The sequence below is a fragment of the Synchiropus splendidus genome, chromosome 4, assembly GCF_027744825.2.
Source record: "Synchiropus splendidus isolate RoL2022-P1 chromosome 4, RoL_Sspl_1.0, whole genome shotgun sequence".
NCBI classification, from domain to species: Eukaryota; Metazoa; Chordata; class Actinopteri; order Syngnathiformes; family Callionymidae; genus Synchiropus; species Synchiropus splendidus.
In genome coordinates, this window is record NC_071337.1 from 10,054,834 (window position 1) to 10,164,030 (window position 109,197).

Genomic DNA, 109,197 nt, shown 5'->3' on the forward strand with positions numbered 1-109,197 from the left:
ACCTTGGCCAGATGTGCCCTTTACCTGTTTTGTATGTGGCCCTCGTGAGGTGAGTGAGTGCGTAAAACCATAAAATTGTTCATGTCAAAATGTTTCTGACAACTACTAGACGTTTATTGTTATTATTCATTACTAGTTCAACTGTATAACATGTCAAAGTTTATTGTTTGGGGACTTAGATTGCTATTTTTCTTCTAGCCCCACAAAATAAATGCAAAGAAAAAAAACAAAAAAAACCCACAAACATTTAGAAGTGTTTCACATTTATGGATGTTTTGTCCGTACTTATTGTCTCTTCTTGAAACTCAACAATGCAGAAAAGGCCTAACAGTTGGAGGGCACCGCATGTACTCATATTTTGCCCCAGCTTCGCCCTTTAACAGACTTCACTATTGGTTTACAACCGAAGCACGGGCCTTTGGAATGAGTTACCTGATAGCTGGGGCACAGATACTTCGCTCCATTACCATGAGGAAAACCCATCCCATTTTGGTTTGACTCCCCTCACAGCAGCACAGTATATAGTGTGGCCCAATAGGAAATTTAACAGCCCACTCCTGATCTAAAGGTATAAGATTCAAATTTTTATTCACATTACAAATCTGTTTCTGAATTTGAAATCAGTTTTCTTGGCAGGTTAGTGCTCCCCTATAGAAAACAGAGTTGACCTCCATTAGCTCTCAAGAGTGAATTGAGCTCGTATCTCTAGATGAGATTAGATGGCATTTATTAGTCCCACAGTGGGGAAATTCAGTGATTCTTTACATTAACACAAAAGCTCTTTATCGATTGGTTGCAGAAAACGCATTCATTGCTGCATTAGCTGTTCACTTAGATAAAGGAGTGAATCGTCACCACAAATAGGATGAGGTTATTGAAAAAGCTGCTCTTTATTGTTGTAATGAACCTTTTAACAGTAAAACAATTTCTTATGACAAGCACAGGATATTTTGGACATAACACGTTTTACATTTTTCAGTATTTACACACACATGCAAGTAGAGAATTTACCAAACAAACTATGGAAAAGGAGATCCAGTTGCTGTTCACGAACATGTGATGTAAGAAAGAGGAGTTTGTATAAAAGAACCAGGTCTGACTCGGACACTATCATAAATGTACTGTAGACATAGAAAAAGACAATAGCATGGACAGTAGAAAAACCTTCGGACAGTGCCACTCTTCTGTAAGGCATTTTTGGCAGGAATAGTTACACAAACATATTTAAACAGGGATGAGCTCTCATTATTAGGTCGCCTACAATGAAACTACTGGGACTGACAACATGTCAGGTTTCAAAGCTAATACCTGCTACAGTTTATTTCGGTAGATCAGAAAGCACGTCCTGGACTTGAACATGAGACATAACGTTGCACTCGCTTCTTGCTAAAGTCCTGTTAGCAAACTCTGGACGTTAGAAAAGTAGCACACAATTGCTGAGCTTTGATAGTAATAAGCATTTGGAGTTTAGGCGACATGACTATTTGAATAAATATTTCAAAATGTTATTTACATATTAGATGGATCTCTAAAAACAAAAATGACGACAGGGCAAAAAGTTTTATTCACTTCTGGACTCCTGCAAGTCAGGTATTTTTGAGGTGCAACACAGTTGTTTACATTGACGTAAACAAGAGTATAACCCTAAATGTGAAGGCTACAGGACAGACACAGAAAGAGAGTCTGGATGCAGAAGGCTGAAATTAGAGAGGGGCATATAAACTCAAATCAATATTTTGGATGCTTCATTTTTTTTTCACATCAATTTGAGCTTATGATGACAAAGGAAATCTGCACACAGGTGACTACTTTATAAGAATAGCATGGATGAAGTAACACTCTTTTGGTGTCATTTTAAAATATAAGACAACAGACGTCCTAAAATGGGTCCGTCACCACGTCAGCTCGAACACTTGTCTGCTTGCGTGAGGAATGAGGATGTGTTGAGTAACCACATGAGTTCAGAGGAAACATATGGCTAAAGAGTCTCTGCTTCAGGGTCAGATGTAGCTCTGCTGCTCCTCCTTGAGTCCTAAAATAGTCTGGGTGCAAACATCTGAGCCTTTCAAAGTTGCTATCAAGCTCAAGTCGATTTTGCCTGTTTCTGCGTCATCCCGGCTCGGAGTCCTTCTGACCTCCAAGGAGTTGTCCAAACCGCAGCTCTGGTTTCCTCTCATGTGCTTCTGGAGCGCACTGTAGCACTGGCCCTGGTCTTGGCTAATGAAGAAGCTGCGTATGGCTTGTGTGGGCAGGCCCAGTTGAGCGGACAGCGTGTGAATGGCCTCGTCGTCGGGGTTCAGACCCACATCCTGGATGAAGCTCTGCAGGATCCTCACAGCCTCTTGAGACACTTTCAACCCAAGATCATGGAGCTGGACTTTGAATCCTTGTCTTCCTGCGCCCAAACCATCCTCCTGCTTCACATTGGAACATTTATCGTCAAACTCCTTCTTGAAAGAGGCAATTGTTCTGTCACCCACTCTGTCCTCCACTTTGTGGTCGTTTGGTGGCTCTTCAGTGGTGTCCTCCATCATAGGCTCATCAAATCCTTCGCCGTTACCCAACATCACAGCGTCCTCTCCTTCCTCTTCAGACTTAATCTCGATTTCGCCAGCGTTTCTCCCCCTGCCCTCCATTTGCACTCGGAATCCCCATTTCCAGCCCACGTCAGACCCAGGAGGAGATGCAGCACTTGGTTGCCGTGGCGACAAATGTGGTCCCGCCTCCCGATTCAGCAGTTGATGGGGTTGTGGTGGGTGAAGCAGCGAGTCCTGTTGAAACTGAGGAGACAAAGAAACTGACTTTGACTCTGTGATTCGACATTTGCCTGTGAAGCAGCCATAAAGGACTGAAGACAGCGATGCTGCCCATTCAAGAGGTGGCACCTCGGAAACCCCATCTAGAGGGAGGATTCATGGTCTCACCAGAGCGTTGTCGTTACTCAGCAGGGAAATCCTCTCGCTGCAGTGCTGGGCCGTCAGAGACAGACTCTCCTGTTCGTATGCCGCGTCTCGCTCGGCCTGGGGCAGGCTGAGGAACCGCCGGATCATACACAGGTTATCCCACAGGGTCCTGTTCTCGGGACATGGATCCTCCTTCCAGCGCAGCAGCTCGCACAACCAGCCCTGCCATGACCAAAAGAGGGGATTGTCAAACCCGCAAACTAACCGCAACTTCAGTTAAGAAGTCCCTTCACAATACATTTTTCATGCTTAATAACATAATGTTAAGCATCATTTTCACTATTTCTAAATCAAATAATTCATCAATAAATAATATAAATGGTTTCTATGTTATATTGTCTATTGCAGATTATATAATTTCTCCGTTTTTTTCAATTGTTTTCTTCATTTTCTCATAATTTCCTGTTAAATTAGATTTTGACTGGGGGCTGTGAAATTGAAATTAGCTGTCGTGTAGTTTGGTCACTATACGCCAACAAACAATTTAAGAGTCATGAACTTACATCTCAATTCATTTGGATTGAAGGAGGAAATCAGAGACAACCCACTCCATTCAAGCAAGCACTCGCAAACCTTTTTAACTTACTACTGCATTGTTGTTACTTCCACTCATATATTTTCAAAATGAAATGTAATATCTTATCTTCTAATACGCTCTTTTAGAATTCATATATTTCTATATTAAGCTTGGGCCCCATAACACTTGTAATTTCTCGTAGTAAGTAATATTAGCCCTTCCACATGCCTGCAACACAAACATATCAAACTTGGAAATATATTGGCAAGATATCTAATCTTTTTCCCTGCCTGCATTTCAGAGAAAATAAAAAATAAGAGGCTTATCTTGGAAAGTAAAGCCTTACCAGTTTCAGATTCATAAACTAGAGTGTTGATTCATAAGCAGAATGAAAGGCTCACACACACACAATCGTACACCTGGCTGTAACCCAAAACCATCACACAATACCATCCAGATGCACACTGCAGATAACAGACAGAGCCATTATGCATCGATCTATCCAACACCTGCTTTGTACAGAGAGAAAACACGCTAGCCTCCAGGTTTTTGGACCTGTCCCAACTGTCACGAGGACTGTGCGAGCTTGACGGCGATTTCAGAGGGGAAAAAATGACGAGATAGATGAGGAAGAAGGAGAATGAGACACAGCTAAAACCCCTGCATTGGATGAGGGAAAATCATCCTCAAACAAAGGCAATAACAGGCTTATGGGTCTGCCATAAAACCACAACAATAAACACTCAAACCATGTGTGCGTGTTAACTGTATGCCAGGCGTGTGCACAAATAAGTGGCTTGCTAGAGTGTGTTTTCTCGGGCTGCTATTAAAGAGATTATTTAGAGCACAATAGCAGCCTGATGCACTAATAACAGTCCTCCGTGGTCGACAGCTGCTGCTTCATTATCTGCACTTTTGCTCCACACAAGAACACTTGAGGAGACGCTCGGAAGCAAAATCTGGCCTCATCAACGATCTTCACCAGTATGTTTACGAACCTGACTCTTGGAAACGGACACCTTGGCAAACAAGGCCTGAGACACTTTGGCTCGCTTCATTTCGTGCTGGATCTCCTCGTAGATGGACGAGTTGAGGACGCAACTGTCAGCCAACAGAACCCGCTCCGCTGTCGGGGACAGTCTGGTCTAGAGAGGGAGGACGAGTGATTTCAATGGGATTAGAGGCCATGGCATTGTGTTTAAATAGAATATCACAGCAAGTCTCCTTACGATGTGATATTTGACCCTGAAAAAAGTTTTTGTTTTTTTTTATATTTGAAACAGATCTACTTGATCTTGTAAAATATGATGTATTTTACAAGTAGTAACTTATCCAAATATTCAAAAGCAGGAAAAGAATAACCAAAGTAATTCATCAAATGTATGAGTGAAAATGATGGGTGAACCTCATCTCAGTGTCTCTGACCTGGGTGGGTCTGGGTGGTGAGGTGCATGTGAACCCAGTCAGGCTTCTCTCCTTCTCCACCTGGTAGATTCTCTCCCGCTCCACCTCAGGAAGCTGCAGGAAGCTGTGCATGGCGCGCAGGTTGATAAGCAAAGACTGGGACGCATGTTTGGGGTCTTCCTCCTTGCGCAAAATTTCAGAAAGTAGGCCCTGAGAAACCCATGCATGTGTAGAGAAAACAGAAAATAATGTAATTCAACCAACGTTGACACATAGAATCGTCTTTTGAACAGGAGGAATTCAATCCCAGCAAAGAAAGAAGTACCCAGGTCCACAATGAACCTGAGTGATTTCAACAGGAACTCTTCATGTTGTGACTAACCACTGGATGCCGCCATTTATTAATTTAACTTTAGATGTGACTTCTTCTTTAGCTGGGACTTCATTATGATGCTTTTATGTTGAAGGTGTTCGTTTTATTTTGGAAACGCAGATTCTACTTCCTACCTGGTTTACCGTTCCCGGTCAGGCTGCTCGGAACGTACGTCACTCGCTGCTGGTGTCAGTCAATGACGATGTAAGTTTTCGGTTACGGATTTTACACAGTTATAGGCAAACTGCTAGTTTTCTGTGTGTTTATTAAGAGGTGTAAATAATTGAAAATGCGTAACGAGTCTCTTAAAAACTGCCAGAATAGTTACAAATTAGTCAAGAGTAAGTGTGATGGTTTGCACCACTGCTATGCTAGTTTTGCTCAGTTTCATTCGAGTGTTCAAAGTACGTGAGAATAACATCATTAATAAAAATGTATCCGTCATGTAAGGCTTATGAGGAATGTCATTAGCTGATATCGTTCATGTTAGTCTTAGACTGTGTTGTCTATGTCAGACACTCACATTGACAGTGATGATGGTGACACTTTATGCGACAACAAAATATAAGGGTGTTGGATTCTTCGACCAGAGCTCTGAAATGTTTCATTTGAAAGTTATGTTGTTGCATCTAATTCCCATTACAACTCTGATTTCAGCTGGTAATGGTGAAAACAATGGTGCATTTACTACATTTACAATTCCTTCAGTGCTTTGAGTCATTGACCACTTTGACATGGAGTAAATCAAAGTACAAATCCATCCATAATATTTTTTTTACAGATAGCTAACAGTAGCAAATGCAGATGTTCTGCAATGTTGGCAGACTCTAATATTCTAAGAACCATTTTGTAAAAGTAGGAGGAACATTATTAATCATCAAGAGCATAACTGGAAAAAGTGGAAGTCTTCAAACAACCCTACCTGCGATATGTAACATGTAACATAATTTTGCTATCACGATTTCCTTGAGTTTTTAACCAATGATTAAACCACAGCATTAAATAGGTTGATTCATACTCAATCTCGCCCAAAGGGTAGATATGCTGACTTTCCCCCTCATTCTTAACAAAACAATTTGTTTGGTGAATACCTGCATGCTCTTCACTGTGTTTTTATTTTTGATTTCTTTTCTATTTTATTTTTTATCAGGATAATGGAAGCAGATGATGATGCTTTTTAAAATTAATTTCAGAGGACCGTAAGAATATTAAAATGAGAAAGGAAAGAGGGAAGAATAATTTGGAGGGGAAAGTCATGGAAAGAATAAAACTCAAGTGCGATGAGCCGGAGTTAAAGATGAGGAGAGAGAGAGGCAGTGTTTCTCTGAGGGCTAGTGATGAGATGGCCCAGCAGCTGCTTCACTGCTGGCACCGCGACTGTGCTGCAGTGAGCTGGCACACACACACACACACACACACACACACACACACACACACACACGCATGCATGTGAACACACACACGCATGTGAACACACACACACTGTATTAATACATGGCATCCACATGGGGGTGGGGGCACTGCAGCGAAGGGCATGCCAACGTGCCATATGCACACACACAACGCACCAAACATTTATCCAGAAAAAACCCTGTGGTGGCCTCTCTTCCTCTGTCCACTGCTTCACCAAATGTTTACAAAATTCAAGCATATTCTCGTTGCTGTATGAAGAAAGCTTTTTACAATATAGAATATATTTTTCATGACGCAATGTACACATCATGTGTTGCTTTATTTTCACTTTGTGTGTTGGCGTTATTGGTTAATGTTGGTAAGATAGATTTGCATTGCTTCATTGACCTTGCACAATCAATTTGCTGCATATCCTCAATTTCCACATACCTGGGTCCGGTTGAAGGCCACTCTGGCAAAGATGGCTTGGGAAATGCCGGCCCTCTTCAGCTCCTCGCGGACACAGTGGTAGATATCACCGGGGACATCTGCTTGGCCGAGATTAGAAGCTGTTTTCTGGTTCTGGGGGCCTGCTGCAGGGCTGTCACACAGAGCGAACTGCTGGGGGACTTGCGGGTCAGCAGCTTTGGAGAAGACTTTTGGGGGCCTCCCTACAGGATGGTGGTTGAGAAACTGCGGTGGAGCGGAGGAAAGGCCTTGACCTGATAGCATGAGGCTAACAGCGTACTGCTGGTTGAGGACCTGGGCCATCATGAGCTGCTGGGGTCGGTTCAAAGGTTGAGTCGGGTGAAGACCCAGAGAAGCACGAGCACAGATGTTGGGAACTCCGCCGTGAGGGAAGTGAAGTCCAGGACTCTGATCTGCAGTGGAGGCAGTGACTGGCTGCTGGATGGGGGTTATCAGTGTGGACGGGTCGGTGAAGTTTTCAGCCTCTGGAAAGACAGAAAGGCACATTTAAAAGCTTTGTCACAAAGCTATTTGGAATCTTCTAGTAAGGAATCTTTCAAAATCAAGAAAAGCTATTCATCTAACACAGTGGTTCTTAACCTTGTTGGAGGCACCGAACCCCACCAGTTTCATATGCTCATTCACCGAACCCTTCTTTAGTAAAAAATAAAATATGATACACTAACTGCAGACTAGACTGAGGGGCGGACCTCTGCGGCGGAGGCTCCACCGAACCCCTGAGACCGCCTCACCGAACCCCTAGGGTTCGATCGAACCCAGGTTAAGAACCACTGATCTAACACATTATTTTACAAGTGCATTTGATTCTGAATGTATCGTTTTTAGTGTGTATACAACCACTGTAGTGAACGTAACAAGATATTTGAATACATGACTATTTAAATTTTTATTTTGTCAGTTCTTTTATCAAATGTAAAAGTTACTGATCAGTCATATTCATTTACCATGTAAAACAATTCAAGTCAAGTTTTAGTATCAAGCATTACATTAAAATATACATTTAAATGAATTTAAAATCATGAAGATGATAAAATGTGAACACATTCCACCTGCCTTTAAAACGCTACTGTTGGCTTTTTATGCATCGCTTACCTTTGCATTTGGACTTCTTGAAGTGTTTGTACCAGCGGCCGAACTCCTGACACTTTCCAGCTGACACATTTGCATAGTATGTGCAGTTTACAATCGATGATATCATACTCTGGAACAGAAGGAAGTAGACAATAGAGAGCCATCAATATTTCCTCAGCTGCTGCAACGTCTCAGCTGTTCTCACATCTGATATTAATGAACTCTGTGATCTGTTATTAAAAAGACCCTCAGGTAAATTGGATAATATAGACGGATGAGAGCGTCAGCGTGAGCGGCTGGCACGTGTTTATGTACACCCCCCACCCCAAAGGCCGATCTTTGCAATCTTTACATCTGATTACAACTTTCATCTCCTCGTATTTATTTTAATCAACTTTGTGCAAATAAGGGGGTGACTGGTGATGGGGGGGATGTGGGGGAGGGGCGAGCTCTAGAACACTGCATGCAGCAAAGAATGAAATAAAAAAAAAAAAAAACATGAGGTAGAGCCATTTTTCTTTATAATGCTGTAGATTCTTATCCAGCCGGAGGGAAATAGCAGATGGTCTGAGCTGATTATTATGAATATTAATAAATAGGGCCATATCCAAATACTGCATGATTAATGTGAAACGCCGTCTGCTGCTGCACTTGCGTTTGATTAATAATAAACAAAAAATAAATAAATAAGTCACATGCAAAGGACGTGGTGGTGGGATTTGATGGAAGGGAGATAACTATTGTTCGTATGTGAAGGTGAATACGTGAGGATGGCTGAGCTTTTTAATTTAAAAGCAAACTACAGAGCCAGAGAACATCAAACCTCCACGTAACTTGTCTGAGTTTTATTTGGTCTGACCATTTTCATACAGATCGTATTAAATTTCAGGAGTTTCCATGGCAACAAAACAATCACAGCCGCGCTATTTTCCCGGAAACTGTACAAAGGAATCAGAGCTGTATTGTCATTCCACTGTTTAAATATACGGAGGCACACTGTAATTTTCTAGCTGTTTTCCTTTCTTGTGTGTACACCATCTATTTTCTACGCCGCTTTTGCAGTCATATACATTTATTCAATCTTAATCAGCAGTCCCATATATGAAAATATATGAAATGTATTTTATGATCCACACATGCCCTTGAATGATCAATATATATTTTCAATTATAGTGTAAGCATATCCACACTGAGGACAATGTGATTTTCACTGTAAATAAATAGATTTATGTGGGTCTAAAATGTAATTTCAAAACAAAACACAGATGTATCACAATCGTCTTATACCAATGCAGAGTATTAACAATAGATATATTTCTTTTGACAATTACTTAAGATAAGGTGCTTAAAATGCTGCACGTAAACATCGACCTGATGAAGTTCTTCAGGAGAAATCTGTTCTTTCAAGCTCTTCTGGCCAGATGTGACTTGACAGTAAAGTTTCTTAGTCATTGAATTAAAACTTTATTGAGCGACATACACAAATTGAATTTCCACTGAAGTGAGGGCCCAAGCTGATATAATTGAATTCAAATACTGTAGATATCCAGACTCACAATGGACGGCACACTGCGGTCAAATTGGTCTTGCAACCCAAACACCAGGTTTTTTTTGTCAGTGACCTAGAATTCTGAAATTTAAACGTCTGATGGACAGATAGTGTGATGGTTAGATAAAAAGGAGAGGCGGACAGAGGCGGGTTTCAGGGCGGAGATTTATAATGGGCTGCTGCCAAAGCAGATGGGCTTTTTAAGAGATATTCATCTCTGTATTTCTCTCCCATGCTCTCTATAGCTAATCTACCTCTGCATCTGGACGTCTGTGAGAGAGCGTGCAGCTTCTATCTCAGGCACCAATGACTCAAAATGGCTATTCGTGAAACACACCTACTGCATGCAACACCCTTTTAAATGCACACCGACAGTATCTACCTGAGACAGAGGACACTCTTTGGCCAGCGAGCTCTGGTTCATGTCCTTCAGAAGCTCCTTCAGAGCGTTCCTCACTGTCGCGTGAGTCCACTGCTCAGCTGGCAGGTCCTCCAATTTAGGGCAGCTGTAATGACAACACGATGGCATCAGGATTTGTCAGTAGTAAACAAAAATGACAAGCAAATGACACACCAAATGATGTTCTTCTCGCGATGTTATTTCATGCCAGCACTGTTCAAAACAAACAAGTCCCACAGATCCCTGGACTCTAAGGCAAGATTTAAATGAAATTTCAGATTTATATCGTAAAGCATCTGAACAATGCATACTCCATCGATGCATTTATCTAAATCTAATTTTATTACACCTCAGCAAACAAAGGGCATGTGGCTATTCTGAAAAATATGAATTTGTGGCCGCTTCCCATTATACAAAGCCACTTTGTTTATTTTGAGTCTGTTCCGGGTCACGTGGTGACAAGTGTAGTAATCTGATTGGTTAGAATGAAGTGGCCGTGTTTTCCAATGTGCTACGCTCAAAAGTGAGTTTGAGTCTCACACTGCGAGTCACTGTTAAAAAAATGTCAAAGTTTTGACAACTCCATGACCAACGAAGAAGTGAGCACATTTGTAAGTACAGTATACTTGTGAATTATGTCATTCAACACCCGAAAGATGGGCGACACGGAACACGTTTTTCAGAGAATTTGTCTTCTTTGTATTCGACCTAATTTTGGTCTTCGCCAGCATCTCTTGTCGTGTCTGCCTTTGGTGAAAACATCCTTGTTGAAACGAGGATAACAAGAGTACATTACTCATGTCATTTTATGGACACGCTGATCATCACAACAGACCCCACCTCTGTCTCCCCACTTTCCATGTTGTCCCTGTTTAAATGGCAAACCAAAGAGAAGCAGGGTTCACTCAGGCAGTCTGTTTAGTTCTCGAACTTTTAGTGGAAACGTGGCAATGGGGACTCAGATCGAGTGCAAAATAAGCTCCTTTTGCTTGTCATTGGGAGGTCACATGTAATCGCTTTCTTCCCTGACTGGTTTTGCGATACTATATAAATGCAAGTCTATTAAATTGACTTGGTTTCAGCTCAGTTGCTCCCAGAGTCAGATATGAACTAAATTTGACTTTGTTCCACCGTGTCTTCCTGCATAGTTGTAAGGCTACTGTACATGTGTATGTGTCGACCTGTACCTGTGAAGCTGTATTTTAAGGGTGATGACATGGTGAACATCCTGCAGCATGTCTGCCACTGTGGCATCGGGAGCATCTGTTACACAAGAGAGCGGCATTGGGTTCCATCTGCCCACCTGGATCAACCCTGGCAACACACAAACACATATAAAACAAACAATACAATCACGCTAATGTTCAGTGACATGAATCTGAGACTGTGGCTCTACTGATCACTTTGCAATGGAGGATAACATGTTCAATATTTAAGCAAAATTATCCATGATAGTTGGTTAGCTAGCAGCTAATGTCCCATCTTCTTCTTAACTCCAGTGCTGAGTTTCAATATTCCACAAGATAATTAGCTGTTGAAGTAATGCAGCAACCTGTAAATTATTCATTTTATCTCTGTGAAGTCGTTACTCTTCGATGAACCATCAAAAGGCCTCCCACCTCCTGCACGTTTAGTCTGTAAGAGCATTCTAAATAGCTCGGCTCTAAAAAGAGCAGCGACAGTTTTGAGTGTAAACATGTTCCAACTGTTTCACAGGAGAAACAGAAGAAGATGCTTTCGGTCAAACTTCGACTGAAAACCTCTGACATTGAACTTGTTCGTGACACATTTAAAACAGAATTCCTAACTAGTCCACGCGCCGCTAACTTTTGATTATTTTCCAGTTGGCCCAAAAAAGACTGATTCAGAGCTCCTTCACATTAATGAGGTAAGGAATCAAAACGTCTTAATTGGATTCTCTGCACTGATTCACTGCAAAATCGTTCATGCAAGGGAGAAAAAAAGCCTTGAAAATGAACAATCCGTTTGAACAATAAGCTTCTGGTGGCTCAAGAATAAACCTCTTCTCCTGCCACTTCACTTTTTTTTTTTTTTTGCTTAATAATGCAAGATTTCACATTCATTATTGTGATTACTTATTTCTGATTTCATTTGTGTTCAATTACTACACATGTAAACAAACCAAAACCTTGTGAAATAATATGAAACCATGTGATCAGTGCAAAGATATTAGTCATCGAAAGTCCAACCAGCAGCAGAACCAGGTGCAAGTCAAGTTCATCAAATTTACTTAAGAAAAAAAGAAGAAAAAAAAAATACCCTTGATGCAAACTCTTGAGAAAATTGTAAAAACTGTACGCCATGAATAAGATAAATATGATAAAACAACATCTAAATATAGAACAGTTTTTACTGTTGGGGGCGCCATCACTTGCTTTATCATTTTTTCTCCTCCATAGTTGGTAACTATCACATCTGCAGCTACAGCTGTCAAGTCAATTCAATGACACACTACTGCCACCATATGTGGCAAGTGTATTAAAACTGAGCATCTCACGGCCCAGAGGTGTAAAACAAAAAACTTCTAGCGGCCCTCTAAGGGGCGCTTGTGACCCAACTATGGTTAAGAATCACTGTCTTGGATGATAATAGAATTAGATCTCTGATTATCACCCTTTCTTGTCAGATGGTTTAGAATGATATACAGTGGTACCTCGGTTTTCGAATGTCTTGGAATTCAACAACAAAAATTTCTAGATTTTTTTGCTTCGGATTTCAAATAGGTTAGAGTGTCACAGGGGAGGCGCTCGCTCTCCACACCTCCGAGGTTGGAGCGCTCACTCCTGGGTTTAATGTCCTGTTGTGGGCTGGAGCTGGGACAGGGATGAGGCGAGTCTGGGACAGAGCGTGACTTGGTTTATGACTTTGTCACAGCCAAACTGCACAGAAGCGCACATTCAGAGCTGGACACGCACCGGGCACCTCTTCACTTCTGGAGAGACATCACTCACTCGGCAACCCCTCCCACATGCAGCGGCCACACACATAGAGGAACAGCGCACCTGCAGCAGACACTCTACATTCACTCCAACAAAAGCCTTTTTCCATTCATTGTAATGGGAAAAATCGATTCAGATTTCGAACAACTCGCTTCTCGAACCACCGTCTGGAACGGATTGTGGTCGAGAACCGAGGTACCACTGTATACTGTTCAGCATATGCAAAACAGATCCTACTAAACCTTTAAACATTACTTGAATGGCTATAGTTGAGAAGAACTATTTCCCCTTCATGGATAGATTCTACTTCATCTTAAAGTGTCTGTAAGTGTATCCACGTTTGGCCGGGGTCTAGTGCACTTGTGTCTCTCTTGTAATTTGTCCTGTCTTCTAATTCTTCCGTGATTATTTCTGCCCACAGTACTGCTTGTTCTCGATCCCTAATTACATGTCATTTGCTGCCCACGTGATTCTCCTCCAAACACACTACAGCAATATGATTATTATGATTATCACATTTTCTATTTACAGTTCCTCCACAATAGAAGCATATTTCAAAGGGTTGAGAAACTGTTTTGCAAATGAGCGACGATAGCGTGGTCTCTCTTCAACGTCGCTGGTTCTGCTTTTGTCTTGGTTAGCTAGCGGTCTTCATCATCCTTCTCTAGGTCCACCTCCCCTCTTCATGTTGCCGTTCATCACATCCATGGACCAAAGCAGTTGGTCCTCCTCTTCTTCTACCTGGTGCCTCCATTTCAAACATTATTTATGTCCCTTTCTTTCCTGGCCTCTCCAACTTTGTGTGTGTGTGTGTGCTTGTTTATCCTACCTTGTGGGACCAATTTTTGACAAAATACCATCCTTGTGAGGACTGTATGACACAGACATTTAGCCGGACCCCACAAGGTCAAACCTCAATTTGAGGACAAAAACTTCAAAATAACTGGGCCATTATATTAGGGTTTAAGTTTGGTTCAGAGTCCAGGTTAAGGTTAGGTTCAGGGGGAGAGGCTGGGGAAAGGGTTATGACAATGAGAAACCTCACCATGTATGTGCAACAGCTAAAGAGCTTTCAAAGAGCTTTTCAGTCAATAACAAAATTAAAAACAAAAAGTGCTAGGCAGAACAACGATGTTATCATATTTTGCACTTGCCATTTTTTCCTCATTAAATATCTTCTATTGATCTGAACTTGGCAATATTTTTTACATTATATATATTATCCTGAAGCTATGTTTTATTGTTGATTATACTATATTTCTTTTCCTTTCCAAACGCTAGTTTGTTAAATTCGTAGACTACAGGTTCATAAAATGTGTTCAGGTAATCATGTTCGCAGCAGTGCTTTGCAGACATAAAAAAAGAATAAATAAACAGAGGAGAGTTAAATGAAACAATTTTCAGACTGTGCAACAATTTCCTGACTATTTCAGATTGTGTTATTTGAAGTTTAAAACACAAATTATCTTTGTGGAGTTGAGATAAAAGGTAACACATCTGAGCCATGTCTTACCAGAAGAACCTCAACAGTACTAAGAAGTAGAGCGAGGGAGGAATTATTTTTTGTGAATAGCCGTAATTGGTGGCCATTGATGTCGGCGCACCAGATTTTATACAACCAAAGAGATTCAGTTAGTTCACAGAGGGTTGACAAGTCATGTAAAAACGCATGGTACCTTTGGCCTGTGCGGCAGAGCTGTGAGAGTAGCCCAGAGTCAGCAGGGCGATTTCTATCAGCTGGTTAAAAAGGACATCCTTCTTGATCAACACGAACTCCGCTTGTTCCTCCCTCCTCTCCCCCTCAGCGAGTCTCTCTGTGTGCTCCACAACACAGAAGACGGGCAGCAAGCTTCCTGAACAAACAGAAGTGATTTCATAAACACAAGCTCCAGGTATCAGTCAGAGATCCAAGCAATTTGACAGACCTTTGGCTTGTTGTCTCATTGCTGCGTGCTTCTGAGCCAACCAAGGGTTTTTGGTTCCAGGGCTCCCTTGCCTGCTCCGGTCCTGGGCGGACGGTCCGGCACCATTAAGTTCCATTCGAGACAGCTTGGCTGGTGGTTCTGAAATGGAACCGCCACCTTCGCCTTTTGTTCCGTTGCACAGGGGGTCCATCTGTGGGCTCACACTGAAACACACATTAAGATTTAAAAAAAAACCCTATAGATTTCACTGATATAATCCTGACCCGAGTAGTGAATAATTGTCACTGTTTTTAAAATTATTAATTATTAATCCGGGCACCTTCAATAATAAAAGAAATGCTGAGGGGACACACTGGAAAGGCTGCCATTACATCACAGACCACTGAAGGACAAATATCCAATATCAAACACAAATGGATCCATTGTGTTTTTGGCCAATGGAAACCAAGCCAACAAGCGAACAACATGTGAGCTCTGCTGTTGCTTCAAAGAGGACTTGAACCACCATCATATCTGTCACTGTGATCATTTGGATGATAGATGTGTGTGTATCTCTCTATTAATATTCTTTAGGGGTGTAGCTCCCTGGAATTTTAGTTTTCACTTTACAGCTAATTTAATGCATAGAGATCGGTGGGGGGTGAATACATGCATGTGTGCATATATATATATATATATATATATATATATATATATATATATATATATATATATATTCCAATTCGAAATAGACTTGTTTATACATGTATTAATTCAAATATATGTATTTATTTATACAAAATGTATGAAGACATTTATGTCAGATGGCTGGCTGGGAAAGGAAGCAAACAGAATCCATGAATAAATAAATAAAAAAGTGATGATTGCAAGTGCAATTTATTTATTTTTACCATTTCTGAGTTCATGCATACATTTTTAATGTCGGTGAGAAACATTTTTTTTCACCTAAATTAAACTGAAATGCAATCACTAGGATGAAGTGATGAATGAACTGTCACAATAAATAAGATAACAATGACGTATTCGCGTTTACTGTAGGTCAAAACCGGGATATGACCCTCTCAATACTCCGTGACTGTTGAAATGTATCTGAACGGCATCGATGGCGGAGCCAGACCGGGCAGTAGCATCACTGACCGCTCCAGATCTGGCAGAAGAGAAGTTTAATCGAGACAGAACCAACCTGTTCTCGTCCACGCTGCGCGTCGGCCGGATCCCGCCATCGCACATCCACACCGAGCTCCCACAGACCCGCGTCGAGCCGCTGCCGCGGAGCGAACGCTGTAGCCGCGAGATGCTAAAACAGTCAGTGGAGCATGATCGTTGACTCCAGCTGACCAGTCGCCCCCTGGTGCTCCGGTGAAGCCACGCACTGGCTCTTGAAGGTGAAGTTCGCCGCGACCCTTCAGAGAACAATACCCGACCTGACGCTCGCAGGGAGAACCATGTATTTATGAGGCTGCAGCCCTGACTGCACTGGGTTACACATCAAAGCCCTTAGAGCAGAGAACACACACTCACACACACACACCCTCCCTCCCTCCAACACAGATGCATTAGCATATGGTGTAATAATGAATTCACTAGCGCGCTCCATAAATGTATTAAATGTGACAATTGCGCATAAATCTATTTATTATTTGGTGCTGCATGCTGTTCACGCACTTACTGCTGTCTTTAGGCTCCTGCAGCTCTCCATGGTAACCAGGAGCGGTGGACTAGTGGGAACTTTTGGGGGTGTTAGGCTGAAAGGTCAGACGTGTCACAAGGGTGATGAAGGGCGTGGACACCACTTTGGGATGGTGCACTCTCCAATCTGCATTGAGTCACAGGCAGTAAATGATGTGGAAGTCTCCAAGGTGCTGCTATAGGGCACAATTTGACTTGTGATTCTGCAACAATATACAACCTCTCCACTCGACAGATAAATATATATATATGGGATTATTAACAGCATCTCAAGAGGTAGTAGTTACTACAATGCATTAAGATATTGTGACGCTGTATTGATATTTTAGGTGCTCTGTATTGATATTTAGTTCAATAAATTCTCTGATGTGCTTGGATAGACGCATTCACTCATTCATGCGCCCTTTGGCAACGGACGCGGCTCTTCGTTCCATCAGGGGCCTCAAACTCAATTGACTGGGGGGGTTGTCAGAGGCATAGTCTCGGTGAGAGTGGGCAGAAGGCTGGCAGAGTGAGGGGTCCGGTGGTTTTCCCTCTTGCTATTGAGGTGGTTTTGCCTCATCTGACGTTGCTATTTATTTGTGTTGAAAGAAGCCTTGTTGTTAAATCCACTCTTGAAGAGCCGTAGACCAGATCAAGTCGTCCCACAAACATCAGGTTCTGTCTTGAGGCATCCCATCATGCACTGCAGGACTGAAAGGTCTCACTAGCCTTTTGTTTGTGCAATTCTTTTGTCCTGGATGTCACCTGGTCATAATATGATGACATGAATGCGTTCGAGGGATTGATGGTTTAGCACTGTAATAAACATGTCACTCTTAGGGTAAAAGTGGACCCCCAGTGGCGGGCCACAAAACTGCATCCTGTGGGCCACGGGCCGCGGGTTTGAAACCCCTCATCTACAGGAATATGAAAGTGTGTTCGAAAAAACAAATGTGATAAACCTCTTCCTTGTAGCCTCTTATTTGGCGTGGTTTGGCATTCTGGTAGTCATTCGACAATATTTTTGAAGAGTCTCTGTTGCGCCGAAGTCTTTAATTCAACTGAAAATGAAATAAATCGATTGTAAACAGACATTTTGGTGATCACTCTCATGGCAGATTGTATGCTCTGAGCTCCTGAGAGAACATAGAACAAAATCAAAGGTGCTGCTTTTCTTTATATTGTATTATCATGGATTCAGTGTTTTTCAGTCAGGTGTATAAACACTCCGACGAAAGAGCTGGTGATTAGGTAACACAGTGCCAGTCACACTCAGGACCTTTAATCCTGTTGACGTTGAGGCCGCCGAAGTGCCGGCGCAAAGTTTCTGCTTTAATCTCCCGGACATGGCGCTGCCATCGTCACTGTTGCATCCTGGGAGGTGACGTCCCTCTGGTCCTTGCGAGCCAAGATGGCGACCATCCTGACCTGCTGACTGACCCAAAAAGGCGGGCACCCACTGCAGAGCGAAGTAGCTTAGCCTTCTTCGTTGGAAGGTCACGACGCGAAAGGTCTCTTACCGACCAGGCCACTACTGGTCTGCCGAGCATGTTGATGTAGCGAAGCTGGTTTCGCTGCGCCGTCCACTGAACTCGGAGAAGGACGAATTGCTGAGTTAGTACCTCCATGCACACATCCGACCCGACTGACCGTATTATCAGGAGAGGGGACGAAGTTAAACACAGGAGGAGGTGTGGGGAACGACCTACTCCGTCTGGAGTCAGCTGGTCGGGCTTGAGAAGGCCCCTGCGGCCTGGCCCCTCCTCCCCCTAGCCTTGGATAGGAACCGGGCCTCGTCGGCGAGGTCGAGCGGAACAATGGCCCGGCCCGGGATCTCTCGTTGCGGTCTATCAATCGAGTGGAGGAAACCAATAGCGAAGTCAGATGGAGGGCAGAACATGTATGCCACAAGAATAAAGTTTCCCAAAAACTTTGTTCGGTGTTCACAATATAGAACAAAATCCAAGTCGCTGCTTTTCTTTATTTCATCATGCATTCAGTGTTTTTCAGTCCGGTGCATATAAACTCCATTGAAAACATTTGTTTACAGTTTTATTTCTTGAATCTGGAGACAGACATTGAAGCAACAAAGTAGCCCCATGCAGGATGGTGGAGTGTCTGTTGGCCCTTTAGCAGTCCTTTGTATGTTCACTGCGGGTTGGGCCCTTGTTCGGTCGGGTTCCTGTTTACTCCTCCTGCAGTCTTCAGTTTGGACGCTCACTGGCACGACACATGAGCACAGTGTCTCATTTTGACGCGTCCTCACTGTTGCTGTCAAGGAGTTCGGCGATCACATGGGTAGGCAGGTCGACCATATTGACTGTGCAATTTGAAACCAGTCATGACCGAAAATCTGACAAAAAATTAGATCAAAATCTTTAAATGTGGTGCATTAAAATGCTCATGGAAAGAGAGCATATGTTACAGTATATCATCTTACTGTCAGACTGTTGAATTTGTGATCAGCCTTTGTTATTTATTTTATTTTATTTTATTTTATTCCAAAGCACTTTCCTAGTTGGTGGGATCCTCAGTGACCATGGCAATAAATTTGATTCTGAATCTGATTCTAAAGCGTATCGTATCACTACCGATACACAGCTTAGTAGCTATGAAATGGTGGGTTTCCGAAACTATCAATTATTCCATCTCCACTCCCTAAAATACCTTTTAAAGCAGACCACAACAATCGGTGTTAGCACCGGGTAGTGCCGTTTCTCTTGGCTGTGAGAGTAACAAAGGTGTTCACTATCACCCGAGAGGCATTAAGTCCAAACTGAATTCAGTTTTCAATTCAGCTCCTCAATGTTTCAAGAAGTGTGCAAATCAGCAAATTTACCAAATAGGCTCCTGTTGACAGTGAACCAAAATATGCCATAGCAAATCATTTCCTGGCAAAAAACAAGATAAGAGTAGGCAAAGAGCTTTGCCACAGCCAGTTAAAAACCCTTTTGTCCAGCATTATCTTTGCTTTGCCAATCACATGACCGCATGTTTCCACAGTATCTCGTGGCACCACATTAGCGGGTAATGCTTTAATATCATTATTTCATTTCAGCATTTTCTGCCACATTTTTATTTTTATTTGCTGTGTGTTTGACGGGATTACAGGACAAAAATATTGTCTGTAGTTGAAGTGCTGATAAAAGGAATGCTAAAAATGTGGCAACGATACACATCATCTTAAAGCTGTAGCCGATTCTTATATTAGTATTGTTTCAGATGAGCACAACGGAGTGAATGATATGAGTGGGGAAACTAGCACTCTAGCTTTTTTGTAGCCCAGAGAAGACACATCCTGTGAAGATAAGTACCACACTCAATGACATTTAAAAATATATGATGATGAAACTTATCTTGAAATGATTTGTCTAAAGACCGACACCAGAGAGAAGTACCATCTGTATTTAAACATTATCTACCTGATGATAACACATTGAAATGTGTTAAAACAAGCTTTCATTTTTATTATTTGAGGGTTGAGCGTCTTCATTGGTCCCATGATTCGATTAAGATTATCATGCCTATGATTCTATACCATTATGATTTCCTGCCTACGATTTAGTCCAATTCAATATTGCGATTCATTACAACAGTTTACAGCCTGAATATATGTATATATATATATAGCGGGAAATCTACTTTCGCAAGTAGTCAGATACATTTCAACTCCCATCCTTTTCTGTTCGCTACTTCATGTCACACATGAAGAAATAACTCGCGTGTTAGCTACATCGTCTACGACGGTCTTATATTTTCATGTTAGCTTCACGTTCATTTCACACTGCCGGTACATTTTCAGTACAGTGGCTAGGAGATGGTAATGTGTTCCTACCCAAGGTTTTCTGAAACAGGCCGTATACGTCATTTCTGAAAATAACAAAAGAACTATAGTTGTGTAGACGGGCTCCGCTGAGCCAGTAGCAGTTGCTAGCGTTAGCATGTATGGCTGGAAACGGCTAACGTGGTTTCTTAGCTTTGTCAGTTGCATATTTCCACTCTTTTTCTCACAACATATCTCACAGTTTGTGTCTTGCCAACTTCCAACTAGTTTGTATAATCCGTAATGAGCCCAGATGTTGTCTTTTGGAACAGCGAGATTTTTATTTTTTAGATTAGTGTCGCGATCGAGTTTGCAACACGCCGGTGTTCATGGAAAGTTGCATCCTGCCAAGTGTAATGTAAACAAATTAATAATAATAATGCCTGTCATTGTGGCATTGTTACGTGTCTGTATCCCGATGCATTGAGAAACCGATTATTTGCAGCAGCCTTATTATTTACCACAGTGTCCTCTGAGTGATGTCGGTGTCTGTGAGGCTGCTACTTCATTCAGCAAAGCTAATAATCCAGTGTATCTCTCCAGTCAGATCGGGCCACGGCTGGTTACACATCAGTCATTGTGACTAATTCACTGAGAGAGATGTCAGTCAGCAGGGCGCGTGTTAGTCAGGGACCAGCTTGTACTTCCTGAGTGCGTGCGCCTTTAAGTGTTTATATGCTTCACTTTCTCACCTCTGCTTCTTCATCAGTGGCTGGTGGGCAATGAGGCTGGCATGCTAAATGATCATTAAGACCATTACACGCTGGCGGAGCACTACCAGTGCAGCAGTTGTCTCGGGGGACATCCAGCCACGCACACACAGCCGTGCAGCTCTCCAAATTAGGTTAGATTTTCATTCCACCTCATCCAGCATGGATGTGATGTGCTTATTATGAAGTCATGATATGGTTAGTGAGATTGCTGCTGTGAGGCGGCGGCATCACATCACTCAGTTAAAGGTGACACTATCTAAGCCTCAAAGAAGTAAACAGTCTGAACGTTTGCCTGTAAACCAACCGGCAGCCATTTCTCATCCACGCCCGGAAATATACTTGTTATATCGGCTATTAAAAATGTGAAGAATAGGCAGCAGAGAGTATCAAATTCAGCTACACCAAGTCCTTTCTGTGACTTGTATTTTCCATAGACATGCTCAGCCTCAGTCAAAACCTGCAGCACTATTGACTTTCTCTCAGCTGCTTGCATTTCAATAATTAAGGCCGCAGTTTTAGTCTGGCTTTGTGGTGAGAGCAGATGGATTGTGTTAAGTCCTCTTCAGCTGAATTAGTTCAAAACAGAAGTTTATTCCGTGCAAGACTCGCAGCTTAGTTGACAGCAGCTTATATCCAAATATAGCTGCTAAACTTGATGCTCTACGGTACATAAAGCTTCGCTTATATTTCACGCTCAAAAAACAGGTTAATTACATGATATCAACTATATATACAGTGGTACCTCGGTTCTCGACCACAGTCCGTTCCAGACGGCCGTTCGAGAAGCGATTTGTTCAAAATCTGAATTGATTTTTCCCATTACAATGAATGGAAAAGAAGTAATGCGTTCCAAGCCTTAAAATAGTCTTTTGTAGGAGTGAATGTAGAGTGTCTGCTGCAGGTGCGCTGTTCCTCTATGTGTGTGGCCGCTGCATGTGGGAGGGGTTGGCAAGTGAGTGACGTCTCTCCAGAAGTGAAGAGGTGCCCGGTGCGTATCCAGCTCTGAATGTGCGCTTCTGTGCAGTTTGGCTGTGACAAAGTCATAAACCAAGTAACGCTCTGTCCCAGACTCGCCTCATCCCTGTCAGAGCTCCAGCCCACAACAGGACATCAAACCCTGGAGTGTGCGCTCCAGCCTCGGAGGTGTAGAGAGCGAGCACCTCCCCTGTGACTCTCTACCACGGTCCAGTGCGGAGACAGGAAAGGTTTTACACCTCAATATGAAGAAAAAACAGTCAGTAAATGTAGCTAACGGGACACGTCTGCATACAGAGGCTGCGCTATACACAATAACAAAGCGCGTCGTGGGTCAGCTGATCGCTCTGCGCACGTTATGTTTTTTCCGGCTTTTTTCGGCAGCGTTCAAGTTCTGGATTTTCGTTCGAAATCCGAAGCAAAAAAATCTAGAAATTTGTGTTCAAACTCCGATTAGTTCGAATTCCAGGACGTTCGAAAATTGCTGTGTATATATATGTATATATGTCTAATATAAGTTATTTCAAATAAACTATATCAATCAATCAAAAAAGCAGATTGCGACTGATATGAGACAAGTCTGTTTGACTCTTTTGAACCAAATCTGCCAGCATCATATTGTAAAATAAAATAAAAAATAAATAAATAAATAAACAAGTAGGGATGACTGTGCCATAAGGTACTGACCAGTGGAGTGCAAAGTTCTACAGCACCACATCTTCAGCCTTAGTGTTTTACATTGTTGTTAATAATTAAAGCAAGAAACATACATTCATTTTGAAGGTCGTGCATCCTTAGAGATAGGGTGAGGAGTTCGGTCATCCGGGAGGAGCTCGGGGTGGAGCCGCTGCTCCTCCACATCGAGAGGAACCAGCTGAGGTGGCTCAGGCATCTGATCCGGATGCCCCCTGGACGCCTCCCTGGGGAGGTGTTCCGGGCATGTCCTACCGGGAGGAGACCCCGGGGAAGACCCAGGACTCGCTGGAGAGATGATTTCTCCGGTCTGGCCTGGGAACGCCTCGGGATCCCCCAGGATGAGCTGGAGGACGTTTGGGCTTCCTTGCTCCGAATGCTGCCTCTGCGACCCGGCCCTGGATAAGCGGCAGAAGAAGGTGAAGGTGATAATTAATGCACCACACTGGTCAGTAGTTTAGTCAGTGGAAAAAAGTAGGGATGATCTTTTTACTTTCCAAGTCAGGATGTTGTTGGAATGGCTGGGCTGTTCCTGCTTAGAGGATCTACTGAGCCTAGCAGCATGAATTCCCTTTCTAGTAAGAAGTTCTGCTTCCTACTGCTGTCTGCCTTCTTTCCTTCATTTCCTCACAGGGCGACATGCAGCACTCAACTGTCCCACTGGGAATGAAACACTCTTCATAGGTCATATCATCCTCCCTGCCTGTTAGTGTGGTCCTCGTGAGGTCATAGCAAAACTACCTCAGAATATATGTAGTTCCCACTAGCATTTTTTGGGGGGTTAAAAGACGTCTAATAGACTTACACATCCTGGTTGAAACTGGTCCACCACTTACCTCTTACAAATGTTTTGTGTTTTTTTTTAGTTCAGACGGGCCATCAATTTGTTTGTACATTGATAGTTTCCTGTTAAAGATGTTTTAATGCCACATTTCGCTGTCATTTATTCAGGTTATCGTTCTTTTTGTTATTTAATATTTAACAATGGATTAGGTTCTGTTGTTGAGGTTACTCTATTGTAGTCTAGATTTCTAGATTTAGGCTAAAATATACACTGATTATTCACGGGCAAATTTGAGTCTGAACTTAGACTAGATGTCTGATTTATTCGTAACCGAATTGGTTAGAAGATACACGATTCAACTGCAAGCGTTTTTGTATACTGAGGTATTCCCCAATTTTGTAACGCAGTAATAGCTAGCATCACCCACGTGAGGGCGCTGTTGTACAAACGCTGCAAGAGCACGCTCGGGGTCCTGCCCCTTTTGGTAAAACTGGAGTTCATGACGTGCTTTAACCTGATATTTAATATATTATGGTAAAGCTACTGATCGATCTGCTGTACTGTTATCACCTGTTTCATAATACGAATCTAGTTTACGTGACTGTTATGTATGTGTGTGTATATATATATATATATATATATATATATATATATATATATATATATATATATATATATATATATATATATATTTTTTTTTTTTTAGAAAAAAAACACCTGGTAAAAAATAATTGCGAATGCAGAGAGACAAATGATAGTAATAAGAAGATCGATCGAAAATCGACATTGCACCAACTAATGAGAAGGGTCCTAACGTTTTGACGGACCGACCAATGAGGACGTAGAACCACTATTGAAGAACGTTTCAACCATTGGTAGAAGACTATTTAAAGTCGTTATTAACAGTTTCCTGATCTTAATCTGTGTAGTGAAAGCAGATGGTGGAATTATATTTTTATAAATACACACACACACACAAACAATGACAATTTAGTTGTGTAAACGACTCGTTTCTTTCAGCGAATATCTGTTATAGCCTAATGGAATGGACTATATTGATGTACAACTCGTGTGTGGATGTGTGGAAGTGTTTGACTGGAGTCGACTCCTTCCTTCTTTGTTCAGCCAAATGTAAACAAACAATGACTCAAAACAAATCAACGTAAAGATGAACCCGACAACTCGGATATATTTCTGAATGAGATGTCGGCCCACCCTGGCTCGCCCCGTTGCCGGGAGTGACGGATGTTTCCCGCCTTCGCGCGCTGTGGAGAGACACAATTGACTCGGCCGTCACCATAATGACGCCGCTGACAGCCGACTCTCACTCCCACGGTCGTGTGTGCTCACTTTCACCCGGCTCGGCTCGCACCTGCGGGGCAACACCTCTTCAGTCATCCGCGCACGCAACCCGAGCGCGGGAGCGCGCCTCGCGTGCACCCGCTATCGACAGAGGCTGGCTTTGTGCTGACTTGACCAGATCGCTGCGTGTTCATAAAAGGTGCAACTTCACACATTCGGACGAGCCGCACCTTCTTTCCACTAACTTTGATGGGGACTTCCACTTCCAGCAGGGAAAATGCCTGTGATGAAGGGACTATTAGCACCACAAAACACCTTTTTGGATACTATAGCCACGCGTTTCGATGGGACCCGTAAGTTTGCTACTTTTAATATTCTATTTAATGATGTTTTCAGTGTTGCCCGATGCCTTTAATTCGCTAAACGCTCATGAAGAAGTTACTTATCTGCGCGCGTTAAGCTTTCAGCACCATGGACAGCGACACTGCTACTTTTTCTTTTCCTCCTCAAGACTCCAGCACCGGTGTGAATAACAACTTATTAATCCAACACATAAATGCAGAGGCATTATCTCTGTCTGGCCGCCGAGTCCTGCGGTGAGTCCGAATTTCAAACCAGCGGTTGCATTTATCAAAATTAATTGGCTCCAGCAGAACGGCCAGCTATTCCCCAACAGCCAAAGCAGAGCAAGCGCAAAAACCAGTGGCAGAAACCTATGTGTTTCATCTGTGTGGGTTTATCTCTTGAGTTGTGGCTGGTGGTCTTTTGTCATTAACTGGAGGACACGGGATAATATATTCAGCACTGGTGTACAAAACTGACGCTGTTTTTTACTCAGATAACATTGGACTCTCTGAGGAACAAATTAGACATGACAGAGAAGACCAGAGACGACTGAACTGAACACACCTGTGACTTGTAAACTGATGTAAAAGTAACAATGACACTAGTACAATAGTGAAAGACCAAAAGATAACGTTTTACGAACCGCAATTTGTGTTTATAATTTTCACAATTACTTGGAGCCTTGTAGAGCAGAGGCACCCACACTTCCCTCGTTTCGAAGTCCCTTTTAGTCCACCATACCTTCATCTTTCAGACTCTTCTGCTGAGGGGTTTTGTTTGTTTACTTGACTGATTTTGCTGAGCTACGTTGAAAAAAAAAATTTCGTCTACTACTATTATTATATTACTAGCAAAGCTCACCAGATCACATTTTTTCAAGACTCAAGTGACAGCCGACAGTAAGTCCTGTATTTTCCATTGAGTATTGACTCCAGGGAGCTGGGACGAAGTAGATTTAAAATGTAGAGGGAAATGTACTAAAGGTCATCAGCGTGCTCAGCAGACATTATCGATTATACAACTGTCTTAGTACTGGAGGTGGATAGTAGAGGTTTGGGCTACATCGAGCATCACTTACTGTGCAACAACCCCAGAAGTACCATTTAAGAATCTTGCCAGATCATGACCACAGACGTGTCTACTGCACCAAGCAGTTTGTGTTTGTATAGTGACAGCTGAATCCACCCATCATCACACCTGCAGCAGCCACGGGTTGCACATGAGAAGATACAACATGCAGAAGGAAAGTTAGTAGTCCAGGGACAGAGCCCTGTGGCACTCCAACTCAGATACTGTTGTCAAGATGCACTGCTCTGGTAGTGGGAGGTGATGACTGCGAGAGAACCAAGGCTATATTGATTGTGATCAAGATTGAGGAAGTATAGTACTTCAGCAAGAGGTGTTGAGAAAGAAGTTTGTTTTTTTTAAATCTATGATCTTTTTCTGTATTATTTTTAGATATAAATAAGTGGCAGTACTGGGCCACTAAAAGATGTATTTATGTGTCCTGGACACCCTTAGATGGCAAGGGTTGAGTCGTAATAACTCCTCACCGCATGGGAAACAATCCAGCTGGTCATAACACATTTTCTTTTCTTCACCATAAAAGCATCTGGCCAAAATGTCGGCCTTGTTATCCTCAAAAGTGTCCCTTGTTGTTTAGATGTAGGTGGGTCCTATTATTAGTTGTTTTGTGTGTGCCACGCTCCTCTTGTGCTGCTGTTTAGTTAGCAGGTTCAGGGCTAGTACTACAGTGCCGCACCTGCATTGAAATAGTCACTGAATTTGTTGGCTTGAAGTCCATTTTCAAGCATGAATATGCCCAAAAAATATCCTATGTCATTTGTACCTGTTGATGTGTTCTTGCTTCTCTCTCATTATTTAGAATGACTCATGAGATGCTCTAAAGGGGAACAAACTTTAAGACAATCTGCAACAAGCCTTGACTTTTGTTCTGAGCAGTGACACAACTGTGGGCCCTGCGAATTGCTTTCCTTGATCTTCGAGGGAAGGAATTAAAGTTGGATTTGAACTGTACGACGGGGAGGTCTAGAGGCAACGGAGCCTGACAGGACAAATTGGCCACAATGGCCTGGTCAAGAGCCAATAAGAGGGTTGAATCTCTGCTATGTGATCCTCTTTGTATGGAGACGCAGGGGCGCACAGGTCAGACTTGGAAAACAATACAAGCTGAATGGAAATAAAGTGACGAAGCCAAGCCTCAAACCTGATCTCATTTCTACTGCAGAAAGGTCAGATTGTATTTTTAACTACCAGTGGATGACAACATTTGAAAGTTTTATTGAATAATAACAATATTGCCATGTCCACATAGCAACAGTCCGTCGTCTCTGCACAAGTTAGGTGAATAGATTTGAAAATGCTATGTAGCAGGCAACCATAGATCAGCTAAAAACATACAAAAAAAACCCCATGAGAAACACAAGTCCTTGTGTCCTAGTCGATGTGTAGTTCAGTGTCACAACAGCTGAACCTCGTGGTCAGTCCCTTACCAACTCCCCTCTCTATGTCTGGTTTGTTACGCTAATACAGAGCTTAAGCTGTCAATGCCATTGGTACTGTCTTTCTTATTTGTTTTAAAAGCATAATGCATGTCTGGCATTTGTACTACATTGTTTAAGCCGCCTGAAATGGCAGCAGGGAAAGAGATCGGATAGGAAAATATACATCTCCATGTGGATTCAGTCTAAATGAGTTTTGGATATGATTTATTTATAAATCTTGTGGGTCACATTAAAATGACAGCCTGGGCCTGTGAGTTTAATGCACTAAAGTAAAGAAGTTAATTAAACCTGGAATGTCAATTCCTCAAAAGTATTTTCAGACTGTGAAAACTGTTGGATATGTTAAGTCCAGCAGTCGCATTTATACCAGGATGTAAATACTGTTTATTGCTTCCTGTATTTTGACACAACTTAACTAGGGGTGTAAAAAATATCTGTAACAATTTCACGATATTGTATCAGTATTTTTACTGAAATATCGCAATACTTGATTGTGTGACATTGTCTTGCTATTTTAATATGTCTATATCAATATTTAATACACAGATACTTGTTACTGCATATGTTTCATAAGGTTTCCTGTGGTCGGTTTTCTTTCTTTCTCTCCAGATATTTTGTTGATAAAGGGAGCGATTCATTCCTCTAAGTGAAAGTCCAAAGAATAAACTTGTTTTCATGCACATAATATTGACTACATTATCTGATTTTGGCTGTTAAAATGATGGTTCTCATTGCAATATATGGCTACACTTACAGTATCGCAATATAGCGCAACGTATTGTAATCTCCCCCCCGTATTGGGATACGCATCGTATCGCAAGATCCCTGCCAATGCACAGCCCAACAATTGACTTAGGCCTAATATGTCACTCGCACCTCCTCAGGTGGAGATAATCTAATGGATTGCTTGTCACTCAATCCTTGCGTCCCGTGCCTGACTCAGTGATTATAATGGGACATCGCCAAACAGCAGACAGGTTATCACAGTACTCCAGCGTCTGCTCTCCAAAAATGTATTCGGCACAATTGGGCAATTACTGTCACGTTTGCGATGTGGGAGATTTACAACAGCTGTGTTGAATTAGCGGGAAAGCAGCAGTGTTGCAATGCAATGTAAGTGTGTGTGTGTGTGTACGGTGATGAAGAGGTATGACAGCAGCCACAGCACAAAAAGAGAACAAAACTTGGTCGTTTGCTGTAGCGTGACAGAAAACTTTCATTGTACATGTTGACGTTAGCCTTTCTTGGCTCTCGGAGGCTCGAAATGAGCTGCGAAGGTGACTGAGATATCCGGTACTTAAACGCTGATTGAAGACTATTCAGATCATTTCGCACATTTACTCGTAATTATTTCACTTCATATTTGTATTTCAGCTGTTTTCCCGATGTGATTATTTGTCGCTGGCGGTTGTCTCCAGGCAGAGAGAGCCACTGTGAAAGAAGTAATGAGTGCAGTTATGAGGCAGTGAGGGAGTCATCAATCATCGGTGCCAGTAGAGCCGCGGGTGCAGAGGGGCTCTCACTTACCAGCACTAGATTGGCACTGCTCATCCCCTGCTCCCCCGACGCTCACGTAATATTCAATCATTTCGTTTGAAAGTGCAATCTGCGGCTTTAAGGGATGAGTTGTCAGAAACTCTTGTTCGTCTGTACTGAATAAATCGATCCATTCTTTATGGATTGTTTCACTCAATTCCGTTCATAACATCTTGCACCTGTATAATACTGTATTTATAAGGTTAGACTTGTGTTGTGGACCTCAGTAGTCAGAATCTCAACAGTTATCCTGAGAGATGCGCCTCTTCGGGGTTGAGTTTTTTGATCGTGTGGTGGCCCGCACACGGTCATTTGGCAGGCCAAACGCCAATCTTAGGTTCTGTCTTCTATATAACTCACTGTGGAAAAAGTTGGTGCCTCGATCCTTGTGTTCTCATAGGAATCAAGGTAAAGTGCAAGAAGATCGCGAAGACTTTTAAGTGACTAGAGGTTCCCTGTACCAGTGATTCTTAACCATAGGGCCGGGGCCTATGGTTGGGCCTATTGTCAGTTTTTTCTTTAGTGAATTTGATAAATATGACTTGCACCTGGTTCTGCTGCTGGTTGGACTTTTCGATGACAAATGATTAGCTTCGCAATGATCACATGGTTTCATGTCATTTCACAAGGTTTTGGTTTGTTTACGTGTAAGTAGATTAAATATGGTTGTTGATCACAAATGAAATCAAGAGTAATTAATCAGTTCTATTACTTGAATGGGCCTCGGGTCCATATGTTCTGGGAATGATGGGTTCTGAAACCGTAACCTTTGCTCAGGACTGGAACATAAACTGCACGTTTTGAATCAGTAAGTTTTGTCATTGTGAGCCAGCTGGAAGCATGTACTGGAACACCATGTATGAGGACATGAGAGGGATGTTTTGGCTCTGAAACAGAGCGGTGCAGGTTTTTATTCCAACCGATCAGTCACACTCTGTTTGAGCGATGAAGTTTCAACTGAACAAAGCTAAAAAGGTGTCGTCTTAATTGGTTGGAACATCAATCTACACCCACGACGGCTGTTGGTGGATCACCTCTGCTGTAAAACCTTCATGTCAAGGGACTGCTGGCCACGGTCTAGCATCCATAATGTCCAATTTAATAAACACCTTCATATATCAACCTCATTTCTTAAAGAAACAACTTCCCAAGTCTTATTCAGTCATTCACCTGGCGAGTTATATTGACAATGGGAAGGTGGGCTTTTGTCTCTTACTGTATACCACAGTTCAGCCTTCAGCGTTGCATGTTAACTCGGGTCAACGGCGGAAAGAACCTTTTCCTTTCAGCAGAGAGATGTTCAGAAGCTCTCAGAAAGCCACTGTGGCAGGAACGCAAAGCCTTTTGAGGGACTTTAAATAGCAATTGACATGTTGATACATGTAGAACAAAAGGAGTGCGACCCCATGGCTTACCTCACCCCAACCTCTGTGTTTTTTTTTTACATCAGGATATGCCGCAGAAGCCGGGACATGTGCTTCAATTGACAGCCTAAAGACCCATTTATGCTCAACGTTACACACGCAGCTGTCTGTCCCTACACTGCATTCATTTTGTCCGCAATTCTGCACGTCTCGACATAGCTTATGGATACGGATCAAACGGAGCAGTAACACCGAAAACCTCACGGGCAGTGATGCTGTCACTACCTGATACATAGCTCTAATTAGACGCCAATATGACTTAACAATAGTGGAAATTTTACCAATATATTTAACAGCCTCACCAACCACAGCATCCGACAACTCCATCTGCGTTTTCGTCTTTTGTTCAAGAAGTACATTCTCAATACATCTTCCACAGTTGCCATGTTGATTTTGGCTTTGTTGACATTAACATCTGACTATTGATGTTACGTTATGTTTTATATATATATATATATATATATATATATATATATATATATATATATATAGCAGTGAAGCATGTGATCAACAACGCAAACGTTTGATCGGGGCGGACACATTTTTATATGTAAATGTGTTGGCCTTAGCCTTGGTTTCACTGACCTCGGTTATGTGGTCTTGAATGCAACACTAAACACAACTGTTCCATGTCATACTTAGCAGTATGTTACATTAGAAGTTCATTTTTTCTTGCTGTTTGGATTCGTATTGTATGTAATCGCAGGCTGGTTAGAGCAGCAGATTACTTTGTGACTGAGTGAGAGCAGAAACATATCATCAGCCAGTCATTTCCATGGTTTGTTGTTACAGTTTTACCTTCCACATGCTTTTATGTTTGAGCACGGTGGCTGCAATTGGGGTGTGTAGGGGATTTTAAGGAATACTGTAAGCATTCCATCGCGAGGAGAATCAATGTAAATATATGTCGCTTTAATTTTGCATGATGTTCAGACCAGCTGAGTGACAGTGTTTAAATCCAAACAAGCTTGTGGCACTTTGCGCCAAGCATATGTGGTTGCATTCATTCATCACTCGCAGGTCCTGTTTACACACAGCATCTGTCCGCTCGCATGGCCCAAAGACATCAAGTGAGGAAAATGTAAATCACTGCTTTGGATAAATAGCAGCTCAGCGGTGTCCACTAGTGCCATGTCTTTGACTTCAGCCCTCATCAGCGGATCATACTCAGCAGGCAGTCGCTGTCCTCGGAGTTAGGACGGAGAAAGCATGATTGGGGCAGTGACCTTTAAGCCAGTGAGTGTCTCTTTAAAGAACAAATCTCTGTATGATGGCAGCCAGTCACAGCGGGAGTTCTGCCCTGTTAAACTGATAATTATGGAGATTCAATCCAATGCTAAAGACTTTTGCCCTTTTTCCTGCTGATGATGAGTCACAGGGTATCAGGAACTGTACTCATGATGGGAGTCACATGGCGAGTCACGATCTGGGTCCTCCATAATTCAGACATGAGGATACAGGGTAGCTCAGTACGGGGTGAGAACAGACTGTGTCGTGCTGTACTTACAGGAGAGCAGGGAGTAGCACCGAAATAATGGAATTAATATTGATGTATGAGTTCAGTCAAGGGTGGGAATAGGGAGGCTTTTTTTTTGTCAAGCAGGCAGAAAATGGCAGGTGAAAATAAAGCAAAGTGTTGCAAGCAAGTTAGGACAGACCTTGGATGCAGAGCTTCGTGCTAAGCGCTAAACTTGAAATAACTTTATTTACCCTCTTGCATCCACCGTTGAGTCAAGGAGATACACCGTGGAGGGTTGTTTTACTTGTATGCTAACTGTATCCCGAGCCTGTAGTCAAGCCGCACCCCTGTAATAATCTAGTGAAGCTATCATCTCAGGTACAAATCTCAATTACACATTCACGCATCATAATCCGCATGCGTTCCACATACGGCAGTGCGAGCAAAGCGCTGAGACAATAGTCAGACTGTGACAAGCAATTAATGCTACACCACTGCCAGAGTGCCGTGCAGCCAATGGATTTTAATGAGTAAACAGCACTTGGTGTGCTGGATAATGAAGTACGGAGCTGCCCCAGATGTGATGTCGCTTTTTGTTGGCTTGTGAGATGCACCAGTTTTACTCTAGTTCTGACATGAACCAACTTCTCAGCTGAAGGGTCCACAACAGCTTCAGAAGGCTGTATGTAACAGCGTTTGCTGTTTCAGCTGGACAGCAGTCACGGTCTGCCTAACCTATGGAGGTAGACACCTCAGGCAGAGTTTAAGTGCGTAAGAAACTGAACCCAAAAGAAGGAGCCGAAGCACATTGATGAAACCGATAGTCACATATTTACTATTTTAGTTGAGGTACATACAGTTCTACTTAGCACCTTCACTTTAACATACTTAGATTAAGTAACCTTTAATCACTTTTTACATTTTATTATATTACATTTTATGACTTGTTATTGATACCTAAAGACACACTTTGTTATCACTAGCCATGTGAGGACCGCTCATTGCTATAATGCTTTCCCCGGCCTCTCACCCTAAACATAACCATCCAAAACACATGGCTAACCTTAACCAACCAAACTTAATCCTCATTACAACGACCCTTGGACCTGTGGGGTCTGAAGGTCCTCACAAGGAGGTGATTTGTCAAGAATTGGTCGCCACAAGTAAATAAATCAGGTACAAACACACACACACACAAAAGCCCACCTTTTATGATTGTTGATGTCATTTTACCAGGGTTGTTGCGATGCTAAAATGCAAACTTGATATCAAAACCATTTTTAATACTATGTGGATTAAAAATGACAAATATTTATTAAGACATAGAAACATTTTCATAAATACATAAAATAAAATAATGTTATCTACATGAAAATAACATAAAAAACAGGTCAAGATCAATTAAATTATACATTAAATAAATAAATAAAACTAAATAAATACATAGTAGCATTAAAAGTTATATGAACATGATCCTCACAGATGAATCGCAGCTTTGTTCTCCATAAACAGCAGATTATATTTTTGCTTTTAAATGACACAGGCAGAGTTGTGTAACTTCTTACTGTGTAATGGAAGAAAACGCATTATAAGTCACACGTGACTTAACTAGCCAACAATAGTGCGTAAGCCACCATTCATGATGAAACAACGCCACTATTGTGTAAAGAAATAGGAGCTTGGGATTTAGAAGATGACGCTTTCATATGTAGATGCGGTGAAGAAATGGACTGAAAATTGGCATCAAATGTCACTGAACTGATGAAAAGAGGCTACAAGAACATTTTTAGAAGACTATGTGGCAGTCTGACTAGTCTCACTCAAGCAATCTTGATGAAATATCCCCATCTTAACAAGCAGCCGTGACAAAAGCGCACAATGAAAAATGTAAAAAAATATATGGCGATCTAAGATAAATGGTGGGCCACGCCATTAAAACCAAAATAGCAAGTGTCAGGTCCAAGTAATGGTCGCATCGGCCATTTTTAGACTCCATTTATTTTTGAAAATGAAATGATGGATGCACAACACCAGAGAGGACCGATATAAAAAACAATGGAAAAAGAGCGAGGTATTGACCGCGGCGGAGGGGGGGGCAGGGGGTCGCTGGGAGAAGCATGAAGGACCGTGATGAAGAGGCAGTGATGAGTCTGAGGCTGTGAAATGGCTTCATGATTTGACATCTTTGCTGAAACAGTCGTGTAATGTACATGCTGAGAAGTTGGTCATTAGACGACTTCAGAAGGTTTGCATTAGCGTCCTCCTCCCACGTCACATGGGCTCATCGAAATCGCTTCTGCATCAGCTATTGATTTCATAACACCATGGGATGATCATAGACATCTGGTATCCACCTCTAAATCAAACCTTGGTTGCCATGGTATGCGCCTGTTTGTTACTATGGTTACCCCAGAGTTGACTATTTTGTGATTCTATCCATCTAGTTCCCCACCCATTTTTACCACGTTCTTTTAAAACCCATTTCAGCTGCGCAGGCTCCATCATGCTTACTTTCTACTCTGAGCCTTTCCGCACAAGCTGCGGAACTTCACGTGCGATTCTTCACCACATCTGTCTGCCAGAGCGCATTTTTCAACATCCCCTTCCTTTCCCCTTACCTGTTCACATTCCCCTCATTTCTCACTCCCCCACTTGCATCACCATCCATCTCCCACTCTCCCCGCTGTTACCCTGTCGCCTTCTACCCGCATCCTCCATTTATATACATCCCCTCGCAGATCAGACGCAGGGCTGGGCTGCCTTAAATAGCTCAGAGGTTGCTTCAGGTGCCAGCAGATCGTAAATGTGCGTGTTATTTCATATTCACATTATATCGGACAAAACACAAAAACGCTTGTGGGAGAGCAATGAAGCGTCACGGTTCATGCTGTAGTTGATTATGTTTGAGATACATAAGGCTAGAACTGACCGCCTCAAGTGCGAGTGAAGTCAAGGACAGCTCTGTGCAAAGAATATAGTGGAACATAAAATAGTAATTTATGAATCACATTGTAATGATGAAGTTCACATGTAGTGTGGGAGTTTCGGTTCATGTCAAAAATTAAGCTCCCAGTCGGTTTTTGTTTTTCTTTATTATTACTCTAACAAATAATAATAATAATAATAATAATAATAATAATAATAATCAGAATCTATTTTCAGAATCATTTTCTATGATTTTATTTTCTCAGAACAAGCGTCAATACACTCAATGCACATTTGTAATTAAATTATAAACAAGCATTATGACCAGTAGTTTAAAACAAAAAAATCACAGTACTACCTTTTCACAGTATACACCATTTCTCATAAAACCACTCCTTGTGTAATATCTCAAATGAAATACCTTAATAACAAAACAAACCTATTTGCTTTGTTCAAAATTAAATAATGATAAAGCTGAGTTTGGTGGTCGCGACTACAACACTGTGATCACTTGAGGTACTAAATATTGCAAGTGTGTATTTATCAGCTATTTCAAGAGTGTTTTTTTTTCTATTTTATTTTGGGGCGGGAGTATATCTGAGGGACGGCTCCTGTGGCGAAGTTAGGGAGGACCAACTCCAAAGGTGAGGACATGTCGACTTTAAAACAGACCTGACCGTTTCCACAGTCATTAATACAAGTTTTTATAAAGGTACAATTTTTGGCAGCTATCAGATTTGGCTGCAACTGACTCGAGTAAGCTGCCTCTAGTGTAGTACCCCAGAGCCCCATGAGGAGCTAGCAGCATGGTTACTATAGCAACACAAAACTTCATTCTAGTGTCAACATGCTAAAGCCAGGAGTCATGGCTTCACCTCTGATACATGTTTTTGCAAAACTTATTCTTTGTTTTTTTTTGGTGGAACACTGGTTGTTAAGTCAATCCCTTCGCTTTCATTGCACTTCCCTCGGTCTTTGTCTTTTCTTGTCGTCTTTATCGCTCCTCCCTCTGTGTCCCAGCGGGGTTCCTCCAGCTGTTGTTCTGCTGAAAAGCAAGGGGATGAAATTCATGTAGAAGCAATTAGAAACTCAGTGAGGAAGACGCAAACAAATTCACTAAAAATGAAAGACTCAGACTTTATCTTCAGCCAGGAATACAGATGGAGCATCAGAGAGAGTCAGAGCCTGAACAGATGTCCATCTTGTTCAGGTGATCGTGGTGAAGGTGAAGGCTTAAAGGAGGGATGAAGAGTTTGGTGGACGTCCAAGGTTGCGCAGAAGATGAGGAGTAATTAGGCAAAGGTCCAGGATGGGGTGTAGAACAGCTGGAAGGAACGGAGGGAGGAGAGATGGTTAAGGAGCGGTTGTGTGGGCCAAAGTGCGGAGGGAGGTGCAGGGTGGTAGGAGGCATTAGGGGGTGATTGAAGACATGGGGAAAGTAGGGCACAGCACATGTGTGGGGGAACTGCAATGTTGAGAAAAGGACAGACAGAAGTGAGAACTTCCTGCGATAGAGCATTTAAGTCACCACCGCCACTCTAACCACATTGTTTCAGAAATCAAGACTATAGTTTCCGAGCGCTGCTGTAGAGATAAAGTCCATTTTTTACCGGAGATTTCATCAGTTCACCAAATAGTTTTCCCAGTTAGAATCATAACTGCCAGTGGTGGCTGGTGAAAACAATCCTAGGGGGGTGCAGTGCCTCTGATTCAAGAATCTAAATCCATGTTATTGAACGGCAGAAGAGCAACGCTAAACAGAATTGATCAGTTATTTGACATTTTCACATTCATCTGAACTGATGCTCTTTGGGTGTGTTTGGAACCGCAATATTTCCAGATATAAATGAAATAGAACTGGCTGAAATTGAAGCAGAGCTCACATTGAAATAGCTATCTGATTCCACAGTACTTTGTTGGTAAAAATTAATGATGTCATTTTGTCAAAATAGACAACTAAATGAGAAATATTGCTAATGGAACGGATCTGAACCCAAGTCTATGAGAAAAGTTTTAGTGAAGCTGGGCCACAGTCAATGGGAGCCCATCTATAGAAAGGTTCCTTTCAAAAAAGACTACAAGATAGCCTGCTGCCTTTCATGATAACAGGTCATCACCCAATGCTTTTGCACTGTAGAATGAAGATGAAGATACTTACTCTGCAGGAAAAACAAAACAAGTGTGTTTCTTTCCTATTGTTCTGGCACAAATGTATGGTCACCATAAATGGAAGAGTAACTGTGGAACCATGTACTGTACAGAAATGCTAGCTATGTACTTGTGACCAAATAAGAAGGATAATTCTGGGCTATTTGCACCTTGAACCTAAGTATAGGATTCCAAGGTGAGGACTGGGACACACTCATGCTAAAAAATGGGCACCCCAAAATCCTGAGGGCCACAAATGGCCCGCAATCCTGAAGTTTGTGACCCCTGCTCTAGGCTGTCAAGTGGCATGGTAATGCTCAGCACTCAACACAGTGATGATCAATGATAAATATCTTAAAATTATAAATAGATTTTCCTTGAAAAACAAAAACAAATGCACCACATTTACAGCTGCTCCCATATTTACCACCCTCTACTGTGAAATACTAATAAAAATGGTGAATTGTAAATTCCAAATTGGAATGTGATAGTGACGGATTGCGCTAGTTTATTGCTTGCTGTGTGATCTACGTCCATGACCATGAGGGGGGCATCACAAACGTACAATGGGATCAAACCCTTTATGATCTAAGCTGGAAGTATTTTCTTAAGTAGACTGCTGTTGCTGATGCAGTAGTTTGTTTCGGGTTCTATGTCTGCGTGTGAGGAAGGGAATCACCAGGTGTGTGTGTGAGCGCACCAGGACTCAAGAGATGCTCCGTAAATTCATACACTTCCCGTGACGAGTTTTATATTCTGCCTGATGAATACAAATGGAGTTCAAGACGTGTGATGTGATTTCACTTCTCAGCATAAAACAGAAGGCATTTGAGGACACAATGTTTTACAACCATTGTGCTCGACTTGTCTCCCCCTCCCCACCAGACCCTTGTCGGCACACAGCAAACATCTCACTTCCTCTCCTGCACACGCTGTCAAACACAGTGCCAAATTATTTTTCAGTAAACATTAGTTCCCGATCACCCGCTTCCCCCTCCAGCTCCGGGGACTTGTGAGACAGGCTCTTGATGGTGAGATGTTGCCCTGCTGGTCCTGGAGCTCACCACCAGCTTGTGGGAGTTCACGGCTGACAGGTGGCCCCCAGCGCTCAGACCCTCCCTGACCCACCGCCTCTTCCATTACTCTGCCAGAGCTGACACAATATTCTTTGTTAGGACTTGTAGTCCGTGACAGTGTTGTTTTTCGCCGACAATGGCGACAATATCGCGAATATCGCGGGCTGTGAAGTTCCATTGAAGAGATGAGACAAGGCGAAAATGTATGCGTCTCAACTGTTGAGATACATTATAGTTTAGGCCAATGTTCAATGTGTCACATGGTCAGTAAGCAAATAATTATTCTATTCTGAACATTGTTGCATTTGGGCAAGAAATGTGTGTGAGTTATATGCATAATACTCATGTGCACACATGTATATTTGTAAGATATTCATATCTTAATATAGTGGATGTACCTGCATAGTCTGTATACAGTGATATAAGCACTAATATAGCACTTAATATTAATATTATTATTTCTCAAAACAGATTTCGTTGACTAGAACGACACAAAAACTTTCAGACATGACTAAAATGTGACTAAAACTAATCAGCATTTTGGTTCAGAAAATGACTAAACGGCTGCCAAAAACAACACTGTTCTGTGATTTTTTTCTTTTTGTACAGATTCAAACCTGATGGCAACATTCTCTCCGTTTTTTTGTGGTTTTATCAACTAAAAGTGTCGGTAACCTTGTTGGTATTCATCCTTTAATCTCTTTTTAATCAGCAACCTCGAAGGGATTAGACAGTCTGCGATTGAAGTGAGGCCAAAGAATTGAAAAAACACCCTCATCAGTCAATTTACCACAGAGGCAAATAGTCTGGAAAGTTATTCAAATTCTGACATTAATTGGATCTTCTGAAAAACACCATAATGGAAGGCAGTTCTTCCTAACATTGGTGTTCAAGCATGGACCATCAAAAGTGTAATAGTACACTTTGCTGATATTTGACTGTATTACAACAGTTTCTTCTCAGTGTAAACTGTACAAGGCGATTTTACCAAAAAATAGCAACTGGAAGGAGCCTTTATAAATGTGTTTAAAATCCCAATAATCTCTTTATTTTTTACTGTAAACTTCACAGCATCCTTTCCCTCTTCGAGGCAACATCTGTGCTGAATCTTGCTGAACAGACGTGTTGATTGATTCTATGGTTTGTGGGAAGAACAATGTTGTTGAGTCCCCTTGAGGGACGCGTACAAGGTTCCTGGTCCCGGCTGCTGCTGCTCTCCCAGTCGAGGTCTCCGGTGTTTTCCTTCAGCAAAGCCTGACGAGGACATAAAACAATTAAACACGGGGGTTGGCTGAAAAAGAAAATTATTGATGCAGAAAATAGATTTTTGTAATGAAACATAATTGAAACAAGTTGTGCTGTGGTTCTCCCTTGAGACGGTTATTAGACGGCTTATCTGGCTTCAGGTATTTGTGAATGAACATGTGCCTCGTCTTTGTTTGTTCCTCCTGAAACAAAAGAGTCACTGCATAATTGAATAGAAAAATGTATTTGTTTAGGAAGGTGCAGAAGAAAGTTCTTCCAAATAATGATAAAATGCTTATCTGAGTTTTATCTGTAGCATGACTCAACAGAGAGACCTGCTTCTTATTATGTTCAGTGTCCTTTCATCTTAAGCACGCTGGCTCCATGTAGCACCGTAAGGAGAACAGTTGTATCTTTCATTCAAAAATACTTTTTCAAAAAGTTGCACCTGACTCTGTCGCTGAATATTTTGTCTTGGGTCGCAAAGTCACAGAATATTTCTCTCTGTGCTGCTGCTAAACACATGTTTTCGAAGCCAATGTTTGAGGTAACTGTTCAGAAGTATTCAGTAGCCGAACTCAGCTTCTCCAATCTCCTCCAGGTTCTCATGAGTCCAAACAGCATGTAACTACATGTAATTATTTTTGTCGTTATTCACACATCCAAACTGTTTCACTGACACCCTCCAACTCAGCGTTTTCAACCTCCATTCTCATCCACGGTGGATGTAACGTTCATTCCAGCAGTGATGGTTTTGACATTTGGAGCCACCACGAAAGTTCTAGAGAAACTCCTCCAGACGTTGACGTCGTATTGTTGCGCTTTTAGATCACTAGCGGCTGGATCCTCGACTATAGGTCCGGGGGCAATGGATCTCTTGCTTTCATATAGTTATTATGATGTTTCTGAATATGAAGATTTTTTTTGTGAAAAAAGCCCCCATAATCATTATGGGTGTGTAAAAAAAATTGATTCACAAAGGAATTGCGATTCTTATTTACTACTATTCAAAATTGCAATGTCTCAAAATTATTGTTATTAATATTGTTGTTATTATTATTAATATTATTATTTTTGGCTGTCGGTTAGCTACAACTATGCGCTCTGGAACGCACACACGCACGCGCGCACGCACATGTACCCAAACAAACATGGCAGAAAAGGAGGTCCAAGCAAGTCTGTCTTCACTGAAGGCTTGAGTTTGATATAATTGTGGGTATTACCGAATGCGTGGAAATGCTGACCACAAATCTCGAGATCACAGACTCACGGAGCTGTCAGCCGCGTTCTGCCATCGTGCTTCACAGACAGCAAAGCCCCTAATTTTTACCAAGACACTAAAAGAACGGTTGCCAGTCAAGGTACTTTCCTCAGGTCTGTTAAACAGAACTTTTTAAATAAGGATGGCATTTTTATTTTTTGTTACCTAAGCAGTATGACATTGCTTTTATGTCACTGTACAGTTGCAATAATTCCAACTACGCATTCATATCTCTACTTGTCCTTCTGTCTTGCAAAGCAGATGGGAGTAGATCAGAAGATGATCAGAAGTGTCCACCTCCATGAGACGTTACGTGTTTTCCGCTTGTCATTTTTCTGAAGATAAAGTGGCTCTCGTTTAATTTTGCGACCGTTCTATGCCATATGTGCTCCGTCCTCTAACGGCCTTCGCTGTTGGCTAATCCACATGGAGGCACTGGCCTCAGCCTGAGACTTCGATTGATTGGCTCACTGTCCAGGAAGGCAGCGCCCACTACCTCCAATATAACCCTCCAGTCTTCTGCTGCTCAGCCCACTTTGGAACTTGACAGCCGCAGAAGACGCCTGGTAGAGGGCTACGCACATACTCATAGAACTGTGGTTACATTTGGTAACATATGCTCCGCCCCCTAACAGCCTTTGCTATTGGTTAAAAACCACGGCCACTAGAGGGCTACGCACATACTCATAGAACTGTGGTTACATTTGGTAAGTCAGATTCCTATGTCACATATGCTCCGCCCCCTAACAGCCTTTGCAGTTGGTTAAAAACCATAGCCACTAGAGGGCTACGCACATTTTCATACCATGGCCACTAGAGGGCTACGCACATTTTCATGGAAGTGTTGGAGATGACGTCGCAGAAACCCTGCTTGTCCTTCAAGTCACATTATACGGCTCCTAAGGGCAATGAACACATACAGTTGTAGTGTTCAAGCCTTGTGAAGTCAAGTGTTAATCTGGGAAACTAAATACAATAGAAGGGAATAGGAGATGAATGCTTTAAGAAGGAAAACCAGTGCCTCCAGTGTTGCGAGTCGCTGGTGACGGAGGTGTATTTTGAAGGTGCCCACAGAGAATTCTGATGATAAAATGAACAATTAAAGGGGCCACTGATTTTAGATTCTATTTGAGCAAGAATCATTGAATCCCATGTTGCTCCCACGTTGGACTGAGTTTGAACTGCTTGCTTCAGATGCATCTACCTGGATCAGCTAGTGGGGCAGCAAGCTCACGCGCAGAAAGAAAACTCAGCGTACTGTTGTGGTTTGGCAGGGGCTGGAATTTTCAATGAAACCAAAGAAGGTGAACAAGCGAAAAAAAAAAAAAGCATTGATTGTGCACTCCAGCAAAGACAGAGCTTCATTAGCAGCTGCTATTTTAACATTTGTGTTTGTTTCCTGTTTCATTATGCGCACAGACTCTCTGCAAATGAAGTCCTCCACCTGTTCCGTACTCATCCATTAAATATGTGCTCTTGGTGTGAGTCGTTATTCAGCTACTAAGTGTTAGCTGGAGCAGGTTTTACACACACACACCACTCCCAGTAGACACATAAACGCACACTCTGAGCATATGGGCAATGAACTGTGCGCATTAGCTGCCTCAGCAGCGGCGTTCTACCTGCCGATGTTAGCATCCTGCCATAATGAGCAAATGGAACTATGACCAGCAGAACCATTCTGAAACAGTCACAAATGGAGTTTTCATTCGGGCAGGATTCAGTGCCGGGTTTTCTGGGTCCCCCCCACGTGTCCCCCTTTCGCTTTTAATTATTGCTGCCACACAATGTGTTGACACCGGGTAATGTGATTCAAGAGAATGGTACTGAAGTACTTCAACGTCCAAATAGAGCCTTCATTTATAAAGTTGAATGACCTTCATGCAGCCACCCACGCAGATTTTCTGCCAGCGCTGGAGTGTTTTTTGAAGCCCGTTGGCTGGAGAACAATTCAATAAGAGCTTCTGTTTAAAAGGAATAAAAATACATGAGTTTTATGCAATAAATGAATTGAAAAGCAAGGCAGAGTTTCATTTTCAAACCAGAATAATACACAATATAAATACACACGTGCATCGTAATTCTATAGACACAAATAAGAGAGAGAATAACTACTGTATGATCCAATTTTTTTATTTATTAGTAAATGTATACATTAACTAGCTATACATTTCCTAATCCAAGTCGAACAGCATAAAAAATATAGTTAATGTAGTTGCATTTGTTTTTTTATGTAGTTGCTTTTCTGCTCAGTTGCTCCTTCTACTGGTTTTTGAAGTCTTTGTTTTGTTTTCAGTAGGTTTGAATTCATAAGGTCAAAAATATACAGTATATATTTTTAATTTAAAAAATGCCTTTCATTTTCCATTTTTTGTTATATTTAGATCTACATTTCTTTTGTCATGGTTCTTCTGAGCTCATAGTTCTCCGGCGTCAACCATGAGTTTGAATGGTCTTTGTGATGTTCTCAGTCTGGCTGAGTCAGTCTTTATCAGGTCTGGCAGCTTCAGTCCTCTTGGTTTTACTGACACATATTTTTCAATTCTCACCCAAAATATGTGTGTATTCCATAAGGTGGCTGGTGTTTGATTTGCAGGGACCTTCTCCAAAGGAGACAGCATTATATGTCATTTTAATCCAACTGACCAGTCCATATATAACTCAGAATGAGACATTAATTTCTGAGCAGCCCCACCATGGCGTTGGAATTGCCTTTAAATAAGGCATGTTTATTTTAATGTAGGGAGCATAAACTGGAGATGGGGATGAAACTCTAAGTGATATTGCTAAAGGGAGTAGCTGTGACTTTCTAGCAGACGTTACGGAGCAAAACATGTTGAGCAGATTTACCTTCACTCAGATGGAAACAAATGATGAAACAACAATGCAACTTTTTAAATTTTAATCCCTGACATATATTTGCCTGTAAGCCTTTTAAATGAGTTTGAATTCACTGTGAAAACCAAATAATAATCTCCTCACCCTGCCGTGGTGAAGTAATTACTTTTTAGTTCTCAGGAAATGCACTCAGTGGTGGAGTTGTCAAAAGGATCCCGAAAGGTTGGCTCAATCACTTTTATAAAGTACTGCAGGCTTCATCGTAGGGTTGGGCCTTAAAAGCTCAGCAAGGGCCACATATATACAAGCGCTGGTGTGATTGGCCATTCAAGTCTCAAAAAGTTTATTTTCTTTGCAAAGAATTCTTAACAATAGCCATAGGGGAGTAATAATCTAATTAATTTAATAAAATGTGATGAGTAGAATGCGTTTTTAAGAGGAAAAAAAACCACATATTTAGGACAAAAAAAAGAAGTTTGTTTGTTTGTTTGTGTTTTCGTCCAAAAAAAAAAAAATATATATATATATATATATATATATATATATATATATATATATATATATATGTATATATATATATATATATATATATATATATATATATATATATATATATATATATATATATATATATATATATATGTGTGTGTGTGTGGCCCCCAAGACGCGTTTTGTCCAGGTCTCCTTTTCTATTCTTCTCTGTAGTATTCATTAAAAAATAACCTGCTATTGGGTTGCACAGTTACATTCAGTCACTGTCCAACGTCTTGACTTACATGACCCTTCATATTGACCCTTAGTCCGTCTGCCAGAATGCAGGATGATCCTCGGAACTTTAAATAGTGTGCAACAACCTCTCCAAAGCCCAGTTGTGTCGTTCGAGTCCAACAAATTGTGATTACCTGAATGACGAGAGCTCTCACAGAGATATGTCTGTCGAAATTGGAAATCTCAACCAGGTTAGTTCAGATCCCCTGCAGATCCACAGATGAGGCAATCTTTACCCGGCCAAAAATAACCATACAAACAATGGGAGAGGGACATGCAATAATAATGAGCAAGCCACAGTCTGTGGGCAAAGCTCTGCCTGTTTCCAGAATCAGAATCATGATGGTTGACTTTTAAAAAGTGTCACCACACAGATGAAAAAAAAAAAAAAAGGAGAAGAAAGGACAGCAACGCTTTGCTGGCTCATTAGGAAACAGAATTTCATCTTCGCACAACTGCAGGGGTCACAGTTATTAGAACCAAAATGAGAATTTACTCAAATGAATTTATAAGCAAACAGATGCGTCCCATCCCACCGACGCAGAGCTCCTCGGAAATGTTTTATTTTCCTGCCGATTTGACCCTCGCCTGCTGAAGCCGGGCTGGAAATGAGACCTGGATACCGTCTCCTGATGTTGCCTCCTCCTTGTTTTGCAGACAGCAACTTCATCTTGGCCAACGCTCAGGTATCCAAAGGCTTCCCTATCGTCTATTGCTCTGATGGATTCTGCGAGCTCACCGGCTTCTCCAGGGCGGAGGTCATGCAAAAGAGCTGCGCCTGTAAGTTCCTCTGTGGACCCGAGACCAGCGAAAGCATCGTCCTCAGCATCGACGAGGCCTTGGAGGAGCGCAAGGAGTTTAAGGACGAGATCATGTTCTACAAAAAGACAGGTAATTGGGATTGGACTGAGTCGTATCGTGGGTGGAATCTTTATAAGCTCGGCCTGATGGATGAGTGTAGTCCAAAGATGGAAGTTTAAGACACTACCAAAGTGACAAGTAACGTATAAATCAAACTTTTAACCGTGTCATAAAGTGATTTTTGTCTCCTCACTGGGAAATCACCGGCGCGCCAATTTATGGCTCTTTCATGAGCAGTAAAAGGCTATAAAATTCTCAAAGTAAGGTCGGGAACGACGGGAGGAAGAAGCCGTCAGATGCGTTTACCAGATATAAATCTTAGGTTCAAACTTGATTCCGATTTTACGCTCCATCCTGACTGACAGTGCGACTGCTACTTAGCATACAAATACATTTAAGCCTCCATCTTGAGTAATAAAACTGCGTGAGGCGGAGATAGACTTTCCCCACTAAACCCACAAATTTTGCATTTGATGTCGACTTATTTTTTATTTATTGTTCAAGTGTCTTGGACTATATGCTTCATTGCTGGTTATCAACGCTGTCTGTGTTGTCGTGATACCTTTGAATACCAAGAAAGGAACATAATAGAACGTCAATCCAAAGGAAATAATGGGGGATATTTGCAGAACGCAAACTGCCAACCATATACACAACTTTTTCTGGATTTTCAATCCCTGGATATGGATTCATTTGAAAGAGTAATAAAGATAATGTTACGCCACTTCACTGCGCTTCTCGCAGCATATATGCCAGATGGCCCCGAGCAGAATCCAACTCCATCAAACCCTCCGCAGATGTGAAGTGTTTACCGCTTTGTGGTGGTCTTTTTAGCGAGCAACATTTTCTTCTTCTGGCTTGTCACCGCGTTTGCAAACTGCAGCTTATATGCGGCTGCTTCACTGGGCACCAGACATTAATTACATTAGCTTTACAATGTTGGGCCTTGACAAGCTTCCCCAGACGGATGTGCAAGACTCCCTCTTGTGACCAGGCTTAATGGCAGGCAGGAACCAGCAACATCAGCAGCTTTTCTCCCTGAAAACAACGCGCCTCCTTTCAACCCCAGCTGTTGACGTTGCAGTGTAGAAAATTGAAGAAGAAATTGTCTCAGTTATGAAGAATGGTGTTTGTTTACATGGCCAATAGGAAGCCGTTCAGCTCAGTCACCTCCTCCATCACTATCTGGTGCTCTGCTGCTGCTGACGTGTGACTAGTAGCAGCCTGTGCCTCTTCTTCTTTCTCTTTCGCCTTCTCCCTTCAGGGGTCTCCACAGCGGATCATCTTCCTCCATCTCACCCTGTCCTCTGCTTCCTCTTCTCTCAAACCTACAAACCTCATGTCCTCCTTCACCACCTCCATAAATCTCCTCTTTGGACTTCCTCTCCACCTTCTGCCTGGCAGTTCCAACCTCAACATCTCCCCACCAATGTACTGGCTCTCTCTCCTCTGTACATGTCCAAACCATCTCCATCTAGCCTCTTTGACTTTGTCTCCTACACACCTGACCACATCTGCTCTACTGCTTCCTGATCCTATCCTTCCTGCTCACTCCCAGAGAGAAGCTCAGCATCTTCATCTCTGCTACCTCCAGCTCTGGCTCCTGTCTTTTCCTCAGTGCCACTGTTTCCAAACCATACAACATTGCTGGCCTCACCACCCTTTTGGACACTTTCTCTTTCATCCTTGCTGACACCCTTTTGTCACACCTGACAATTTTCTGCAGTTATTCCACCCTGCCTGCACCCGCTTCTTCACCTCTTTCTCACACTCTCCATCGCCCTGGACAGTTAAGCCTACAGTAAGTACTTAAAATCCCCATTTTTTTTCTTTTTTTATCCTCAATCGATGGCAACCAATTTGGATCCAAGATTATTTTTTTTTTCGCCATATGTTTTGTAGTCTCAGCGTCGCCAACCTTCTTTGCCTTACAGTCGGCGCTGGCTGTAAACAAACAGCTGACTGACTGCGCTCGCTCTTTTGTCCGCCTGCGAGAAGGGAACACTGAATTCTTGCAATCAAGAGCCCCTTCTCCTCTCACTCTCACGCGCTTGAACGACCCCGCGACCCACAAAACACCGACGCTGCCTGCGACTGAGTCATCGCCAAGCCAAAGGAGCGGAAGCCATGTGTGGAAACTCCGCGGGAAACCCCCTCTAATCACCATTGTGTAACTAATGACTGACAGGAGGAGAAGTACACAGCGGTGAATGTAACGTTCAGGAATGCTTTGGAGAGGCCTTAAATAAATTTGGAGTAAACAGAGCTCCTTGTTGTTGAACGCTCTGCCGTAATTAAAACGGCTTCATTTTTAATAGCCTGAATCACATCGATGGAAAGTGACAGACCCCAGATGTGCACGTCGGCACTCGAGTGACAGTTTCATTGAGCTGGACAGCTTCATTTTCATGTCGCTCTAAAGAGTTCCCGCTACAGTGGCACAGCTCTACCAACCCGAAAAACAAAACAGTATTCCCATGAGTTCACTTTTATATTTAGCCTATAAAACCATCTCAAAATGGGGTGGATAGGGACTTGCACAGGTAGGCCTACAGTATAGTGGGGCTCCAGCACCAGACCTTTTCCCACTGAGTTCGGAAGCAGTGCGGAGGTTTTTCAAAAAGAATGAATTGTTTTCAATTTGTCAATTTCCACTGGCTGCAGGGCTCCGCACAGCACCACAGTGGAGAGAATCGTTCAGACATGAAATCTGCCACTGAAAAGTGGTGTGAAATTTTCATAATAAAACCCAATGTGTTGGCATTTTACTGTGAAAGAGCAGTATAAACATTACATCATGACCGGCGAATGTGACTTCAAGTCAACATAGTGCTGCATTCATGAGAACATGGATGACGAGTCGTATATTTTGGAGCTCATTCTTCACGATACTCGTCATAAACTCTTTAAATAGCCGCAAAGAAGCACATGACTGTTATGGATAAAACCACCTGGCTTTGCTTCGACGTCCCCCTGTGGAAATCGAAAACTCTGCTGCGGTCAAGTCAATGCTCCCTCCGTCGCAGTACCTGGTGGAAATTCGGGGTGAAATTGTTGAGGCAAAAAAGCTCACTCTCTCATCAGTTCCGTACAAATGTATTTTGATAGCTGACGGGGATTTTATTTGAGTTTGTGTGAGAGCCCAACCTGCACTGCAGCACTCACAAGCCCGTGCAGCACCTCCCACACCTCATGCCACTCAGAGCAGATGTCAAACGGCTCCTCCGACCTGCAGCATCTGACGGGAAAATGGCAAAAATATCATATCACAATTTCTTTAGAATGAAATCACAATTCCGATTTTATCTCAAAGTATTTTTAAAAGTAGTTTGCACGTTTTGCAAACCACTTCTGGATGTGAAAAAGTCCTAAACGTGGAAAAAACATACAATTTAGAGTAAACAACAGCATTCTGATAAAGAGCAGTCTCGGCAACATAAAAGATGGCTTCCAAACAAGCTTTTTGGAAAAGGGTCAAATGAAAATGTTAACTGAACTGAACTGTTTTGAACTGAAAAGATCAATATCTGGTTACTGAACATGATTACTGAAGGTCCAGCAGCTATTTCCATCTTCAGCGAAACAGCAAGCAGATTCTTGTCACAGATTGTTAGCCAGGAAAACCATTTGGTCAACCTATCTCAACCTTTTTTTACCTTCTTTTGCCACGGCTTATTTTAGCTTTGTGGTGTTTACAGAGAAATATTTCAGATTAATGTGCTCAGATTGCTTTATAACAGTAATAACTGTTTCATTTTGATGCTCAGTGAGCGTCAGTCAAGGTTTCAAGTGAGACGTCATGTTAGCCTGCAGCGGGTCAGACAGGGAACACTCCATCGTTCAGCCGTGATGATGTGAAATCCAGTTAGAGGCGCGTCAGGTTAAGATAAAAACACTTCTTGTCATAGAACATCCCCACGCTCTTCCTTCTGTTGTTGAGGGAACATGATGAGGGTTTTTACAGTCTCTAAAATATTACTTTTCGTGAATGTTCACCTTTCATTGGCGGGTTCAGAAGAAGTTTAGAGCAGATATACAACAGGGCAGAGCAAGACTAAGCAGTGAGAGCTGCAGTTGAGCGCAGGGGGCCTCAATGCAGGGATTTGGACCCCCCACACTGCCAGCATGGGGAGTTGTTTTGTATGTGTAGTTAAGCGTGACGCGTAATAAAAGTAGCTCAACCTCATCATCAGTACGCTCTAATGTCTGTTTCCCCATTTGCATTGTTTTGCTAATGATACTGAGCCTCAAGTTTGTTTCTTGAGCATGCACTATGTTATTTTCATTTATTGCTAGGACGTTACAGTGCCTTCTATAGGCCTGGTATGTGTACTACATCATTTTACATTGATCGGCTCCAAGCATGGTTCTGTTTTTATCATGATCCCTCTCAAATTCAAAAGAAAAATTAAAAAAATATATACAGATTCCTCTGGCATGAGGCGGTGATGCTAACCCATGGTGGGATGGTGCCATTGATATCGCTAAAGATACTGACCTCTGATAGACGTACCTCCATCTGTCAGTAGGGCTCAGAATGAAAAATATAATTTGACCTACACAAGCGAGTAAAAGCTATACCTTCATATGGCACCATAGTTTCTATCGGAAAGAAGCCACAGAGAGGAAGAAAAGCAGTTTTTCTGAGACATTATTGACATGAGGTTGTCATTATTCGAACCAGTGAAAAACACAGGCTTGTCTTGATAGTCACTGACAGTAACCCACCAACACACACAAAAGAGAAGTTATGGTGACAAAAAAAGCTTCATCAAAATTTTGAGTTATGCAGCCTCTTGTGACTAAAAGTCTTTGCTCCAGTTCAGAACAGAAAACTCTTAAGCAGCATTTCTAAAACTGTAGGTGAGATGCCCTCCGCCTCTCTCTACCTTTGTTGTCGCAGTAACCCAAATTCATCACAGGGATTTCATGGTTGTTTACCAAGACAGATCGCAGGATACAAAAGAAAAGAGGGCTCATAATTAAAAGCGTGTCACCGCATGGATACTAGAAGCGCTGTGCCGTACAAAGAGAGGTCTCTTACATGAAGACGGGATCCCTTGAAGCATGACAAAATGCCTTGGCACACTGTTGCAGAAAAGGGGCGGAAAACGTTTGAGAGCTGATCAAACAATCCAAGATTCAGAGCCTGAAACATGCACAGGGGCCTGACATGTTTAAAATACTATTTTAAGTTTCCTTCTAAAATGCTGTGATTTAGTTGTGGTCACCATGGAACACTGCACAATATTCATTCTGTGATGCTGAAATTGCACTGGGGCAGACGACTCAGGAACAACACAAATGCCAGTGTAGCGTTCTTCATTTTGTGGTATGAATAACTCCAATCGATATATTGTTTTTCTGTGTAACAATATGGACTTTACGTTTTAAATTTCTTCAATACAAAGCCAATCTGTAAAAATGATAAACTGCAAAAGGAAAAACACGTCTTTCAAAATGGCGTGTCGCTTTGATGATCACAAACAATGCAGGGCCGAACAACAAAAGGACACTGACCCACAGCTCCACTGGAAGGCAATCTATTTAACAGGAGATTGGACCTAAAAGATGGTTTCATCTCCTGCTGTGTCTTGGGAACAGTGGCTGGGTCTATTTAAAACCTCTGTTTCCCCTGAGGGACTTCCAGCCGTAGATAGGTTTACTAATAGGTCTGGGATTCGTTGCACAACACATGGACGCACACACATGCAGTGTAACGCAACGCTGTTAATAAGAATGTTTTCGCCCTTTCAGTGGCTCTGTTTTGGTGCCTGCTGGACATCGTACCAATCAAGAATGAGAAGGGCGACGTGGTGCTTTTCCTGGCCTCATTTAAGGACATTACCGACACGAAAGCCAAAGCCATCCAAGAGGACAAGAAGGAAGGTCAGTGGACGCAAGTGTTTCAGGGTGCGAAAATGACATTGAGTCAGTGCCGCCATGAGAGAGTCTGCCCTTATTTCGTCATGCTCCAAGTGACTGTGTTTGGTTGTGAATGGTCGCTCCTTTTATCTGCCACTGGCGGAAGAGAGACACATGAGTGAAACTGAAAAATCACTGGTTGTTTCTCAAGCTTTTGTGGGGGAAAAAAAAATCTCCACCAATTCAATGACCTACTTTCTGCAACCTCAGAGAGGACATGTTTTCCCCTTTCAGCAGCCCATCACATGTTTCGTCATGACCCATAGATGACTTTTTTGACCTCGAAAGAATTGAATCTTTGGATGGAAACTCTGCTTTCTGATTCAATTTGACCATCTTTTTTTGGTTTTTATTTCCACATGACTCACAGCCAAAGTTCCAATGCATCATGGTGACAGAACGAGTGTTTGATACCTATTTGAGTCATATTGTCTGTGAAGATTGGTTCCATATTTAACAGAAGTTGCTGAGTATAGCTTTACAGTTATTATTAAGGGAGTAAAATAATATCCATATACTCAAATATTGCAGCTCTTGCAATAATGTATAGATTTTTTTTTACACATGCTATATTGATATTTGATGTATAAATACTTCATTTTTGAATTGTATTAAGGGATCTGTCTTGTTCAAGTCTGTGTTGGAACATCACTGTCCGCCAAACTAATCGGAAAAGATCATCACCCGCAGCATTCAGAAGGTCGCGTGATGTTCCCTTTATAAAATGTTTTCTATATTTTAGAAATCTTGAAATAAAAAACTAAAATGTATTCCTCACATTTTAAAAAGCCTTATCCTACTAACAGTACCGCAATATATCATGATGTATTGTATCGTCGCTCCTGCATTGGGATTGGTATTGTATCGCAATATTCTATCGGGCCGCTAAAAGTTTTTTCACACCTTTGGGCCGCCAGACGTTCAGTTAGCCACATGTGGTGGCAGCAAGTGTGTCACTGAATTGACTTGATAGATGCAAATCTGTGTCAGTTAACTATGGAGAAGTTCTTGAAAAGAAAAAAAACAATAAAGAAATGAAAAAGTGATGGCGCCTCAACTGTAAAATCTGTTCATGAAGGCACCTGTTGTAGCAGTTTTGAAAATTAATTATTTGGTGATACCTTCATTTACACTTTACTTATATCGTATTTGGAGTTTAAATAAAATATATAATTTTTATTTTATTATATTTTGACATGTTTTTCTTATATTCATTTTATTCTGAATTTTATTCAGTTTTCCCAATTTTCTCAACAGTTTGCATCAAGTCAAGTCATTTTTTTTTTCTTTAGTAACTTTCATGACTTGCACCTGGTTCTGCTGCTGGTTGGACTTTTCGATGACAAATATCTTTGCGATGATCACATTGTTTCATGTCATTTCACAAGGTTTTGGTTTGTGTACGTCTAAGTAGATTAAATATGGCTACTGATCACAAATGAAATCAAGAGTAATGAAACAGTTCTATTACTTGAATGGGCCCCAGGCCCATTTGTTCTGGGTAAGATGGGCCCTGAGATAAAAAAAAGGTTAAGGACCCCTGATCTAGACAGCGTAACTTTCTCTGCTAATGTAACTGCTACCCACATGACCACTGAACTTGTAATTGTCTATGTTAGGTTGCGTGTCCAGAAGGATAGTGTTCGTAGTGCGGGAAGGGAAATGGGTTGGCGAAGTGTGCGTGACTTTCAAGGGTGCAAGTTTTCCGGGGGCATATAACAAAGAAAAGAAGTGGCACCAGTTGAGTTGAGCAGTGATCAGCCTCCTCACTCAGCACCCACGAATTGGGTAAAGCTTTTTAAGATTCACTAGCTCCGCCTCGGACCTGGCCATTTCAATTGTGTAAATGCGCCATCGTCGCTACCGGTATTCGACTCTGGCTGTAGTTTGTTTCCCCAGCCCACTCGCAACTACCTTTCCACTTCCTGTCGCAACATTAAATGGAGTCTCAGTCATCTGACTGTGTGACGCAATGTTGCATGTACTCGCGCCACCTGCAGGAGACCACTGGCGCGGACAAATAAAGAGGGGAGATACAGACAACAGATACAGCAAACTGGCTTTCACCACCCAGGCACCTGATCATGAAGTGGCATAATTGGATAATTCAACAAAGTGATTAAAACATGCGCCGGCGCTCACAGCCTGAGGCTCCCCCCTTGACATTTACCACACGTCTTTGCTCTGGGCTTCATGAATTGTGACAGGTTGTGGTGGTGCCGGCGTAAATGATGAGTTACTCACTAGGGTGATCACAGTGGTTTGGGAGAATTGCCTCCAACCTCCCCTCAGCTGTCCAAGCTCATCGCACCTTTTTAGGAAGACCTTTTTTTATATATATATATAGCAATAGGGAGACGACAGACTTTTTGAAGTGCGACTTAAAAGACTGAATCTGCCTGTGAATATGAGACACAGTTAAAACAGTAACCTCTCTAAGAGATTCAACTAGGTCTGGTGTGTGTGATCAATGCGACCATCATAAACTGACTCCAGATAGTCGGTGTCTTGGCTGCAAATATTGAGCAGAATACAGGCGAGAAATGATAGTTTTGCTCTCATAATGAAATTCTTTTCATGATACAGGATATTGGCTGACGCAGCAGATTGCCAGACAGAGACAAACACTTCACCGTAATGGGTTTGGGTTTTTGACAAGCCTATTTATATGTGAATTTGTCCAGTAAATCTTATTGAGGCATTTGCATATTGAGAGCAACACAGTGATGCCGCCTGTGAGGAGCTTGATACACAAAGACATGTGATTTATGAATCCTTTGAGGACAAAAAGCATCAAGTATGTGCTGTTATTTTTCAGAATGAACAACTTAATCGCTTGATTCATGAAGCCGACTGAGGTTTTGTTTTGACTGTTGCAAACTTTTGCCTTCTGTGTTGCATGATCCCATTATAATGCACTAAATAGCAGTCTTGAATTTTGCGTGTGGGGCTGGACAATGAAGTGGTTATATACAAGATAATTCGGATTAGAAGGTGAGGAGTGGAGCAGGACCCAAGTGCAGTGATGAGGAATTTACGGGAATAGAATAGAATAGAATAGCCTTTATTGTCCTTGTACAGTGTACAACGAAATTTGAGCGCTACTCCCTTGGTGCAAACAATGTAAAAAAGAATATATCATAAACAATCAAGCATGCAGAGAACAACCAGTAGGTACTAAAAAAAAAATATATATAGAGTACAATCTTTAATAATACACAACAATAAAACCAGAACAGAAAACCGGGCGAGTCAAAGCGAAGTCAAAATGTCCAAAACCAAAGCGACCCTGGAGATCGAACGAACATATACAGTGGTACCTCGGTTCTGGCCCACAATCCGTTCTAGACGGCCGTTCGAGAAGCGAATTGTTCGAAATCTGAATTAATTTTTCCCATTACAATTAATGGAAAAAGAAATAATGCGTTCCAAGCCTCAAACTAGTCTTTTGTAGGAGTGAATGTAGAGTGTCTGCTGCAGGTGCGCTGTTCCTCTATGTGTGTGGCCGCTGCATGTGGGAGGGGTTGCCGAGTGAGCGACGTCTCTCCAGAAGTGAAGAGGTGCCCGGTGCGTGTCCAGCTCTGAATGTGCGCTTCTGTGCAGTTTGGCTGTGACAAAGTCATAAACCAAGTCACGCTCTGTCCCAGACTCGCCTCATCCCTGTCCCAGCTCCAGCCCACAACAGGACATCAAACCCTGGAGTGCGCGCTCCAGCCTCGGAGGTGTGGAGAGCGAGCACCTCCCCTGTGACACTCTACCACGTTCCAGTGCGGAGACAGGAAAGGTTTTACACCTCAATATGAAGAAAAAAACAGTCAGTAAATGTAGCTAACGGGACACGTCTGCATACAGAGGCTGCGTTATACACAATAACAAAGCATATCGTGGGTCAGCTGATCGGTCCGCGCACGTTATGTTTTTTTCCGGCTTTTTTCGCTAGCATTCGAGTTCTGGATTTTCGTTCAAAATCCGAAGCAAAGAAATCTCGAAATTTTTGTTCGAACTCCGATTTGTTCAAAGTCCGGGACATTCAAAAACCGAGGAACCGCTGTATCTGGAAACAGAAAACACAATAACAAAAATCACAGAACAAAACAGGAAACACGCAGAAATCGAGGAAGGAAGAAAACACTAACTCAGGCAGCAGGGATAATCAAACGGTATGAAAACAAAGAACCCAATGAGTGAAAAGTGAGAACAAACGAGGAGAGCCACGAGGGACAAGACGAGTCGATCTGACACACGTTGCTGGAGTCCAGGTGCTCATGAGCTGACAATTCTGATTAGAAGATTGACTCCAGCTGTGTGCCAGTAAACAGAACACAAAAAGGAAGTTACAAAAACCAAAATAAAACATGTTGGAGACGCATCTTGTTCAGTCCGACACTGCACGTTCAGATAGAGGCTAGCGATCTGCACTAGGGCTGTGTATTTCCAACAACCTCACAATACAGTGTATATCACGATACAGTGGTCTTGATACGATATGTATTGCAATACTACACATGCATATCCTGATGTATGGCCTTCTAGACAATACGTATCCCAATATTTCACATTGCTTTACAAACATTTTTGAGAAAACAGTCATGTATGAATGGGTGCCTCTGTATCGATACATGTATTGTAAAGATGCCTGCAACAATATGTATCGATATTTTGAACACACTACCTCTGAAAAGGACGTTGTTTTATTGCTCACGTCTGTGACAGTCCAGCGCAGCGATTTACAAAACCTGTTTTGGAATGAGGATGACAAATGCAGTTTTGGCTGTCACTGATGTGTTGTCTCCTTCCTACTGCAGCCATATACACAATTACCTGTCCACTGCTGACATGAAATTGCTCTATAATTCGATTACTCAGATGGCGCTTGGTAAATAATTTACATTTTCTCTTCTTAGGGAGCCTCTTCCAGCCACATTTTTAAGGTCCTATACAGCGTATACTTGTGTGACACGAACTTTAAAAACAGCATTGAATTAAGTACTTTGACTTTTTTACATTGCAACACAGTAATTTTAGTATCCTAATTTCTTTAAAATGTATTTTAAAAAACCTACCAGTGAAATGCAAATCTACGGCACAATGTTTGGTCGTCGCTCATTTCCATATTATGGTTATATCTTCATGGGTTTTGCGGAAGACAGAAGACTGCTAGTTAGTGCACTTTGACCTGAGCATCTCTGTAACCCAACACTTGCTTAAGACATTAATAAAAGCTGAATTACACCATGCCTTTATTGAATTCAATAAAATAAAATGAAAATGAATTTCCATTATGAAATTCCATTGTCTCTGTTGCTTTTGGGATGTTTAACAGGTGCTTCACACAGTTAGAAAACATCCCCTTAAAGGGCTTTAAGCAAGCATATATATATATATATATATATATATATATATATATATATATATATATATAATATTTTATTCAGGCTAAGTTGTGGCGTAAAAGCAAAAGAAGCTGTTACAGTACTGCTGTTCATCGTCCCTGGACTGATCTGTTTTGGAATATGTCAGTGGAATGTAGAAAATTCCCTGCATAAATTGCTCTGAATTATTGTCCTACGTTTCCATCATTATACTATATATCTCAATGCCGACGCAGTAGGTGGTAATATCGCCACGTTTTTTAATTAAGAAAGAGATAGAACAGGTCACTAGTAAATCGAAGGCGTAAAAATCACATTTACACATCCACATGATTCAGTTATGTTCCTTTAGTGTGGTGTCACGACGTGTGCATCTTTAATTAAAGTGTAATCTTGGTGTTTCACATGTCAACGTCACGTAATCGTCATGAAGATCAACTGTCATGAATCCCATGGTGCAAACCTGTCAACCCATGAGAAGGGCCTCGCAAACCTCACCACCCCCCTTGCACTGAACTGGGTACTAGCACCAGCATCTCCTCCATCATTGGCCCCTCGCACTCCTGCTTCACCATTTGTGGCCCCTTCTCACAATTCATTCCTGTGACCTTCATGCACAACAGTCAATAGGCCTCCACGTGACCACTACAGACACCATTCGTCAAAACGTGGCCTCAAACTTCTCCTGTGGGGAAAGACCTGCACACTGATCTCCACACCAAAGACATGTCTTAATGGCATACATGTCCATTATATAGATCAGGATAAATTATTTTGGCCTCCTGCGTTCCCCCTAGCAACATCCAATGTCGTGTGTTAGATGAATATTGTGTGCAGTCATAATGCTGTGTGTTACAGGTCTCTCAGTTCTTTTAGTTTGTAGCTTTGTTTTTGATCATCTATACCCAGTACAGTTTGTAAATAGAATACGTTGAGATTTGAGAATGTTTATGTATGGAATAATCATATTTGACTTCGTCTGCACTCAAATACAGTATGTATTGATTCAATATAATTAAAAATAATTCATCCAAATAACAGATGAATCACGGATGAACCAGTCCCTCCAGAATTTGCGCCTAAAAATGCCTAATATTGCAACAGATTTAAAAAAAATATTGTGATCAAGTTTGCAACCGTTTCTGGTCTTGGAACCACAATGGCGGAAAAGTAGTTTATAGTCAAAAGCAGCTCTAGATTTCAACCAAATATGTTTTATTTGAAAGAGAGTCTTCTTTTTCCTTTATTATTTCAAGTGCAAAGAACACACACACATAAAATAAATAAATAAATGTTCATACTTAAAAAAAAAAACTTAACATACTTAAATACAAATAAGACAAAATAAGCACATCTTTTTTTATTATGATGTTCTGTGAGTAGTTTCCGGGCTGATGGCGTGTAGTGAGCGCTTGTTGTTTTGTTACAGAGCTCCTCACAAGGGCGGAGACTGACGGACGTTTGGATGAGCCGAGTCTGAGCGGTAAAGGTGGGGAATGTCTGCGAGTGGAGTTGCTCAGCCGCTCATTGAGGCAGCAAATCAAAAGTAACCAGTGATATAGCAGGATACGCTGGATCGGGACGTAGAGTGTCAGAAATAGCGTTGAGAGAGGTGGATCTCGCGGTCAGCCCTTTTTGTTTAGGTCCTCCCCACATCGTGTTCAAGTGACGGCACTGCCCACTCCAGTGAGTTCCACTTTTTAGTTCTGCTTATTATACATGTAAATGACCCTTAGCTGCAATATTTGTCGGCAAATGTGGGCGTCGCTCATGACTCCATCTCAACAAGGTGGGAGTGAATATGCAGACGCATCAGGGGCGGGCAAATGGAGATGAAAGTGAACGGTGAGATTTGCTGGAAAGATGCGGAGACTGGACGAAATTGCGTTTTTCAGGGGACAATTTCCAGATGCACCACACTGTGTAGTATGATGTCATAACCAAAACAGAATAAAATAAGATGGAATGATGAGCGAAAATTTAAGTTTAAAAATATAACAATAAAAATTGCACTGTGCACTTTATCCAGCAAAGTGTTCATCACCAGAGGACTTCCACCCCGATGTTTAAACTTGCGTGGATAGATTCCATTTATTATTTGATCATTCTGGTATCAAATATTAAAATGCAATAAATCTTTTTTTTTCATTAGTTCCAACCTCAAATTAATACCATTTTTTTGGTCAAATTCCACCCCTAGAATGTTGACATGCAGCCTATCAGGACTCACATGTCTTTTCAATGATCAGATGATGCACTTTAGCCTCTCTTTTACTTCCAAACATATCAGGACGACACTCCACTCTCTTTCCTGCTCTAACGCTGCTCTCTCCTCATTGTATTCATGAATTTCCAGCGCTGGTTAACCTCTAGCACTTCGGTTTCTCATTATTCTCATCATGTGTAGCTACTTATACCGTGTTTATCCATTCACACCCACTGTCTGACCCACATACCTCGCCCACTTCCCCTCCGCACACCTTTCCCCGCCTTCTTTCCCACCTATACCATTCTGTTCTCACAGGAATGATTATAAAAGCAAAGAGAAATTCATTACATCTAAAAATACGCCCGCCTCTGTCCCTGCGCTCGTGCCGTGTCGCGTCCCCCAAGGCAGCGCTGCGTTATTGATGAGGCCTGTCTGTTCACCACTATGGTCAGTGGGAAACATTCTGTCCAAGGAAACGCCCAAAAGCAGTTATCGCTCCTGTTCTGTGGATTTGTTATTGCCTTTCATGCTTTATCTGCAGCGACTCATCGGGCCCCTTCACCGGCAATCTACCATCTTAAATAGTTTTGTCCCCAAGTGGAGACACGTGGCTGAAACAGAAGCTACAAAACATGTATTTGAGGAGGAAAACAGACACTTTCCGTCCACTTTTCGGCATTAACTCTCAGGTATGGGAAAATGCTACTCATCAATTTGTTGAAGACATAACAGCAGGGACTCGAAGTTGGAGAGAAAGAGTGATGGCAATAGAGGCACAGCTTGGGAAGCTATTATTCACATTGTTATCTATTAGTCTGTGCAAGTACCTTCCATAATGTGATGCAACATTTTGTGCCCCATTAAGCGGTTAAAGATATTTGCATTGAAAGACTGAGAGGGAAAAACCATTCAGTTTAATTTGGATGTGTTGGGCTGAGCTGAATCTAAATCGAAGATACAGAAACTTTCTATGCACTGTGATCTATATAGTTATTTCCAACTGTTTCACTGTTTCATCTAAATGATTTCTTTCAGATAAATGCCCCTTTAATTGTGTTTTGTTTGTTACCTATTTTATTTTTTTAAAGAAATTATGAGGAAATACTTGACAAGGCGTGTTGTTGCTAAACAGATTATAAATACTTTGAATAAGAAGGTCTTCTCTTTAGAGTCCTCTCAGAAATGTTGAATTTCTGTTGCAGTTGTTTTGTGTATTTTCATGAGTTAAAAGGGAAGTTTTAGAATGTTCTTGATTGTATTGAAAGAGAGTTCATTTTTTCACTTTTTTCTACCTTGTTTTTTGTTAAACCATATGTTCTGATGACAGATTCAATTAATAATTTGACAAACAAAACAGAATACCTGCTGATTTTTCTAAATTATTTGGCTCTCACTGAGTAATCTTGAATATATTTGATTTGCTCTGTGCTGATTTTTATTATTCGTTCCAAACAAGGCAGCTTGAATTACAGGAAATTAAAAATGAGGGAGATTTATTCAAGTCCAGATTGGTTCTGTTGTGTGGCTGTCAGAAGCAACTGTCTGTGTATGAAAGAATGGACATGTTTTGGTGACCCAGCTCTCCATCCTGGTCCCCACCTGTCAGTGACTCACCAGCTTCCTGACAGACAGAAACCAGAAGGGGAAGATAAGGGAGAATGAGCTGTAAGAGCATCGGCACTGGGGCACCACAGGGGTGCGTCCTCTCCCCCTTCTCTACCACTCTGACTGCAAGTCGACTCTGCCCACAGGTGGGATGTAAACAGATTGGCTCTCTGGTGCAGTCAGAACCATCTGGACCCTGCTCAGGACTGTGGCAATGAGTGTGGACCACAGGAGAGTCAATTGAGTTTGAGACCGCTGTTGTCAAGTGGTGCAAGAAATGTTGTTGGCTTTAGGCCTCGCAAAATGAGAAGTGGACCCCCAACAGAGTCATCCCCGAGGCCCTCCAGAGAATAGACATGTGAAGGACACCAGGGGCTGCTGGTTCAGTTCTGGACATACATTACCATGTGTAGTTTGGTGGACTACGAGGAAGATTGTCCGCAGCAACCTGCTCTCAGGAGCTGGACAGAGTTGAAATAAGTGGGCGTCATTGCCGCCCGTCCAGCACTAGTGAGCACTGGGCACCAAAACTAGTGCCCAATGCCTTCGGCACAACTCATTGTGTTATCAGTTTATGCTGTTGCTCCACAGAGGGAACAAATCCAAAGTCAAATTCCTCAAATGAGAATTCCTTCATTTGGCTGTGTCCCATCTGGTCCCATTAACAATGTGTTTTCTGTTCTGCCTTTTGAGTAGATGCCAAAAACTGGAAGATGACAAAGTAAAAAACTGGATGACTCACTTTTAGTGTTTCAGTTCCAAATCAATTCCATGTACAGTGGCATCTGTTTGGAGGACAAAAAAATCATGTGTGTGTGTGTGATGTGCTTGTTCCCAGAGCGACGGCGTGGCAGGGTGAAGACGGGCGGCCCCTTTAGCTCAGCTCACAAGGGGCGCAGCACAGTGCTCTACCACATCTCTGGACACCTCCACAGCCGAGAGAAGAGCAAGATCAAGCTCAACAAGGTATCTGCAACATCCACAGTCGTAAGACAAAGAGGAGGTGATAAACGCTAATTCATGATTGATTATTGTGTTGGTGCAAGGTGGCCCTTTGGTGGAGCGATAAGGTCCACCGCTTGCTGGAGTAGCAGTTCTCATCTACACAGACAGATGACGCCGATTGTTAGATTGATGGTGTTCTGGCTGTCGCTTTCCATTCAGGGGCAGATCGTTGCCGGGACAAACAAACAAAAGAAAGTAAAGAGAAGATATACAGCCACTTTATCGAAGGGTATTTTTCAATATCTATACAAACTCAGGCAGTTTGGAGTTCAGCTCTGACTTCACAAGGGCCACATTATTTGAAACGTTTTTGTTTATTTTCTTCACTTTTTAAAAGCGTTTATTGATTATTTATATTCACAATTTGAGCTTTTCGGCCACACTTTAGATGACGCAACTTGAATAAACTGTGTATTTATATGTGTATATGTGTTAGCTAGTAATTTATCATGATAAAGTAATGATAAGTGTCTTGTTGAGACAGACTAGAAAACAAAGTTCACTCCAAACCACACCATAATTACAGAGTTCTAACTATAAATAAGCAAGTAATTACTTCATATGTGTTCCCCAGTCTGAAGTGTTACCGAATTTTCATATGAACCCATATTTCTTCATCGGATATGGCCGAGATCAAAAGGCTTTATTTTTATTTTTATTTTTATTTTTAATCTATAACTTTTTTTGTGTTGACCAGATTTGCTTGGCCAACCATGAAAGTGCCTGCAAAGTTAGCTCAGGACAACAAAGAAGCAGTTCCTTGTTTTTAGTATGATGCTTCCCACCATCTTAAAAACCCGGATATTAGTTTTATGGCTCTGAAAAATTGAAAGTCGTTATCGTGTTCACAAATTGCGTGTTTTATGAGGCCTTTCCATTCGGCCCCACTATGTTTTTGTCCTTGACCTAATGAAGGTTTTCTCAATAAACTTTAATTCCACTCTCATTTGATCCACATTAAATTACCGTTGTACAGCCTCAGTTTCCCGAAATACAATTTGTAAGTGATGTTGTGACGCTGTGTATCACCACCACCTCTCCGTCTGCTGCATCAGAACGTGTTTGGTGACCCGCCAGCTCTGCCGGAGTACAAGGTAGCGGCAGCCAAGAAGTCCAAATTCATCCTGCTCCACTACAGCACCTTCAAGGCTGGCTGGGATTGGCTCATTTTGTTAGCCACCTTCTACGTTGCCGTGACTGTGCCGTACAACGTGTGCTTCATCGGCGATGATGATGATCTCACCCGCAGCACCACCGTCAGTGACATCGCCGTGGAGATTCTCTTCATTATCGGTCAGTGACTTCACTCAGAAGAAGAACTTTTTTTTTGCTGATGTTAATCCGGTGTCTTGCCTTTTCAGACATTGTTTTCAATTTCCGCACCAGCTACGTCAGCAAGTCCGGGCAGGTCATTTTTGACGCTCGGCAAATCTGCTTTCACTATCTGACCACGTGGTTCATCATCGACCTGGTCGCTGCATTGCCCTTTGACCTTCTGTATGCCTTCAAAGTCAGCGTGGTGAGTGACCTTTAGCTCTTTGACACGACCAGTGAAGTCTGCAGTAGCAGAAACAAAATCAATTTCTTTTAGTTCCTCTTTTTCTTGTCTTCATCATTTGCCGATTTGTGAATTTAACAGAACTTCTTCACTCTTCGAAAACGTCAAAATAATGTGTTTATTTTGCTCTGAAAACTGTTTAAAAATGATTTGAATGTTGCGGCGACACCTCACAATCTGAAGATCAGTTCATCCATGAAGAAAACTTAGACAGACTTCATGTCCTCATTCACTGCATCCGTAAACCTCATTGGTTGTGTCCCTCTTCTCCCTTAAACTGGCCCCTCCATCACGCTGGAAAGTTCCCTTGAGACATCTTGAGAAACCTTTCTCGAGGGAATGAGCAACTCTGCTTGTTTTACTTCCCGATCAGCAGATGTGCAAGCGGCTTTCATGCATGAGAAACTATCTGGAGGGAACGTTTCTTTCCCCCAATCTAATGTCCCCTCTGGGGCTCTGTACCACCGAGTCGCTTTTCTATCCATTTTTCTGAGAAGGTGTCACAGATCCGCTGTCAGATAATCTCATTGCCGGATTGATTTGTGAATCAGAGCGACAAATGTGAAATATTTGCGCGACCTTGCCGGAGAAATAGACCTGAGCTGGAAAGTGAGGCCGTTGATCCACAAATCCATAAGTCAGCGTCGGTCTTGACATATTGGTCACCAGTGGATGAGCAGGTGGAGGTGGATTAAATGAACTTCCTGCAATGAAGCGTGTATATGAGACGTTGGTTATCAGGTCGGAGTTGAGCTGCTGGTTGAAGAGTTCAAGTGCCGAACCCTGATGGAGACCTACATGTGGGTTTCTGATGAAGCCGTTGCTCATCTGACTCGACCCGACGACTTCAGGCGACCACTTGAGGAGTAAATTCTGTGATGAACGCACTTGCGGAAAATCAAGCCAGGTCGAGTGGTTCGGAGAAGCAGGGGCAATTGTGACGACTGTGCAAAAAATAGGTCACATTCTGGATCTGTCAATACATTGGAGCAAGATCCTTTGTCTTACTGTCGGTCTAATTTTCTCCTGGCTACGTCGCTGCCTGGCTCTAAATCTTGTATACTTCTTTTAAGTTTCATTTGTTCTTAACCCGAATCTATTTCAAATAGTTCATGGCGGCTCAAAAAAAAAAAAAAAAAAAAAAGTCATGATACAAACAGAGGGTTCAGAGTTCATTCCATCTGTCCCACATTGCATGCTGGGATGTCAAAATACAGATGGAATAAATGCAAAAATATAATAATAATATAATTCTTGTATGTCCATTGTGCCTGAAAAGAAGAATCCAACTCAAAATGTTGGTGGATTTTTTGTTTTTTTGTTTTACAATTTTTGAAAACGTCCACAGCAATAAGACACAGCATGAATGAATAAATACATTGCAATCATGTGACAAGTTATATGACATTTGGAAAACCACTATATCACCCGGCTTCTTAGTTGATGCATCGCATGCATCTCAGTCAATATCTCTGCTTTCATGATACGGAGATTGAAAAGGACCTGAGTAAAGAACAGTTCTTACAATTTCTGCCCCTTAATCCGTCTCTCCCTATTTTTCATACTGATGTTTGTGTTTAACTGTGTGGAAATTTGTGTCTTTTATTTATGTTTACGTGTGCGGATGTACCTGTTTTATCTGGACTTGTGGGGAGCATTTTTGGAGAAAACACCTCCATGTGAGGACCTTATGCCTTTGTGGGGACCATTTGGCCAGACCCCACAAATGTAAGCCTTTAAACTTTTGGGATGTCTTCAAAACAACAAGGTCGTTGTAATTGGGTTTAAGTTTGGTTCAGAGTCCTGGTTAACTTTATTTTATTTATTTTGGATGGTTAAGTTTTGGATGAGCGGCTGGGAGCATCATGCCAATGAGCGGACCCCACAAAGATGGTGGGACTAACCTGCGTGCGTTATTGTGTCTTGTTTTTTTATATTTATTTAATACTAGTTGCGTGTCTGTGCATGTGTAAACGGGGGTCCAGAGAGGTAACTTTCAGTGGTGGTGCTAGTTCTTGTCCCTCGGGAAACGGCGTCAGCGCCACAGTGATCTCCTCCTTAGAAGTACACTGCCACTCCACCAGACATATTTACCACAACAACATCGCAGTTCTCTGCCCGAGGCAATGAGTGGCACAGTCGACATGCAGGCCAAGTTCACTGGGCGTGAGGTTTAGTGCATCCAGTCATTTCCTCTGACAGCGTTGCTGTGTAAACATGGTCCACAATGACACACTCTGGACCTTCTGAGTCGAACAGAACCTCTTCTCTCTTCAGACTGTATGTTTGAAAACACATTGCAAAATATTCTCTTCATCTTCATAAGTTAGTCAGAAGATAAAGGAATCAGTTGTGAGGAATGGATGGGCAAAAAACACAATATATCTGTGCGACAAGGAAGGTGGAAAGCAAATGTACCTTTTGTTTTTTTTTTTGCTTGTCACATGAGTGAATGGCCACAATGACATGTTGCTATAGGCAAGGAGAGAGAAATACCATCCGGTCCCAGCAGGACAGGCTTTCCACGCACTGTAGGGCCAACTTGGCCACCATTTTCATTTTGCCACCTCGGAGACTGTGATTGTGGAGTAATTGCAGAATGTTCTTGTGACGTCCTCTCTGAGGACGGCGCATTTAGACTGGCACATCCTCTGGAGGACCCGAGCCATCTTGCACCACAATTGCCTGAGGGTTCCATACTGCTTCCTTATTGAGCTGTTTTCATTCCTGCTGTGCCTTTATTTTTGGGCTTCACCACTGAGTGATGGACTTTCTCTGCTACCTTCTTCAGTTGTGGCTTCACTTGTGTGTTTTATCAAAGGTGGGACTCCATAATAGAAATAATAAGATATTTAATTTATTGCGATTAATGCTGACCGTGTCATTATTCACCGACTGGCCGATATATCGGCGCTGATATGTTTATTTCTTTGCTTTAAAAGTTGTAGTGTTTTCTGTACAGTGTTTTTCAGTGTTATTGATATTTAGTAGGTTTGTGTAATTAAGCTAAAACAAGGGACTTAGTTGTGGAGAAAAAAGAAAAAAACAATTGACCAAAAATCTTATTGGCCTGTTGGGACAAAAAAATTGTTATCGGCCAGTTATTAAATCTAAGTTGACTCTGTACACGAGTAAAGGTGAAGGTGAAGGTGAAGGTGATCCACTGCTGAGCGAACTCTTTGCTGCATTATACTTAATAAAACATTTTGTTCTTCAATCCAGATCCCAAAGTGAATCTTATTTATGCTCCGTCATCGTGGATATTTTGGTTATTACCACATTCACCACATTCATATTGTATAATGTGAATGCGGCGCACCTGGGACTGGCAAAATGAAAAATGGTCCCTCAACAACTCATTTATCACCACTGACTCTCTTTCAATTCTAGAACCAATTCTGGACTTTTTGGAACCTGCAATTCCCGAAATCCACTTCAACTTTCTTACAACTCTTACTCATATAAGATCCCTTTTCTACCCACTGTACGTCCATAAACAAGGACCTACTGGGCTGCCATTTATCCCACCATTATTTGTGATCTCATGGAATACGGCGGACTAAAAGGGTTTTCATTCGCTCCAGCACCAACAACATGGTAAACTGCAGACGGTACTGTCGTGATTAGCTTCTTGGGATAAAGGTGTGGCTGCAGGGGAAGAAATAATGAGCATTTCTGTAATATGTATTGCCTTTTGTGTGCAAATACTGAAGGGGAAGGCAGGCAATCACATAGCTAAATGTAAATTTCACACCTGATGAGCAGGGAAAATGGAAATCTGTGACATGGATGATGTTGGTAAAAGCAGGAACAGAGAGCGGCTGGAGATGTGTATTCACTTTTTTGTGTACTTATATATTGCTTACTGCTTGTGGAGGAGATAGCAATGTGGGACGTCTCCATAGGGCTGTGATAGATGGTTGGGAAAAGATGGAGTTTCTCCCAGGGGCTCAGTAGGAGGCTTCATTATGCCTGCTGAAGCACTGGCCCTGTGTTTCTCCCTGCAAACGCACCATAAAATAAACCCGGGACACAAGCAGAAACCGTTCGGATAAAGAGTCTGCATCATTCCTCTTCCCAACACACCGACCTCATTCACACAATCCATTCTGTCTTCCCTTATTCAGCTAATAACACATGCTGCTAATACATTTTCATACTTTTCAACAACAGTTTGTATTCACGTCTGCGTGCCGAGCACAAAAAAAAACGCGTGCGTCATTCATCACTGAAGAATTACATCTGCTCCTCTGTTTGCTTTGTGCTGTATCACGCTGAATAACATCGCCGAGTTAGTGCCTGGCTTTTTTTGACCGTGACATTGTGGGTTATGGGAGGGAAATTGTTATATCGGAAGAAAAGTCTCTGGGGAAAATGGATTTCAGTCTGAGGAGCAGGTGAACCGTGGATTATATTCCCGTCACATCCACGGAGCTGAGGGTTCAAGTGAAAGTAGAACATGTGCGATTCATTTAGCGCAGTTCACACACACCAATTTAGGGCAACAGGGAGAGGAATTCCAGGGGATTATGGCAGTGCTACCTTCAGTTGTCGAAGTTTTTAGTTAATGCCTGTGGTTGGTTTTCATCGCAAGATACTGGCCACTGACCAGGATCCTCGCCTACCGCCGCACGTCCATCCAAACCATCCCACATAATGGCTGGCAGGTGCCTAGCCGTGTTTTGGTCTATTTATAGCTGTAAGAAATTACATGTATATGGTTGAGTCCTTTAAAAGTAAGACACCACAAATCATGTTCGGTGACAGGTAGCATTCATCTATGGCCAAGCTGATCTGAAGGACACAGAGCTGGCGGCATCCAAAACATTTTTTACTTTTAATATCCTTCTCTGGTCTGCGATGTTGATGTTCCACTAACTTTAGCAGCAGACTCACCCTTAATGTGACTTGATGTCAAGAATGGATCTGGAAAATTCCTAAATATTGATGGGGAAAATATGCAGTTGTGTTGAGAAGCTGGCCACAGAGAAGCCTCAAACGTGAAAAGCTGATTTCAGATTCAGTTCATGCTGCTTTGCCCTGTTGATGACCATGGTTAGTGGAATTTTAACAGCTGCAGTAGCATTATTAACAGGGCTTCAGCGATCGAACGACTGGCCGATATATCGGCGCCAATATGGCCATTTATGATATCATCATGATCAGCCGATCGAACGACAAATCTGAGCAGATTTTTAAAAATCATTTATTTATTTCAGTGAGATGCCATTTCTATTTATTTTTACATGATGGGAAATATTATTACTTTTTCAAATGTCATATGACCTGCTGCATACATTCGCTCCAGCCAGCCACAGTGGTGTCATTTGGCAATACTTCTCCGTCAAGAAAAATCACAACTGAATTGCAGTTCGCAATGTGTGAATTTTACCAAGAAGCTAACAAAGCTAATGAACAAAGGCTATGCTAACTGGAGCTAACCAATGTTTGTATATGTTTAACAAGTAAAAGTTTACATGATGGGTTTGATCTATTCATTGTTCAGTGAAAAGGGAATAAAATGTATTTATTTTATATTAAGCCCTTTGCCTTTCTGTTGTTTGTTTGCTTAAAAAGAGTTTTTCAGTGTTATCGCTATTTAGTAGGTCCGTGTAAGTAAGCTAAAACAAGGGACTTTTTTGTGTGATTTAGTTGAGGAGGAAAAAAAAAGAATCGACCAAAAATCTTATTGGCCTGTTGGGACTTTTTCAGCCTGTGACATTTTGGACCCTTTTGACACTGTTTGTTTCTCAGTATAGTAGATATACAGAGCAAAGGGATCTGCAGCTGCTAACCTGAGGGGCAGTTGGGTTGAGAGACAAGTAAAGTATTCTGGATGTCACAGGTTCACAATCATTGCTAGTGTGTGCATAACTCTCCGGAAACCTGTCACCAGTAACATCTGTTTCCTCCAAACTAACAAAGTGTTTTCCTTTCTCTAACCGAAAAACTGAAGCCGACAAATTCACCACATGCTTCCGAGAAACCATTCCGTCTCATGCCGCTTGTCTTTTTCCCAGGTGTCTGTAGTCCACTTGCTGAAAACAGTCAGACTCCTTCGTCTGCTGCGGCTTCTCCAGAAGATGGACCGCTACTCTCAGCACAGCACGGTGGTACTGACGCTGCTGATGTCCATGTTCGCGCTGCTGGCCCACTGGATGGCCTGCATCTGGTACATTATCGGCAAAATGGAGATGGAAGCCAATTCCTACAACTGGGACATCGGTGAGGCGAATGTCAAACACCATCATTGGAATGTTCAACTTGTGTTTATTAACTAAGCTGGTGAGAGATTCTGTTGGTTGAGAAGCTACTCGCTGCTAGTCCTCTCTAGGCCTCGTCTTTACCAGTTCCACCTTGCCTGCACTCTCCTCTTCACCTCCCTCGTTCTCCAATTGACCCTTATCCTCTTCTCTCCCACTGCTCCCGTCTACTTTCCCTGCTTTCTCTCAGTTATTCAAATACTTCCCCACACACAGTGCCATGCAAACAGACCATGAAAAACACGTGCCTATTAAGACTACATCAGATGTGCGACATGTTTATTTCTATTTCATATAATAAACATTACCTTGTGTCCACAGGGCAGCTACAATAGCAGATAATTTTGGTGAAAATGAGTGGTGTTGCGACACCTGCCCGAGGCAGTAATGACAGCTCAATACCCAACAATAAAACAAGCCTCCTTTGCAAATTTCAGTTTTTATTCAGTCTAAGATCTAACCTGCCAATTTTCACGAGGTTGTGTTTTTATTACCTAGTCCACGAAATCCAAAGCAATTTAAAGAACAGCCCGCACACTAACATGGCGATTTGTATTTACAGATAGCAGTTTGGTAGCACGTACTTTTATACGCTTTTTCTGCTGACTCAGCTCCCAAAGTGCTTTGCGCAACCTCAAGCAGTTGCACATAATTATGCATTCGCCAATTCGCCAGTTAACAGATCACAAACAAGCAGAATAGATTCCTGATGAAAAGTGTCATGTCATTAAATATACCGATATTTCCGGACTATAAGCCACTACCTTTTTCTGGTGGTCTGAACGCTGCGGCTTATGCAACAGCGCGGCTAATATATGGATTTTTACAGGCTGAAATCAGATGAAATCGGAGGCTTTTTATTTATCCTTAAAGTGCTCAAAATGCGCTATTTTCGCTCGCGTGTCCACAGCTCCGACAACAGAGCCAGTCTCCTGGAGGTCTGGAATCGAGAAGCAGCAGTTGAGAGCGGCAGTGGTGTTGGAACTTCAGACATGTGGGTGAAAACGGCACATTTTGAGCACTTTATGTGAATAAAACATGTGAGGAGTCCATGACTCAAGTTCATAACATTTCCCAGTTTGTTTGAGTCAAAAAAAACTCTTTTAAGCCGGGTGCACCACTGATCTTTCTACGGCACAGACAGCACCGCTGCACCCGCGACTTCTAGACCGGTGCTGCTTATGTATGAACAAGATCTATTTTCCTTCTTAAATTTAATTGGTGCGGCTACAATTCAGGTTCGCGCTATAGTCCAGAAAATTACGTTAATTTCACAAAGTTGCCACCTGTTCTTCCTGTTTACTGAGCAACAGAATATAGAATCTAATGGAGGATTTTGGGATCCCCCAGTCTGAGCTGGTGAGGGGCGTTTGGCTCAACCTTTTGAAGCTACTGCCCCTGCAACCTGGCAACGAATAAGCGGATGAGGATGGATGAATAATAATATGGGAGTACATGAGCGTCTTGGCCAAGGAATGCTCTTCTTAAGTACATGTCTTATTGCTTCAGACGTGTTTTCGTTTTTTGTTTGAGCACCTCGTTCACATTCCTCCACATCGCTGTTGGAAGTATGACTTCAGGTTGACTCACTTTGTGGAATTACTTTTCCAGGACACAAAAGCTTGTGTTGGGTTACCCTACTTGGAAAAAAAAAATAAATCAATAAATACATCTGTTAGGTATTTCTGCTTGTTATTCCTCAAAAAATGACCAGCGATCGGTGAACTTGAGATCAAGGGAAATTTTACTTCGAAGGAGTCAGAGTTCATAGAAGCAACACTGGTTTACAACAGCGAAGGCCGACTGGAGACTGATGCTTAGAGGTGTCCTTTATAGGGTGAGTCTGCACTCCTGCCATCTGAGAGTGCTGAGAAGCCATCCTGCAGCAAGGAGACGCTGCAGTTTTGGGAAAAGCACTAGCTCAAATATAGAAACCAAGGGGCCTTTGGAATGCAGTGGGGACATCAGCATAGAATTACACGTAACCAGGGGTGAACCATAAATGTGGTCAGTCACATTTTTCCTCATCTAAACCAAACAACTGCAGGTTCAGATTCTTTCATAGCCGTCACTGCTTCACACCAGGAAGTTGCAAACCCACTCCGGCTCCATAGATGGTAAGAGATGGCCTCATTACGCAGACTGTGCTTTTCAGGCATCTTCTCCGTGCGCAGGACCTTTTACACCATAATTTGACTTGAGTGTGTTCTGAGATTTTGGAGACCTGCGCTATTCAGCGTCCCCACACGGCCGCTCTCTCCCCGGACCTCATTCTAGCCTTTAAAGCGGATGAACCGCGGCGCCTTAATGGACTTCCTGCTGACCCACTGTTGAATGTTGCGCGTGAAAGGTCGTGTGACCGCGTCCGGTTTTAGCAGCTTCATTATGCTGATGATTCGTACGCCCATTCTATTGATCCGCCCGGTCAACGCCGCGGATGTTGGCCCGCGGGCCTGTGAGATTATCCTCCCCGGCTTGTTTTATCATAAAATGAGAATAGCGGGATTCTTCTGGTAATTAATGATGAAGCCCCCTGTCTTCAGGTCCGGGATATAATGAGCCCCCGTGGGCTGATCTCTGGTCAGTATCGACCAGCCGCACCGTTGGCAATTACCTCCCTGTTTTTGTCTTCATAACTGGTTCCGGGTCAGCATTGACTGAGTTGAAGGAGCCAGATTCCCTTTGACCAATTACTGCGTCTCAGTGTCATAAAGCAGCTCAGTACATGAGTCAGGATTCATGTGTTGTGTCCTAATTATGCGTTTCTGATGCCGAATGTGCATTGAAGTCGGGCTTCTGTGAGGGCCTTCCATCCAATTACCATTCATCAGTGTCCGCTGGAGACTCTCGGGGATGCGCTGCACGTCTCCGCCGTGTGTTGACCGGGGATCACTTCTGGTTTCCAAGCATCAGAGGAGCAGCTAACACTGGATCTATTCTTCACTGCTGGATTCATCTGCCTTTATATGCTTCACTGCACTGAATCTCTTGGGAATTGAAAGCTGCTGCTTCTCAGTTTGACAAGCGGAATAATGTAGCTCTACGGCATGTTGTGACAAAGCCTGGACAGATAGTCGATAAGTCTTGAGTAGGTCATTAATAACTTTAGAACAGTGATGGCGCGTGTTGGGGGGCTGTGCTAGAGTTACATTCAAACATGTCTATACATGTAGTAACACACAAACAACATCATAGAAATGTCCTGTTCAATAGTACTTATTAAAGACTGTGTTTTTAAGTATCAATGCTCAACTGTCCAGGGCAATGGAGAGTGTGAGAAAGAGGTGAAGAAGCAGGTGCAGGCAGGATGGAATCATTGGAGAAAAGTGTTGTGGTGATGGACAGGTTGACAGATGAGGTTAGACAAGAAGCCCCTTGGACCATGATGTTTGCAGATGACATTGTGATCTGTGGTGAGAGCATGGAGCAAGAGAAAGATCAGCTAGAGAGGTGGAGGTTAAGTAAGACGGAATACATGTGTGTGAATGAGAGGGAGCCAAGTGGACAGGTGAAGTTACAGGATGCAGAGATAAAGAAGGTGGAAGATTTGAAGTACCTAGGCTCAACTGTCCAGGACAGTGGAGGGTGTGACAAAGAGGTGAAGAAGCGGGTGCAGGCAGGGTGGAATAACTGGAGAAAAGTGTCAGGTGTGATGTGTGACAAATGGGTGTCGGCAAGGATGAAAGGGAAGGTGAAGAAAACGGTGGCGAGACCAGCAATGTTGTATGGTTTGGAAACAGTGGCACTGAGGAAAGACAGGAGGCAGAGCTGGAGGTAGCAGAGACGAAGATGCTGAAGTTCTCTATCTGGGAGTGAGCAGGATGGATAGGATCAGGAAGCAGTAGATCAGAGGGACAGCACATGTCAGGTGTTTAGGAGACAAAGTCAGAGAGGCTAGATGGAGATGGTTTGGACATGTACAGAGGAGAGAGAGCCAGTACATTGGTGGGGAGATGTTGAGGTTGGAACTGCCAGGCAGAAGGTGGAGATGAAAGCCAAAGAGGAGATTGATGGAGGTGGTGAAGGAGGACATGAGGTTTGTAGGTTTGAGAGACGAGGAAGCAGAGGACAGGGTGAGATGGAGGAAGATGATCCGCTGTGGAGACCACTGTAGGGAGAAGCCGAAAGAAGAAGAAAGACAGTGACAAAATAACAATCATTATTCTTGGAAGCTAAATTTATGGTTAATTTCCCTGACAAAACTGGCGGCATTGTAGAAAAATTCCCCCAGTTTTGTGTCTGAACTGATTCTCGGATGCTCGAGCTACTTTGATGTAGTAATTTAGTAATGAACAGTAATGAAGAAGAAGCTGTTTCCTCCAAAATATGATTCATATGTTAGAAGTGACATGTTGTAGTGTATTTTCATTCTGCAATATTGTCAAGACAATGAAGACAGTGGTTCCAGAACGGTCACATGTGAGAGAAGCACAGTTTAAATTTCTACCTGATCCCAGATGTCAACTGCAGCTGTGGCTAAGAAACGCTTCACCAGGTGGAGCATGGAACCCAAACACATCTGTCTCCCCAAACCCACAGGTTGGCTGCACGAGCTGGGGAAGCGGCTGGAGTCGCCCTACTACACCATAGGCAGCCTGAACGGGACCAGCAGTGGACCCTCCATCCGGAGCGTCTACGTGGCCTCCCTCTACTTCACCCTCAGCAGTCTGACCAGCGTGGGCTTCGGCAACGTGTCGGCCAACACCGACGCCGAGAAGATCTTTTCTATTTGTGTCATGCTCATAGGAGGTAAACAGATTCCCCCGTCACACTCTGGTGGTCAGACAAACGCTCATTTGTGTTTCGACATCCCACAGCTGCTGCTGCATCACAACATCTCACTTAGATCCATAATCCTCGGCTTCACTAGCAATTACAAATCTCAGCTTGATTTGAGATTTTTCGTCATTTTGTTTTGCTGTTTTCACCATGTTATTATTATTATTTGATAATAATAATAGTATAATCTCTGATGTCTGTCATGTTTTTGCCGACATTTCAGTTTAGCAACATTATGGTGTATTTTCTTTTTAACCACTGGTTAAATCAAACATAAATCTACTGCATAATACCATATTTTACCAGCTGTCTGACACCACCAAGTGCCTGGCACGTAAACACTCATTTATATTTCCTGCTATTTGTTGTGACTCTTTACCTTTGACGTTCCTCTCCTCCCTCTCTGCAGCACTGATGCACGCGCTGGTGTTTGGAAATGTGACGGCCATCATCCAGAGGATCTACTCGCGCTGGTCCCAGTACCACACCAGAACCAAAGACCTCAAGGACTTCATCCGAGTCCATCACCTGCCGCAGAGCCTGAAGCAGCGAATGTTGGAGTATTTCCAGACAACCTGGTCAGTCAACAATGGCATCGACTGTAACGAGGTACAAAATAAAAGCTTGTGCACGAATAAGAACCTCATTTTCATCACATTCAGAGCAGTGGACGGCGTCTGTAGCCGCGCATGAGTGAGAGTCGGGACCACAGTCTCCGTCCATATAGGAGGCATGTGCCTGACTCTCTCAGTGTTGGCTCAACACAAACAAACAGAAGCGCCGCCGCCGCTCCTCATCAGTCAGTGATCTAATAGCAGCCCGTTTCTCCAGACTGAGTGCAATCCAGACAGCTGTCAGGGTCAGTCAGACTGATGACGGATCCCCGACAGATGAATTATAAATGGGCCTGTTGATTAAAAGCAGGCTCCCTCTGAAGCTGCAGCCGTGGACTGGTAGTATATGATGACCAGCTCCGTATCTCTCACTCGCTCTGGCAGGAGGCAGGACGCTCCGGGTTGCGTTTAAGGTCTTGTTTCTTTGATGTCTGATTCGGCCGCGACGAACCGAAACCTTTCCGTTATCTTCTGTCAAACAGGGTTTTTGAACATGCATTAGTAGCAGAGTTCAAAATACAAGAGAGTGACCTGGTGACTGCAATGTAAGATTACTGAGACTCAACAAAATGATCATCACACACAGACCCCTAAATGCATGACGTCATATGAAGTAAAGTTTATTAAAAATGGGTATTTAAAGGGACAGCTGGCTTCATCTCCTCAGATGATCCAAAGTTGAAGGTCAGTCCCCCGAAAATATGGGCTTCCACTGTGGAACAATTGACAAAACTTTCAAGGATCTAAACCTCAGTTGATTTATTGAAGTGTTTAGAGGTCTGTTTTCACTTGAATTAGCAAAAGATCATTTTAGCTTAAAGCTCTTAAAACATCCTTCCCATGTTCATTTACAGCTCCAGATCGATATTTATTGTCCTGACTGTCTAAAAAAAAAAGCTACAGCATAGAGAGTCTAAGTCTCCGCCCCTCCGCGAAAGTCTGTGGGGAAATCAATGTTATTTTCTGGTCCACTTTGCCTCATGCCCTGGATCACACATATGCTACACCTCAAGTAAGGATGTGTTTTGACTATGTTTGTTGTGTAATTTATGATTTATTTGCTCGTGGTAATATGTAATTATTTGGACTAAAAATCAAATGCATCTATCAATCCGACTGCTGCGGCGCTGAGGCAGATGCTAAAGAGGGCAGGACTTAGGCTCCCCAGAGCTACACTTGAAGATAATATAACCAGGCTCAATGTAAATAAAGATAAACATCGTTTAAACGTTTAAATAATTCCGTTGATTCCTTAACTTCTCGAGGTGTGAGAGCCCAACATGACCTGCATAGCAAATATGTCACCCAAACACTGCAAATCTTACCAAATGAAGGATTCAGTCTTTGAGAATGAAAAACTTAAAGTTAGCTCAACTTGATTTTTTTGGAAGTTTTACTACAAAGTTGAAAATACAAAGAAATGAACTTAATTTTTTTGGAGGTTTTACTATAAAGTTGAAAATACAAAGAAATGATGTTAAGAATAAACTGAAATTTAGCAGGTGAAGAGTCCAGAGGCCAATGTGTAAGTGTGGTATAATCTTGCCTTGTTGTAAATTCCTTTTCTTGTTGGTGTATGTTGGAATTCTATTTTGTGATAATGGGTGCCTTTGAGAACCTGCATGATCAATGAGAGATTGTGACACCGGGAAGTCGCTGCGCCAAGTGGTGCTCAGACAATAAAGGTGGACACAATGGAAGCTCTCGTGCATTTCTTCTCAGGCGGAAATGAAGGTTAATTTACAAGAAAGGAATTCCGCCTTCATCTGCCAGCAACATGTTCATGTTCATGCAACACTCACAGAGATTTCACTGAACATCAGTGTGACAAGGTGCAGCGGAAGATTGTGACTCTGGTGACGGAAACTAGTTTGAAAGCAGGTGAAATCCCAGTGACAGTCAGTTCTTTATTCCCATAAATGTGTCTCTCCTTATTCGTTTTCCTGGAACCTACCAAGAAATGACGTGCACACTGAACCAAACATAGTTTCTCCCTGCTGCCAGCCCTGAACTTCCGTAGATCACAGACTCATTTTTTCTGACTATGAAATGGTGCAGTCAAATACTACCTTTGAAAGTTTAGCACTGAAATGTGAAAATGTAAGTTTCACATGGTTGCTTCAATACAAAGCAGCACATGGATAATTCCAGAGTAAACGAAAAAGTTGGTTGAAAGTCGCAGTGCATCACTATCAAAACTGCTGTCAGCAGGGAGTGAGGCAGTCGCGTTTATGTTCACGAACACCTTGAGGAACCCTCCACCTTGCCTGCGGACCTCGCTTGGCCAAAGCCAGCAGGTGGATGATAAAGGCTGTGAACTGGCGGGGACTCACCATGCATTATATTCCAGTGACTTCAATAGGTGTTTGAGGTCTCACCAACCCCAGCAGCTTCACACATGTGACCCCGCCATGCTTATCCTGCAGCTCTTTCTGCTGCCTCTTTTGCAATTCTGACACCAGCTGTGAAGAAGCCCTTTTAACTTCCACTACTCCGACGTCCTCACATGTGGAGCTCTGTTGGGACGGTGACTCCTGGTTGTAAATATATTCCCACAATAGGCTTTTAGCATTTGCAGAGTTATATCAGCCGTTGTTCCTCTGCTGGGTGTGGATTTATGGTGCTTTGATGTTACATACGTCTCCCTGTCGCTCTTTGTTTATCGTTGCTTTGCTACTGATAAGATGCTACGCCGTACGTCCTGCTGACTCAGCAATGACTGAAAGGTTTGCCCGCACTTTAGATTAGATATACTAAGCAGAAAAGTCATATTCAGCCGCACATTATTAAGCATTATAAAGCATCTGGTTTGGTAGTCTTATATTATACCCTTGACTCTAAGCAGTGCGGTATATAAGCAAGTCATTTGTTTATTGATATCTACCAAAGTGCGATGAAAAATCTCCAAACAGCCTCATTTCATCTTCTTGCTTCGACACAACTTGCATTTATGTAATTAATCGTGTTGCCGCTCGGTCAATACTTCGGAGGATACTCCTGCGTCCAACCGGGTCGATAATGATAGCAGAGAAGATTGATCTCATAATATAGGGGCTCATGAAACACGGCGCTGAATCCATGCCGCTAGAGTGTGAGACGCGCGCGCCGTCCAGATTAATCATGTGGTCTTCGTTGCAGCTCTTGAAGGACTTCCCCGATGAGCTTCGCTCCGACATCACCATGCACCTTAACAAGGAGATCCTGGAGCTCTCGCTCTTCGCCGCCGCCAGCCGCGGCTGCCTGCGCTCTCTGTCGCTGCACATCAAGACGACCTTCTGCGCCCCTGGGGAGTACCTCCTCAGGCAGGGCGACGCTCTGCAGGCCATCTTCTTTGTGTGCTCCGGCTCCATGGAGGTGCTGAAGGACGGCATGGTGCTGGCCATCCTCGGTAAGATAAGGAGGAAGCTGAAGTCTGGCCAGAGCAATGGTGCTCTTGTTATAGTAGGACATAAAACACTGCCCTCAGCATCTTTGATAATGAAGCTCTGAGCTTCTCATTGTGATACAGATGGGTCTCCTAAATGAGACCATTGTTTGAGAAGCCTCCTGGAGGCAACAGCGTATCCTCACTGCCTATTGTCACCCAGAGCTCATTAATTTAACACTTGCCATTTCTTTCAATAAGAGCCTTCTGCTTGTGCCAGCGTCTTATCTTCTGCACGAGATGCACAGTCGGGAAACTTTCCCTCTGAGAACACTGGAAGCAGACATGACGGGAGGCTTCGGCGAATTAGTGAAAACTAACAAAGGTCATTGTTGAGGTCTACGATGATACGGACCAGACGGAGGCGTTTCTGGACTCATTTGCATGACAAAGTTCCCAACAGTGCCCGACCAAGATAAGAAAATGAGATGATGGAGGACTAAAAATAACAGATCAGCGGAGACGAGCTTCTCTTCAGATGACAGTTTCAGCACATAGTGAGACTCTGAACAGTTCTGAACTGTCTTAGCTGCTAACTAAACATATGAGGACGCAGGCTCTCCTTCAGCTTGTTTGTCTTTGACTTAAACAATGATTTTTGTGAGTCACCATGTCAACATACACGTTTCAAACTCTATGTTATATTGAACACCAGTGAATTTGTGGATCATTTCGGTGAAATGTTAAGATGGTGGGTTTATTTTTGTGTCCGCTGTTTTATGCTGCCTCTATCTTCTTTCTCTTTGGGCTTCTCCCTTCAGCAGTCACAACAGCGGATCATCCTCCTCCATCTCACCCTGCCCTCTGCTTCCTCTTCTCTCAAACCTCATGTCCTGCTTCACCACGTCCAAAAATCTCCTCCTTGGCCTTCCTCTCCACTTTCAATGTTTCTTCAATGTATTTTGAGGAACAAGGAAAACACACAAGAATGGCGAATAAAAGAAGAAAAATGTAGTCTTAAAATAAGAACATGCTATAGTTACTGCTGACTGAAAGCGCAAGAACAAAAAAAAAAAAGCAGAAAAATATTTGTTACAGTTTTAGTCTGACGTGAAACGGGCCAGAAAAATACAGGCACCGGGCCGCATATGGCCCCCCGGCCACGCTTTGCCCAGGTCTGCCTTAACCCAACAAATCCCAAGTCTTCTCATCTACTTATGAGAACAAATTATCAAAACATCACATTGTCACGAGTTACAAAACACAACTATTGCCAATTTTGTCATGCGTTTACCACAGATATCGGTTAAGACCGAGGAACATGATCCCGATCATATATCATATATCATGTTATTAGACCTGGTTAGACCGTGATCAGTCTGAAGTTTGTTTACGTCATTGTCATGTGTCAGGGAGACATGTAGTTGAGCTTCGAGGCTAAACTACAATTTGAAGTAACATGCTTGTCATAAAGCTGCTTTCATGTTTTCTTACATGTGTTTGGTTGTTCCAGCCATCATTTGTATCAAGCCAATGGAGTCTCATAAGAACTGCCTTGTCAGATACCAAAGTACATTTGGGTGGAATTTAGACAGACGAAGATGGAATCATTGAAAAAAAGAGAATTTAAGAAAAAAAAGAGACCATCTTCACAGTTTTTGGTTAATGTGGTGCTGCAGAGAAACCATTCCACTGTCGCATGATTTAGAGGCCTCTGAAGAACCTGTAGTTTTGAGATCAATACGTTTAATAATATTAGCTTGATCACAATTGAGTCGCTATAATCAAACCACTCAAAGTGAAATGGCCTTGTTCTGCAGCTGTGATTGATACAGTGATGGTGGCTGACAGCACTGACGCCAGCCAACCCAATCCTGTTGACAACTCTCCCACTGTCCACTTCAATCTGCGTCCACTTGACCAGAGCACATTTCCTCCCTGCATCCATCCCCTCTGGTTGAAACACACCTGCTTCCAGTCGTGAAAGAAACATGTCCTCTTTCCTGTCACGATGGGAAGCAGTGTAGAAACAGAAATGCTTCTGTCTCCATCTCAAAGTCGACTCGAGTTAGGTTCCTTTCGTCTGTCAGGATGAGAGAGTAGAGTAGCTGACTGTATTGTTTTCACTTCCTCGCAAAAGAACTGCAACGGTGAAAAACAATATGTGGGTTTTCTCGGCTCTCGCGCGGTGGGTATTTGTTACTGCCCTCTTGACCACTGATGTCGACCTGGATGCTCACAGTGGCGACTATTTTCTGGATAAATAAGTAATCTTATCTCCGAGTGGGAAGCTACTCCAGTGCATGCACACACAGGTGCCAGACTCAATCAGGCAAGGGGCCAATGTTTCAGACACAGTCCAAGTCACAGGCCAAATTACATTCCTGCTAAGTCGACTAAAAGAATTTCAGCACAGCGCGCCTCTGTGGGTCCCATCTAAATTGTACGCCTTCGTCTGTCTGCATTATTTGAACTTATTTGGTGACATGTATAATATACAGTGTGTGCACTCAAACATTCAGAAGGCAATGCTTGAAAACATGAGTCTGTGTTGCTTGTAAGACTCACTTCATATTTGGGATACAGTTTCTGCAATTGCATTTAACTACACAGTAAATCAACTAACTCCAAATGATAATGTTTATAGTTCCTGGTAGTACTGAATTTTCAGCGGTCTATTCTCTTTCAAAACTCTTGTGGGCTACTTAAATTCACTTGATGGGCCTGATGTGGCCCCCGAACCATGGGTTTGATACACATTCCTATAAAGAAACTGATCGACTGGAAGTACAACTTTCCTGTCTTCATAAATCCACTCCTCCCATTCACTGCAATTCTATATTTCCCATCTAGTGTGAGCGCACATCTGCACTGTAATCCATCCATTTATTGAAATCAATTTAAGCAATATGTAAACGGAGCAACTGGCGGGCGGGAGATTGATTCTTACATTAACTAGGAAGGTGTAATGGTGGTGCAATACGTCAGGTCCGATCCAGCCGGGGGCCAAAGAAATAACCTGAGGATTTGGACTTAACTGTGATAGGGAGGGTGAAGAACTACCGCGCTAATGGCCCGTGTACCTGAAGTTATCCGACCCCTATGAAGTCTCTCTGGCAAAGTTATCTCCCAGGCCTTCCTCCATCGAACGCCGTGCCTCATAAGAAGCTGGAATATACATCTTCTTTGCATCATATTTCAAGTTTTTGGAAGCTCATGTTTCGCAGTTAAACAGTGTTCCTTTGGTTCGCTGTTGATGTTCATGGATGACAGAATTCTCTGCCCGTACTCTGAGATTTACCCTCCGTAGAGGGAGTTTTGTAGTCAAGGGTGACTCACAATGATGGCGCTCCCAGAGATGACTCCTCCCCTTAAGGAGGACAGTTAAGGAGGACTGCTCAGGTGCGCACTCTCCCATCTCTTATACAGATATTGCTGGGTGATGAACAGCATTTCAAGTACATTCAGAGTAGTGGAAACCCTGGCCATTGTGTAGTGAAAAACACTACAAACAGAATGTTTCTGTTTGTTTTTGTTCAGGGATTCCTCCCCATTTGTTCTCTCTTTCTTTCTTCTTAAAAACAATCCTTCAGCTTCAACAACTTTATTCGTGCCATACAAATTGAGAATGGCTGTGTTGCGCAGTAAAAAATGTCATCATATCCAAATGAATCCAATATATTTTCCCTAAAAGAATCCTGAAGATGCTCTTCCGACTCAGCAGGAGAAGCCTCACTGAGATGAATTACTCCGGCGAGTGAGAGTGCTCTCTTTCCTAGATCCTAAATTACACAGGAGAGATAGCATGAAAACATCAATTAAAACGTCGCTGTTGTGTTCCTCTATTGAAGACCGACGCTGCACTGACGCACAATCGCCCCTCTGTGCTGATAAATGGAGTTTTGTGTCGCATCAATCATATAATTCGGAACCACGAGTTCAAATGTTCTGCTTCTCAATCACAGTTCTGTTCGTGGTACGTTTGTCATCGCTAGGATTTATGTGACTACAGTAGGGTTTGTTTTGGTTTAGAAGCCCGTTTGATCCCAGGACGACTGGAACGCAGCTGATATATAAAACTATGTACAAAACAAAAAGGCAACATATTGAATCCTTCTAAAAACTGACCTGGTTTGGCCAGTGTGTTTTTGTTCCTCTTGACAATGTGTGCGCATGCGCGTGTGTAGTTCTGCTGAAGGTCACGTCGACACAAGGTGAACGACCAAAAAGCTTTTTTTCCTCCATTTTTTTAATCCGTCTGTGTAGCTCTTTTGTGTCCTTGTAACTTTAGAGGGAGCAATCGAGAGCATAGAGAGACTGTACCGAGAGGGGAAGAAAGAAATGATGACAGAGGCTGTGATTTGGATGGATGTGGAGAGAGGAAGAGAGAGAGTGTGTGTGTAGTATATTGTATCAAAAGTACATGATAGAATCTGTTTTTTGAGGAAAAGCAGAGGGTCGGACAAGGAGAGAGCACAATATGGAAATGAAAAAAAAAAAACGGACAGAAGGACATTACAGACGGCGAGCTGTGAAAAGGGAATTTTGAAAGGCGGGATGAGGCGCTCCTGAAACAGGGCAAAAGAATCAACAAACGTGAGTGTGGATGGTGTCTGAAACGCTCAATGGAGGAGTGAGGAAACTAAGGAGGCATTATAAGAGAGAGCGAAAGACATAATAACCAAGATAAGTAGAGGAGGCTGTGGGAGGGGAGCAGTCACGACTGCCACTTCATCAGGCTCCGTTCAGCTCACAATGATCCAAAATGAATTTTGCATGCCTGCTGAAAGGGCTGGAACTCTGCTGGACGTCCAGATTAATTCGCCCCAAATCCAATTGATTCATGATACAAATCTATAATTACGACCAACAGAGAGTGATTATGTTTGATAGCGCTCCCTTCAGGATGTGCCAAATGATGACACACATTTCCCTCTTTCTTCCCCGCGACATTCTCTTGCACCCCAGCACCTGCATGTCATGGCTCTTGTGGCGTCCATAAATCTGCGAGCACTTCTCCTGGTGTCTCCCTGCTCTGTTCCCTGCATCAGTGACAGCCATTGAAATATGTCCAGGTTTACACAGGGACCTATTGAGAAGCCTTACGTTACTGTCTATCGCAGAGAAACACGCACAAAGACCTTGACACGCGGATAACTTGGGAAAAGTTTGCTGAAAGTCCATTATTTACGTTGACTGTTGCTGAGGAAAGCCATGGAAATGGACGCGTTGGACCTGGCATTTCTCTGTGCTACTAGTTACTATTAGAGGACCAAGTCAAACGCACAACCACCTAAAAGATTCAAAAATTGTTTTGGCAAACATCTCTGCCAGGATTCTAGCGTGTGCCAAGCGTAACCGCTACTTGTGATGTTCATGCTACTGAATTCCAGAGTCACCAAGTCAAGATCAAGAACAACACATTTCGTCGCCAAAGTTAATTTATTGTAGATGTGATTGTACGCTGTGTTTGAGTCAAGTTTCTTGGTTTTTAGTAGCCATTCGAGTGAAAGACCAATTCTTCAAAACCTTTGTGGATCCATGTGGAACTGCAAACAACGAACGAAATCCAGTGGAAAAAGTCCACAAAACAAAATGCCTTCAAACGTCAGATTTATGGAACCACGATAGGCACTGACCTCACAGCAGTGAAAACTGTTACTGTAGAGCGCACAAATATTCATTTAAGCAAATCTGTCTGTCAATAAAGTCAGATGTTTATCAGCCTAATAAAGGTGAAAACATGTTATCAAACGTCCAAGTCCCGGACTGCTGCGCTGTGCTCCCGTTCCCAGCACAATTTTCCTGCAGCTCCTGGCTGCACACCTCAGTGTTCTGGCAGTTTGCAAAGTTGTTGACAGCGATCAGACCCTTCACTGCCCGGCATTTATTATGTTTGTGTGGAGTCATGCTGTACACGTAGTTTCCAGCATCTAGCGCCAAGTCGCCTAATGTGAGAAGCTCACCACCCACTGACAGTTTTCTGAGACAAGGTGCAGCTCTCCAGCCGGCATCAAGTCCGCGGCCAAAACCCGACTCGCTTGTGTTCACATCTCGGACTTCTGAGCCGAAAGAGCTTTTTCTCGAGACCGAACCCGCAGTGCGAAAGCGCTGTTACTCTCTCTCTCCTTGAAAATGATGTGGCTATTGGGTCTCTCTCCATTTGTTAAGCGAAAAAAAAGCCACTAGATCAAAATAATTTTATACCAACTGAAATAAATCACTATGTAAATATATGTTTGGTCTTGTTCAAAATCAGCTCTCAGGTCCAAGCCTGGAAGAAAACATGGCCATGAAACAATGAAAATATTGTGGTTTTTGTGAACTATTTCTTATGATTAAAGCCAATATGATTGACACCTTGTGTAAAGCTACTGTCAACCATATTTATTGTCAGATCTATTATAGTCTTGCAGATGTGAAACTCAATCCTGTGCTTTCACCCCTTGTTTTGTCTGGACAGTTACCTCTTAACCTTCTTTTTAGACTTCTTCAGACTTGTTGAATCTGTCTGATATTCACTGTGTGCACCTCTTCACCACAGTGCCGAGGAGCCTCATTCAGGAAGTTTAAGTTTGACCTCTGTTCTCTGCCTTCACAGATAAAGTCACTCCTCTGCTCCTCAAGTTTACTTGCATTTTAAATAAAATATGAATAATGTATTCTCATAAACCTTTGTTTCTGCTTGCGCAGGTAAAGGGGACCTGATTGGGGCCAACCTGTCCTTAGATGACCGAGTAATAAAAACCAATGCAGATGTGAAGGCGCTGACCTACTGTGACCTGCAGTGCATTAACCTGAAGGGGCTCTACGAAGTGCTGGACCTCTACCCCGAGTACTCCACACATTTTGTGCAGGATATCCAGCAAGACCTCACCTACAACCTGAGAGAGGGCCATGAGACACATGTGAGTGCATATTCATTGTTCCACTTCTGAGACCTTACGATTTATTCTCTTGTCCTTTGATCTTGATGAAAAAAACACATTGGGAACAAAGGTGAATGACGTGATTGCAGAGGGGTGTTTGTACCTCGTGCCACCAAGAGCTTGACTCATGGTGTTTATGACAACCACATGCACATACGTCTAGGAAAACCATCATCAACTTCAATGAGTCTGGTTTGAGAAAGATTATTACAATATGTTTATTAGAGCCACAGTGGGGAAATTCAACATGTCACAGCAGTCAATGACAACAAAGACACTGACACACATTAAAAATAGACAATAAACATGTCACATGACACAGATGTCCACAAAGCATCGTCATTCATAAAAAAAGTGAGGTCAAATAAATACACATATATAATCACATATCATGACAAAATAATTAAATAAGATTAAGTAGTTATAAGGGTTTTTATATGTATAAATATATATGTAATATGTATAGATATATAAATATACAACAGAAAAATACAAAATATGTATAAATATATGGGAATACTGTTTAGAATGCAGCTATGTGGAACATAAGGTTGAGGGTATGAATGTATGGGATTTTATAGTGAGTCAATTCTAAATATCAAACTAAATAATAAGGCTATTTAACGTGTTTTTTTAAACTACCTTTTAAGATTAAAAAAATGTCAGAATCAGACGTCTCTATATTCTGATGCTGACTGACCGCTGCTGTGTGTGCCAGTGGGAGGGGCCAGGACATGGGCCTGAGGGTGCTGTGGTGCAGGTCAGGGTGCGAGTCCCACATGATCTGAAATAAGGGTCAGATATCAAAACAGATGTGGCCGTAACTAATGACAGAGTAACTTAAAATGTAATGTTTCCGAAACACACTTTGAAAGTGGCATCGACTCAGAGCATTGCTGTCAGGGGAAATCCTGAAAAGGCTTCACACGTCTTGCCAACCCTCCTCCAGTTAGGGGGGGACCATGGGACACACCCAGGACAAGCTGAAGGAAGGACTGTACTTTTTTTTATTATGGCACCAAAGTTACTTTCCTGGCAGAAAAGCTGCTTTTGTGCCCCTTTGTTTAAGACCGACTGCTGCGTAGAGACAGCAGAAGGTAAATTTGGAGAAAACCCAATCACAGTGGGCCACTTGGTGAAGTTGTGCTGCTGCTGCTGTAATTACTGTCAGGTGTGCCTACGTGTCCCGAACAGACACCAGTGGCCCACTTACACACACACACACACACACACACACACACACACACACACACACGCACACACACACACACACGCACACACAGGGCTTTTAGCGGAGGTTATTGCGTAGAGGTAACCCAAATTGCAGCACTGGGTTAAAATAGACCTGGAGGACAGGCAGCTGGGGGGTGGGGGGGCGAGGTGTTTACCGCTGATGTGGCGCTTTTGACCTGAATGTGCTCTTATTTGAGCAAGGAAAACACAGAAACAATGGCAACAAACTTGTGATGAATATTGTCTTCTGGCGTGCACTCAGCGGACGTTTGCTTCTGTTGCAGGTGAAAGCCCGGCTGTCTTCAACCCCCCTGGACGCACAGGTACGCACATGCTCAGATGGGTGATGCCAACACATGACCGGCAACACTATGGTTGTTTCCTGAATGTTAGACCAGCTTCCTGAAGAATGTGTTTGGTCTCAGATTGGTCTCAGCTCCATTTTTTTTTTGTAGGTGAAACAAACGTTTTTCCAGCCTTGGAATGGGCTCCCACTAACCTCCCTCCTTCCCCCCACTGACAAAGGGATCAATAAATGTTTAGGAGTCATTACATTGACTGTGGAGCTAGTGATCCTCAGACATGACTCTGATCAATAAGTGATTGTGGAGCACTTTCGGACGCAGCTGTTACTGTAGCCTCATCACGCGCCGTTGATTAATGGCGGCTCAGCTTAGTGAAGGGCGGAGGGTTGCTACACAGCGGGTCAAGGTTCCAGCCCGAGATGTTGGGCCGCAGACTTAAGGGTCAATTTGAGATCAATCGGATGTTCTGCTTCCTGGACTTTACAAATACACGCTCGCTCTGTAGGTGATGGTGCCCAGTTAGCACCGCTGGAAACTGTTGACAGGGAAAGCAGCGGCAGTAGAATGAGTGAGGAGTAACTGCAGTAGATCAGAAGCTGAAGCAGGTGTTGTTATAAAGCTGCAGAGTCCATAGTAGGGATGGACGATAACTTATCGTTCACGATATACCGCCAAACACACTCACTCGCTGCATTGGACTGGCACACGTGAACATGACGAGACCGCGACCAAGTGCCACGCTCTCCAGCTCCGTGACGTTTGACAGCCGACACCGGCGTGTGACTGTTGTGGAGAGTGTGCTGGACTTTGGTTCACGATCGTAGTATTTTTTAACAAATGGAACCTTTGATAATAACGCTGGTCGAGTCTGAGTCTCTGGATCTGTGTTTATTTTATTAGATGAAGTGGTCCTCATAGGTTCTCTGACACGGTTGTCTGCCTTGGTTCACATCAACACATGCAGGTCTCCCGCTGCGCCGGCGCCTCGGCCAAACACCGTGGTGAAAATAGTTGGATATTGGACGGCGCTCCGCTCCGGTATTGGCAGCAGCGTCCTCTTCCACATCCCCATTAGGGTTCACTGATCGCGGACACACTCTCACAGACAGCGCTAATGCTACAATGCAGCATGAGTTAGGGTCCATCAACAAATTCTAAAGTGGTCAAAGTATTAGTGAAATCTTCAATAAGGCAATGGCAAGCAAGCATTTTTGAGCATTTGAGCAAGACAAAGGAATGTAATGATTTGGAGATTAGAATATGACTAATTTATTCACATTATTTCTAATATTTCGGTAAACAGCGTTTTTATAAATCACTTTTTTGAAACCATGGAAAATGTTCGGATCGGATAATGTGTGGCTCCGTGTGGTGATGGGAAACAGCTGAGTGTGTTGTTTTGTGGCAGAGAGATGCTCTCTGATGACATCATCTCATGGCGCACTTCCCTCTCAATGATCGCAAAAATAACAAATGGAAACAGGCATAAAGTTGCATTTTCTTTTTCATTAAATTTGTTAATAATGTTGAAACATTTCGATCGCAATCTCATTGTAATTGAAAAGAGCAGCAGTAGTTGCACAATGAGTTGTAGCCATAGCAGTAATAGTACACGTAGAGTTATACTTACCAAAGTAAACAGCAAGTGAAATCTGTCTGTGTCTGTAAGTTTGCGATGACAGTGTGCATGTTTTGCTCCAGTGATGAATGTTACAGTGAGGATGGACCTTTGTTTACATGACATAGGTGACCACACTTCCTGGCAAATAAGGCTGCAATACTGACTCCTCCCATATTTTACCTTATGTGTCTGTACAAACAGAGAGGGCTCCTGTGCAATGTTCAAGTGGCGGTAATCGTACAGTTGTGGTAAAACTATTTGAAGTAGTATGGCATTAAGTGGCGGCAGCCATGTTTGTGACATGAAGAGAGTCCAATTGTAGTTGTCAGACAAGACGACGTGTGCCATGATCACGCTGTGCTTCATCTCACCGTCCCTCCATCCGTTCCTCTCATGGCTGTATTTCCTCTTCCAGCCCGGCGTGAAGCGAAATGGGCGGCTGGGGCAGGGATATCCGTCCATCATCGAGGCTCCAGAGGAACACGAGGAAGATGAGAAGGATGAAGATGTGACCATCTCTGTATCCCTGCCGTCGGAGCAGAACCGAGTGGTGCACCTCCGGGACGCTGGTGCGACGTCTCCGCTGAGACGACCGGCCCGGAAGACCACGGGAGAGATTTCCAGGAGCCCGCCGGCCCGGAACACCCAGGGAATCACACTCACTGCGTTGGACCCGTCCAACCTCAGCCCGAGGTGAGCGCCGCTGTTCGGCCTGTGACTGGATTGAAGCAGAAAACTACTCTTAAGATCAGTGCACATAAAAGGCAGCTGGGCAAATCCAGAGAGGATTTTATTCCCCACTTAATTTTAAACATTCAAAACTCTCTGAAGGCCAATTAAAAGTGAAGCCTTAATATTGATTCAATATTACACAAATTCTGTGGTGCACACTCTCTCATATTCCGGTGGTTGCACTTTTGTTATGATGGTCATTAGGACATTGTTGATGCTACCATTATAGAGATGCATTTTAAGCCTCTGTGTTTATGAAAACGTATATAAATGAGCTTTATTTTGTGTTTGTGCTGCAGGATAGTCGACGGCACAGAGGACAGTGAACAGCCAGAAAGCTTCTCCTTCCCCCAGCCCCGAGGTTGCCCAGCTACAGAACCATCCAGTGCCTCAGCCGCCCTGACAGGTTCCCCCTGCAGACAGGACGGACGGAAGCAAGGCGATGAAGCAGGCTTTTCATGACCTGCTGTTTTGTGTTCCAGATGCGCCGCATGTCAGCAACGCAGAGCTCGCAGCTAAAGCGGAAGAAACTCGAGGTCAGCTGCGACACCTCAACCAGCAGGTGAGTGAGCGAGTCTTTTAGAATCTTGTCACCAAAACTTGAATCCTTTAGATTATAAATTTAAAAAGAGAAACAAAGTGGCCACCTGTTTTTCTCCCTTAAGTCTAAGGCAGCGTTTTTCTACTAGTGTCCGGTGAGAGAGTGTCAGGTGAGCCGTGGGAGTTTCACCTCATATGTCAGGACAGATGAGGTAGGCGATATGATGACATTAAATCATGACAATTAGAAAGTGTTGAGGAGCAACCAAGGTGAGGAGATCACATGGATTCGCTGACATTCTTTCTTTACACTCTGCTGTAGAGCTGCAGTATGTTGATGCGCTGATCTGTCCGCGCACCACAGCACTCCTCTTCTCACACACTCACAGCAAAGAAGCCGCTCACATGTGCAACCTCCAGCTGTTTTTAAACCTGATGTGCCTCTAACTTGACCACACGCTTTCACCACAGAACCATGGAGGGATTGATCCTTGTCGGAGCCGCGACCTGTGACACCGCAGAGCTAACACAGCTAACGGCTAACGTGACGTCTCTCTTCAAAACTTTATTGATATGGACTGTCAAAGTTTGCTCTGTGGCTTAAAAGTTGGCGAAAAACTTAATGCACCTCAAAATAAATGCGCTCCAAAGCATGAAGTGACAAAGAATATTTGTTTTTATGATGCAAGTTCAGGCAAAGAACGCTGAGGATTTGTCTGGAAACTCAAAACTACAATAAAACCATGCAAAAGACAATTCATAAAATAGAAACAGTTATTTAAAGCAAGAAAATAAATTAATAAATCATGATATTTTGACCTTTTTTCCCGCCCCTTTCTGGATGCATTTGAAGCAGATACATTTTCTGCAATTTGGTTCTGCAAATATCCTGGCAAAATAACAACAAGTTTTCACAAATGAATAGGAATTTTTTACAGCACTTTTAAGCTTTGGCTGAGGTTCCTTTGGTGGTGAGCCTCTTTTTTCAATTTTTTTTTCAATGAACCAAGGCTGCCATGGTTCGAAAAAGGTTGCAAAGCACTGGTCTAAGACACAGTGGCTACAGACCCGTTGAGCAACCATGCAGCACTGACGGTATCCCACCACGGAGCGCCACAAATGCTTCATGAAAACAAACTTAAATCCACCTCAGTCACTTTCCCATCATGTATAGTGGCTGGAACACAATCCTCCCTGATAGGTTCATCTGGGATTTCAAACTCATGACTCCATACTTCAAAGACAGCCACCTCAGTCAATTATTTTTGAAAGACTGAGCAAAATCTGTGGTCATGGTGCGACAAATCAAGTGTAATCTTTGGCTTCAATCCCACAATTTCCTTCGTCCTTCAACCTGGGAGCGTCGAGGGGTGACAGCAGGAGGTGAAGCCTGACACAGTGACCTCTGTCCCCTGTGATGGAAAGCGTCATGTGTGACTGACAGATCAATACCAGCTCTGCATGATCAGCATTCTAATCTATGTTTAGAGAGAATAAGTGCGGGGCCATGTGACCCTCACCTGCCGCGGAGGAGGTGACCCGTCCAGTCGGATCACGGCAAGACAGCCCTTTCAGGATATGGAAAATCAATAGCATAAATAAACAGAACGATCGTGCGTCTGTAAGCGAAGAGTATTAATGATGTGACAGAAGCGCTGTCTGAAGGACTGGACTAGGAGGCAATGCACTGCAACAGTCATAGAGCAGTCAGATGTTCTGTATCATGAGCCTTCATCCAAAGGAGGTCAGACTGGGCCTGTGTTCTGATTCATGGTTCTGAGTCTGAGTGCGGGGTCTGATGCAGGGGGATCTTATTTGTGAGAGATGAGACGGTGAGATGTGGGCTGGATGAAGGAAGGAAGAATGGGATGCTTTTTCAAGGGGATCTAGATATCACGACTGGCAGTTGGGCGCCTGAGGAGACTGGGCTCCATGGTACCCCACTATTTTATGAGCTATTTATTTGTTGGTGTTTACAGCAGAATGAACTAAGGAATGGTAACAATGGACATTGATTTTTTTTTTTGGCTCAACTACGGAAGCTCAGAGCTGCCAGCAATGGAAAAAATATTTTTGGATCTGTATCATATTATTTCATGATACGTTTCACGTAATTTCATGATAGATTTCACCTTATTTCATGATACGTTTCACGTAATTTCATGATACGTTTCACGTTATTTCATGATACGTTTCACGTTATTTCATGATAGATTTCACCTTATTTCATGATACGTTTCATGTTATTTCATGATAGTATCACGTAATTTCATGATACATTTCACGATACATTTCACGTAATTTCATAATATGTTTCACGTTATTTCATGATACATTTCAGGTAATTTCATGATAAGTTTCAGGTTATTTCATGATACATTTCACGATACATTTCATGTTATTTCATGATACGTTTCACATTATTTCATGATAGTACCACGTTATTTCATGATACATTTCAGGTTATTTCATGATACATTTCACGATACATTTCACGATACATTTCACGTTATTTCATGATACGTTTCATGTTATTTCATGATACATTTCATGTTATTTCATGATATGCTTCACGTTATTTCATGATACATTTCACGGTACATTTCACGTTATTTCATGATACGTTTCATGTTATTTCATGATACATTTCACGTTATTTCATGATATGCTTCACATTATTTCAGGATACATTTCACAATACATTTCACTTTATTTCATGATACATTTCACATTATTTCATGATAGTATCACGTTATTTCATGATACATTTCAGGTAATTTCATGACACGTTTCACGTTATTTCATGATACATTTCACGTTATTTCATGATACGTTTCACGATACATTTCACGTTATTTCATGATACATTTCACATTATTTCATGATAGTATCACGTTATTTCATGATACATTTCAGGTCATTTCATGACACGTTTCACGTTATTTCATGATACATTTCACATTATTTCATGATAGTATCACGTTATTTCATGATACATTTCATGTAATTTCATGACACGTTTCACGTTATTTCATGACACGTTTCACGTTATTTCATGATACATTTCATGTTATTTCATGATACGTTTCACGTTATTTCATGATACATTTCACGATACATTTCACGTTATTTCATCATATGCTTCATGTTATTTCATGATAGTATCACGTTATTTCATGAATGTATCACGTTGTTTCATGATACGTATCATGTTATTTCATGATAGTTTCACATTATTTCAGGATACGTTTGACGTTATTTCATCGTATTTGTCACGTTATTTCATGAATGTATCACGTTGTTTCATTATACGTTTCACGTTATTTCAGGATAGATTTGACGTTATTTCAGGATATGTTTGACGTTATTTCATAATATTTGTCACGTTATTTCATGACAGTGTCTCGTTATTTCAGCTTCCGTACACAACAACTGAGGCGTTCTTTTTTTCTGTATGGGGTGCACGAGGTAAATCACTAAACCTGGATGTTCGACCAAACCCGATCACTAATGCTCGAATTTACTAAACAGCATAACCAGATATGACGTAAGACACCCTGAATCACCGGAAACAGTCTGGGTAACAATATCATGAAATGATGTGATATGGCAGCTCTGAGCTTCCGTACTGAACATATAATGGCACTGAACCCATGACCATGCAGGGAGATACGATGGGTTTGCGTTGGCTTCACTTTTCACCTGAAGGGCAGCAAAGCCGCAGACACGAGGGTCGACTAGATGGACAGGCCGAAATATCCGGCCTGATACAACAATAATGCAGTGGACATTAGAGACAATATTGACAAACATACATATGAGTGGAGGGTAAGTTCAGCAAAGCCTCATAGTTGGAGTCAGGCATTTTGCCGAGACGCCATGTGAGCGAGCGGCCAAATCAGCTGCTCGCTCTATTACAATCTCTTTGTTTGCCTGCGAGTGATTGCAGCGAGGAGCTTGGATGCTGCTCCAATCACAGTCATCAGGGTCTTTAAAATTCAGACGGCGACTGGAAGGAGAATATTATTCATTCACCGGGGAATTGGGAAGTTAAGTTCAACAGAAGAATGTTCATCTAATTACGCGTGAATCACATTTAAGATGGCGCCCAAAGTTGAGCTGGTGTTCAAAGCGAATTAAAAATGCTAATGTGACTTGTGATACGGCTGAAGTTCGACTGAGCTTTTCTCAAAAGTTTCAGGGTCTGGAGCCCCGGAATCATGTTGACAGCGTGTCGGATTGGACCGTGCTGTCCAGCCTTCCCGAGTCAGTCTATTTTTACCAACACTTGAATTTAGACGTTTTGGCTACAGGGATGAAAATGTGTTCACGCAGTTATCAGAGGACTGGACTGGGAAATCAGACAGGGCTCAGTGGACAGATGTTATATCTAAGGTCCGACCATAGTTCACTGAAGGATGGTCATGACATGAACTTGCATCTCTCAGCTGAGACTGAAACTGTTGAGATTGTTGTCTAAAACCTGGCAAACTACGTTGTTTCTTTCAGTGTAAAATACTGTACTGCTATTGTATTAGTGACTGTAAATGGCCCCATTGCGAATGTGTGTGTGTGTTCAAGTGAAGACCAATTTTGGGGAAAACATTGAGGATTTCAAAACTTCAAGCTCATTATAACTGGGTTTCAGTTTGGTCCTGGTTAAGGTTAGCATGGTGTCTTGGATGGTTAGGTTTAGGGTGAGAGGCTGGGGTAAGGGTCATGGCAATGAACGGTCCCCACAAGGAAAGAAATACAAAGGTATGTGTATATGTGTTGTTCAACTGAGTACACCCTGCAGTGGACTGGTGTCCCATGATGTTTTCCCCTTAGTAGCAGGGCCGAGATTTCAACCAGCAACCTCATGCTGACTAAACCGTTTGCCTAGGTGATCTGATATTTTTTTTCTTAAAGGTTGACACTGGTACAAACGTGGATCCAGCAGGGGGTGATGATTTTTACTTGTCAGTTTGTGCTGAGGTATAATTATAGCATAAACCTGAGGCGTCAAAGTTAGTGACACCAGGGGCTGAAATTTTAAAGTCAGAAGCAGAAATAATCGTGAATCATTTCAGCATATCTAAGGTTCAACACCAACTCACCGCCTGACACTACAAGGGTGGCTACAAAGAGCACAGCCTGCTGAAACCCTGGTTGCTTCTCGAGCCACGGTACAAACAAACTTTAGAGGTGGTTTAGTTCCAAGTATTACGTTTTGTTTTGAGCCAAGCATACGGATGTAAAGCCAGTGGGCCGCATGACATGACTTGACCGGCCGGATTTGGCCCCCAGACCTGGAGTTTGACAAAGCTGACAGTGTACAAGTAACATCCGACTTAGGACAGGGATTGATTCCGACCAACCGCTCGTAAGTCAGATTGGACATAAGTCGAATGGCATTCAAAATAGCTGAAGCGAGGGTTGTACAGTAGGTGCTACTGTAGCGGTAGATGGCTGTGTGAAAGTGAGATCCTGGGATACTGTGCTGCTGTGACTGTCGTACGTGTTACCGAGCTGCTACGTGCTGCGGTGCCAGACATTGGATAATAAATAAGCATCTGCTGGCCGTGGTTGTAAGTGCGGGTGGACGGAAGTCGAGCAGGTCAAGTCGGATGTTACTTGTATAGCGCATCTGATGCAGGTAGTCTTTGCTCCTCATGAGGGATTGAATTGGACGTTGCTGGAAAGTCTCCCACGCCAGTACTGAGCCTGGTCTGGTTGATGGTCCCGGTTCCTTCAGTGGCAACTGCCCGGACTTGACACGGTGGAGTCTGAATCTGTGATCGGCTGTTGTCGACTGACGATGTTGATGTCACGGCAGGTGAACTCTCTGGAGAGCGAGGTGGCCGACCTGGGACAGCTGATGAGGAGGATGTCCCAGCTCATGGAGGCCCTGGTGTCGTCCGTGCCGCAGCCTTCTGTCGGCTGCCCGACGCTCTGCTCGCCAGCGCACCACGTCTACCTGCCCCACGCTACCCCTCCGCCGTCGTACCCCTCCCCAACCTCCTCTCAGACTGCTTCCACCTGGACTGACACCCCCATGTCTTTGCCCTCCTCCCCGCTCATCCTCCCCCTGCAGCAGCAGCAGCACACAGCTGTCTGCCACAGGGACTCCTACTCACACAGGCCCCAGGAGCTTCATCTGGGATACGCCGCTGTCCCTGCTCCACTTTTAGGCCCCTCTGCCCTTCAGCTGCAGCCCTCCTCCATCATCACGGAGCCTCACCTTCCTTCCTCACCTCTCAGCTCGCCCGAGACTCTCCACTACAATGAGCTGGCTTCCACAGGGTCAAGGGTATGCAGTGCACCTCCGCAGGACGGGGGAGATGGAGGGGTCTCCTGAGAGCCCGGGACCAGCTGCAGTGGGAACCTTCCTGGACTCTGCCGGACATTTTCCAGGAGCATCCGTTAGGGTTTGAACAAAGAACACTGGCACGTATCTATACACAGTCTGGTTGCATGAAAAGAGTAGGTGTGTAGCTTTACCTCATAGAATATCGGTACCTTTAGAGCGGGAGTACTGGGCTGCTCAGAGAGTCTATAAATCCCCGCTCCTCTGAAGACAGTCCGTCCCCGTAGCAACGGCAAACTTTCCCCTGCACACATGAGTCTACGTCGAGTCATAAGCTGCATTTCACGGAATGGTTATCGCCCTTTGTTCAAGCAACAAACACGTCAACATCTTTATACGATGAAAATAACACTCTATGAAAGTCATTTGTTAGTTAGCTGTGCCTAAAAGGGTCTGGGAATCATTTTTCTATTGATTTATGTATTTATTTGAGAGAGAGGGCTGACATTTGAAGCTTTTCAGAGTAACACAGAGCAGCCAAAAGTGTACTTTACAGAGGATTTCTGTATTTATTTGCCCTATATTTTCACGATTTCCTCAATAAGTGGCAATATTTACACTGATTTTTTTCTTTTTTTTCAGTGCACTAATTCAGATTGCCCTGCTGTGTGTTGTCAGGGTTCATGGTGATGCATTCGAAGAGCTGTTCAGCAATCTGTCAAAGATATATTAAAAACAACAATTTAATATAGAGTCAGTGGTCACCCAAGTTCAAAATGACAAGGTCAGTGAACGCATCAAAGGATTCCAGGTTTCACGTCTGAAGTGAAAATTGATTTTAAACTGTAATATTAAACATAAAGATGATTATCCTGAAACAACGCACACAGAAATCTGCACCACAGCAAAAAAATAGAAAACAATTCACTCCATCTGAAGATAGCTTTTTGGATTTCCTGTATCAAAATACTTTGTTAAATGTCAGAGAGGAACTATTTGTGCTTTGCATTTTTCAACTGAAACAGATTCATGAGAAATCCTTCAGTGTAGATGGATCCATCACCACCTTGTCTTAGGTTCTGAGTCACCCTTGCAAAACCTTATTGTAGCCTTAACTCATCCACTTGAATAATTGTCTCTGTCATCAGTTTATATTTCTTCACGACTGTATTCTGTGTTTTTGTTTTCATCCCATACACGATGTCAACACCGGGCTGAACGGAGCTCAGATGGCTTCATGAGAAACGCATGTTCTCTGTAGGTCTGGACTGACCAAACGCCCTCCGGCGTCCTGCGAAGCCTTTCTGTACAAGACGGCTGCCTTGTTGAGAACTGCAGTTTGAGGTCGGCTAGTTTGGCTTGAGGCCGTCTGGAGGAAGTGCCCCTCCTCCACCACCGTTCCCGCATCCCTTGGATCAGTCAGGGTTTGGACCGGGGGATCAGTCTGGTGTGAGGAAAGTGAGACACGGTTTTAAGGCACTTTACGATGTCCTCAGGGATGAAGGAGGCGGAGCCTTGCTGGATATAGTGAATGGTGGTACAGTAGGAGAGGGGCACTTGGCGCCTCAGGTCACGCCGACGTCTGCCACATGCTTCCATCTGCCTTACTCTCCTTTATTCTCTGCATGCGTTCCAGAGCCTTTCGCCTGTAGTGGCACACGCTGCATGTCCCTCAGTGGAAAACCCCAGCTTGCCATTAATCTACTTTAAAGGAAACGGCGTTCAATCCTTTAGCAGTTGGACCCAGGCATTTACTGACTCATTTTTATCGGAGGTGAAATGATCCGGCCGCTTATTTCGCTCTGGAAGCGGCTGGAGGACAGAGCCCGGAGCAAACTATTACAGAATTGGCCCGCGATGCATGAGCAAGGCCGGTCTCCTGGCCGTCACCCGGGGTGAGCGAGGCTGCCATGGATTTTCTCCGCTGCCGAGGGTGAAGGCAATATTCCCGCATCAAAGCACAATAGGGGAGTTTTTATATTTCTATGAATGTATCGATGCTAAATATGTATTTTTTTACCTCAAAGAATGCAAGCACATGGAAGGCAGCCAGTCAGGCTGAAGCCGGGGTCCGATCCTGTCGACCCACCAGATGTTCTCTTCTTATGATGTATAGTCTTCTCTGCCAATGGAATGTACTGTATTTAAACTTTTTTCCTTATTTTGATATGAAATACAAAAGAATCTGTTATGCTAATAAATAACAAATATGACTGTTAAGTGTTTCTTTGTGTTCAGTGCGAGCGGGACGTTTCTTCAAAGGAGGCCGCGGACGGCAAACACGCCCCACTTAAATCAGTTTGGTGTAAGGCTGCTGTCGAAAAAGAAGCAAGTCATGACAGTTTTAAAGGCAGAATCAACTTGTGTGAAAAAAGGTGATCATACAGATCAGTTCCATAAGATGTCATGTCATGTGTGTAGAAGGAGCCATAGACAATGTTGTACTGACCAGAAACCACCAAAACTTGAAATGTGATGAAAGGAATGAGAAGACCAAACATGTTCCGCACTTCCAAACATGATCTTTCCTCCTACTTTACTACAGTGTCCTCTGTCTCTGGGCCCCCTGCATAGCCCTCTAAATTGTGAGGGACGTGCTCTAAATTCTTTGACTTCAAACAACCATTTCAATACAATTATTTATAGAGAAAGCGCCACCTTCTGCGCTCTAAAGATGAGGAAACTGTTTCATGAATCTCTACTAGCCACTGTCCCACACAGCGAATTATCAGAGATGAAGTGTCAACATCTTCCAGGTCTCGCGATATAGCAGGTGTTTTATTGACATTGAAGTTCGAAAATGCACTGTTTTGTGCGTTTATATTCAGAATTCTTCTTTTTCCCCACTTCCCCTCTGTTCCTGGAGGCTGTGGAGGCGGAGTCATATTGTAGTCACCAACCACTTAATCATTGTAACTTTGTTATTATTAAATAGAATGATTTTTTAAAAATCTATTCAGACTGGTATTGTACTATAAAATTGTTGGTCTTCCATGTAGTGTATTCAGTGTTAAAAAAATATATATAGCTGTCATGGAATTACATTTTCAAATATGCAGAGTTTTTGACTTCCACTGTCAAAAATATAAATATTAAGCATCTGGTCACAATGTTATGGCAATGTACTTACACATTGTACATGCAATTTTCAGGTATTGTACGTTTCATTTGTGCCATTGAACGCTGAAGTTGAAAAATCTGAACTTTGACAACAAGTCACAGAAGAGATGATGGTTGGTTGCTGGCATCCACAACTCAACTGACCCCCACGGTGCAGAGCCAGGAACCTATGAAGAGCTAAAACTTCACTGGTTGAATGAATAAATACAGAGTGAAACCAAGTTGGAAGACAGGACAACAAAAGGCAAATGTGATGGATGATGTAATGGGGCTTGTGTTGCCTAGCAACCGTCATTGGTGCGGGCTTCAATGGCAAGGACAGTTGACTTATTGTGTTTGAAGACATCTCTCACGAAAGCATGTTCTTGTGAAGCAGCAATTTAAGCTGGTAGCTTCAGAGGAGGGCGTCTGACTGAAGCCACAGCTTCCACACAGGAAGGTACTCGCCTTTAATCCACAACAGATTTTGTCAAACAAGTTTGATTCAAAACACAAAATATTTATTCATATTAAAACAGCTGGAGCTGGAGGAGCTTATAGTGAGTATTTTCCCCAGACCTGCTCTGTCTGTGTCCCCTCCCTCCCCAACATCCTGCGTCCAGAACGTATTTCCGTCCTGTTTCTGTTTGTATTCTTGTGACTTCTAAACAACATCAATTGCGCGTCTCCAGCCCGGTGTGAGGGATGAATCCCACACTCGCTCTGTCGTGCCGCTGCAGACGGAGGACAAAATCTATGAATGTATTTAAGGTTTGAGCTCACGGAAACAGGAGTGAGGTCAAGAAGGAACCATCTGCAGGAATCCAGCACCCAGAAATGGCAACTTCTCCTGTGTTGCAGTAATCTGACTTTTCGTGGGAGCTGTAGCACACCATGCTTGTGTTTTGTTGTATTGTGAAAATGGCTCGACCATTGTTGAAGTGTCTGAAACAAAGACCAGATAGTCTGCCACGTCCTGTCCTGAGCTTCTTTCATGTCCTGTCTGAGTCAGCGGCGGTGGAATCTTTGTGTTGGGTTTTCTAACAGCTGCATTTACTCCACTCAGCACTGGAGGAGCCACAAGTCCTGCGCCAGAACATCATGTTTTCATGATATAGTGCCGCCAACTTTCATGGATTCACTCTTGTTCTCTGTCCCTGTGGACCTTCCTGCAGTGGAGTGAGTATTTCCTTCCTTCTGATCTGCTCCATGGGTGCATTTCTTTCAAGCACCATGTTTTTCATTTAGATTTTAAGAGCATTTCTGAAGCACCGGGGTTTTAGACTAATAATTTCCGACTCCTCAAGGCCGAGTTTCGAGGATGCTGAACTACAATATCTCTTGTTAAAACTTCACTTCCACTTGGGTTACAGACGTCCCTACGCGTTCGTCTTGTCCGTACCATCTACACCTGGATGCTAATGCAACCAGAACCAGATGGAATCTTTCTCTCTTGTGGTAAATACTCATTTGACATTTAATCTCATATAATCTTGTTTTACCCGCACCGTTTCACTGAGAACAAGCACAACTGCTTTCAGACCAGTGATTCAGATGGGAAGTAGGCGGAGCCAGGATTGTATAGCTCCGATCAGAGTTTGATGGATGCATTTTGGCAGCTGTAGTATTGGGCAACCTGCAAAAGGTTGTACATTTGATCTGCAAAAACTCAATGTCAGAAGAAAATAGGGCTGTACGGAAGCCATTGTTGGGAGTCGGTGTAGCTTTCCTTAGTCCCCAGTTTGAAAACTGGCTCTGACAACAGACCACACAACAAGATATTTAGATGAAAACCTTTATTTCTCAATTGTCTGTGGATGGAGTTTGCCAAAATGTGGATGCTTATTTTACAGATGACGACAGCTGTAAATGCTTCTTTAGGAAAGTGACAAGGCAAAGACAGAGGCAAACAGCCCAGTTTCAGAGCCACAGATACAGAGACACAGAAGTGGGCGGAGTTATCAATTATACCTAGACATGGAGGTGGACTCTCCATGACATACAGGTTTTTTTGTTGTGTTTTTTCAGTTGTGTTGTAAGTATTGCTCTTATATAACATTTCAACAGATGGTGCAGTCAGGACTGCAGTGGTCTCCCATCACCTGGAGCACGAGCGTCTGCTTCCTGACTTGGGTGGTTCCCATGTACGTCATGTTCTGCTCACCATGGGAGCTTGATGGCGCTCTCTGTGTCGCCATATTGCATGAAAAGTACTTGAGTGACCATGAGGAAGTCCGACAGGTGTCGTGATCTTTCGCTGGAGTGTTTGTTCTGCTGTTTTCCAAGTCACTTTTATGTCGCTAACCAACCAAACAACAATCGAGTGCAGTAATTCTCCATATGTTTTTGTCGTGGTGGCCTGTTTGTGGTTGGACGTGAGGGTTGGCTGGGCATGGGTGGCAGCTGAAGGTCACCAGAGCGCCAAGTGAACGCCCACCGCTGAAACTTCACCTCATATATCATGGGATTCATGTCCCTCCCTGGTGGTGGCTCTCATTTCCATGCTGGATCGACGGCGCTGGTATTTGTGATGATTAAATATTTGGATTGGACGGAACGTCCGGCGCATCTGTGGGAATACTCTTATGAAAGCGGTCGCTCCCCAACACATCCATATTTAATGTTGTCCACACAATGTCACCAGCGCTGTTTATGCATCATTTTGTCCACCTGCGAGCAAACTCATCTTTTATTCACTCTTTTCTAGTAATTACCCAAAGCACAGACCCATCTGCCTCAGCGCCTTCCCTCATTTATTCCTTGAGAGTCCAAAAATCCCCTCAAAACTGCTCATTTTCCTGCCGTACGTTAATGCACTTCATTGTTGCTGGATTCATTCAGTCCTTTCCACATTGTGGCCGTGACCTAAATGCAGCCGCAGTTCTTCACATCCTTTCTTCCACAGACACTGTGGATCCACACGCTGCCACACACACACTGAACCGCTGCACCAAACTGCCTTCCTTCACTGTAGACCACAGTCAAAATATGCTCAAGACCTTCACGATGGATTCCCAGAATGGAGATCACACCAGGGCGTCACGGCGTCACAGCTTCTCAGAGGCAGCTATTTGCATCTCTGATGTAGAAAGTCAGGTGGCTGCTGATGAATGAGCCTGAAATGATCCCGTGGGTGCGGCGGGGTGAGCGGCGCTCGCGGGTAGGGTGGTGAAACAATGTGCATGTCAGGAGCATGATTCATTGAGGGTTCCTCGGTTTGTCATCCCAGCTTCACCCTCAAAGTCAAAGCGGAACACCACATTAGCACCTGGCAAAAAAAGTTCACTGGCATTTGAAAAGATGAAACTCAGCTCATGCTCATACCGGGCTTGAGGTGTCTGGTGGAAGTGGACGGTTCTGGGCATGAGGAACTGCGTGAGGATAACTCAGAGATGATGCGCCTCCATTGGCCACCTACATGCCTTTCAGAGAGGGGTCACCGACCCCCTAGCACAAGACCCTAGTGTTGTGAAGGAGCCCACCATACCCTAGATCCAGTGAAGATCAAGACCAGAGCATACGAAGACCAAGACTCCTGTCAAGGAGGAGCGAGGCCAGGGGTGGAGTCCAATTCCTTCCTTAATCCTCAACCTCAGCCTCAAGAATGTGCAAGTGCAAGTGCTGTCCTGATTCTTAGGGAGTTAGGTTGAGCAGCACCTTAGGATTGAAGCAGACTACCCTGAATGCACTGCATATTTTCAGCCAATAAAAAATGGCGTCCAAAATGGCAAAGAAAACAAGTTACAAATATAAGTGTTTTCGTTGTTCATGGAGGTATAACATTTGGTCACATTAATGTGGGAGTATACGGTGGCAACCAGGAAGATGTTCTTGAAAACAAAAGACTTTAAAGTCGCATTTTACCTCAGGGTTTTGTAATGCTGCAGATTTTTGTCTTTTAAAACAACAAGACAAGGTTCAGAGAAAGAGGCTCAGTATGTGTAGTTGAAGACAACGCTCACACAAACATACATGCATGTGTGGTCCTCTTACAGGAAGATCAGAGCATTGCAAGGTAATGAAAAAAGCACAAGTAAAACATTAAACAGCGGCCACTAGTGGTAGCGAGTTGTAAAAACAGATTCCACAATATTGTGATTTCAAAAATAGAAATGAAGAAAATAAATAAATCACAGCAGGTGTCGTCTCGCCTGGTTCAGCTGCACCAAGACAGTGGACTTGAGACTGGACTTGTACCTCACCCTCTGCTGCCACTCACAGCGTCACACCTCTGCTGAAGTGAGCTCTTCCACAGTGTGTCAAGTATTTAGCTCCTCATTTCGAGTGGTGGGAAAAAAAGGTCTGGAAGCCTTTAGAAGTTGACAATCTCATATATTATGAAAAAATATTTTTGTGTGTTTCAAAAGGAGTGGCTGCATTTTACAGACTCACACTTTTTTTGTTTATTGTCTACAAGGAAAAACCAAAACTAAAGTCTTGTCAGTTTCACTGTGTCAGTTCTCAACATTGTTGGGGTCAAAGTCAAACAATAACAGATAATATGTTCAAAACTGAACAAACAAAATCAAACCACCACATCACCAAATTGAGATTTCGTAGTGCAGCCATTAGCTCACAGTGGAATGCACGACTCTTTCCCAGCAGAGCATGTTGGGAGCTGTGTGCGGCTGCTGTGTCTTCACATTAGTCCAGCACTGACATGACAGTCTGAATGCTCTATTGATCAAATGGAGGAATCCTCCGCCTTTTGGAGGTGAACCAGATCTGTCAATCCGATGTGTTATTTTCACGCATCCTGGCTCAATGACCGCGGCGGCAACCTCCCGAGGAGGCTCATTTCGGACTCCTCTCTCCGCGATCCCGGCCGGACGAACACGTCCTGACACCAGAGTGAAGCAGAGGGACGATGAGGGAGAGGGGGGAGCCGTGACTGAGACCCTCATGTAAGAGATATTGTTGAGGAGCAGAGTCTTATTCAGGGCCTCAGTCGGCAAATGATGTTTTGAGAGGTCAAAGCAAAGAAGAACCAAAACAGTGTTGAGTCACAGTCAGAGGAGCCTGAAGGGCACCAAGCTTTCATCGGGTTTATAACAGGTGGAGAAGAGGGAAATTAATTTCATCATTTTTGTAGTTTTAATTCCACTTTAGCGTTTCATCTTTAGCTCCTCCAGAAACTCATCCCAGGCCGCGCCACATTATTGCTCTTTTTATTTAGACTCTGAAACATTTTGGATTCGGCTAATCAGGTTTTATGTCATGTTATTAAAACTGAAATGCCACGGGTATTAATATCGGAAAATTGTTTGAAAAATACAGCGGGGAGTCGCAGATAAGCGTGTTAGGTGAAATTGAAACATCGGCGGGAAGAGAAGACTTTTCCTAGTTTGGTGTTGTTCGAGACTGTTGTGTCTGCAGCGACTCCGGTTTGAAGCCGTGTCACGGCGCCTTTCGTTTACAAAAACATCTCAGTAGCCGCCAGAGTAGCTGCCGTCCGATGGTTTGGACATGTTGGATGGAGAAGGTTAAGACTAAAGGAGGAAGCTGTCTTGCTGTGGTGACCCGGGAGATAGAGAAGGATGACGGAGAAAGATTAATAACGACAATAAAACAATCTTCAATCCAGTTTTACCTCATTCACCAGGTAGGAAAGTAACCGGCTGGTGGAGCTTTGGTTAATCTGATGACTTGAGGTGAGAAGAGTCAAGGATCCACTCCCCAGTGTCTTCATGACCTCCGCCTTGTCCCTCTTGTTCAAAGGGCTTTGGAAACGTCTTGGTTCAACTCTGGGCTCGATATATAATCTAGGATCAGAGGATCCTCAAGAATGAACAAAAAACTGAGTGGAACTGAAAGATCTGTCTCCTTTGAAGCAGAACTGAGCCATACAAGCCAAACACCTGCTGCCTGGAGCATTAAGTACACAAGTATATTCATATCTTTATAGATCAATAAGTATTGACAGGAATTATTGAAAAAAAAAGTGATTTTTTTTTTTGGAGGCTATCACATAATTTTCTCATTTCTTCTCTTCTCACCCCAGAAGAAAGAAATGATCCATATTAATACGTGCTGCTGCATGGAAAACAGTTTTGTTATGAATCCATCAAGTTACACGGCAGCTGGGCTTTATTTTTAATTCATGGGCTTAAATATTAAAGAGAGGTTCCGAACTGGAGGTGTTTTAATAAATTAACTTTTGTAAGTTAAAAAAAACCCATAATGATCAAGGTATTAATTCATAATTTTGACTGATAACACTCCCATTTTTTAAGGCTTAAAATGCCAAACAGCAGATGTGAGAGCGTGTCTGGTTTGTACGTCACGCTCACGTAATATCATTATCTTCACTGGCTTTTCATGTCTTTTCAACCACGTTTTCAGATCTGACCTTGCCAAAACAAAATTGCACAGACAATATCAGCAATAAATACTGAACCCAGAGTTGCCATGGCAACTGCTAAGACACACCACGAGAATACTCTGTGATCAGTTACACTTAAAGTCCAGTATCGCCTGTTGGACTTTTGCCTTGCTCTTGTCACAAAGGTGGTTTTTAAAACCAAGACAAACACTCGCTGGTACGATTTGGTTCTAAGTTCTAAGTCAGAGCTCTGCTAAGATGGATTTGAAACCACTAGGGGCCAAACTGAGATGAACCTTTTCAGGAGCAGCAACATACGACTTCCCTCTGAGCCTGACACGAACAATTCAGTGCGCATCAACTCTAAACAGGAAGTAAGAAGACGGGTGTTTGATGTCAACGCTGTCCATCTACAGCGCCACGGAAGATGATGCTGATGGAAGTCGGTCAGGCAGAAGGAGCCAGAGATGAAAGGGGCTCTGAACGGAAAGAAAACTTTTAGTGAAATACTGAGGTGGACTGTTGAGTCAGATGTGATACGCATGTATGAAAGCTCAATTTGGGAGAGCAGAAGATGAAAGTCCAGTGGCTCTCTGTTTAGATTCTCACTTCATACCACACACGAGATGGGATGAGTCTCAGGGGAGGAAAAAACATTCCGTCAGCAGGTCAGACGATGTGGCCACAGAGGCGGCACCTTTGTGCCGGTCACAGTGGGCGTTATTGAACTGCTAACGTGCTGCAGGAGAGGCCGGCGTTGGTCTCATTCTGGTCCAGCGAGAGTCAGACGTGGAAACTTCAGACGTCAAACTCACACCGATGACTCTGCAACAGCTTTCCATTGAAGCCCTTTCACCTCCGAGGAACAAAAAATGAATGAGAAATGAAAGATATTTTTGTGTGACCTTGGAGTCACCTGAGCACGGACGATCAAGAGGGAGTCATGTCTCAGTTCCATCTGTACATGTTTAAATTAAAACAAAAACAAAGCATTGGCCCCTGGATGACCCCTGCCACAGCCCTGCATTTACCATTCTCTATACGTGTGTGTGTGTGTGTGTGACAGTGGCTCCTCTGACCTCTGCCTCCGAGCAACAGACACACGACTGGGTTCCCTTCTGAAAAGTGCTTTATGGGTTACAGCGCCATACAGAAGGATGTTAGCGCACACGCTCCGGGCGTTAAAGACGTGAAGGGGCTTTCCCTGTGACGTCATCTTTAGACCCCTGGAGGTGTGAACTCAGGACTCTTAAACATGGCGGTGGGGTCAGAACAACTATGATCTCACGTCAGTCTGAGAGCTCACGGCGCCCTCTGCTGGTTACAAGACTGAACCCTACAAAAACATCACAGTGAAGAAGGTTTAAAGTGGCTGAGGAAGTAGCAGTAGTATTAGTCGTGATGGACAATAGTGATAGAAAATGTGGTGGTGGAACTGATAGTAATAGTAGTGTCCTAAGAAGCAGTAGTCTATAGAGTAGTAGTATCCATAGAAGTATGTGTTTGTAGTATAAGTGGATGTAGTGATGCTATTAAAAGTAGTAGTGGTGATAGTACAGCTGCAAGCATAGTAGTAGGTGGAAATAGTGTTAATAGAAATAATAATATTAGTTTTAATAGCTGCGAACTTGTGGTGAGAGTGCTAGTACTACTAGACTACATATTCACAATGGTGAGGCGAGTGTGTAAGGAAGGAATCATACCGACAAAGTCTTGTCTCTACACTTGTACTACCACAGTAGTATTAGAAGCATTAGTATTAACAATTGTGATACTAGTGGCTGTAGTGGTATTAATAATTGCAGCAGAGCTAGGGAGTAGTAATCGTCACCAAAGTAGTACAACTTCAGCGGTAGTAATAAAATATAAATAATATAATAAATAATAAAATAAAAGTGGAGACAGTAGAGTCGAGTCGAGGGTATCAAGAGTGGTATAGTCATAGTAGTAGCAGTGGTAATGTTGGTATTTAGAGGAGAAAAAGCAGCAACCACAGCAGTGGCAGTAAAAGTATGCATCGCAGTAATAATGGTAATAATAATAATAATAAGTTATTTATTGGAAACTAATAGCAAAGCGCCTCTGTCAAGACTATGGTTGTCACAGAGACGGACATGTGTCGCGGCAGTGTCCCTGGAATCCTGTGTATATTGGAAACATGTGAGTGCGTGATGTCATGTAATGCCTGCGCATGTGAGGCCCTACTGTGTTCAAAGAATGAGCCTGGTCCTCAGCTGGAATCCAGCGTGGCTCCCACACTTCACCTCCAAAAGGAAATAGAAAACAAAATAGTCGTTCTAGACAACTGGTGAGTCGCCGGTGACAGCAGGCCTCACCTTCATGAGACACACAGTCGCTGCGAAACCTTCATGACTTCGCCATAAGAGGCCGCCACGCTGACCCCTGGTGTGACTGTCCATCATGACCCTCCATCACAAGTCATCCAAACACAATTATATCAAATTACTTTTAATGATTTAATCCACTTGACTTCAAAAATATGCTAAATCTCTTTGAGGCTCTGTGTACGCTCATCAAGAGCAAACTTGTGACGCTGTCTGTTTCCCAATCCTCGGCTACAATAACGCTGAGCATCACATGCCCCGTCCTGAGCACAAACTTCCTTCTGCTATTGTCGCGCCCCTCAGCTCATCATGACTCGGCACAAACCAGCGACACACCGCCGAGGTGAGGAGGAGTGAATCCTGAGGTGAACCTGGATCACCTCCCACTGTTGTGACCAGGACGCTGTGGTCAAGTCAAGTGGGATCTGGGGGAGTAGTACTCCCAGACCTTGAGGCTGGTTTGATCCTTCCTTCTGTGCTGGGCTCTGCTCCGAGTCTTATGAGTGACTGAGCTCCTCATCCAATCTGAAATGAGCCACAGATCCACACCTGGAGCAAGCAGGGTGTGAGAACTCCATCCAGGAGGAGGAGCTGATCCTCGCCCCTGCTGCTTCACTGTCAGACATGAAGAAGCTGTGCAGCTGCAGAGAGCCTGAAGAGAACCTCTTAGTTTGATGGTGATGCTGTTGCAACCGACACCCACAAAGTAGTGAAACAGGACACGACTTGTAAACGCTAACACAAAATAGACCATCATGACGCATGAAAATGTCATGTGACTTGTACGCTAGCTCCTGTCAAGGTCAAAGTTGAACCCAAGAAGAGGAAGACGTGTCCACATGCCACTCGTCTCTCATGAGTTTCCTGAGTCCCGGTCATAATGAGTAATGAGTTGCGTCTTGTTAGGAAACATCACATGTTCAGGGCCTCAGATTAAATGATGGAGCGTCAGGGCAGGGCAGAGGGAGACAGTGGAGGAGCAGGAGCAGGGCAGAGAGCAAGCAAAACACACGCCGACTCTTGATCTGTTTCACGCCGTACAATGGGACAGCTCAGATTAATATGGCTTCTTGCTGGTGTGTGCGCGCTTCAACAAGTGGATGGTCGCAAAAGTGAGTAGCAGATATTCATGTCGTATTGTGTTGCGACGTCGTAGTAGTGATAGACAATAGTGATAGAAAATGTGGTGGGGGTAGTAATAGTAGTGTCTTAAGAAGTAGTAGATCTATAGAAGTATACGTGGTGTTTGGAGTATAAGTGGATGAAGTGTTGGTGCTAATAAAAGTAGTGGTGGTTACAAGCTTAGAAGTAGGTGGAAATCACTTTTAGTAGCTATGAACTTCAAAGTGGTGAGAGTGCTAGTACTACCAGTACTTGACTACATACGCTTTAAATTCAGGGGAAAAATAAAATAAAGGTAAAAAAAATTGACAATGAGCGACACAGTGTGTTCGTAATGTTTTATTATTAACCTAAATTATTTTTCATGTTAAACGGTTTGGGATTGAATCCGTTCACGTTTCTTTCCTATGAGTCACTCCTTCTGTCCATCAGCTGCCGAAGAGTCAGAGTCCCATGAGCTTCATTATCTCCTCTGACAAACACAGAAGAGCACATGAGTGCTCAGTTACTCTTGAAATAATCGTTCATATTACACCATGTGATGAATAGCT

At 42.9% G+C, this 109,197-nt stretch overlaps 3 protein-coding genes across 6 annotated transcripts in view; 2 read left to right on the forward strand and 1 right to left on the reverse strand.

Moving 5' to 3' along the window:
• Window positions 1–881: 881 nt before the first annotated feature.
• Window positions 882–16,522, reverse strand: satb1a (SATB homeobox 1a). Of its 3 annotated transcripts, XM_053862439.1 has the most exons (12): window positions 16,227–16,522; window positions 15,044–15,246; window positions 14,795–14,971; window positions 11,346–11,472; window positions 10,141–10,264; window positions 8,231–8,339; window positions 7,100–7,602; window positions 4,906–5,094; window positions 4,479–4,625; window positions 2,925–3,125; window positions 2,481–2,780; window positions 882–2,417 (listed from the first exon to the last, which is right to left on the reverse strand). In XM_053862439.1, exons 1-12 carry the CDS (start codon window positions 16,271–16,273, stop codon window positions 2,001–2,003), a joined length of 2,544 nt encoding a protein of 847 aa, XP_053718414.1. In that variant the 5' UTR covers window positions 16,274–16,522; the 3' UTR covers window positions 882–2,000. The 3 variants fall into 3 exon arrangements, with proteins under 3 accessions (XP_053718414.1, XP_053718413.1, XP_053718412.1); XM_053862438.1 differs by having other exon boundaries at window positions 882–2,780; window positions 4,906–5,067; XM_053862437.1 differs by having other exon boundaries at window positions 882–2,780.
• On the forward strand, window positions 5,402–95,357 carry kcnh8 (potassium voltage-gated channel, subfamily H (eag-related), member 8). The gene is made up of 15 exons (XM_053862440.1): window positions 5,402–5,461; window positions 45,212–45,445; window positions 51,173–51,304; window positions 61,365–61,492; window positions 62,587–62,824; window positions 62,893–63,050; window positions 69,110–69,314; window positions 73,892–74,101; window positions 74,541–74,740; window positions 77,884–78,133; window positions 84,803–85,017; window positions 86,556–86,594; window positions 88,613–88,890; window positions 89,229–89,491; window positions 95,288–95,357. The coding sequence occupies exons 2-14, from the start codon at window positions 45,316–45,318 to the stop codon at window positions 89,389–89,391; spliced, it is 2,346 nt and encodes a 781-aa protein (XP_053718415.1). The 5' UTR covers window positions 5,402–5,461; window positions 45,212–45,315; the 3' UTR covers window positions 89,392–89,491; window positions 95,288–95,357.
• Window positions 95,358–108,466: 13,109 nt separating this feature from the next.
• The window catches only part of gpnmb (glycoprotein (transmembrane) nmb), an 8,042-nt gene continuing 7,311 nt past the window's right edge, over window positions 108,467–109,197 (forward strand). For both annotated transcript variants that reach the window (XM_053862079.1, XM_053862080.1), the window contains exon 1: window positions 108,467–108,636. In XM_053862079.1, coding sequence (XP_053718054.1) covers window positions 108,567–108,636 — 70 coding nt within the window. In that variant the 5' untranslated portion in view covers window positions 108,467–108,566. The remainder of the gene's footprint in view (window positions 108,637–109,197) is intronic.

Excerpts from the sequence above, each read along its gene's own strand:
- satb1a (XM_053862437.1), bottom strand. The coding sequence starts at position 16,273 with ATGTGCGATGGCGGGATCCGGCCGACGCGCAGCGTGGACGAGAACAG. Across the intron at positions 11,473-14,794 it reads CTCTGCCGCACAGGCCAAAG|GGTTGATCCAGGTGGGCAGA; the intron begins GTACCATGCGTT and ends GTGTGTTGCCAG. Across the intron at positions 10,265-11,345 it reads CTTAAAATACAGCTTCACAG|CTGCCCTAAATTGGAGGACC; the intron begins GTACAGGTCGAC and ends TTGTCATTACAG.
- kcnh8 (XM_053862440.1), top strand. The coding sequence starts at position 45,316 with ATGCAAAAGAGCTGCGCCTGTAAGTTCCTCTGTGGACCCGAGACCAGC. Across the intron at positions 74,102-74,540 it reads TTGTGTCATGCTCATAGGAG|CACTGATGCACGCGCTGGTG; the intron begins GTAAACAGATTC and ends CCCTCTCTGCAG. Across the intron at positions 88,891-89,228 it reads CCGTCCAACCTCAGCCCGAG|GATAGTCGACGGCACAGAGG; the intron begins GTGAGCGCCGCT and ends TTTGTGCTGCAG.